Source organism: Aotus nancymaae, unplaced genomic scaffold, assembly GCF_030222135.1.
Source record: "Aotus nancymaae isolate 86718 unplaced genomic scaffold, 86718_ANA_hifiasm-v0.15.2.pri h1tg000022l_1, whole genome shotgun sequence".
Taxonomy (NCBI): Eukaryota; Metazoa; Chordata; class Mammalia; order Primates; family Aotidae; genus Aotus; species Aotus nancymaae.
Window position 1 is genome coordinate 36,381,698 of NW_026988435.1, and position 114,874 is coordinate 36,496,571.

Below are 114,874 nucleotides of genomic sequence, written 5' to 3' on the forward strand. Positions count from 1 at the left end.
TGACCTCTAAGTGGGGTGGGCCTCACACTAGGGGTGCTCTGTCCTGAGACACAGCCATAGCAGGAGCCACCTCACCACTGGGCTGCCCTGGCCAAGAACGGGAGAAGCAGAGCCTCATCACCGGCCAGGACAAGGGCAGCCCCAGGAGACACCGTTTCATGGTGTCTGCATAGCTCCATTTGACCTAAGAAAAAGCCTCGCCAGTTTTTGTTTCTAATCACCCCTTCACTTCACAGTGGCCTGCGGGTTTCCTTTGCTGCCTTCTAAAATCAGTGTTTTCCAAAGTGCAGCTGGGTCATGACATCCATTTAGTGAGTCTCAGACAATTTTTTTTTTTAGACAGACGGAGTCTCACTGTGTTGCCAGGCTGGAGCGCAGTGGCATGATATCAGCTCACTGCAACCTCCACCTCCCAGGTTCTAGCAATTCTCCTGTTTCAGTCTTCTGAGTAGCTGGGACTACAGGCGTGCCCCACCATGCCCAGCTAATTTTTTTATTTTTTTGTATTTTTAGTAGAGGCGGGGTTTCACCATGTTGGCCAGGATGGTCTCGATAACATTTTTTTTAAAAGAAAAAAAAGGCATGGGACGGGATAAGACAGGATAAAGTAGAGCATGCGGCACAAGGATAAGTACTGGGGTGTGTGTGTGTGTGTGTGTTGGATTTCAACTTTCAACTGTCAACTCCACTATTAATAGGCAAAGCTATAAACACAAGGCAAAATCCATCATGTCTGGTGATTCAGACCCAGAAGTACAGAGTGGAGCAACTTGAGAAATTACAGGCTGAAAAATGCACACCTGAAATGACAGCCCATGACTGAATCTGCTACATGATGACTCAGTGGTTGCTGAGGAATTTAGCATTTGGACCATTGCCTCCCCTAGTTAATTTTTAACCCAGATGATCCTGTCTCCTGTTCCAGGCAGACACATCTCTGCGCTACGACCGGGACCCCTGTTCAGTCTTAGTGGGTGACTCAACCCCCTGAGAGGCACTTCAGTAGCCCCTGGACCGAGATTGCTTTCCTCTTCTGTGCCTATCCCAGCAATTTGGCCACTGCTCAAAATGTGGGAATTCCTGTCTGGAATTTCCCTCAAAGTTGCTGCTCAGTCCTTAGACCACGTCTGAGCAATGTCTGCATCACTAGAATATTTGGCATCCGTTAAGTTTGTTTCTTTTTTTTTTTTTTTTTTTTGAGATAGAGTGTTGCTCTGTTACCCAGGCTGGAGTGCAATGGCATGATCTCGGCTCACTGCAACCTCTGCCTTCTGGGTTCAAGCACTCCTCCCGCCTCAGCCTCCCGAGTAGCTGGGATCACAGGTGCGTGCCACCATGCCTGGTTAATTTTTGTATTTTTAGTAGAGATGGGGTTTCACCGTATTGGTCAGGGTGATCTCAAATTCCTGACCTCAGGTGATCCACCCACCTCAGCCTCCCAAAGTGCTAGGATTACAGGTGTCAGCCACTGCGCTCGGCCTATTTCTTTAAAAAAAAATTGTTTTTTCAACTGAAACTTAGGACAAGGGGGGTCTTAATTTGATCTTTTTTCTTCCGTTTCGTATGATTTCCATGAAAATTACAACATTATAAAGTTAAATTCTATTTAAGTGTCTTTTTAATGAATTGCCTTTCTTAGAAAATATTAAATGTTTTTGTCTCACTCTGTTACCCAAGCTGGAGTGCAGTGGCATGATCACGGCTTACTGCAGCCTTGACCTCCCGGGCTCAAGTGATCCACCCACCTCAGCCTCCTAGAGTGCTGGGATTATAGGCATGAGCCACCCCACCCAGCCAGAATTACATTTTTTTTTAATGGTACTGCCCTGGAAAATCCAGGATGTGCAGTGATCACGTATGAATGCCCGTGTCTGCACACACAGGAGTGTACACGCAGACCCTCCCCCAACAGACCCAAACAACTGGTCTTCTTCCTCTATTCTAGAAACATCCTCTTCTCTGGGCTCTGTGTGACACCTGGTCTTTCTCCCCACTCCGCCCACTTCTCAGCTTTTTTATTTTGCCCCTTCCTCTTCCTCTACACCATCTTTGTCCGATCCACAGCCCAGGACAGCTTTAAACTCAAACCAACACAAATTCATAAACTTTCTTGAAACATAATGAGATTTTTTATGTGTGATTTTTTTTTCAGCTTATCAGCTACCGTTAGTGTGAGTGTATTTTATGTGTGGCCCAAGACAGTTCTTCTTCTTCCAATGTGGCCCAGGGAAGCCAAAAGATTGGACGCCCCTGCTCTACGACATCTCAGCATAGGCCCTTTTCATGCTTCCTTCTCCATTGTCTGTCTAGGCTACACGTTCTCGAGGGGAAGTGTCATTGGGAAATGTGTGAAGGTAGCTTTGGTTGTCGCAATGACAAGGTGGATGCTGTGACTAGTGTTTAGTGGATGGCAGCAGAGAGGCCAAACAGAAGACGGCATCACCAAAGAGCTGTCCGTCCTCACATGCCAGTACCCACACTCCACAGAGAAACGCTGCGATGGCATCCACTCCAGAGTCAGTTACCGTCTGCCAGCCAAGGCCTGCCCAGCCAGACCTCTCCTGTGAGCGCTGGTATTTCCCCTAGACACATCAGCATCAACATGTCCAAAGCCAACTCATCATCTTCATCGTCTTCTCAGCAAATCTGCTTCTGCGCCAAGATGTCCTTCCTCTGTGCTCAGCGTCACCATGCAGCCAGGTACTTAAGCAAAGGGAGTCATCTGTATACAGCCGGCCCTCTTCATTCATGGGGGATTGTTTCCAGGACCCCCATGGATACCAAAATCCACAGATGCCCCTATTAGGTTGGTGCAAAAGTAATTGCAGTTTTTGCCTTTTTTGCCTTTACGGCAAAGTATAGTACAGCCTAGTATACTTTAAAATCAGCTCTAGGTTACTTATAATACCTAATACAGTGAACACACTAGGTAAATTGTGGTTTTGCCTTTACGGCAAAAACCACAATTACTTTTGCACCAATCCAATACAAAATGTTATAATATTTGCATATAATTTATGCACACCTCCAATATACTTTTTCCTTTTTTTGAGATGCAGTCTCGCTCTGTCACCAGGCTGGAGTGCAGTGGCGCCATCTCGGCTCACTGCAATCTCCACTTCCCCGGTTCAAGCAATTCTCCTGCCTCAGCCTCCCAAGTAGCTGGGACTACAGGCGCACGCCACCACACCCAGCTAATTTTTGAATTTTTAATAGAGACGGGGTTTCACCACGTTGGCCAGGATGGTCTCAATCTCCTGACCTCGTGATCCACCCCTCTCGGCCTCCCGAAGTGCTGGTATTACAGGCACGAGCCACTGCTCCCAGCCTAGTATACTTTAAAATCAGCTCTAGGTTACTTATAATACCTAATACAGTGAACACACTAGGTAAATAGTTATGCTATATTTTTAATTCGTATTATTTTTATTCCCGTATTGTTGTTTTATTGGAGTTTTCTTTCCTAATTTTTTTGATCAGCAGTTGGTTGATCCCCAGATGTGGAACCCACGGAGATGGAAGGTAGACTATACCTGCCTCTCCCTCCACACCCGCCCACTCACCAAATCCCAGCAATCCAGCTCCCAAATATCTGCAGTACCCATCCTCTTTCTCCCCCTCTACTGCCAGCGCGCCCATCTCGTCCACTGTCACCTCCACCTGACCTCCTGCAGCGGCCCCTCCCGGGTCTCCCTGCTTTCATTCCTGCCTGTTTCGGAGCCCCCATCCTCGTCGCAAGGTGTCATCATCTAAAACAGCTGCTCTGACTCTATCACTCTGGTTTAAACTCCCCAGTCTCTTCCTGTTTCTCCCGGACTACAGCCCAAATCCTTACCCCTGCCTATGAAGAGAGCTGTGCAGGGTCTCCCCGCTGCCTTCCTCTCCAGCATCAGTTCCCCTTACTTTGGCCGTGTTGACCTCCTGCCAGTTCCTCAATGGCTGTTTCCCTTCCACCACCCCGCCTTAGTGAATGCCCTTCTCTCTGCCTGAGAGGCTCCTACCCAGCTGCCCTGCCCTCCCGTGGCCGATGCCTAACACTGTCGGTTCTGCGCTGCTCCTTCCGGGAAACCTCAGCCGGGCCCCTAGGCTAAATCCCTGTGCATTCTCATACTGCCTAGACTGTCTGTTTTCTAGAACTGACCACAAATGCCGTGAATTACTAGTTGCGAAACTATGTAATGTCCGTCTTCACTGCTCTGTAAGCAGCCCTGTGGATGAGGAATGAGCCGGCCTCATTCACTGCGAGTGCTGGGGCTCCCAGCACAGTGCCTTGCAAACGGACGTTTAGTAACTATCTAGTGCCGATTCCCCTAAGATAAACCCTGGAGGAACTATAGAGAGAAAACTGACACAATTTTGAGAAAATCCATGGGATGTGTCGGGAGTGGAGCAGTTGGGAAGGGCCAGGGGACTTTTAGTCAGGAGCAGGATCAGTAGGCCAACTGTGGAACAGGTAAATCAGAAAAGGAACTGTGGGTGTCTGCCCTTGCCCCTTCCCCAACCAATGCCAGTGACAAACAGTGCCTGCCCCTACCCTGATGCTTAGACCTGGGTCCAGATGTCCCGGGGTAAAATTCAGTCATCTCACAAGTCCTGTGCCTGTGAGGAGCTTGAAAAAAACAGGTAGGAAGAAAAAAACCCTAGGCATTTGCTTCCCATCTAACACCATCCCTTCCAAACCCTCAGGCCAAGGTACCTGCGATGTAAACAGTGCCTCTTCCTAAACTACTTCTCCCTGGGAGCAAAGAGGGAGTGCTGAGCCCAGCGTTGTTTTGCTGGGTGTGGAGTAACTGAGGGTGATGGAGGTGTCTGGGACTGCTCTGTCCCCACCCCATCCCTCCATAGGTATTGCCCAACAGAGAGGCCAACCCACCTCGCCACTGCCATGGAGAATGAGGTCAAAATAGCAAGAAAGTTGAGAAGCGAACCATTAAAAAAAAAAATTACAGATTCTATCAGAAGCGGAAATGTTGGAAAACTCCAAGAAGTTAAACTTAGCCTAATAGGAAATTAAGAGAAATGAAACAACAATAAGACAGCATTAAAAAGAAACCAAGCATAAGAAATAAAAAATATAGTAGTTGAAGGAAAGAGCACACGAATGTGACTAAATTGTAGAAGTCCAAATTGAGAAAGTCCTGCAAGGAGAAACAAAAAATGGGAAATATTAGAGAAAAGAAAAAAAAATGGAGTATTATGCTAACATCCATATCATAAGGCCCAGAAAGACAGAGGAATAAAATGAAAAGAAGGAAATATTTGAAAAAATAATGAAGCTAGATTTTCTAGAATTAAATAAGAAAAAAATACCTCAGAATGAATGGGCTTACAGAATGACAAAGAAACAGAAAGAGAAAAATATATCACACCTTATGGTAAAATATGAGACTATCAAAGACAAAAAATATTCTGCAAAGAGTAAATCATACAAAAAAACCAACATCAAGATTGACACCGGATTTCCCCACAGTACCAGTGGATTCAGGAAAACAATGGAACAGTATTAACAAAGTACAGAGGGGTCTAACCCGAGAACCTAGAAATAGATATCCAGCCAAACTGCCCTTTAATTAAGTATCAAGGCACGAAACAAATATTCTCAGTCATGCAAAACCTCAAAACTTGAATAAGTAACAAATCAATGAGATGCTGCAAGAAACAAATAAAAATAATCCAATACCTTAGAAAACTTTGTTGTTGTCTTTTTTTAAAATGCTAAGACCAGGCCAGGTATAGTGGCTTATGCCTATAATCCCAGCACTTAGGGAGGCTGAGCAGGAGGATCGCTTGAGGCCAGGAGTTTAAGACCAGTCTGGTCAGCATGGCGAAACCCCATCTCTACTAAAAATACAAAAATTGGCCAGGTGTGGCGGCTTACACCTGTAGTCCCAGCTACTAGGAGGCTGAGGCATGAGAATCACTGGAACCCAGGAGGTAGAGGTTGTAGTGAGCCGAGATCAAACCACCTCACTCCAGCCTGAGTGACAGAGTGAGACTCTGTCTTAAAAAAAAAAAAATTCTAAGACCAAAGAACAGGAAAAAAGACTTACACACTTGCCCAGACTTAAAAGTATAGATCAGGAATATCTGTATTATAATATTAAATTATATAAAATTAGATTTGCTATATGTAATTGTCTAAATCAGAATACCTTTGAAAGTAAAAGGTGTTATTAAGAATTGTATCAGGAAGAGACAAGTAAACCAGGACAGTCTCAGGCAAATCAGGATGTATGGTCAGTCATGGTATACAACGTAGGTCAGAAAATATGAAAGATGAGGAGGACCCCCCCAAAAAAGTTTAATTCCCCAAGACTATATAAAGCAAAAAGTGACAGAAATATAGAGATAAATTGATAAATCCACCTTCACAGTGGGAGATTTCAGCATATCATTCTCAATAATGGGTCAAGTAAACAAAAAAAATCAGCAGGAATGTAAAAGATTTGAACTTCACCTAATAAATACAGAAAGCTATGTATCTAAAACTTAAATGATACATTTTTAAGCACACATGAAACTTTTATTAAAATTGATCATATACTAAACCATAAAAAAACTAAACAACTTTCAAAGAATGGATATTACAGGTTTTCCAGTCACAGTATAATTAAGATAGAACCTAATATTGAAAAAAATATATATACCTTGCATATTTGCCAGTGGGGATATACATTAATATAAGAATATTGGGGAAAAGTTTGACATTTCCTTCTAAAGTTAAAAATTCACATATCCTATGATGTAACAATTTCATGTTCATAGCACCACAGTTCTCAATAACCAAAAACTGGAAACAACTCAACTGCTCATTAAGAAAAGGGAGAAGAATAAATTATGGTTGTATTTATTTTCTATTGCTACATAACAAATGATAAACTTAGTGGCTTGAAACAGCACCCATTTATTATCTCGGTTCTATAGGTCAGATGTCTGGACATGTCATGGCTGGGTTCTCTACTCAGGGGCTCACCAGGCTGAAGTCGAGGTGTTGCAGGGCTGCAATCTCATCTGAAGGTAGGGGCTCTCTTCCCAGCTCATTGGTTGTTGGTGGAATTGAGTTCCTAGAGGCTCAAGGTGTGAGTCTCCAACATCTTGCTCGCTGTCAGCCGGAGCCATTCTCATCTTCTAGAGGTGGCTGGCCCGCGGTCCTTTCCACAACATGACAGTTTTCTTCTGCAAGGCTGGCAGGAGAATTTCACTGCTACTCTGGATGCCTGAGTTGCCTAGCTCTGATCTAGACCCAGGTTTAAAGGGTTCTTGTGATTAGATCAAGCTCCCTTTCTTAAGGTCCGCTGATGAGGGGCATTAATGATGTCTGCAAAACCCATCACAGTAGCAACTAGATTCGTGTTTGATTGAACACTGTATGTTCTCCAGGGCCCAGAATCTTGACAGCCATCTTCTAATTCTGCCTCCTACAATGGTCTATCCACACGGTGAAATATTACACATAGCAGTCAGGTAGAGTGGATGACAGCTTCCTGCAACCAAAGGGATGAGGGTTGGCAATCTGATACATAAAAAATATAGACCCCAAAGACTGTAAAGGAAAAAACAACTAAAATTTAAAAGCACATTGAAGGAACACATATAGAAAATATAAAGCAATATTAAAAAGAAAGGAAGGAGATGAACTGGATTCTGGGTTTGTTGCCAGGTTTAGGGGAGGTAGGAGGAAGGGTCTGTGGTTCATAGATGCCATTATACTATTTAAAATAACTAATGAATAACTAAATTAAAGCAGGAGCAATATGGACCAATGAGAAGAGAATGTCGTGAATGAATGATTATGATTTTTCCTATTCTGTGCCCCTGAAGTCTAATGATGAAGAAGTTTGGCCTCAATGGCTCACACCTGTAATCCCAGCACTCTGGGAGGCCAAGGCAGGTGGATCACTTGAGCCCAGGAGTTCCAGACCAATCTGAGCAACATGGCAAAACCCTGTCTCTACAAAAAAAAAAAAAATACAAAAAATACAAAAAATTAGCTGGGCATGGTGGGGCATACCTGTAGTCCCAGCTACTGGGGAGGCTGAGTGGGAGGATCACTTGAGCCTGGGAGTTCGAGGCTGCAGTGATCTGTGATTGTACCACTGCACTCCAGCCTGGGCAACAGAGAAAGATCCTATCTTAAAAAAAAAAAAGATGAAGAAAACAAAAAAGATTTGAGAAATGAAAGAACGTATTATGGAATTACAAAGTATGTTCCCTCCAGGGCCGGGATAGCACCTCTTTTCCAGATAGCACCAAAGAGGCGCCAAGGGACTTATCTCCTCAGGTCAAACCATTTTCCCCTGGAAAACTTCCAAAATGTAAGTAGAAATTATTATTTGTTCTTGGAGAAGCAGGGTCAGAAAATACTAGGGATGATCATATGGCATTGTAGCCTCTCAGACCTCAGCCGGCCTCTTATTCCTGTTTCCGTTTCCTCCACCCCCCACCCAGGCACCACTAGTTCCTTTGCATCAGCTTTTAAACACACTCAATGGTGCACTTTGAGAGGCTGGGTGGGGGAGAGGGGGTCGGCGGAGGGGGAAGAAGGATCGCTTCAGCAGACAAATTAGAATCCAGCCTGGGCAAAATAGACCCTGAGTCTATTCCAAAAAAAATTTTTTAAATTATAAAAATGGAAAAATAAACACACTTAAGACTCTCCCATTTGAGGGAGAAAAAAGGAAAGAATGAAGCAGGACTCCTCTCCTCCCACATCTGCCTCCATCTGCAACATTATCTCCTTCCTTGCCTTCCTAGCAAACTTGTCGAAAACAAGTCCTCTACATTCTCGTCTCGTGCCCTCCCCATGCAATCAACCAAGCCATTAACGACTGCTTCAGCACTTAATCCTCCTGATATCTCAGTGCCGTTGGACTCTGTCAGCCACTTCCTCTGAGAACCCTTTGTCCTCGCAGCTGTAATGGCACTCTGGTGGTTTTTGTATGTTCTCTCTGCTCCTTTCCTGTCTCGTCTGCTCGCTTATCTTCCTCCACCATTTCTTGAATGTCAAGGTTGCCGGTAGCTCTGTCCTCACATGCTAGTTTCTGTTCTCCAGTCTCTCTGGAGTAGCTCATCTGCACTCACAGCATCAGTTGCCATCTCCAAATCCATTCTTGCAGTCCAGATTGTCTTCACTTTGGACACATGGAAGCAGCTGCCTCCAGGAAACCTCTGCAATGCCCTTAGCACTTCCACCTCTCTGTGCCTCCAACTGAATTCATTATATCTTTTACCCTCAACGTGCTGCTTCTAGTTGTATACTACATTAGGGTTCTCCAGAGAAACAGAATCAATGAGGTATGTGTGTAGAGGGAGAGAGAAGGGGAGAGGGAGAGTAAGAGAGAAAAATTGATTGATTTTAAGGAATTGACTCATAAGCTTGTGGGGGCTGGCAAGTCTGAAATTTGCAGGACAGTTCAGCAGACTGGAGACCCAGGGGAAGGTTCATGTTGGAGCTTGAGTCTGAAGGCAGCTGGAAGCAGAATTCCCTCTTGCTCAGGGACTTCAGTCTTTTCTCTGAAGGCTGATCTGATCAGGCCAGTCCCTATTACGGAGGGTAATCTGCTTTATTCACGGTTCATGTTAATCACATCTTTAAAATGCCTTCACAGCAACATCTAGACTGGTGCCTGACCAAACAACTGCATACTGTGGCCCAGCCACAGTAACACGTGAAATTAACCATCACACATACCATCTTAGAAAATGATCCCACCATCTAACAGATGCCTTAATCCAGGATCCTGGGAGTTTGCCTCAGTTCCTTATATGATCCAAACTTCACACAGCCAATCTAGCACCACATTTTATGTACTCCGCTTCCTAAATACTTCTCATCCATTCCCACTGCCTTCTAGTCCAGGGCCCTATCACATCTGAACTGCTACAAGAGCATCCTCACTGCACTTGAGTTTCCAGTCTTACTTTCTTCAAATATTTCCTAGATACAGCAAAGGGAGAAAAAGCTTGTTAACTTGTGAATCTGATCATGCGAATTTCCTACTTCATCTGGATTCATACAAACACCACAGCTGTCACACAGTCTGGTACAGGTGGGAACTACCATTGACTCAGCTATCATGAGTGTTATTGGTGTGTGATTTTCCACAATGGAGAAGAACTCATGGTAAATTTCTGAGCAAACTAGAGTACAATCTTCTCTCAATTTACGCAGCAGTTATTACAATTCTGGAAAATGCCGCGCTATTAAAATCCTACTGTCTGAGTCTGCATGGCTGCTATAACAAAAGACCATAGAATGGGTGGCTTAAGCAACAGAAATTTCTTTCTCACAGTTCTGGAGCTTTAGGGGGCAAGATTAAGAGTTGTTTCTTGGTGAGGGCTCTCTTCCTGGCTTGTGGATGGCCATCTTCTTGCCATGTGCTTACTTGTAGGGACAGTGACAGCTCTCTCCTGACTCTTCTCTTAAGGGTACTAAGGGGCTCGTGAGAGCCCTGTCTTCATGATCATGACTTAATCGCCTCCCAAAGGTCCAACCTTCAAATCCCATCACATTGGGTGCTAGGACTTGAACCTATGAATTTGAGGGGTCACAATTCAGTCACATCTCATAAAGTATGGTAAAATGTGAAACAAGAGTTAAGTTCTAAGCTCAAATCATTAGAAACATGTTTTGTTTTTGTTTTCTACCTACAGGAAAATCTAACCATGGATTCAAGAGTCTTGAAGAGCTCAGAACTACTTTCAACATGGGAGACCAACCTGAAATTACAGAGGATTTAGCATCTTTGGCCTCTACCCACCAAGTGCCTGTAGCACCTGCCCATCATCATGATAACCAATTTTGACCCCACAACTTTCCAAATGCCTCCAGGGGGTGAACATACCCCACCACCGGACTTCCACCATGAACCCCGAAGACTTGGCATTCTTACTGAATGCTCATTCTTGCTGAAAGTTTAATCTTTCTTTTCTTTTTCTTTCTTTCTTTCTTTTTTTTTTTTTTGAGGTGGAGTCTCACTCTGTTGCCCAGGCTAGGGTACAGTAGCATGATCTCAGCTCACTACAACCACCACCGCCTGGGGTCAAGCAATTCTCCTGCCTCAGCCTCCAGAGTAGCTGAGACTACAGGTGTACACCACCACATGGGCTAATTTTTTGTAATTTTAGTGGAGATGGGGTTTTGTAAATTTCACGTGGAAGCTCACTCCCTGCCAGCATCACAGACCATTCGAGTCCCTGAAGTGTGGTTTAGAACTCTCCAGACTTGTACTTTTGGCAGGGTTCCCTGCAGCATTCTTCCATGAGTTTTCTACAGCTCTCCCTGTGGGGGACACTGACTGAGTTCTCCCTGGGGTGAGTTTGGGGACCTTCAAAGGGGTCCCATATCCAAATGAACTCCTGCTCCCCAAGAGCCCACCAAAACCTGAGATCAAGTCTAGGCACCTTCATTAGCCCTTAGCAGCCTCATCTGAGCTGCCTGCCCACCGGGGCGACTCCCATAGAACAGCAGGATCTCCCACAAATCCATCAGGTGCTCATGCACGGGGACCTCCCAAGCAGATGGCCATGGGTCAATGGGAGACCCAAGAAAAATGAGAAACAGTTGATGAGACTCGAGTTTTTTTTTTTAATGAATCTACATTTCTGTAGTAACTCACTGAATGATATTCAATAATGTCTATGCCACATTGACTCATTGCCACTATCTAAAGTCTCAAAGGACTTCTGGAGTCCCTTAATCCATCAGCATTTTCCAGATAAGAAGATTGACTCCAATCTCCTCATTTCCTTTTTCTTGCTCTTCAAGCGCTGATGGAGCCCATTTCTCAAGCAAGCCTGAGGAGTGGTCAGGACACCACAGGAACTGCGGCCACCGCAGAGCCCTGGCACCTTCCCCATGAGAAGGCTGGTGGGGGGAAGCCGTGGCCAGAACCAAGCCTGTCAGTGACACTAGCTTAAAAAGAGAGTGAAAGAGGAAGCCAACAAGTAGTTCCGAGAATCAGGGATGAAGAAACCAGGTCATGTGCATGTGGCTTAGTCACTGAGTTGAAGTTGGGTGTGCTGGAGGCAGCTGCCTCTTTCTGAGCCTCACAAGTTCAGGAGCTTGCCAAGGTTGCAGCACCCTATTAGTAAAGGTTGAGCATCCCAAATCCCAAATCCAATATGCTCCATAATCTGAAACTTTCTGAGCACTCAGGAACTCCTGGAGCATTTTGGATTTTAGGTTTTTGCAGGAGAGACACTCAAGCCATAGCAACACGTAACAGCTGAGCAGGAAGAAGCAATCCGTCCCCGCCTCACTTCCTTCCACCTGCCTGGGAGGACAGTTGCCTAAAGAGAGAGGCTAAGTGTGGTCGAACTCTGGTATGCGGTTTCTCAGTCAGAGACTCAGTGAGGGAACTGGCCCCTACTGTCCTCACATGTGCCAGTTTGAAGTTGAGCTCATAGCTGCTCATGAGCAATGCCATCTGGAACCTCAGCCAGCGTCTGCCAAGAGGAAGCCAGAGTTAACTATTTGGCCTCACAAGCAAATGTGACCAATGAGATGTTCACGCCACAGTCGGGACTAGATTCAGTTCTCCAGACTCCTAATTTGGCACTCCTTCCCCTGATCCCCTGGGAGAGTAGAAAGTTGTAGGGGTATGGATTTTATGAAGAGAAGGATCAAACCCACATTAGTAGTCTCTCCAGCCCTGAAAAATGTTTTCACGGAGTCACCTTCCATCATGCAGTCTTTGATATACAAGAGTATTCCATGTATAGAATGTTCTTTCTCCACAAACCTTCTGATCCATGAAGGATCTCCGTCATGATCCTCCCTCGGCAGATAATATTGTCACATACTTCCTGTTAAGAGCATGTGAACCCAAAATATCTGAGACAGGTCTCAGTCAATTTAGAAAGTTTATGTTGCTGGCAGGGCACAATGGCTCACGCCTGTAATCCCAGCACTTCGGGAGGCTGAGGCGGGCAGATCATCTGAGGTCAGGTGTTCGAGACTAGCCTGACCAACATAGAGAAACCCCGTCTCTATTAAAAATACAAAATTAGCCGGGCATGGCGGCACATACTTGTAATCCCAACTACTCGGGAGGCTGAGGCAGGAGAATCGCTTAAACCTGGGAGGCAGAGGTTGCAGTGAACCCAGATCATGTCATTGCACTCCAGCCTGGGTAACAAGAGCAAAACTCCGTTTCAAAAAAACAAAAATTTATTTTGCCAAAGTTTAAGACACACTCATTACACAGCCTCAGGAGGTCCTGACGACAGGTGCCCAAGGTGGTCAGGGCACAGCTTGGATTTATACGATTTAGGGAGACATGAGACATCAATCAATATGTGTAAGATGTACATTGATTTGGTCCGGAAAGGCGGGACAGCTCGAGGTGGGAAGCGGGCTTCCAGGTCACAGGTAGGTAAGAGACAAATGGTTGCATTGTTTCGAGTCTCTGATTAGCCTTCACTGAGTACACAATTTACATGTGAGAGGAGAGTAGAGGAATAGTCCCTTTTGCCTTAGTCTGGCTTAGTGAAACAAGGAATTTCCTTGTGGGCAAATTGTGAGGGCAGTATGTAGCATTTTTTTTTTTTTTTCCAATCGTTGTTGCTATCTTAATCAGGAACAAAATGGGAGGCAGGTTTGCCTGACACAGTTCCCAGCTTGACTTCCCTTTGGCTTAGTGATTTTGGGGTTGTTAAAAGACAAACTTCAGTTGAATTAAATTTAAAGGAGTTTAATTGAGTAATGAATGATTCACAAATCAGGCAACCCCCAGAATCACAGCAGATTCAGAGAGACTCCAGCCCCTCCACGTGGTGGAAGAAGATTGATGGACAGCAAAAAAAAAAGTGACCTACAGAAAACAGAAGTGAGATACAGAAACAGCAGGTGGACTGGTTACAGCCCAACGTTTGCCTTATTTGAACATGGTTCTAAAAGTTGGCTACATTTGATTAGCCAAAATTCAGGGATTGGCATGACTGTAGGCTACAGTCGGTTTATACCTCCATCTGTTATTTCACGATGTACAGAAAAACCTTTAGGCCAAACTTAAATATATAAGAAGGGTGCTTTAGGCTAAACTTGATTTAATTTTCCCAGCCGGTTTCAAGACCAAGTAAGTACCTTTACAATGGTAATAATGACATCAATAACCAAAGTTCTGGTCAATCTCTCAAAATTCAGAAAATGGCCAAAAGGGGGGAATTGTTAAATCAATTGGTCCATCAATGATAACAAATATTCTACCCTGATGCAAGTTGTTGATAAGAGGGAAACTGGCAGTGTGGGCTGGGGGCGGGGAGTGAAGAGGAGTATATGGAACTCTCCATGCTTTCCACTCAGTTTTTCTGTAAACCTAAACCTGCTTTAGAAAAGAAAGTCTATTAATTTCAAAATAGAAAAATAAAAATGTCCACCCTTGCCCCCCAAGACCCCCTTTGTTTCCCACCCCGTTCTTTTGCTGGCTTATACAGCAAAACTTCCAACTTGGTTTCTCTCACCTCCGGTTTTTTTTCTCAGCCCTCTCTCCATAGTAGTTTCCTACTGCCACTGTCACAAATGATCACGACGTCAGTGGCTTACACAACACAAGTTTATTATCCTACAGTTCTGGAGGTCAGAAGTTCTAAAGTCCAGGTGCCAGCAAGGCTGCTTTCCTTCTAGAAGCCTCCTGCATTCCTTGGTTCGTGGCCCTTGACCCTTCATCTTCAAAGCCGGCAGCACAGCCTCTTCCACTGTCTGGCCTCCTTTTCTGTCCTTCCATCTTCTTTCTCTGACTCTGATTCTCCTGCCTCCCTTTTATGAAGACCTGGCGATTACTTTGAGCCCACCTGGATATTTCGTCATCACATCCCTATCTCAAGATTCTTCATTTGGGCAAATCTGCAAAACCCCTTTGAACATATAAGATACTATATTCACAGATCCTGGGGATTAGGAGGTGGACATCTTTGGGGGCCACTGATCAGCCTACCACCTTCTCTAACTGATCTCTCCTGAAATGGCTCTCGTCAGTAGGTTACTGGCAGCTTCTGGGTTGCAAAGGCCCAGGGTCACTCCCTCATCTTGTTTGACCCCTCAGCCACATTCAGCAGGAGTGACCTCTCCCTTCTCAAGAAATTATCTCCTCTTGGCCTCCATGACATCCAATCTCCATGCCCCTGGGTCCCCTGGCCTTGCTTCTCTGCTGGATGTCTAAACATGGTCCTGACCCAGGGGCCCACCCTCAGCCCTCTTCATCTGTTCTTTAGATGAACCCATGCAAATGATGGCTTACAGCTCCAGCTCTGTGCTGATGACTCACAAGTTTATGTCTCCACCTTGTATCTTTCCACTGAGGCACAAAATTGTATCTCTCCCCGATGCTGTCTTTGTATGCCTTCAATACTTTTTTTCTTTTTAAGACAGGGTCTCACTCTGTCGCCCAGGCTGGAGTGCAGTGGAGTGATCACAGCTCATTGCAGCCTTGACTCCCAAACTCAGGCAATTCTCTTGCCTCAGCCTCCCGAATAGCCAGTACTACAGGCATGTGCCACCATGTCTGGCTAATTTCTAAAATTTTTTATAGAGACAGGGTCTCACTACATTGATCAGGCTGGCTGAAAATTTCTGGCCTCAAGTGATCCTCCCACCTCAACCTCCCAAAGTGCTGGGATTACAGGCATGAACCAACACACCTGGCCATTGTTAACTTTTAAACCATTATCAACTTCACAGAAAAGTTGAACTACAGCACAAATAAGCTGTTTTCTGAGCTATTTCCTGGTGTCCCATCACCCCTAAAGACTTTTTATGTTTATTTCCTACAGACAAGAACATTGTCATACCTAACTATAACACCACCATCAAATCAGAAAATTAACTTTGATTCATTAATACCATCTAATCCTCTGACCCCCTTCAAGTTTCACCTGCCATGTCTGTTGTGGTAAAAGGATCCAGTTCAGAATCATGAATCACATGTAGTGGTCATGTCTCTAGTCTCCTTCAGTCTTAAACGGTTCCCCAGACTTTGACCTTCAAGACCTTGATACTTATGGAGACTACAGGCCGGTTACTTTGTAGGATGTCCGTGATGGGCTTCTGTGGCTCCCTCCATGGAAAGGCCTCAGTAGAAAGGTACGAGATGGAAGTATAAATTTGTGCATCATCAACATAGACCTGGAACATTAAGCCAGCAATTGCAGATGAAGGCCAGGCATGGTGGCTCATGCCTGTAATCCCAGCACTTTGGGAGGCCGAGGTGGGTGGATCACCTGAGGTCAGGAGTTCGAGACCAGCCTGACCACCATGGTGAAACCCTATCTCTACTAAAAATACAAAAATTAGCTAGGCATGGTGGCGGGCACCTGTAATCCCAGCTACTTGGGAGGCTGAGGCAGGAGAATCGCTTGAACCCAGGAGGTGGAGGTTGCAGTGAGCCAAGGTCACGCCATTGCAGTCCAGCCCAGGCAACAGAGCAAGACTCTGTCTCAAAAATAAAAACAAAAAAATCAAAAACAAAGAACAGATGAAGAGGGCTGAGGGCTGGGCCTTGGGCCATTTGGTTATGCACCTTTAGTGGAAGCATCACAGATGAGGTGCTGTCTTCTTTTCACTTCCTGTTGCATGGTGCACAGTTCTGCTTTGTCTCATTATTGATGCAGTTCCATTTTAATGTTTAAGATGACCTCACTAGGGTTTACTACTGTATTATTTTCCCCTTTGTAATTAACAAGTATCTTTGCGATGAGACACTTTCAGACTATGTAAATATAGTGTTCTTCATCAAACTTGCTATTTATTCACTGTTTAAAAAGGAAACCACAAATGTGGACTCATGATTTTCCTTTTTATTCAGGGTTATAGCCCACTACCAGCATGATTTCTCAAATTGTCCCTGTTTTGGCCAGTCCTTTCGACATGGCCCCAACACTGTTTGAGTACTTCCTTGCCTTCCTGAATAAAGTGTTCAAATTTACCTTGTGCTTTGCCTGCCTATACCCTGGAATCAGTCATTTCTCCAAAGAATCCAGTTCCTTTTGCAAGGAATCCAGTTCCTTTTGATTCTATATTTAGAATTGAAGATCGAGAAGCTAGGTGTGTTCATTGCTGTTGAAGTGTTGTCAGGTTTTGCAGAGGACAAGGCTGGAGGAAATGCACACACACACCCACACACATGCACACACATACACATATCTCAGAGGGCAGAGTTAGAGGGAAAATATATACACACATTTATGTCTTTATCTATATCTATCTATATTTCTTTTTCTCTTTTCTTTTTTTTCTTTCTTTCCTTTTTTTTTTTTTTTTTTAGAGAGGTTATCACTCTGCTGCCTAGGCTAGAGTGTAGTGGCTCATTGAAGTCTTGACCTCCCAGGCTCAGTGATCCTCCCACCTCAGCCTTCCAAGTAGCTGGGACTCCAGGCATGTATTTTTGGTAGAGATGTGTTTTTGTCATGTTGCCCAGGGTGGTCTGAAACCCCTGGACTCAAGCGATCCACCCACCTCAGCCTCCCAAAGTGCTGGGATTTCAGGCATGAGCCACTGCACCTGGCCTATCCTATATCTATCTATCCTATCTATCTGTTCATCTATCCATCTATCTATCTATCCATCCATCTATCTATTTATAGAAAATCATGAGTTCACATCAACACCTCCAATTCCAATCCCATATTATAGGGTTAGTTCTAGTTTCTGCCTTTCAATACTTGCAACTTCCTTCTCAGACAATGAGAACCCTAGCACCCATTATCCTTACTATATTTGTATTTTTATCAATCACCCATGTGCAACCACTCTCCCATTCCTGCTGCCATCTTCTTCCCAGCATAGATGCCCTCTTCAACCCATTTGGGCCCCAAGACCCCACTCCAGGCTGCCCCTATGAGAATTTCCTCCTCAATCCTCTCAGGTTCTGAGTCTCACACTGGGCCCCACCCCACTACCCCATGTGGATGCCACCCTCGCATTGCAGGACTTCATCATGCTCCAACCCCCTGTGCCAAGCAACTTTCACCGACGGATGCCCCCTTTGCCCAATGATCATGCCAGGTTTAGGTTGTGTTCAGGTTCTGTCACCCACGATGGACCTCCATGGCTCCCCCAATTCTGCTTGGCATGGCTACCCACCTTGCTGTGCCCACTCACAGGGCTTAGGATTCTCGCACTGCTTTCTTGACATTTCATTTCCATCCTCCAACCCTAGAGGGTTTCTTGGTCTTTCCTAGGTCAATTCATGATACCGTCATCCAGCCAATGGCTCAAGCCCATGAGTACAAGTCATCCATGATTCCACAATGGACTCCTTCCTTTCCCTCCCTAACTGGTGCCAGTTCCAGAGCCTTTTGGACTTTGGCATTTGTTCTTCTTCTAGCCTGGTCTTCTTGGAATTCTGGGCACTAGGCTTTCCATTGTTCAAGTCTCTGTCCAGATGCCCTCAACTGAGAGAGGTCCTTCCAGATCGGCTTGTCCAAGGTAGCTCTCCCAGGCACTCCCTAGCTAACCACCTGGTTACTTTGTCTTCATGTCACTCTGAAATTATCTTGTTCACTCGTGGGTTTGTGTCAGTACCACCATCCCCCACTAGAATATAAGTCTTATGAGAGAGCAGAGACTTGGTCTGTGTCATACACCATGCTCTCTCCAACACCTGTAACAGTGCTTGGCATGAATAGCAATAAGTAAATATTAACTGAGTTAATGAACAAAGTGCATTTAAAATAATAAACTCATTTACAGAAAAATTGAGCATATAGTTCAGAGATTTCCCATATACTGCCCTCCCCTACCACAGTTGCACCTATTATTAATATCTTACCATTATGTGGTATATTTCTTACAATTGATGAGCCAATACTGATACATTATTATGAGCTGGAGTTTGATGTTCAAGGGTAGGAAGATCCAGCAGGAGAGAAAGATGGAGGCCAGAACACTTAGCCAGTCTAGTCTTTCCACATTCTTCTGCCTGTTTGTATTCGGGTCATACTGGCAGCTGATTAGATGGCGCCCCCTCCGCCACCCAGATTGGGGGTGGGTCTGCCTTTCCCAGCCCACTGACTCAAATTTTAATCTCCTTAGGCAACACCTTCACAGACATACCCAGGAACAATACTTTGCATCCTTCAATCCAATCAAGTTGACACTCAATATTAACCATCACATTAATTATACTTCTTTCTAACAAATCTTTAGTGACTGCCCTAGAGTTTGCAATATACATTATAACTAATCTAAGTCCATTTTCAAATAACAATATACTAATTCACGGGTAGCACATAGGTATCTTAGAAGAGAGTATTCCCAATATCTCCCTCTCAACCCTTATAACATTGCTATTATACATTTTACTTATTCATAAGCTATAATCACCCAATATGTTGCTGCTATTATTATTTCGAACAGTTATTCTCAACCTGATAAAGAACATCTAAAAAAAACCCTACAGATACTCACAGAACTCAGGAAAGCACTTTACTTACTATTACTGGTTTATATAAAAGATACAACTCAGGAACAGCCAAGTGGAGGAGATAGCTAGGACAAGGTATGGGGGAAAGGGGCACTGAGCTTCCATGCCCTCTCTAACACCACCCTCCCAGAACCTTAATGTGTTAACCAACCCAGAAGCTCTTCAAACTCTGTTTGTTGTACAGGGGTTATTTGTGGAGGTTACATCATTTAGGCATGATTGATCATTAACTCAATCTCCAGTCCCTCTCTCCTTCCTGGAGGTTGGGGTGGAAGGGGTAGGGCTGAAAGTTCCAGGCTTTAGTGATTATAAAGCTTGGTCTTCTTGGTGACCAGCCTCCATCCAAAAGCTATCCAAGGACCCACCAAGAGTAGCCTCATTATAACTTGTATCACCCCTATTATTCAGGAAATTACAGGGGATTTAGGAGCTCTGGGCAGGAACCAAACCAGATATTTTTCTATAACACAAAACCCTTAGCATAGCAATCGTCGTGATTTTAAATTCCTCGTCTGATTTGTAAATTCTCTGCCATCTCTGAGTCTTATTTCTAAGCTTGCTTTGTCTCTTCCAATTGTGCTTAGAATTGTCTGCCTTTCAGCATGCCTTGTAAATTTTTGGTAAAAGCTAGATATAACATATCAGGTCATGAGAGCTGAGACAAACGATCCTTTAGGGTAAGGTGTTATGTTTATCTGGCTAAGAATTGGGCTGTGTTAAATGTTTGCTGTAGTTGTAGGGTCAGAGGCTTCCGTTTTATCTAGTGTCCTCATTTTTGTCTCCTCCATTGTCTTTGGGTTTTCCTAGAAATGCCTTCTTAAATGGAGTTGTAATCCACTGTTGTTATACTACAGAGTCCTGTTGATCTGGTGGTAAGATACTATGTAGGCAAAACATTCTACAATCTTATGATTAAATCCCAGGGATTCACTTTATGGGCCTGAGTCTCTGGGCTATGATCCTCAGAGAAGTTTTTTAGCCTTTGCTTTTTTCCTTCAGTCATGATAGACAGGAAGGCTACGGGGGGCTGAGTTGTCTAATTGCCCTTCTGCTAGGTCAGTTTAGGCTCTAGTAATGTAATTCCCCTTGAGGAAAGTTTTTTGTTACAGAACACTCTGGGCATATCTCAAAATGGTTATTTATCCCCTCCCACTGGCCAGACAGGATTTTTTCTGTGGTCTTTACCACGAGAATTTGGTAGAGCTTCTTGGAGTTAAACCTCAAGCAAGTAGGGGAGTATCCCACTAAGACTGAGTACCCAACAGTGTTTAACTCTCAAGCTAGTCCACACTCAGTCTCCAGCAATTAGTCAATTATAATTCAAGTTTTGCTATGATTTCAGAGGCTTCTGGTCCCTCTAATCTGTGATTCTTCTCATTTGTCTTGTCTCTCCAGTTTTTGTAGTTTGGCCTGTGACTCGATTCACTGATATCAAAACAAGAAGAGTTGTTGATCTTCAATTTGGTCAGCTTTTCTCTTGTTGTGGGGAGTGGAGTAATAACTTCCAAGCTCTTCACATATTGGGATAGACTACATTTGTTTTTAAAACTTTTTTTCCCAATAATGTAAGCAAGATATTTACTGTAGAATGTTTGGAAAGGAAACAAAATAAAAATCACCTACTATCATCCAATCCGCAATAAGTCATAGTTAACATTTTGATATAGTTTTATATTAATATATATGTTTATATAAAAGAGTGCATGTGGCACATGGAGTTTGGTATTGGATTTCCCCCATTTTCAGAGCCTATTTCTGCAAATTCTCTAAAACTGCGGCTAAAAATATTTTCAATGTTGAATGTCTTTTATAAGGAATAGGATCCTAGATGAGTTCCCTTCAGATCTTAGGGGACTGGTGGGAATTCTGCCAAGGGTCACATGAGAGGCAGGACTGTGACATGCTCTTTATGATCACCCTTGTGCCTAGCCTTAAAGAAGTATCAGCAAATGTTAGTTGACTTCATAGATTAAAAGGCTCATTTTTTCCATCTACAAAAAGTATGAAACATCCTTTTCCTCCCTTTCCTACAAGGCCAGAAAGCTAAAAGTGAGATTGAATACTCAGTTAAAATAATTTAGGTGGTTAGTCTATTTTTTTCCCTCTCCTTCAAAAAGATATTAACATTCCATTTTAGTAGCTGTAATGTTTAGAATATACATACATTTTACTTGAAATCTCCCTCATAGCCTATTTTGGGTTTTGGGTTTTTGTTGTTTTGAGACGAAGTTTCACTCCTGTCACCCAGGCTGGAGTGCAATGGTGCAATCTCAGCTCACTGCTACCTCCACTTCCCAGGTTCAAGCTATTCTACCGCCTCAGGCTCCTGAGTAACTGGGATTACAGGCGCCCGCCCCTACGCCCAGTTAATTTTTGTATTTTTAGTAGAGACGGGGTTTCACCATGTTGGCCAGGCTGGTCTTGAACTCTTGGCCTCAGGTGATCCATCTGCCTCGGCTTCCCAAAGTGTTGGGATTACAGGTGTGAGCCACCGCGCCCAGCCTCAGAGTCTATTTTGGAAGCTGACAGGTCATAAATAACAGGTAGACAAACATGAAGGATATCTGTCTTTCCGTCTATCCTGAAACACGTTGTTCAGTGGGGGGTTGAGGGAAGGGTAGGAGTATGGAGGAGAGACCCACAGAGAAGGGAGGAGAATGTAAAACGGAGAATGTTTTAAATATTTACAACATTTACTCAATGGTAGATATTTTTATCCTCGTTTTACTGGTTGGAGAATTATGATCATGGAGGTTTATACAACTAATAAGTGAGGGAGCCAGGAGAGAACCCATTCACTCAACATGTTTTTGAGTGTCTTCTAAATGCCAGACACTATTCTAGCCCCTGAGGATACTGCAGTAAACAAAACAGCCCCAAATTCTTTATCCCTTCCCCTATGGAGCCTTCTCGGCCGAACGGAGGATTGGTTAGGAGCTGACAATCGGCAGCAGACGCTTGTAAACGACGGGACCTTGTTTGTATTCTCCACCCTGTCCCCCGCCCCGGCCCCAGCCCCGGCCCCGCCTCCTGCTCCGGCCCCGCCTCCTGCTCCGGCCCCGCCCCCTGCTCCGGCCCCGATCCCGCGCGGCTCCGGCTCCGCCCCCGCGCGGATCCCGTGCGCCCGGAGCGCTACTCGCCGGCCGGCGCTTGGCTCTCGCACCCGCACTAAAGACCTTTCTTCCCCGCGGGGAGGAATCCGCAGGCGAGCCGAACAGCTCCCCTAGCGAAGTCCGCCGGCCACACCCAGCCGCACGGCCAGCTTTTGTCCCCCGCCCGCCGCCTCCGTCCGAAAGGCCGACCGCCAGGCGCATCCCGACCGCGAGCGTCCTGTCCCCGAGCTGGGCGCGGCTAGGGCGCGAGGCTGGCACCTCTCGGGAGCCGCGAGGCGAGAGCTGCAAAGGTAACGCGGCTTGGCGGGGACGCGGGAGCGCAGCGCGACGGCCGCTGACTGGAAGGCAAACCTTGCTGCGATTCCCGTAATCCCCTCCGGTTCTCTCTGGCTCTCCCCGACTCCTCCCCTTCCTGCCCTCCCTCCGCGTCCCGAGGATGCGACTCGCGCGCCCTTCCTCTCTCCCCGCGCCGCGCCTGCGACCCCAGGACCCCTCCGAGTGGTCCCGGGGCGCCCGCCACCCTTCCCCCCACGGCCGCTCGCGGGCTGCTGCCCTCGGCCCTGCCCCGCGCCCTCCACGCGTCGCCCCTGCTGGGAGCCGCTTTCGTTGCGCCCCGCTCTGCGCCCCTCCACGTCCCACCCCACCGCACCAGGATGCCCGCGACACCAGGCACTTGCCTTTGCAAGATGTGAGCCGGTGCTAAGTTTGAGAGTCGCGTTCCTCCAGGTCCATCCTACCTTGAAAAACCGGCTCACCCGCCCGGGGCTCAGGTTCGGGATCTCTACCCCGCCCCGTGAGGTCCCCTGGGATTAGCCCCCTCGGACCCGTGTCGGGGTCACAGAGGGCAGCCAGGGCTGGAGTGGCCTACGCTCCTCCGGATCCGCTGCGTGGAGGCAGGAGGGGGAAGGCGAGGGGACGTGGCCGCGGTGACAGAGGGGTGCACCCTACCGGGGTCAGAAAGGGGAGATACTGGGAAGATACTCCGCGACTGCGTGGAAGCGATTGGCACTCATGTTTCAACCCTGAGCAGATCAGTCCGTTACGCGCAGTAGCGAGTTGACTCCATCAGCCCGTTTATTTAGTTAGCGATGGTTTTATTGATTCTGGGTATTCCCATTCCTTTCTTTTATTTTTTTTTAAATTTCCTTGTTTTTTTTGGCAAGAAGTCTTAGAAACTAATATAGCGTGCTTGAGCGTGGGGTGAATGGTGGGAGGTGCTGGAGCTGGCTCTGGGAACCCTGGAGTTTCCCTTGTGTGCTAACTGGCCCAGGGGCTAAGTCCCACTGCTTGCCAAGGTTTCTAAGTATCCTGTCCACCCATCCCAAATCCACCTGTGCAGAGACCCTATCGAAATCCACCCTAAGGAAAATGCCTGATAAACTTTCCTTGCAATTAGGGCATAGCAGATAAGGCTTTATCTGTTTGTCTCAGGACATGACTTGAACTTGTAACTTCTATTGTTCACAAAGTTGTTTTCTGCCATTTTAGATGGTCAAAAATCTACAAGACTCATTTTTATTACCTATATTTCCTCTAAAGTTTCTCATGTATTTATTGAAAAGTTAAAGAAAATCTGAGTTTGGTTCACATGATTTGACAATGCTGATTTGTCTAAAATATTTTTATTTATTTCATTTAATTATTATTATCAGACTGAAGTACATTGGCGCGATCTTGGCTTACTACAACCTCCACTTCCTGGGTTCAAGTCATTCTCCTGCCTCAGCCACCTGAGTAGCTGGGGCTACAGGCACGTGCCACCATGCCCAGCTAATTTTTGTATTTTTAGTAGAGACAGGGTTTCGTCGTGTTGGCAGTATGGTCTGGATCTCTTGACGTGATCCGCCCGCCTTGGCCTCCCAAAGTGCTGGGATTACAGGCGTGAGCCACCACACCAGGCCAAAAAATACATTTCAAAAAATAGTATGAAAAGGACCATAACCCAAGAGGTACTGTCTTAGAAGTGAAGCATTCATTAAAATATATATTCCATGGCTCACACTTGCCGCTCAAAGCCACATTGGACTCATTTTCCTGCTACCTTTATAAACCTTCAGACTGTTCAAGAGTCAGTCATATGTATCATCTTCCATTATCAATCATCATGTTTTTTGTTTTGGTTTGGTTTTTGACTTACTCTGTCACCCAGGGTGGAGTGCAGTGGCGCAGTCTCGGCTCACTGCAACCTCCCCCTCCCAGGTTCAAGGGATTCTCTTGTCTCCTCCTGAGTAGCTGAGATTGCAGGCATGCGCTACTATGCCTGGCTAATTTTTGTATTTTTAGTAGGGATGGGATTTCCACTATGTTATCCAAGCTGGTCTGGAACTCCTGACCTCAAGTGATCTGCCTGCCTCAGCCTCCCAAAGTGCTGGGATTACAGGTTCAATCATGTTTATCAAAGCTAAAACTCAAACTAAAATGCCATTACTTATTAGATGCACTTTCATTTTATGTAATCAAGTAAGAAAAAAATACTGTCAATCATGCTATGCCATGCCACTGTACAAAGCATTCTCATTTCAGCAATGCTCGAATGTGAAAAAAATGTGCATTTCATCATTTGTGAAACATTAGGGAGAGCAGAGCTTAACAGCACTGTCTCTGAGGGTCCTTCTTCCTCCTTCGGAAGAATGAAACTGAGGAGTATGCAATTTAGAGAAGAGTAAAGGAAAAACAGGGAGCTGGCAGAGGAGGTTGGCTGACTTAGAGGTACAGAAAAGAGAAAACAAAAGAGGGAAAAAGTGAGGTGTGTATGATGGAGAGGAGTTCAGAACCACCAAAAATTTTCTCTGGGCCCAACAAGAAAACGAGTTACACCACAAGCCAGGGTTTTACCAAATGGTACGTGGAGATATCCGTCAGCGGTGTCATTGGTTTTCATTTATTTGTTTCTAATTCTCAAGCTTAAAAAATATATTTAAAATTTAAATGTGTCTCAACCACCAGAAACTATAGTGGTGAGTCATCAAAAGCTTGAGAATTCTTTGTAATAAATAGGAAAGAAGGAAACTGATCTTGTCCTTGTTTTCAAAAAAAAAAGGAAACTGAATCTCAGCATACTTTGCTTTTTTCTTTTCTGAAAAAGGAGCAGTGGGCCCTTTATGCTGGCTGGAGGTGAGTGCGATGGGGGAAAGTCCTCTGGGCACCAACTTGCTGGGCTACAGAAGTTGCCCAGGCTTTACAGAACAAACTGGAATCAGGGACCGGTGTAAAAAGGAAGTCAAGGTTTCACTCTGCCATATCAGTAGGAGGTACTAAAGGCGACCTAGCACCTGCAAAGTGAACAGAAATGGCAAGGGGGGGTAGGGAGGAAAGGAAAGAACAACATGGCTTGCAAGGCATCTTACTAAAAAGAAGGGATTACACTTGGAACAGAAGAAATGCATTACCATTGCCTTACACTGTACCACAACTTGATAAAAATATAAATCCAATAAAATAAACTCAAAGATGAGAAAATTGTAAATTGGAGATGAAAAGGGAGATTGCAGAACTAAAGGAAGAAATTGAAGACCCTGAAAACATAGTGACAGAATAAATAGGAGAAAGAACAGGAGAAATACTACTGAAATGAAAGTATTTTTTTTACATTGTTGAAGTGTATATAGAAACACTTATACAGAATAAGTATACATATATGTGTGATGATGAAAACTTTGTTTATTGCGTTTTAGGTTTTGGGGTACATGTGAAGAATATGCAAGATTGTTGCATAGGTACACACATGGCAGTGTGATTTGCTGCCTTCCTCCCCATCACCTATATCTGGCATTTCTCCCCATGCTCTCTCTCCCCATCTCCCCACCCACTGCTGTCCCTCCCCTATTTCCCCCCAACAGACCCCAGTGTGTAGTGTTCCCCTTCCTGTGTCCATGTGTTCTCATTGTTCCACATCCGCCTATGAGTGAGAACATGTGGTGTTTGACTTTCTGTTCTTGTGTCAGTTTGCTGAGAATGATGGTTTCCAGGTTCATCCATGTCCCTACAAAGGACACAAACTCATTGTTTTTTATGGCTGCGTAGTATTCCATGGTGTATATGTGCCACATTTTCCCTGTCCAGTCTATCATTGATGGGCATTTGGGTTGGTTCCAAGTCTTTGCTATTGTAAACAGTGCTGGAATGAACATTCGTATGCATGTGACCTTATAGTAGAATGATTTATAATCCTTTGGATATATATACCCAGTAATGGGATTGCTGGGTCAAATGGAATTTCTATTTCTAGGTCCTTGAGGAATCGCCACACTGTCTTCCACAATGGTTGAACTAATTTACACTCCCACCAACAGTGTAAAAGTGTTCCTATTTCTCCACATCCTCTCCAGCATCTGTTGTCTCCAGATTTTTTAATGATCGCCACTCTAACTGGCGTGAGATGGTATCTCAGTGTAGTTTTGATTTGCATTTCTCTTATGACCAGGGATGATGAGCATTTTTTCATATGTTTGTTGGCCTCATGCATGTCTTCTTTTGTAAAGTATTTGTTCATATCCTTCACCCACTTTTGAATGGGCTTATTTGTTTTTTTCTTGTAAATCTGTTTTAGTTCTTTGTAGATTCTGGATATCAGCCCTTTGTCAGATGGGGAGATTGCAAAATTTTTTTCCCATTCTGTTGGTTGCTGATTCACTCTAATGACTGTTTCTTTTGCTGTGTAGAAGCTGTGGAGTTAATAGATCCCATTTGTCTATTTTGGCTTTTGTTGTCAGTGCTTTTGGTGTTTTGGTCATAAAGTCCTTGCCTACGCCTATGTCCTGAATGGTTTTGCCTATATTTTCTTCTAGGGCTTTTATGGTGTTAGGTCTTATGTTTAAGTCTTTAATCCATCTGGAGTTAATTTTAGTGTAAGGTGTCAGGAAGGGGTCCAGTTTCTGCTTTCTGCACATGGCTAGCCAGTTTTCCCATTTATTAAACAGGGAATCCTTTCCCCATTGCTTGTTTTTGTCAGGTTTGTCAAAGATCAGATGGTTGTAGAAATAAGAGTATTTTAATAGAGGAAAGCCTCATGAGGAAGCCCAGTGAATTCAGCTGAAAAAGATTAAGTCAAGTAGAAAGAAGCTGTTGTGGAAGACAAGCAAAATAGAATGAAGCACTGGAACCATTGGAGTCCCAGATGTAGAGAAGTCAACAAATGGGACAGAAAATTCTAATAAAAATAGGTCCAAAGAAAGCTCATTGAAATGAAGAAAAATTGGTCTATAGGCCAAAGGAATGTGCCATGCTCCAGAAAATGTCAGATGGGCATATGGAAGCACTAAGATATCTTAAACTATTTAAATTCAAAGAAAAACAATTATTTAGGAATCTTAAGAAGAAAAAGTAAAGGAGGGATGAACAAAATCAAGCTGGCCTCAAACTTCAGTGCAGCACTAAATGCCAGACTATGATGGTTATGAAGGGACAGTTCCAAGGGAAAGAAACTTTTCCCAGTGGGGGAGGGGGTATTTTTTCCAGAACAAAGGGACTTCAGCACTCATGAACCCTTTTTGGAAAAACAAAAACTAACTGGGTAATAAAATTCAGGAAATAGCAAATTAAGAGATAAAATAAAGAACTTAAGAGTAGAGAATGGTAAAAAGACTCTTGGTGAGGATTCTATTTAAGTATAGAATTAATACAGCTGTAGAAATTGTGGGTAGAATAGAATGGGATTGTTACAAATCTAGACGAAAATATACAGAAAAAAAAAAGAAGTTGGGGAGAAAGATGGAAGGAAGTATCAGGATACCAACATTCTCTTCTTTCAAAGAATGGAATAGTAAATATGATATACAATTAAAAGGCGCTCAGGAGGCTGAGGCAGGAGAATTGCTTGAACCCAGAAGGCGGAGGTTGCAGTGAGTCAACATTGTGCCATTGTACTCCAGCCTGGGCAACAGAGCAAGACTCCGTCTTGAAAGAGAAGAATTAAAAGGTGCTATGTGAATATATAATACTGCAACTTTCTAATATCTTTCATAAGTTTTATTTAAAACCTTAGAGGGATATTGTGGGAATATTGTAGGATATTGTTAACATTTAGAATTTTTGTCCATAAGAAAGTATAAACAACTCCCTTGGCTTTATTTTAGTTTTTTCCCAAGTAACATTAAACAGAAACACTGTGTGTGTGTGTGTGTGTGTGTGTGTGTGTGTGTGTGTGTGTGTATTTGTGTGTTTGTGCATGGAAAGATCTATGGGATTATGTCCACCTAATGTTAATGATAGTAATAGTTCTTACAGAAGAAAAAAGAAAGATATTTGAAAAATACACTAGAATCAAATGTGCCAAGATGTTCACAGTTGTTGATGCTGGATGGTAGGAATAAGGATGAGTGTTACTTTCTTCCTTGTACTTTTTCATATTTTTCTAATTTCCTGAAAAAGATATGTAATTGTATTTGTCTGACATTTCTGAATCCAGTTCATTCGTTATTCACTGACTCCCTGGCAATGTCTGAATCCAGTTCATTCATTATTCACTGACTCCCTGGCAATCAGTCTGTCAGATAGAAGAAAAGAGACCACCATGCCTTCTGCCAGGAGACTGTGAGGCCTAGAGGGTTGTTTATCCCTCTAGGAGGAGTTGGAATTCAAAGAATCACTGCACGGAATCCATCCATTTGATCTAGGCCTTGAAAATTGGCAGGTTTGTCTGATCTCAGGGTAAATAGCAGGAAGAGCTCCCAGGTAGAGCTCTTCTCCCAGAATGGAGAAGACCAGAGTGTCACAGGGTGAACCCCAAGATTGGGGTTCAGCCTGGGAAGCCACATGGGTCCTTGACTTTGCACAGGAAGGAATTCAAGAGCAAGCTGACAGAATAAAGTAAAAGAAAGTCAGAGGATAAAAGGGCCGCTACTCTACAGGCAGAGCAGCAGCAGGGCCTGCTGCACTGAGTATACTTACGGTGATTTCTTCATCATTTGCTAAACAATTGGTGGATTGTTCATAAGTTGTCCAGGAAAGGGGTGGGAGTTCCTGGAACTGAGGGTTCCTCACTTTTTTAAACCATATAGAGTAATTTCTGGATGTTGCCATGGCATTTGTAAACTGTCATGGCCCTGGTGGGAGTTTCCTTTAGCATGCTAATATATTATAATTAGTGTATAATGAGCAGTGAGGACACTTTTGTCACCATTTTGATTTTGTCAGGCTTTTGCCAGCTTCTTTACTGCATCCTGTCTTATCAGCAGGATCTTTGTGAACTCCTATTGTATCCTATAACTAAGAATGTCCAATCCACTGGGAATGCAGCCCAGCAGGTCTCAGCCTCATTTTACCTAGCCGCTACTCAAGATGGATTCACAATGGTTCCAGTGCCTCTGACAAGAGCAGGGGATGACCTGTCACCTGGAGCTCAGCGCAAGGGTAGGACGATAACTCCAAGAAAAACTGGAAAGGCTGATAGCCTTGAACTTAACCTAAGGAGCTTGGTGTACTATCAGGCAACAGGGAGCTACAGGCTGAGCTGACTATATAATTTGCAGTCTACCTAGAACCAAATAAAAATGCAGGAGAAAGTACCACAAAAGATGCTAAAATATAAAGCCTTTTCTTCCACAGTCCCTCTCTCTCAGTATGTCATTTTTTTATTTGCTGTTTAATATCATTCTAAGTAAAAAATAAAAGTTTGAATTATTAGCATAAATACTGCAGTTCTTTACGTTATGCAAAACCAGGTTTAAAGGCAAATATTAGAGCATTTAATTCGTATGTGGAATCGCCAAGTTATACCATTGGTACGTTACAGCACATCTTAGGAGTTCCTTCAAACTAGCCAGAAGAAGCAAACTCAAGCCAGACAGAAGATTGCAAAGAGGAAGCGAGGGTCTCCACCAGGCAGAGGCGCCCAAGGGAGTTCCCTCAGGCACAAGGATACCAAGGGAGCCAAAGCAGATTCACACAGGTCCTTGGGGCCCCTCTGCCCTGGTGACTGTAGGATGCATGCACTTGTGCACCTGACTTCTAGGTATTCCCCTCCTGCTAGCTGCCCTTTGATCCAGCCTAGGGCAGGCTCTGGGGAAGTCAAGCCTGGCATCTCCCTTTCCCAAGCACCATCATCCTAACCCCCAGTGTAGTGGCCACATCCAGGGGTCTTTACATCTCTGCCTCAGACATGCTCGGTACCAGTAACCCAGAGACTCATCCCTGCCAGACCCAACCTCAAGCCAGCCGTCCTCTGACATTGGTCCATGGGGCGAGACTAGAGTGCTGGCCCTGACCTCTTCAGCATCTGCACCAGGAGGGCTTCAGTGGAACGTGGTCCTAATTGAAGCCCCATGCAAAGGACAGCAGCAGTTGTTAGGCATAGAAAGAGAAGCCAGGCAGGGCCTGGGATTCCTCTGCTGAGAGCCCAGCCTGCAGGAGGTGGGGAAGGATCCAAGTGTGAGCTGGGGCTCCAAGAGCTAAACATACATTAACAGATAAAATGGTTAAGAATTTCACGACAGCCACAGGAGAGCCTTAAGCCAAGTGTGGGATCCTTCCAGCTGCAGGGCCCTGGGGGACTGAGACCAGCCCTGTTGACAAGAGCCATGCTTTAGGAAGACTGATCTGTTTGTAGTCAGGAAGAGTTTTAAGGAGCTCCATTAACAATTCAGGCAGGATGCCAAGATGGGATATTATATTTTCCTAGCAAGAAGAATCTAGTAATCAGGCATGTGGTTCCAACTGAAGTATGAGTCACCAAGGGGCAAGGAAGGAAGCCATCTCCTGGCCCAGAGAGGGGAAAGTAGGAGTGGGTCATCTAAGAGTGTGAGAGAGAGAGAGAAAGAGAGAGAGAGAGAGAGAGTGTGTGTGTGTGTGTGTGTGTGTGTTAGCTGCTGAAGAGACTGAGTGTTCCTGCAGATATATAACAAAGATGAAGATATGCCACCATTGGAGACAGAGGCCACAGGTCAGAGGTCAGGTTAGGTGTTAAAGTATAAAGGAGTTGCCCTGGTCGGGGCACGGTGGCTCATACCTGCAATCCAAGCACTTTGAGGGGCTGAAGCAGGAGGATCACTTGAGCCCAGGAGTTCAAGACCAGCCTGGACAACATAGCAAAACCCCATCTCAAAAAAATACAAAAATTAGCCAGGTATAGTGGCACATGCCTGTAGTCCCAGCTACTCGGGAGGCCGAGGTGGGCAGAGGTTTCAGTAAGCCGAGATTGCGCCACTGCACTCCAGCCTGGGTGACAAAGTGAGGCCCTGTCTCAAAAAATTAAATTAAAAAGTTGCCCTTCTACAGTCTGCGTGTGCTGATATCTAGGGGAGTGCTCACAACTAGGCCACCCCTCTGCTGTGGAGTGACAACACACGTCAAAGTATCTCAGCGGATGTTTCTCAATGGGTGCAGTATTATGGGATTAGTTCTAGGCAGTCACGCTTGGATATCTCATGGGTGGTGGAGTTTGTAGCAAGGCTGGAAATTCTGACTTGGAATCGCTTGGATTTCTCTAAGAGAATACCCCAGATTGGACCTGCTCCTGTGGCAGCAAAGAAGACTTTAACGTTACATCGTTTGTAGCTTGAACTCGGTCTTGTGGAGTCCTGATTAGGGAAGAGGAGTCAGGCTAGGGGGACTAGGGGAAAGCAAAGAGATAAAGCAGATAAGCTATAGGTCTACCTTGCTTCATGGTCCAGGACATACAAACAAAAAGAAGAAGCAGATAAGCTGTAGGTCTGCCTTTCTTTATGGCCCAGGACAGATGGCCCTCCTGCACAGACAACATACATAACTCACAATCTTCCTGCTTATCATCGAATGCTTCAACTTATCCAACATCTCGGCTGACAGAAGAATGCAAGTTAGCTCCCTGCTACTGGCGTTGTCAGCCCTGCACGTAGCATTCTTCAGCCCAAGTTGCATTTAATAAAATCTCCAGCAAGCCTTTGTCTCCTGGCAGTCAGCTCCTCTCATGCTGACCTGCCCGTTGCTCCCTTGCAATGTATTTTCTTACTTTCTCTAATAAATCTGTTTTTCTTGACTTAAACTGCCACAGTAAAGTCTTCTCTGCCACCAGCCACAGACAGTCACCACAAGCCATGACAAGTCTGTGATTTTGTGGTCTTTTTTTCATTTTGATGATATTTGCCCAGTGTTTGGGAGACAGAAGAATGCCAACAATCTATAGGTCTTAGTAAAGTGGATAGGGACAACATATCTGAGAGAGAGAAGGAACAAAATCTACTGGAGCTCCTTAAAATTCTTGAAGAATTCCTTTCTCACCTTGGAGTAGGGAAGACTTTCTGACTGTGCCTCAAAATTTAGAAGCTAAGAAAGAAAATACCTTTACATCTGAAAACATGAAACAAAAACTTCTGGCCATTTTTTTGGGGAGTGGGGTTCGTTTTTTTAAACAGCACAAGCCACTCAAAGGGCAAGTGACAAACTGGGGAGAGATGAAAAAGATGTGACTCATATCACAGTTTCCCTTCTACTTAAAAAAAGCTCCTGCAAACCAGTAAGAAAATAGCAACAGCTCAGTGAAAAAAATTGCCAAAGGCACAATTAACAGAAAGGAAATGCAGATCGCTCTTAAACCTATGAAAAGATGAAGATGTTCAATCACACTTAGAGTAAGAGAAATACAAATTAATATTAATGTGAAAGACAAGTTTTTATTTATGAATTTGAGAAAAATCCAAGAGCTTGATGATATACCTCTAAGAATAGATAGTAGGGAAACCAAAATTCTCGCACATTACAGGTGGTTATGTAAAGTGGTACAGCCCCAAGGGTGGCTGGTATGACAGTTTCTGTTCAAATTACAGATGCATAGTCCCATTGCCAGGTCTCTAATGTCTGCTTCTTCAGACCCAGCCCCCACCTCCCCCTCTACTTGGCCCGGGATCCTGTCTGGTAAGGATACAACTCCAGGCCTGTTGCCCTATGGCTTCTGGTTGTGTTCAGCCAATGGGGAGCCCCACATGAGAGAAGGGAGGGACACAGAGAGGGATATTTATCCCTCAGCCTCCTGCCTGCACTGTCCTCTTGGTCTGGCTGTATCCAGTGGTCTCATGTCATAGCTGCTCATGTGGGAGTGTCTTCTTACAAATTGCAGCGTTGGCTCCTTCTCTTCTCCTTCAGGGCCAGAGTGGCCACAGCCCTCAATGTTGTGAGCTACAGGTTCTATAGTCTCCCTCCTGGGACCCCAGAGTAACCACAGCCCTCAATGTTGTGAGCTACAGGTTCTGTACTCTCCCTTCTGGGACCCCAGAGTGGTCACAGCCCTCAATGTTGTGAGCTGCAGGTTCTATACTCTCCCTTCTGGTTTGCCTGCAGCCTGCTCACACATTTGTAAATACAGTCCTGCACCCCCTAATGATGTCTTGGGCAAAGATGGACCGTTTATATGACGGTGGCCTGAAATTCTTAACCATTTTCGCTTTTAATGTATCTAGTAATCAGGCATGTTGTTCCTGATTACTTCCTGGTGAAGTATGAGTCACCAGGAGGCAAGGACGGAAGCCATCTCCTGTGTAATAAGATTACACCATATTTCTACTGTACCTTTTCTGTGTCTAGATACGTTCAGATACACAAATGCCACTGTGTTGCAGTTGCCTGCAGTATTCAGCACAGTACCATGCTGCACAGATTTGTAGCCTAGATGTGTAGTTGGCTATGCTATCTAGGTTTGTCTAAGTATACTCTATGATGTTTGCACAACAATGAAATAGCCTAACAATGAATTTCTCAGAATATAGCACTGTTCACAGTTGCAAAGATATGGAATCAACCTAAGTGTCCGTCAACAAATGATTGGATAAAGAAAATGTGGCTAGGTGCAGTGCTCACATCTGTAATCCCAGCACTTTGGGAGGCCAAGGTAAGAATCCAGGAGGAGTTTGAGATCAGCCTGGGCAACATAATGAGACCCTGTCGCTACCAAAAAAAAAAAAAAAAAATTTTTTTTTAATTAGCCAGGATGTGGTGACACATGCCTGGAGTCCCAGCTACTAGGGAGAGAGGTGGGAGGACTGCTTGAGCCTGGGAGGTTGAGACTGCAGTGAGCCATGATTGTACCACTGCACTCCAGGCTAGGCAACACAGCGAGACCCTATCTCAAAAAAAAAAAAAAAAAAATTACTGGTTACAAATATATGTATACACAATATATTCAGCCATGAAAAAAATGAAATCATGTTTTTTGCAGCAACATGGAAGGAAAAGGAGGCCATTATCTTAAGAGAAACAACTCAGAAACAGAAAATCAACACAGCATGTTCTTCTAAGTAGGAACTATTAATAAATAATGTACACATATTGACATATAGTATGGAATAATACTCAGTGACTGAGAAGGGTAGAGGGGGTGTGGGAGTTAGGGGATGAGAAATTTTTAAAAAAAGCATTTCTGATTGGTTGCCTTTTTTTTTGTTTTTTTGTTTTTTTTTTTTGAGACAGTCTCTCTGTGTCACCAGGTGCCAGGCTGGAGTGCAGTGGTGCGATCTCAGCTCACTGCAACCTCCGCCTCCCAGATTCAAGCAATTCTCTTGCCTCAGCCTCCCGTGTAGCTGGGGCTACAGGCGCGCCCCACCACACCCAGCTAATTTTTGTATATTTTAGTAGAGAAAGGGTTTCAATATGTTGGCCAGGATGGTCTCGCTCTCTTGACTTCATGATCCACCCGCCTCGGCCTCCCAAAGTGCTGGGATTACAGATGTGAGCCACCGTGCCCAGCCAAGGGATGAAAAATGACTTAATGGGTATAACGTACACTATTCAGCTGATGGATACACTAAAAGCCCAAACTTCACCACTATGCAACATATCTATCCAACAAAACTGCACATGTACCCCTTAAATTTATTAAAAAAAAAAAACTATCCTAATTTGAATGTGCTATTTCCTGCCTGAACCCTAACTGATATGTCCTTTGTCTAGCAATTCTACTTCTGGAAATGTTCCCACACTTAAACCAGTACATGTGCAAAATGAGGCATATCCAAGAGATTTCCTTACAGAAGAGACTGGAAATAATTCAAATGTCTATAATAGGGGACTAATGATATAAATGATGGTGTGTGTATCAAGCAGAACGTTATGCAGCCAATTTAAAAACAAAGAAAGAAAGATCTCCCTCCCAAATATATTTTTAAGTGAAAAAAGGCAGGGTGGAACAAGGATTCTACATGCTATCTCTTGTCTAAAAGATGGGAAAATTAGGAATATGTGTTTGTTTTTGCTTATGCATGAAGACACTGAAGGATTCACACACAAAAAGTAGTTTTATAAAGGGAGCAATACTTTTCACTATTTTTTCTTTATTTTTGTATGCTTAAAATTTTTTAACCCAATGACTGTTGCTTGTTCAAAAGTTAAATTTAAAATTCCTTCCTGACTAGGTAGGGGATTGGGCCCAGAAGCTGAGACCAGACTCGCTTGAATAAATGGGGAAATGACCCAGTTCCTGGAGCCAGGAATTTTGCCGTTCCTTACAGGTCTTTTGTTGTCTTGTCTTTGCTCGAATTTTTATATTTGCAATTTAATTAGACACTCCAGAATTTTGATCACCTAATGTTGATTTCTTTTCAGATGTAAAAGTCAAAAGAAGAGTCTAAAAATAGCAAAGATGCTTTTGAGCTGGAATGCCTCCACCATCAGATCACTTATTTTGTTTCTCATGGGTAAGTGCTACTTTTTATCTTAGCTCTTTTTTTATTTGAGACAGAGTCTTGCTCACTCTGTCACCCAAGCTGGAGTATAGTGGCGTGATCTCAGCTCACTGCAACCTCTGCCGCCCAGGTTCAAGCAATTCTCCTGTCTCAGCTTCCCGAGTAGCTGGGATTACAGGTGCCTGCCACTGTGCCTGGCGTTTTTTTTTTGTATTTTTACTAGAGATGGGGTTTCATCATCTTGGCCAGGCTGGTCTTGAACTCCTGACCTCATGATCCACCCACCTCAGCCTCCCAAAGTGCTGGGATTACAGGCATAAGCCACCACGCCCAGCCCTATCTTAGCTCTTATAGAAGCAAGCTGTGATGCCATCCTCACTGAGAGCCCTGGCAGGGAGTAGCAAACCCATTTCCTGAGTAGAGGATCCAGTACCAGCCTGTTCAATGTCAAGAGTTAAATGGAAAGCAGGTAGGAAATTTACACCAGTGCTTTAGAGTCAATGTAGATTTCTGTTCTGTTGTTGATTTTAGGAAAGCAAAAGAGTGTCTTAAGGCTCAGTAATGATTGGGACTATCCTCACCTGTAATTTGAAGTGTGATTTCTCCTGACACCGTTTTTTCCTCCCCGATCTTTGATAAATGCCTTTTACCCATAAAGCTGATTAATCAGCAACATGCTTCTTCATATTCTGAGAATATGTCTGGGATGGACAATAGCCTCTCAGGATACTCCCTCAGCCAGCCCAAGCACTTAAACAAAAACAAGGAAATTTTTTTGCTGTTAAAGATCTCCCGTGTGTGTGTGTGTGTGTGTGTGTGTGTGTGTGTGTGTGTGTGATGTAATCTCACTCTGCCACCCAGGCTGGAGTGTAGGGCACTATCTCAGTTCACTGTAGCCTCCACTTCCCCGGTTCAAGTGATTCTCCTGCCTCAGCCTCCCAAATAGCTGGGATTACAGGCACCCGCCACCACACTTGGGTTTTTGTATTTTAGTAGAGATGGGGTTTCACCATGTTGGCCATGCTGGTCCCAAACTCCTGACCTCAAGTGATCTGCCCTTCTCGGCCTCCCAAAATGCTGGGATTACAGGCATGAGCCACTGCGCCCAGCATTTTTTTTTTTTTTTTTTTTCGAGATGGAGTCTCGCTCTGTCACCCAGGCTGAAATGCAGAGAGCAATCTCAGCCCACTGCAGCCTCCGCCTCCCGGGTTCAAGTGATTCTCCTGCCTTAGCCTCAGGAGTAGTTGGGACTACAGGCACGCGCTACCACACCCAGCTAATTTTTTGTATCTTTAGTAGAGACACTGTTTCGCTGTGTTGGCCAGGCTTGTCTTGAATCCTGACCTTGTGTGATCCACCCACCTCGGCCTCCCATAGTGCTAAGATTACAGGCGTGAGCCTCGACACCCAGCCCCAAATATATTTTTAAGTGGAAAAAGTGGGGCAGAACAGGGACTGTACATATTGTTGCTAGTGTCAGTTCCCAAATGGGTCTTACGTTAGATCTACTCAGGTCTCAGTCCTTGAACCATGTAATGCTGGCACCAATGTAGAGTAAAAACCATCTATATGAGCATTCTTCTTTAGCACGTGGAAAGTCTCAATCTGATAGTAGTAAATGTGTGTTAAAGAATTCCAGACTTAAGAGTTATCATTGCAGGTTGAGCCCAGATAAAACTGTTGCTTCTCTAATGTGTTTTCTTCTTCCTAGTGTGTATCAGCCTCGCCTTTGGTATTTCACATGATTTGTCTGGTAAGAGATGTTTTTTGGCTTCACAAATGTTGTGTAAGAGTGAAAGTATTGGGGCATTCGGAGGTATAAAATGTGAGAGATTCGATTCCTGATTGTACATCAATTGCCTATTTTATTGGGATTCTTTCTCTGTAAAAGGAGCTAACATGAACTAACTCTGGTTTTCCCAGAGACATAAAACTACTTTAAGAAATTAACACTAGAGATCATTTTAAGACTTCTGAGAATATTCAAACTCTTAATAATCTCACTAATAGAAGAATGAGGAGACACAGACTGTGCCAGACAAAAAAATGGCCCAGAAATATTTGCTCTTTAATTTATATTCTTACTACTTGTTCCAGATAAAGGAAGATAATTTTTTTAACTAAACTTCTTGCTACATAAATTGTCCACAAAACTTCACTAACCATTAAATATGCATCCAACCTTGTGCTAAGCGTTGGTCGAGGGTGAAGAGTTGGCAATTGAGAAACAAAGGCCTGGGCCCTAACCACAGGAAACTTAGATGATCTTTAAAAATTTAACCATATAAGGCAGAATTTGGCAAATGTGGCTTTAATGTCTCGTTTATCACTGCTACTTCCCACCTGCATGACATTGTATAATTCAACCCAGTTTCACGGTCTGTAAAATGAGTCTCTTGCCTACTTCAGCATTGTTACGGGGCTTAAATGCCTAAAAAGGGCCAGTCTGGGCACACGTTATACTCCCCTGCTTTCTGTGATCCGGGGAATAAATGCGCTGGGGATGCAGAGGAAGGAAAATTTGCAATGGGCTGAGCTACTTAAGGAGGATTTCATGGAGGAGCTGGGAGCTGAGCTGAGAGAATGGCTTGAGGAAGAAAAATGGGTGGGGGAGAAAGGCAGTGCGTCACGTGGGCTGGGTGGAATGGGTTAATTTGGTCCAGTGAACCATTTAAGGACAGTCAGGTGAAGAAGCCCTTCTGTCCAGATTCTGTTTACACAGTGCAGAGTTCCTGTTTCCTATGCTTGCCTGCCCTGACAACATGTTGCTTGTTAATTAACTTGTTAGTTTATTTCCCATGTCCAGTAGACTTCCTGTTTTCAAGACTCCAGGGCTCTCTGGAGGGGTTATCTGCCAGAGGTGTGGGTTCTAGATCCCAAGAAATGACTGAACAGTGGCCAGGATACAACCTTGGATTCCAAATTTCAATGCCTTTTTTCCTCTTCTCTTTAGATTACGCAAATGAATCTTGCACTGTAAAGATATCATTGCGAAATTTCCGGTCCATCTTATCATGGGAGTTAAAAAACCACTCCATCGTACCAACTCACTATACGTTAGTGTACACAATCATGAGGTTGGTATTTCATTTTCTCTTGGTAAACATTTTATTGTTCTGTTACATGGGGAGTGGAAGAAGAGGTAATCTTTTTTTTTCCTCTCCCTCTCTCTCTCTCCCTTTTCCTATCTCCCTCCCCTTTTCTCTGTGTTTCTTATTCAGAGCCTTAAAAGGCCAAAAGCAAAACACCATCATACATTCATTTTAAATTAAATTGAATAATAATCCAAATCTATTTTTACAAAGCTTATATATATATATCATCAAAGCCAATTTCTACAGGTCAGAACCTCACATACAAAATAATTCTTGTGTATGGGTTTGGCAATGATTTCTCTAATTCAGTCAGTCTGGATGTTTAAAAGTCCTATTATCTGGGGACAGGAGTCCAAAGGTCTGTTGACTGTATTGATGGTTTATGTTCACTTTTCGTTACTGTGGTGGGACACCAGAAAGCTGCCTGGCCTAGTCTGGGACAGGCCTGGGTCCAAAGTCTGGTTTGGTCACTAACCAGCTTGACATTTGGCACAGAGCTCAGCCCCTAAGCTAATGCTCTGCAGAAGGGTTGCTGCAAGGATTCATGACATGATGGATGGAGTCCTTTTTGTCTTTCTTCTTCCCACACCTACCAGTCACTCTTATAAGTCATTGCTTTGACCCAGCAGTCCCTTGGAATGTCCTTTTGTTGATTATTTGTTTGGCCTAGAGCTGCTGCTGGTACTGCTTACTGACTGAGCCAGTGGAAGATCTCTTGTGAGTTTCTCTTGGGTGCCTGCTAAAGTCTTAAAGTTTTTCTCTGCATTGAGTGGTCATATGTATCATCCAGCTAACTTTCTGAAGCTTAGAAGATGAGATGTCTGTGTTGTCCCTGAAATAGCCCAGGTCTGACTTAGGACTGGATCACCTAGTCTTAGCCAGAGAGGGAGGGGTTCTCAGGAAAGGCATTCATGATTGTCCCATAGAGGGAGGGAGATCTGAGGCCTCTACCATGAGTGCTCAAGTTTCATTCATTCATTCATTTATTCATCCAGCAAATTTTACTGAGTACCTACTACATGCCAGGGGGTCCAACTGTGAACCAAAGTCTCTGCCCTCTTGGACATTATATAAATGGAGACATCACTAAGCAAAGGCATAATGTGACAGGTGTGGGTAAATGCTACAAAGAACGATCAAGAAGAGAGAGAGGGATTGAAAGTGCAGAGGTGGGGAGGGCGTAAGATGTTCCATTTTCAATAAGATGGTTGGGGAAGACCACTTGATACAGTGATATTTGAGCAGAGCCTAAAGGAAACAGTGAAGTGAGGCACCCAAAAATAGCCTCTCATTCTGTCAAAGTTAACACTCTCCTTTTTCCGTTTTTTTTTTTTTTTTTTTTTGGTTTCCAAAGTAAACCAGAAGATATGAAGACGGTTAAGAACTGTGCAAATACCACGAGATCATTTTGTGACCTCACAGATGAGTGGAAAAGCGCACACGAGCTCTACCTCATCAACCTAGAAGGATTCAGTGGGAACACAACCTTGCTCACTTGCACACACATTTTCTGGCTGGCCATGGACAGTGAGTTGATCTCTGTTTTTCCACCTTGTCCTCATCATCGAGATCATTATTATTTGCTATTCCGTGAAATAGGAGGTCTGCAAAGGTGTTTTAGACTCGGGGCTGGGCTCATCTCCTGGCTGCCACTTCCTAGCTCTGTAACCATGGACTGCCTTGCTTCTCTGAGCCATGGTTTTCTGGGTTTTTTCTTTTGTTTTTGAGATGGAGTTTTCGCTTTTGTTGCGCAGGCTGGAGTGCAATGGTGTGATCTCGGCTCACCACAACCTCCACCTCCCGGGTTTAAGTGATTCTCCTGCCTCAGCCTCCTGAGTAGCTGGGATTATAGGCATGTGCCACCACGCCTGCTAATTTTTTTTTTTTTTGTATTTTTAGTAGAGATGGGATTTCTCCATGTTGGTCAGGCTGGTCTCGAACTCCTGACCTCAGGTGATGCACCTGCCTCAGCCTCCTAAAGTGCTGGGATTCCAGGTGTGAGCCACTGTGCCTGGCCGTGGATTTTTTAATCTGAAAAGTGGAATGATAATTTGTACTTTGCTGATTCACCCAATGCCTATATAAGGCAGTGGGAGCTGCTCTTTTTTGGTTTCACAGCTTGACAGGAAGTGTGGAGCCTGGTTCAGATGGGCTGGATCTAAGCTGTCCCATCTCTTTGGCCCAGTGTTTTTTTTCTTTCTTCTTTTTTGTTGTTTTTGAGATGCAGTCTTGCTCTGTGTCACCTAGGCTGGAGTGTAGTGGTATGATCCCGGCACACTGCAACCTCCACCTCCTGAGTTCAAGCGATTCTCCCTCATCAGCCTCTGTAGTAGCTAGGATTACAAGCACATGCCACTACGCCTAGCTAATTTTTTGTACTTTTAGTAGAAATTGGGTTTCACCATGTTGGCCAGGCTGGTCTCAAACTTCGTACCTCAAGTGATCCACCCATGTCAGCCTCCCAAGGTGCTGGGGTTACAGGCATGAGCTACCATGCCTGGCCCCAGTGTTTTCTTAATATAGCAACTCCAGCCCCACATTATAACCCAGTAGTTCTTGTGTGTGTGAACACCAGGTGTGCACACGCACCTAGGACCCAAAGCTCAGAGGAGAAGACTGGACCCCAAGAACAGGTCCGCCCCTTCTTTCTTTCCCTAGGACTCAGGCTGGTCTTGAACTCCTGAGGTCAAGCGATCCACGGGTCTCAGCCTTCCAGATGACTCAAGTCAGCTCCCTAATGCACTGTGTTAACAGCCCCAGCTCTTTTACTTTTTCGATTCCCACTTTACAACCAGTTTCCAAGAGAACAATTCAGTCTCAGTCTCCTGTTGTAGGTTGTGTGGGTGTGCGTGTGCTCACACACACTTAGCAAAGTGGTAAGGATGACTGAATCCCACTGTGGCAAACAATCCAGATACGAGATTTACTGGAATTGTGTGCATGTTTGTGTATGTGTATAAACAGAAATCTGTGTGTACACACAGAAAAGAAAGAAAATCAGAATGTACAGGTCATGGTATTCGGGTTGTTAAAGAATGTATATTCAAGTAACAGTAAGGTATGTTTCATGACTCAAATAATAAATACAAAAATTACCTAAATGCCCAGGTTTAGAGGGAATACAAAGAGTGTGCTTTGGCATGATCCATCTGAAGGTGATTGACAGCATGTATTAAAAACCTTCACATGCGCTTACTCTAAGGCAGAATTCTTCTTTAGTAATTTATCCCAAAGAAATTATTAAGGTCGGGCACAGTGGCTCACGCCTGTAATCCCAGCACTTTGGGAGGCCGAGACCTGTGGATCACTTGAGCTCAGGAGTTCAAGACCAGCCTGAGCCACGTGGTAAAACCCCATCTCTACATTAGAAAAAGAAGAAGAAAGAGAGAGAGAAAAAAAGAAAGAATATGAAGGACAAATGCAAAAAGTTAACTGCAAGAATACCCCATGATACATTGTTTTAAATAAAAATCAGAGATAATTTAAATGTTCAAAACAGTGAATCAGTTAAATCATGATACAGTCACTTAGTGGAATAGCATAAGCAATGAAAAATTATAATGTAAATCAGGGCTTGGCAGATTTCCTATAAAGGGCCAGAGAAGAACCGCTTTAGACTTTGTGGGCCACACATGGTCTCTGTCACGTATTCCTCTCCATTTTTGTTTACCTGACCCATCACAGTGGCTCACACCTGTAATCCCAGCTTTGGGAGGCCAAGGTGGAAGGTCACTGGAGCCCAAAAGTTTGAGACCAGCCTCAGCAACATAGTGAGGCCCTATCTCCCCAAAAATAAAAATAAAAGACTTATTTTCTTTTTGGTGGTGCATGCATGTAGTACCAGCTACTCGGGAGGCTTCGGTGGTAGAATCACTTGGGCCCAGGAGTTCAAGGTCATGTTGAGCTGTGATTGCATCATTGCATTCCAGCCTGATGACAGAAGGAGACTCTTATCTCTAAAGAAAGTAATAAATAAATAAAAACCATTCTGAACGTGAAAGCTGTGCAAAAGTCTGCAACCGAAGGCCAAAGTTTACCAGCCCTTGTTGTAGATAGCTATGTATTAAGATGTTTATGAAATATGGTTAAGTAAAAATATATACTATGTAAAACAGTATAGGTTAGACTGATTCAACTTTAGTTTATATATATGTATGTGTATATAGGTACGTGTGCATATATATATACACATATACATACTAGTTTATATGTGTATATGTATATATTTATACATACACAGCATAGACAAAAGATAATTAATCACATTCAAAGACAATTGCCTATCTATTTTTTTATATTTCTACAATGACTTTGTATTATTATTGTAATAGGAAGAAGTCATTTTTAATTTTATGTTTCGAATATAGCCTGAAAATAGGGAAAGTTACTAGCTTCCATTCCAGAATCATCTGTCCTTGATTTCCTGTAGTAATGTTAAATCACTTCACTTATATTATTCTCAGTTTTTCACTAATAAAATAAAAATAACACATGCTACAACTAGGATCATAGGCAGATTAAAAAGAAAGTGGCTGAGCTGGGCTTGGTGGCACATGCCTGTAATCCCAGCACTTTGGGAGGCCGAGGTGGGTGGATTGTTTGAGTCCAAGAGTTCGAGACCAGCTTAGGCAACATAGCAAAACCCTGTCTCTACAAAAAATACAAAAAGTATCCAGGTGTGGTGGCGTGTGCCTGTAGTAGCAGCTACTCGGGAGACTGAGGCAGGAGGATCGCTTGAGCCTGAGAGGCAGAAGCTGAAGTGAGCTGAGATGGGGCAGCTGCACTCCAGCCTGGGTGACACAGTGACACCCTATCTCAAAGAATAAATAAATAAATAAATAGTTTTTCTTTAAAAGAAGTAAGGTTGCACCAGGACAATGAAAGGCATTGTCGTTATGCAATTATTAACTGACATTGGGGTTTGTTTCTGACTTTGTTTTCTGAAGTGTCTTTTGAACCGCCAGAGTTTGAGATTGTTGATTTTACCAGCCACATTAATGTGACAGTGAAATTTCCATCTGTTGTTGAGGAAGAATTACAGTTTGATTTATCACTCGTCATTGAAGAACAGTCAGAGGGGATTGTTAAAAAGGTAAGGGGCTCCTCCTGTTAGAATCAAAACAGTTCTGGTGGGTAGTCAGTGCACTTGACTCTCTCTCTCTTTTGAAAGGAAAATACCCAGTTGAACAATTAAAGCTAAAAGGTCAGGTCAGTATGGTCTGGCCTTAGGGAAGAAGTCACTATAGTTCATTCACTAGATTGATCTAAACCTCAGCACAGTCTTCTTTAAAAGAATAAGCCACAACCAAGCATGGTGGCTCACACCTATAATCTGAGCACTTTGGAAGGCCAAGGCAGGCAGATCACCAAGGTCAGGAGTTTGAAACCAGCCTGGCCAACATGGTGAAACCCTGTCTCTACTAAAAATACAAAAATTAGGCAGGCATGGTGGTGGGCACCTGTAATTCCAGCTACTTGGGAGGCTGAGGCAGAAGAACCACTTGAACCCAGGAGGCAGAGATTGTAGTGAGCTGAGATCGCGCCATTGCACTCCAACTTGGGCGACAGAACGAGACTCCATCTCAAAAAAAAAAAAAGAATAAGGCACATGCACAACATCAAGGGACACACAGGAGAGAGAGGGCATGGGAGGGAGATGCAGACTACAGCCAAATTTCAGTGAGCCCTGGAGAGATTTCTTTGAAAAGGAGGGTTTAGCTGAGCCACCCGTGAAAAACACCTGTTGCTGCCTCTCTGGCCCTCACACACAGTAAGGAAGTGGCTCTTCTGGCAGCTTCTGTCCTCTCCTGATTTCTGCGAAGGACCTGACTCTTAGTAACCTCAAGGTAATCTGGTATCAGACAGACCTGGATCTTCCACTTTGGTCTTCCCTACCCTGTGAATGTTGGAATAAGTGGAAGTGGAAAAACGGCTCTCACTGGTGGGCCGTGCTGTAACAGCAGCTTACATCTGTAGAGCCCTTTGCCAAGTTTAAAATCCTTGCACCAGCTTGAGAGATATCAGGGTAGGCGCCTTTCAGGCAGAGGGCACAGGAAGTTCAAAGGCTCTGAGGCTGGATTGGGCTTGGTGTGTTTCAGAAACAGCAGGGAGAGGTGGCTGTAATGGAGTGAACAAGAGGGAGATTAGGAGAAGGTGAGGTCAGAGAGTAAATGTGGCTGGACCTCATAGGACTTTGTGGTTCTGGGTCTTCTGAGTGTAATGGAAGCTCCTGGAGGACCCAAGGCTTAACAGGGCATCCTGGCTGGAGTGTTGAAAATAGACCATCGGGGCAAAGATGGGAGTTAGGAGACCAGTTAAGACACAATCAGGGTGCCAGTCACTTAATAGGCAGTAACAAATTATATATATTACCGTTTTTCCTTTAATATGGACATGGATTATAATCAACACTCTAGGTAAAGGAGCAAAAATGGGGGAAAATAAGTTTATGTGGCCTAAGGACTATGTCAAGTATCATTTAATCTCCTATTTCAATCGTGTCTCATTTGTGTTCACCCCATAAGCAACCAACTCCATGTTTTAGATTATGATTTCTAAAATAAGAGACCGAGGCTTATTAGGATATTGACTACTCTGTTAGAGTAAAAACTGTACTTAGTAGGCATCTTCTTCATAAAGAAAATAGCCTTCAAATTAAATCAAGAAAAAAAAATAAGCTATTGGTATAATCCAGGCAACAGATGGTGGTGGCTTTGACCTTGATAGTAGAGGGCTAGTGAGTAGTAAGAAGGCATCAAATTCTGCAAATATTTTGCACATGGAACAAGACTAACTTCCCCATTAACTGTGGAAGATTATGGATGAAGCTAGGGAGGGTTAGATAGGGCTGGAGGGTTTAGGACATGTTAAATTCCAGGTGCCTCTAAGGGATCTAAGAGAAGACGTGGGGAAGGAGCTGGATGTGCCAGTCTGGAGTCCAGGGGAGAACCCCCAGCTAGAGAGAGATCCTGGGAGTCACTGGCTTCTTGGTGCATGCTGAATGCCCTGAGACCAGATGAGATCACCCAGGAATAGATACTCAGAGAGGAGAGAAGACGTCCAAGGACAGAGTCTGGGAACATTCCAAAATTTGGAGATCTGGCAAATGAGGAAAAAACAGCAAAATTGCCTGAGAAAGAGCAACCAGCATGGTAGGGAGAAAACAGGTAGAGTGGTGTCCTGGTAGCTGAGAGAAGAACATTCCAGAAGGAGAAAGTGGTCCACTGAGTTCAGTGCTGCAAATGGGACAAGTTAGAAGAGGACTGATTAGGCAACATTTTATCCTTGATAAAAGTAGTTTTAATAGAGTCAGGGGCAAAGAGCTGATTGTAGTGAATTTAAGAAAGATAGGGAGGAGAAAAATTGGAGACAGTGAAGAGAGCTCATTCTTCTAAGGAGTTTTTCCAAATAGGGAAGGAGGATGTGTGGTGGCCACTGGAAGGGAAGCTTTTAGTTTGTTGGGTTGTAAGTTTGTTTACTAACTCCTCCTCCTAAAAAGAAATTTACAGAAAAACATTATTACTGAAGGCTATATTTGAGCTGCTAGGAATCCTCATTTATAAAACTGCCAGTAAGAATGTATTTTAAAAGCTATAAAACATGACACAAAAGTTATTATTCATGAAAGAACCTTCATATCATCTTTTAAATTCTGAAGTGGAACACAACTATAGGAAAGAAGAGGCAAGGTGCTCAAAGGGAGAAGATGGCCGGGCGCAGTGGCGCCTATAATTCCAGCACTTTGGGAGGCTAAGGTGGGCACTTGAGGTCAGGAGTTCAAGACCAGCCTGGCCAACATGGCAAAACCCCATCTCTACTAAAAATACAAAAATTAGGCCGGGCACAGTGGGTGGCTCACGCCTGTAATCCCAACACTTTGGGAGGCCGAGGCAGGTGGATCATGAGGTCGGGAGTTCAAGACCAGCCTGGCCAACATGGTAAAACCCTGTCTTTACTAAAAATACAAAAATTAGCCAGACGTGGTGGCCTGCACCTGTAGTCCCAGCTACATAGGAGGCTGAGGTGGAAGAATCACTTGAACCCGGGAGGCGGAGGTTGCAGTGAGCTGAGGTTGGGCCACTGCACTCCAGCTTGGACAACAGAGCAAGACTTCGTCTCAAAAAAACAAAGAGAAACCAAACCAAAACAAAAAATACAAAAATTAGCTGGGTGTGGTGGCAGGTGCCTGTAGTCTGAGCTACTCAGGAGTCTGAGACAGGAGAATTGCTTGAACCCAGGAGGTGGAGGTTGCAGTGAGCCGAGATCATGTCATTGCACTCCAGCCTGAGCAACAGACTGAAGTCCTATCTATATATGTACATATATCATATATATTTTTAGATATATATTATATATCACATATATATGTACATATGTATATATATCATATGTATATATTTTATCATAGATATCATATGATAAAGGGAGAAGATGAGAAACTAGCCATCAGTCAGTTTTGTCACAGACAAGTTCTCTGACCTTGGAGAAGTTACTTAGCCACAATGAGCCAGTTTTCTCATTTGTTGAATGGAGATAATACCTATTTTGCAGACTGTTTTGGAAGTCAAAAGAGTTAATATTTATGAAAGCACTTTCTCAAGTGTAAAGTAGACACACAGTATCCATGAGAGAAGATAATCTTGTAAAAATGACGTCACAGAGACATTTATTCCTCTTTGAAGACCTTATCTCATTTGTAAAATCAAGTTGCTAGACTAGATTTCATGGTTATAAAATATGTGTGTGGGGGGGTGTATATAAGTGCATGTACATGTAGTTTGATAAATTTCTTGCTCCAGGTGACTTATAAATCCTTTTTCTTACCAAGCCAGTGATAAATTTAACTCTGTTTGCAGACAAATCCCAAAAGAGATTCTTAAGGCCTGCCTCTGAATGAAATTCTCATAGTCTTACTGATTTTTTGCTTATTTTTACAGCATAAACCCGAAATAAAAAGAAACATGACTGGAAATTTCACCTATGTCATTGACAAGTTAATTCCAAACACAAACTACTGTGTATCTGTTTATTTTGAGTCTAACGATCAGGAGGCAGTAATAAAGTCTCCCTTAAAATGCACCCTCCATCAACCTTGCCAGGAATCAGGTATGTTCACTTTTTAAAATTCATGTTTTGAGAATTCATGCTTTTACTCTGAGGGTAAGCCTGTTTAAAGACAAGAATCTGCAATTCATGGAGCACTAAAGGTCTTTCTTCCAATAATGGCACGTCACAGAGATGTTTTCCATTGTTGGTGTGTACGATCTGGTAGAGTCACTTTTATGTTGTCATAACAAAAGACAGTCAGACACTACTTGATGAGATCAGAAATCTTGCAGTGGAAACACTTTTGTTTCAGGGAATCAGGTTTAAGTTCAGCGCTCTGTGCCCCTAGTGTGGCCATTGTTCAAGCCAAATGCCGGAAGAGGGGGAGTTGCTTGAGACCGTGGTATACAGTGGCATTAAAGGGTGAAAGGTGGAAGCAGCAAGGTTGGGTGCAGTTCCTAGATGGTCTGGCATCAGCTGTCGCTCATGGATGAAAGGGAGCCTTGCCAGGGTGTACGAGAAAATCACTAATGAAGGCTGAACATTTTTCTGTGACACAAACATCGGAACAGAAAGCCGTGTGATCCCGAACCCTCCTCCCTATGCAGTGAGAACAATCAAGCCTCGGGACTTCCTGCTGATTGTTTTCTCAGGAAGTAGCCAAGTCTCCACCTGTTTTACCAAAAGTGAGAAGCTGTGCAAATCTCCCTCAAAGGAGCCCTTCTCAATGTCCCTACCCCAATGTTAGGGGAAAGGGGTCCCAGTCCAGACCCCAAGAGATGGTTCTTGAATCTTGTGCAAGAAAGAATTCAAGGCAAGTCCATAAAGTGAAAGCAAGTTTATTAGGAAAGTATAGGAATAAAGAATAGCTACTCCATAGACAGAGCAGCCTGAGAGCTGTTGGTTGCCCATTTTTAGGTTATTTCTTGATGATATGCTAAACAAGGGGTGGATTATTCTTGCATTCCCCTTTTGGAACATACAGGGTAATTTCCTGACGTTGCCATGGCATTTGTAAACTGTCATGGCGCTAGTGGGAGTGTCACAGTGAAGACGACCAGAGGTCACTCTCGTCGCCATCTTGGTTTTGGTGGGTTTTGGCCTGCTTTACTGCAGCATGTTTTATCAGCAAGGTCTTTATGACTTGCACCTTGTGCCGACATGCTATGTCGTCCTATAAGTTAGAATGCCTTAACTGTCTGGGAATGCAGCCCAGTAGGTCCCAGCCTCATTTTACCCAGCTCCTATTCAAGATGGAGTTGCTCTGGCTCAGACGCCTGTGACACCAATAGAAGTATCTTTAACGCTCTGGTTTACCAGAATAAAAACAAGGTAGGCTCTATAAAGAAATGGCTTTAAGTTGTAAACCAAACTAAAATTCTAATCTCCCCAACCAACTGAATGGACCCCTCCTCTCAGCCAAGGGCCAAGTAAAGTAAGCAAACCAGAAGCACTAGTTCAGGCCGTGATGGGAATGAGTGGTCAGTATGAGTACTCTAGATGTGCCTCATTGTACCTTCCTACCTTTGGAATTTGGGCACAGCTGGCTAGCATTAATATTAAAACAGAAACCTTAAGACTGACAAAAAGATGCTTTGTAGCACTAAGATACCAACATGATGGATAGCAGGCCCTAAAACAAATCAAAGTATTTTACCCCAAAATACATTTCTTTGACATGTTTTGAAATTACCCTGCAAAGCTGTATCTTGTGGGGAAAATCTACATTCTATAAAGAACCTCCTTCCCAGTTCAGGTCTTCCTCCTGATCCAAGAGAGAATTCACTAAGAGTCTGGCACTTTTTAAAGTCCAGTAAGAAACATTTACAGGCCAGGCGCGGTGGCTCACACCTGTAATCCCAGCACTTTGGAAGGCCAAGGTGGGCAGATCACTTGAGGTCGGGAGTTTGAGAACAGCCTGACCGACATGAAGAAACCCCATCTCTACTAAAAATACAAAATTAGCTGGGCGTGGTGGCACATGCTTGTAATCCTAATCCCAGCTGCTCAGGAGGCTGAGGCAGGAGAATCGCTTGAACCCAGGAGGCGAAGTTGCGGTGAGCCGAGATCATGCCATTGCACTCCAGCCTGGGTGGGCAACAAGAGGGTAACTCTGTCTACAAAAAAAGGAAAAAAAAAAGAAACATTTACAATCTATTCTCTCTGAAGCCTGCTAGCAGAGGCTTCATCTGCTTAATAGGATGCCCTCCACAACCCTTTATCTTAATCCAGACACTTCCTTTTATAAACTCCGAATATTTAATCAGAAAATATTTGAATCTGCCTATGACCTGGAAGCCCCCACTTCGAGTTGTCTCACCTTTCCAGACTGAACCAATATATGTCTTACGTGCATTGACTGATGCCTTATGTCTCCCTAAAATGTATAAAACCAAGCTGCATCCTGACCAGGGGTTCTCAGGATCTCCTGCAACTGTGTCACGGGCCATTGGTCACTCATGTTTGGCTCAGACTAAATCTCTTCAAGTATTTTACTGACTTTGGCTCCTTTCGTTGGCAAAGCAATATGGTCATTTGTGAATGAAGTGAGCTACAGGAATGTTGCCTAGCACGTAATATAGTGCTCCACGTGGGCCTCACTGCAGGGCAGTCTGATTTCATTCTCTAGTGTTCCTCAAGGCCAGATGATGCACAGACTGGTTTTAAAGGAGAAAACATCTCAGACACCTTTAGCTTAAGTTATTTTTATAATGTCAACTACATACAGGCAAACCTAAAACTGCATATGGATTCTACCTGACTATATAGCTCTTTCAGAAATGTAAATCCAAAATACATGTACATGTCTCTGTTTTAACACCAACTATCTGACACTAACTCGTTGTCCAATGATTCAGTTCATTTCTGACACCAACTACCCGAGGTTAGCATAGACCCCACAGATTGAAGGCTCAGTCCCACAAAACTGCTGCCCCCACTTCAAATGCCAGCCACACGTCCTGGGTGCCAGGGTCACCTGCACTTCCATTTGATTTGGCTACAAATTCAGAAGTTCCCATGACCTCCCTTTAGGTTTGATAATTTGCCCAAATGACTCACAGAACTCAGGAAAGTGTTATGCTGATGACCACCATCTTATTATAAAGGAATGGATTGACGGCCATTGAAGAGGTGCACAGGACAAGATCTGGAAGGGTCCAGAGTGCAGCAGCTTCTGTCACTGGGGAGTCGGGTGCACCATCCTCTCAGTACATCCATCTGTTCACCAATGTGGGGGCTCCCCAAGCCTTGGTGTTCACAGTCTGCATTGGGTTTCATTATGTAGGTGTGACTGATTAAATTACGGGCTACAGAATTGAATACAGTCTCCAGCCCACTCCCCTTCCTGGACAGAGGTCAAAGGGAGTGCTGGAAGTTCCAATTGTCTGATCATGTGGTTAGTTTTTCTAGGGACCAGCCCTCTTCCTGAAGCTATCCACACCCTGCCCTGGTCACCTCACAAGTATAAACTCATATATGGCCCCTAAAAGGGGCCCGTTAGGACTAACAAAAGACACTCCTATTGTTCAGGAAATTCCACAGCTTTTTGAAGCTCTGCTCCAGGAACTAGGGTCAAAGACTGGATATATATATATTTTTTTATCACATCATTGATCTTACATACAAACAAAACTCCTACAGACAATAAAAACAAAGTAATAACCTGGCAGACAGATGGTGGTTAACTGAAACTCAGTCCCCAATTCCAGGGTGAACATGTTGCTGGCTGAGAAGGCTCTTTGGAGGTTGATGAATTCTGTGATAACTCACTTTCTTTCCTGACTCTTCCATGTCACCTACTAAGAAATATTCATGTAACAGCGTCCTCTCGGGTCATTCCATTTTTACTTGGTGTGAACACGTCTTGTTGAACGTCAAGTCAGCCCTCATTCTTTGATTATTACCCAAGACAGGTCATGTACTGGTATCACTAATTATCCAAATACTGCACCTGGTGTCAAATTCTTGTTTGAAACTCTGGAAGCAAATAGGTTCTGATAACATGGCCTCTCTCACTATCCGCTTGCCATCTGACCTACCCTCAACTAGCCAGACTCAGAAACCAGACAGGTTTGGATGGTGAGGGATCTTGGAAGGAGAGCCCGAGACCAGCATTAACACAGGCTCAGCACTAAGTGCTCCCGTCTTAGGGCAGACTGATATGCGGGGAATTTAGCCCGGAGATCTGGAGAAACACCTTCCCCTTGTCAAGCCCTAAAATTAATTGATTGGCTCTTTTAATCATAAAGCCCTAAGGAAAAGCTCTATTCATTCGTTTGACAAATGTATATTGGGGGCCTATTTATGAGCCAGATTCTTTCCTGGATATTGAGGATTTAGCAGTAAACAAGATAGATAAAAACGTCTCACCTTGTAGAGCTTACACTGTAGTAGGAGACAGAATAACAATATAAAAATGTAAACCATATAGTATGTTAAGTGACAGTAAGTACCACGGAAAAAAAATTATGCGGGAAAAGAGGTGAGGGGAATGTCAGCTGGAGGGGAGTGGGTTGCTATTTTAAATAGGACAGTGTCTTGACTTGCATTTGCTAGATGCAGAGCCTGGGATGTGATTCATATTCAAGTGTGATTTATTGGTGGAGGCATCTTAGAAGGGGAAAGAGGGAACAGGTAGGGATGGGGAGAGAGAAGTTACGTGAGCCTGTGACTCTCAGCTGAGCCTAATCCCAAGGTGTTGTCTGAAGCATAAACTGTATCTTCAAGTTAGCCGGCCAGTCAGTTACTGGGGGAGAGCTACAGCATGGCCTCCAGGTGAGGTGGCCTCCTTTTGGCCAAGGGCAGTTCCTTAGAGAAGGATCACCTCTGAGATGTATCAGCAGACACGTGCAGCAGCAGTAGGGGGTGGGCACTGAAGAGGGGACATGGGCAGGCCACCCACAGCATCCGCCACAGATGGCCAGAGAGGGCCTTCCTGAGAAGGTAGCATTTGAGTAAAGACCCCAGGGAGATGTGATAAGCAGAAAAATGGCCCCCAAAGATGTCTGCATCCTAATCCCAGATATGTGAACAGACTAACCTCTATAACAAAGGGGCTTGTGGGTATGATGAAATTGAAGATCTTGGCCAGGTGCAGTGGCTCATACCTGTAATCCCAGCACTTTCGGAGGCCGAGGCAGGTGGATCACCTGAGGTCAGGAGTTCGAGACCAGCCTAGCCCACATGGTAAAACCCCATCTCTACTAAAAATACAAAAATTAGCCAGGTGTGGTTGTGTATACCTGTAGTCCCAGCTACTTGGGAGGCTGAGGCAGGAGAATTACTTGAATCCGAGAGGTGGAGGTTGCAGTGAGCCAAGATTGTGCCACTGCACTCCAGCCTGGGCTAAAGAGCGAGCCTCTGTCTCAAAAAAAAAAAAAGAAAGAAAGAAAGAGGCAGGAGACTCAGAGGCAGAGAAGGAGCTCTGACAGCAGCAGCAGAGGTCAGAGAGTGAGGATGAAGGAGGGGGCCATGAGCCAAGGAATGCAAGCGGCCTCTAAAAGCTAGGAAAGGCAAAGAAATAGGTCTACCCCTAGAGCCTCCAGAGGACTGCAGTCCTGCTAACACCCTAAGCTTTTTTATCCCAGTGAAACCCATTTTAGACTTCTGACCTCCAGAACTATTAATATAACATAATATATTTGTATTGTTTTATGGTACTAACTTTGTCATAATTTGTTACGGTAGCAGTGGGAAACAAACAGGGTGAGGGAGCGAATCACACAAACATAGCAGGGGAGGGAGTTCCACATGCAGGGTTCAGCAAGTGCAGAGGCCCTGAGGCAGGATGTGCATGGCATGGCACAGCAGGAGTGAGCTGAACAAGGGAAGAATAGTAACAATCTGGGTCAGAGAGGATGGAGGAGCCTGAATGATGTAGAACTTGGAAGCATTACAAGAAATGGCCCTCAGAGGGTTTTGAGCAGGTTGCTCGCCGTGATCTGAGTTAGGAGGTAAAGGGAACATCCACATGCCTTGAAGTGTGAGCCAGGTGACCCTGGGCTGATTACTGCAGTCACCCAGTGGGGAGGCGGTGTGGCTTGTTACAGAGAGATAATAGGGGAGGAACTATAAGACTGAGGTTAGACATCACCAATCCTTTCACAGGGTTCTTTCTCTTTTTCCGTTAAAGATTATAGTGATCAGATATTACCAGCCCAGTTGCTCAGTGCATCCATCTGCTTGTGAGGTTTCTTATTTTTGGTTTAAAATATCTCCACAATGAATCCAGAGACAGACAGGTTTGTCCAAGGCCAAATTTTGAAGACATGACCTGATCTCTCCTTCCCAAGATGCTCATCTTTCATGAAGAAGATAGTTAACAGCAGTAACATTCAATCACTGCTTCTCCTTTTTTAAGTTGGAACATTGATAGGATTCATCTCTTTTCAAATATGAATATTTAAAAATAGCATGCATGTATAATTGTCATGACCCCAAGTGAGATTTTATTTTATTTTATTTTATTTTTTTGAGATGGAATTTTGTTCTTGTTGCCCAGGCTGGAGTGCAATGGCATGGTCTCAGCTCACCACACCTCTGCCTCCTGGGTTCAAGTGATTCTCTTGCCTCAGCCTACTTGGCTACCACACCCAGCTAATTTTTTGTATTTTTAGTAGAGACAGGGTTTCTCCATGTTGGTCAGGCTGGTCTCGAACTCCTGACCTCAGGTGATCCGCCCACCTCAGCCTCCCAAAGTGCTGGGATTACAGGCGTGAGCCACCATGCCCAGCCAAGATTTATATTTTTTAGATTATCATCAAACTGAAAACAAAAAGTTTAAGTTCTCCTAAAGAATTCTTAGACTCTGCCAGGTGCGGTGGCGCACGTCTCTGATCCCAGTGCTTTGGGAGGCTGAGGTGGGCAGATCACAAGGGCAGGAGTTCAAGACCAGCCTGACCAGCATGGTGAAACCCTGTCTCTACTAAAAATACAAAAAATTAACTGGGCATGGTGGTGCACGCCTATAATCCCAGCTACTTGGGAGGCTGAGACAGGAGAATTGCTTGAACCCAGAAGGCGGAGGTTGCAGTGAGCCGAGATCACGCCGTTGCACTCCAGCATGGGCGACAGAGCAAGACCCCATCTCAAAAAGGAAAAGAAAGAAAGAATTCTCAGACTTATGAGAATACCCCAAATTGAGGAATATTATCCTAGCATATTAACTACAATTTTTACAATTTGGTTTATAGGATGCCCTATTACATAGTTGTGGCATAGAGTGCTTTGTAGCTATTACATGAAAGTTGGGTAGGTACATGAGTCAGAATCTCAGTATTATGCCATTGCTTCACCAGTGAAATCATTTTGGTTTACAGTACCCCTTTCAAGAATGTAAACTCTATACATGTCAGAATTGTGTATATTAAAGGCATGCCTCTGTGGCTAGATCTGATTCTAGAACTGTCATTGAGATGACAATCCAATTCTTCACACTCTTAATGGGGTTGAGAGTGGACTCTGGAACCATGTGCTTTCTAATAGTGCAAGAGTTTTTACTGAACTACTTTCTATTCTTTCCTTAACCTTCTAGAAGACTTAGAGTACATAATCCATTTTTATCTCCTTTTTTCTCCTATCTGTTTTTGCCTGAGGCTGTAGTTCCAGGATTAATACTAAGGAAGACCTTTCTTGAAGTGCAAGGGGGCCTTAGTGATAGAAGAGAGCCTAATGATTTCTTCTCAGCCCGGGCGCACTTCAGGAAAATAACTATGATCAGAAAGTTGAAATTGTCCAAAAGGAATTTTGATGAAAAACTAAGGGGAAGTGTTAATAGCAAGGCGAGTTCTGCAGAGCCCTGATTTGGGGCCCTGGTGTGGCTGGAGTCCAGGCTCAGAGTGAGCAACAACCAGTCGCTTGTTTTCAGGCAAACTTCCCTTCCCCACTTCTTCCTGCCTCACAGCGCATGCTAACTAGTGTGGCCACTGAAGCTGGAGATGTGTCTCACGTGACTGAGAGACGGAACTCTTAATTCTATTTAATTTTGATCATTTAAATTCAGCCAACTATAGCTAGTGGCTACTGTATTGGACAGTACAGTTATAGAACATAAACTGAAGGAAATTTTACTTTTAAAAAAAGCTAAGTCTATTATATTGTTTAAAAAACGCACACTTAGATTATTCTTTAGTCTTTGGTATTTCACAATATCAAACTGTTTTATCAAACCTTTGGTTTCTTGATCGCCTTCTAACACCAGACCAATGTATATTTATTTCCATCTGCAATTCTTTATTGCATTTTTTTGAAATAAAGTCATTTAATTTTTCATCAACAGATTCAGAATCAGCAGAATCTGCCAAAGTAGGAGGAATAATCACTCTGTTTTTAATAGTATTGGTCTTGATAAGCACCTTGGTGACACTGAAACGGATTGGTTATATATGCTTGAGAAACAGCCTCCCCAAAGCCTTGGTAGGTAGTTGTTTTTTTTGTTTTTTTGTTTTTTTGTTTTTTTGGTAATTTCTACCTTTGCTTCTTATTTTAACTTAAAAATTTTTATTTATATAGTTATTTTTCACAGAAGAATATCTCATTTTCTGTAAACACCAAAATGCTTTCTTACTCTGAGTTCTTTTCCATCCCTATAAATAATATATTGTGCAGTTGTAAGTGCATCTGTGCGTGTTACATTTTCTTCTTCTTTTTTTTTTTTTTTTTGAGACAGAGGCTTATTCTGTAACCCAGGCTGGAGTGGAGTGGCATGACCTCAGCTCACTGTAACCTCTGCCTCCTAGGCTCAAGCAATTCTTGTGCCTCAGCCTCTCAGGTAGCTGGGACTATAGGCATATGCCACCACACCTGGCTAATTTTTGCATTTTTAGTGAGACGGGGTTTTGCTATGTTGGCCAGGCTGGTCATGAACTCCTGACCTCAAGTGATCCACCTGCCTCGGCCTCCCAAAGTACTGGGATTACTACAGGCATGAGCCACTACTCCCAGCAATGTTTATATATATATGTATATATATATATATACTTCATCGCCTATAATTTATAATGATTAGGTAGAATTTCATTATTATTATTGTACCATTTTTCATTTAACCATTTCTCAGCTATAGGGCATTTGGATTTCTTTTTCTTTTCCTTTCTTTTCTTTCTTTGGTCATGATGAATAGTACAATAAACATTTTTATATGTATCATCTTTTTATTTTGGATTACATTAGTGGAAGATATACACAAAGTGGATTTATCCTATAAAAAGATATAAAAAGGACTGTGCATGGTGGCTGATGCCTGTAATCCAGCACTTTAAGGGACCGAAGCAGGTGGATCATTTGAGCCCAGGAGTTCGAGACCAGCCTGGGCAATGTAGGGAAACCTCATCTCTAGAGAAAGTAAAAATAAATTAGCCAGGTGTGGTGACACATGCCTGTGGTCTCAACTACTCAGGAAGATGTAGTTGGGAGGATTGTTTGAGCCCAGGAGGTGGAGGCTGCAGTGAACTGTGACCGCACCACTGCACTCCAGCCTCAGTGACAGAATGAGACCCTATCTCTAAAAATATATAAATAACTTAAAAATATAAAGAAGCTTCCCTCTGGCTGTTCATGTGTAAAAAATAAAAATAAGGAAAAAATATATATATAAAGAAGCAGCCAGAAGAGAGGAAATCAAGAGGAGTAAGTCAGAACAGTCTCTGCGACTGGCAGCCTGCCTGGTTTGAAAGCCAGCTGCCCCCACTCGCCAGTCAGAAACCTTGAGCAAGTTTCTTAACCTCTGCACCTCCTTTTCTCATCTGTAAAGTGGGCATAAGGATAGTAAGCCCACTTCATAGAGCAGTTGTGAGGGAAAGGCGAATTATATATAAAGCACCAAGAGTCATGCCCAGCAAATAGTAAGCACAGTGTAACTGTTAGCTGTGATTACTGCTGTCGTCATCATCATCTGCATCTGTATCATCGTGCAGTCAATCTCACTAAGTTTATTTGTTTTTTTATTTTTTTAGCAGCAAGGTCTTGCTAAGGGCTGGAGTGCAGTGGCTGTTCACAGGCGTGATCACAATGCACTACAGCCTCAAACTCCTGAGCTCAAACAGTCGTCCTGCCTAAGCCTCCCCAGTAGCTGGGATTACAGGCGTGCGTCTCTGTGCCCCAATGATTAAGTTTTATTATGTAAAAAGGAGCAAACAGTCACAGCTGATATGGACTCTTTTTTTTTTTTTTTTAAGAATTTTCGTAACTTTTTCACCTGGCCATTTCCTGAGCTGCCACCGTTGGAAGCCATGGATATGGTGGAGGTCATTTACATCAACAGAAAGAAGAAAGTGTGGGATTATAATTATGATGATGAAAGTGACAGTGAGACTGAGGCAGCCCCCAGGACAAGCGGCGGTGGCTATACCATGCACGGACTGAGCCTCAGGGCTCTAGGTCAGGCCTCTGCCACCTCCGCAGAATCCCAGTTTGTAGACCCAGACTCTGAGGAGGAGCCTGAGCTGCCTGAGGTTGATGCAGAGCCCCCTACGATGCCAACGTGCAGTCCCCAGCAGTTGGAACGCTTGAGTGGGCTCTGTGAGAGGACAGAGAGTCCACTCCAGGACCCCTTTCCCGAAGAGGACTACAGCTCCACGGAGGGTTCTGGGGGCAGAATTACCTTCAATGTGGATTTAAACTCTGTGTTTTTGAGGGTTCTTGATGACGAGGACAGTGATGACGTAGAAGAAGCCCCTCTGATGATATCATCTCATCTGGAAGAGATGGTTGACCCAGAGGATCCTGACAATATGGAATCAAGCCATGTGCTGGCCAGTGGGGAAGGGACACAGCCAGCCTTTCCCAGTCCCTCTTCAGAGGGCCTGTGCCCTGAAGATGCTCCCTCTGATCAAAGTGACACTTCTGAGTCAGATGCTGACCTTGGGGATGGTTATATAATGAGATGACTCCAAAACTATGTCATGAACATGGACGGATAAGCACCTAGAGGGTTCATTCTCCTTGTCCCCTGACTCGCTGCTTTATGGTCTGCGAGTGTTCTCCAAGAGAAGGAGTAGGAAACTGTAGAGTGCCCCGTTCTTCCAGGTAACGTCACCTATGCAGCTTCCCAGTATGGGGAACATAGTACAATTCAGTGCATTGTTTACATATTCAAGGTGATGCACTTTGAAGGAAGCACGTGTGCTCCTCCCTTTGCACTAATGTACTTAGGATGTCTCTACATCATGTTTCCCAGGGAGCAGGGTTCCCAGTGGTTTCAGGGGTGGTCCAGGGCCCTGATACTTCTTTTTTTTTTTTTTCTTTTGAGACAGAGTATCCTTCTGTCACCCAAGCTGGAATGTAATGGCATGATCTCGGCTCACTGCAACCTCCGCCTCCTGGGTTCAAGCAATTCTCCTGCCTCAGCCTACCTCACAAGTCGCTGGGATTACAGGCACCTGCCACCATGCCCAGCAAATTTTTGTATTTTTAGTAGAGACGGGAGTTCACCATGTTGGCCAGGCTGGTCTCGAACCCCTGACCTCAAGTGATCCGCCCGCCTCCACCTCCCAGAGTGCTGGGATTACTGGCGTCAACCACTGTGCTTGGCCACCCCTGTGATTTTTCTGGGAAATAAATTGGGCCAGTGTGGGAGGAGGGAAAGAAAAGGAAAATACTTAGCAAGAGCTGCAAAGATGGCAGGTAAGGGGGAGGGACCGGTGAGCAGCTGGAGAGAAGGGGGCCCTGCACCAGGAAGCAGGGAAGAGCCATCCAGGCTTCAGTCAGTGAGCCTCGGGCACCTCACCCGTGGCACATTCTGTCTCCTTCACTCAGAGTTCCACCTTGTCCAGCCCTCCCCAATTAAAGTGGGAAAGATAGATGCTAGGATCAAGCAGGTGATGATGACAGAGAGGAAACATGGCGTCGGGGAGAGGGATAAAAATCTGAGTGCCATATTTTAAGATTAAAAAAAGCAAACACAAAGGTGCTTCAAGGTCTTCGGGAGAAATATGGCATACAAGTTTCAGAGACCCTATCTGACAATTTTCAGAGTGCTCTCTGTGCTGATTCCAAATCAAATGCGCTACATGTGATTACAGTTCCTGTGAATCTGGGTGGGGTGGAGGGGGGAGGGAAGTCTGATTAGGGGCAATTGCTCCTGCCTGTAATCCTAGCACTTTGAGAGGCCTAAGCAGGTGGATCCCTTGAGGCCAGGAATTAGAGATCAGCCTGGGCAACATGGCAAACTCTGTCTCTACGAAAAGAAAAAAAATTAACTGGGCATGGTGGCATGTGCCTGTAGTCCCAACTACTTGGGAGGCTGAGGTGGGAGAATGGCTTGAGCCTGGGAGGTAAAAGTTGCAGTGAGCCAAGATCGCGCCACTGCACTTCAGCTTGGGCAACAGAGCCCGACCCTGTCTTAAAGAAAAGGCGGTGGGCCGGGCGCGGTGGCTCACGCCTGTAATCCCAGCACTTTGGGAGGCCGAGGTCGTGAGATCGAGACCATCCCGGTCAACATGGTGAAACCCCATCTCTACTAAAAATACAAAAAATTAGCTGGGCACGGTGGCGCGTGCCTGTAATCCCAGCTACTCAGGAGACTGAGGCAGGAGAATTGCCTGAACCCAGGAGGCGGAGGTTGCGGTGAGCCGAGATCGCGCCATTGCACTCCAGCCTGGGTAACGAGCGAAACTCCGTCTCAAAAAAAAAAAAAGAAAAGAAAAGGCGGTGGCGGCGGCGGTGGCTCATGTAGCAAACAGTTTAAGAACTCCCACAATTTCCCTGTGTGACCCTAGGCATTTGACTTAGCCTCTCTAAGCCTCGGTTTTCTTGTTTCTGAAATAAAGAGATTGGACTAGGTGATTTCCAAGATCCTATGAACCCAGGAGAAAGACAAGAAAATGTACAAGAATAAACACTCAGGTGGAAATGCTGCAACCCTGAGAGGCTCCCAGGATGAATGAAAAGCATAGGACCCTCTGACCTTCACCCTCCCAAAAGCCAGTTTCTCAAACCTTTCTCGTAGCCCCTTCAAAAAGGGAAAACTTAAATTACACAAGTCATAGTTCAAGGACTTTGAATAGATTATTTGTATGATTGCTCAAAAGTAACTCAAAAGGATAGGGCTGTGAAGAGGGAACCTCTTAGGAAAGAGACCTTTTGTATATGTAACCATTTTCTCTGCCTTCTGAATGCATCTCATATGAAAGATTTCTGGGTTCATCTTTTGAGATAACCTCTATGGCTGCGTGTGTGTGTGTATTTTTTTAATTTTGTATAGTGATTGGAGATTGATAAAGAATAATACAGTACGTTTTAATACAAACTTTGTGTGGTCTTGTTTTCCATTGGAGAGTGTACTTGTGCCACAGATTGGTGCATCTGCTGGCGTCTCTAGGATTGCACCAACTCCTTCTAGCTCTGCTTGGTGGCCTGCAGAGGCCTAGGGCGCATTCACCTCCCTCTGCTCGACTTCACGTGGTGTCCTAGCGCCAGACATCAGGCGGTGCTGTACATTACTCAAGACGTTGGACAGCTCTGGAATTTCCCATCTACCACTCATCAAGTTAAAAAGGGGAAATTAACGCTTTCTCGGCAGTCACTGAAAGAAATTTGCGTAACAAATGATTTGGCTTTGTGTTATTTATCCCTGGGGAGGAGAAGGGTAAAGAAGACCCTCTCAAACTGGATTTGCTGATAGAGTGCTTTTAACTCACCTGTGCGGAGAGAGGGCATTAAGAGAGGGCGTGCCTGTGCTTGGGACAAAACCTAGAAAATACTGAAAGCCACCGTCACCACCGTCATTCCAGCATCCAGATCTCAGTCCTGGGCTGGCGTTGTAGGATATTTATTTGACTGGACGGCACCTTTCAAAGCTTCCGCCGTCTCGTGTGCACTTGCCAAGTTCAGAAGCCTCGCGGGCGGACCCGGGCCGTGGGGTGGGGCCTGCAGCGGGAGAAGAGTCCGGTCGCCCGGCCCCGCCCCGCCCCGCCCCGCCCCGCCTCTCCGGTTCCCGGAAGCGACCGAGGAGAAGCGCTCCCGGGCGCAGGCGGGGGTCGTGTGCCTGGCGAAGGCCGCGGCACCCCCAGCGCCCGCCCGGGCAGCCGGCGCGGCCATGGCGCGGAGCCTCGGGAGCTGGCTGGGCGGCTGCCTGCTGGTGTCAGGTGAGGAGTCCGCGGGGAGGGGACGAGCTTGGGAACCGGGAGGCCCCACCAGATGCCACCCTCGATGCCACCCCTGGGCGCCCTAAAAGTGACTAAGTGCCCGGTCGGACCGTCGGGGCCTCGGGACCGGAGATGCAAACGCCGCGGCCGGGGTGCTGAGAGGGGGCTGGGCTGCCGCTGCCGTCGATTCTATAACAGGAGGAAGCCCTGCCCGCGCCGGATTACCGACGGTCTGGGCCTTAAACTCAAGGGGAGACTTCCGGCGTCTTTTGACTCCCTCTCCTCCTCCTGCATCTGTCTGCCGGCGCGTCTAAATAAGGTAGCTTAAGACCCAAGATCCCACCGTGGCTGTCATCTGGCCCTCTGGAGATCATCAGGTCAATTGGAGGCCCCCAGAAGCCCCCAGCGCTCTGACAGCCCGACCCCAAGTCTCTGCCCCCATCAGTGCCAGCTCTCCCTACAGATACGCCCCCATCACCCGCTGCACTTCCCCTCCTTCCGGGTCAGGCCTCAGCGCCCTGAAATCTGGATTCTGCCCCCCCAGCGCCCCAGCTTCATAGCTTCTAAACCTAATTCATTGAAACCTTTTTGAGACAGTCTCGCTCTGTCGCCAGGGTGGAGTGCAGTGGCACGATCTTGGCTCACTGCAACCTCCACCTCCCGGGTTCAAGCGATTCTCCTGCCTCAGCCTCCCAAGTAGCTGGGATTACAGGCGTGCGCCACTACGCCCTGCTAATTTTTGTATTTTTAGTAGCGATGGGGTTTCAGTGTTGGTCAGCCTGGTCTCAAACTCCTGACCTCAGGTGATTCACCCACCTCAGCCTTCCAAAGTGTGGGATTATAGGCGGGAGCCACCACACCTGGCCAGGTTTTGAATTTTCTATTAAAAGATCTGAAAATAATTTCTGTCTCTAGCCCAAATCTGTTCTGGGTGTGACTTCTGGGCTCATGCATCCCGCTGTCTCCCTGACATTCCTACTTCAGCCTCTCTCCAGCATCTCTAACCTAATGCAGCTCAAATGGGACTCGTGAGTTCCCCAGCTGAGCTCCAATCGGGGCACCAGGTGCTTAAACCCAAAATGAACATTAGCCTCAGCTTTTATGCATTAAATGTATCAGGAAGCCTCCAGTTTGTTTTTATCTCTGGAAATATATCTGAAATCCATCTACTCCACCCTACCCCCCATAGCTTTCTGCCACCACGAAAATCCAGGCTCCTTTACATGTCCCCACTTTACTCCTGCCCCTACAGAAATTTCTCCTCATGGCTCCTCAAAGAAAATCTAGACTCCAGCAGAGCCAACCTGTCTCTCTCTCCCTCCCTCATCCACGTGGCCTTTGAAGATATGGAGCCACAGAGGAGATCCAAGTACTGGGTGTGGGCTTTTTCATGAGCAACCATTTTGAGGAAAAAGGTCGTAAATGTTTTTCTCTTATTTTCATAGCATTGGGAATGGTGCCACCTCCTGAAAATGTCAGAATGAATTCTGTTAATTTCAAGAACATTTTACAGTGGGAGTCTCCTGCTTTTACCAAAGGGAACCTGACTTTCACAGCTCAGTTCCAAAGGTGGGTCTGACCTCACTCTAGGCAGGAATGCACTGGAGGAGCCAGCCCTGGGCTGGTCACTGGGCTGGGCCACAAGAGGAAGAGAGTCTGACTGCTGTCACCATGTGACTGTGACAGCCTTCAGGGAGCCTCCCTGCTGGCCTTTTTCTGTCTGGGAAATTCTTGTGGCCACCTTTTCTCTTTTAGGTTTTCTGGTTGTGATGGTTGATGATTTGACTGTTGCTTATCATGCATATGTAGATATAATCAGCCATAGTGGTCACCTTGTGTGTACAGAACCCAGCTTAGTTGTCACAGCTGATGTATTTTAAAAGAAAAATACCACTGCTGTCATCTCCGGGTATGAGTAGTATTTCTAGAAGTCAACAATGTTGAGTGGATGCTAACCAAGAAACTGAGGTATGCAAAGCAGTCAGGAAGCCCCTGGCTACCACACACTGCCTGTTTCCCTCCGATGGATTAGAACAGCAACAGCATGCCCCAGTATCGCGCGATGCACGTACTTTGCATTGTGAGCACTCAGTTTCTCCGTGGTTTCATCCTGAAATTGAAAGTAAGACAGCTACTGACTGTTAAAAGCCCCATTCTCTGACAGCAGCAGGAGCTGTGAAGGAAGAGTGAGTGTCACCCTAGGTGGTCATCTCAGCAGGGGTCTGAACTCCCTCTGCTTCTCCTGCCTGTCAGTGTTTCCCTATGCCTGGTGAAGGAAGTCAGTGCCAGCACTGCCTTGGCAGCCTGCCATGATACGCCACATGCTGGACTGCAGGTGACACACCTTCAGGCCAGGCGCAAACAGCAGCAGGAGGCCCAAGGCTGACGAGCCAACACACCTGCTTTTTATGTGACACAGAAACATACGAAGATAGACAAGTCCTTCAGTGAGGCAGGAGGAAATCTGGTCCCAGATCCCATCAATCCCTGGCTCCCACCCATCCAGCTGTCATTTCCCAAAAATCCCCAAGGCCTGCTACCTCAGAGAAGTAGAAAGCTGGTCTTTGGCTATGCGTTGCTGGCTTTTGTTTCTTAACTTTTAGTTCAAAATTAGTTCCAGACTAACAGAACATTTCAAAAGGTCACGGATAATACAAAGAATTTCCAGATGGCCTACAACCAGATTCACCAATTTTTAATGTCATTTTTTCCCTCCCTCTTTCTCTCTCATGCCCTCTGTGCTGTACTATTTCAGTGTGTATTTCACAAGAACAAGGATAATCTCTTAAATCCCATAGTACGATGAGAAGCTCAGGGACTTTACATTAATACAACGCTTGTGTCTAATCTACAGTCCATAGTCCAGTGTCACCTGTCCCAAGGATTGAAGGAGGCCAATTGATATTTTCCTGATGTGCATGTTCTAGCACTGATTGGCTTTATCATTTGCTTTCCGTGTTTTCTCCACTCAGTCTGGATAGCCACAGAGATTTTACTGTGGAAAATTAACTTTCCTCTCTGTCTGTCTCCCCTGTAGTTTATTTTTTTGTTGTTTTGTGCTACGCTTTTGGTTTTTTTTTTTTCCTTTGAGAAAGGGTCTCACTCTGTCACCAAGGCTGGAGTGCAGTGGTGTGACCTACACTCACTGCAGCCTCTGCCTCCTGGGTTCAAGCAGTTCTCCTGCCTCAGCCTCCCAAGTAGCTGTGACTACAGGCACGTGCCACCGTGCCCAGCTGATATTTGTATTTTTAGAAGAGACGGGGTTTCGCCATGTTGGCCAAGCTGGTCTCAAACTCCTGGCCTCAAGTGATCCATCTGCCTCAGCCTCCCAAAGTGCTGGGATCACATGTGTGAGCCACCACGCCCAGCCCATGCCGTGCTTTTTTGCCATTATAGTTGAGGCCTTTGGCTTTGCATGTTTATCTTTTACATTAGAGATCCCAGTGACTTCATGAAGTGACTTCATGAGGGTATCCATACCTGGGTTCCTGGTCTCCCCCTCACGGAACTACAGAGTGAGTGTGGTATGTGCTGGAGAAAACAAAATACGTGCTGGGCATGTCCTTGGGGAAGATATTGGACCCCAAAAGATGTTACCCTTATGTGGCTCTACAAAAGGCTTGTTTAGAATTTAGCATGAGCAATTGCATAGCACAAACTCTCTGTTATTAGTGTACATTGGAGTAGGGCGGCCAGAGCAGGGGGCACTTCAGAGGATGTACTGGTGATTTTAATTTAGGAACATCCAAAATAATTAGATGTAAATATGAGGAACAGGTCATATTACCTATTTAGTATGGAGAGAAATATTTGTACATGCAATAAAAATAACCTAGTGAAGGCCAGGAGCGGTGGCTCACGCCTGTAATCCCAGCACTTTGGGAGGCCGAGGTGGGCAGATTACCTGAGGTCAGGAGTTCGAGACCAGCCTAGCCAACATGGCAAAACCCCATTTCTACTAAAAACACAAAATTAGCCAGGCATGATGGTGCATGCCTGTAATCCCAGCTACTTGGGAGGCTGAGGCAGGAGAATCACTTGAACCCAGGAGGCAGAGGCTGCATCAAGGCAAGGTCACACCATTGTACTCTAGCCTGGGCGACAGAGTAAGACTATGTCTCAAAAAAATAATAACCTAGTGAAAAAGAAGTTATTACAAAACAACTTTTGAAATATTAAATGTGCTGGACAATTGATGCATTAGTTTAAAAGAAGGAAATGGGCCAGGCATGGTGGCCCACACCAGTAATCCCAGTGCTTTGGGGGTCCAAGGTAGGACAATCACTTGAGGCCAGGCTTTCAAGACCAGCTTGGGCAACATAGTAGGGCCTTGTCGCTACAGTTTTTTTTTTTAATCAGCCAGACTTGAGTTGGAAAGAAGGCAAACAGGAGAGAAGAAAGGAGGGAGGAGGGGAGGAAAAAAAATATGGCCACATGTGAGAAAACCCCATTAATGAAATGACCCCTGGATTTTCCAAATGATGGGATGTTAAGCAGCTGTGAAGAAATGATTGACAAATATTTGTGGTATATTAAGTGAAAAAATAGCATGATCCCAATTATCTCTGTCTACTTTTTGCAAAGGATTGTTCTAGGCATCACTAAGAATGCTGTAAGGTGTGATATGCTACCTTAGACTATGAAGCCAGACAGATCTGAGTTCAGTCAGGCAGATTTCTTAGGCTCTCCACGCCTGACCCGTATGTACGTAATAAATGTTGCCTGTTGTTATTTTTATCACCATCACTTCTGGGAGCAACCAAATTGATTTTGGCACCAGAATATGCCTTGGGGGACCAATCAAATAGCTCCTTGCTTGTTTATTATTTTATTTTATTTTATTTTTTGAGATAGTCTCACTCTGTTGCCCAGGCTGCAATGCAGGGTGCGATCATGGCTCACTGCAGCCTCCACCTCCCAGGCTCAAGTGAGCTTCCCTCCTCTCAGCCTCCTAAGTAGCTCAGACCACAGGCAGATGCCACCACACCCAGCTAATTTTTTGATTTTTTTATAGAGACGAGGACTCTCACCATGTTGTCCAGGCTGTTCTCAAACTCCTGGGCTTAAGCAAGGCTCTGCTTCAGCCTCCCAAAGCGCTGGGATTACAGGCATGAGCCACTGAGCCAGGCAGCTCCCCACTTTTTGCAGGATGAGAGCCTGGGCTTCGTTTGATCATATGCAGCCAATTACACCTCCTCAGGCTGTTGCGAGCTTAGGTTCAGGAGATTATATTTCCCTAGCATCCAACACATCCAACAGGCATTTCCAAACGCCATTGCGTTTCTTCCGCTTCACTTTCTGTCATGCTCCCTTTAGTGATTGCTGTCTGGGCTGGTGTTCTGATTGAGACTAATGCATTGCTTTATAATTTTTCCAGAGTAATTTCAATGATAGTCATTTATAGGACAGGACAGTCATGGGTCACTTAACAACTGGGGTACATTCTGAGAAATGTATCATTAGACAGTTTTGTTGTGTGAAAATCATACAGTGTATTTGCACAAACCTAGATGGTGTGACCTGGTATATACCTAGGCTATGTGGTGTAGCCTATTGCCCTAGGCTGTAAACCTATACAGCATGTTACTCTACCGAGTACTGTAGGCAATCGTAACACAATGGTATTTGTATACAGGCATACCACAAAGATAAGACAGTTTGGTTCCAGACTACCACAATAAAGCTAAAACCACAATAGAGTGAGTCACATGAATTTGTTTGTTTCCCTGTGCATATAAAAGTTAGGTTTATAGTGTAGTCCATTAAGCGTGCGATAGCGTTATGTCTAAAAAAATGTGCACAGCCTAATTTTAAAATACTTGCCAAACAGTGCTAGCAATCATCAGAGCCTTCAGCAAGTCATAATCCTTTTGCAGGTGGAGGGTCTTGCCTTGATATGGGTGGCTGCTGACTAATCAGGGTAGTGGTTGCTGAGTTGCAGTGACTGTGGCAATTTCTTGAAATAAGATGACAATGAAGTTTGCTGCATCAATTAACTCTTCCTTTCTTGACAGATTTCTCTGTAGCATGAGACGCGTTTTACTCACAGAAGAACTTCTTTCAAAATTGGAATCAATCCTTTCAAAACCCTGCTATGCTCTATCAACTAAGTTTATATAATATTCTAAACGCTTTGTTGTCATTTCAACAACGTTCATAGCATCTTCACCAGGAATGAATCTATCTCAAGAAACCATGTTCTTTGCTCGTTCATTAGAAACAACTCTTCATCTGTTCAAGTTTTATCATGAGATTGGAGCAATTCAGTCACATCTTCAGGTTCTACTTCTAATTCCAGTTATCTTGCTGTTTCCACCACACATCTGCAGTTACTTCCTCCACTGAAGTCTTGAACCCCTTAAATTATGAGGGTTTGAATCAGCTTCTTCCAAACTCCTATTGATGTTATATTTTGACCTCCTCCTACGAATCACCAATGTTCTTAATGGCATTTCGAATGGTGAATCCTTTCCGGGAGGTTTTCAATTTACCTTGCCCAGATCCATAGAGAAACTCCTATGGCAGCTATAACTTTGCAAAATATATTTTATTTTATTTATTAAGATGGAGTCTCACTCTGTCGCCCAGGCTGGAGTGCAGTGGCATGATCTCGGTTCACTGCTGACTCCACCTCCTGGGATCAAGTGATTCTCCTGCCTCAGCCTCCCAAGTAGTGCCACCACACCTGGCTGATTTCTGTTTTTGTTTTTGTTTTGTTTTGTTTTGTTTTGTAGTAGAGTCAAGGTTTCACCATGTTGGCTAGGCTGGTCTCGAACTCCTGACCTCAAGTGACTCGCCCCCCCTTGGCCTCCCAAAGTGCTAGGATTATAGGAGTGAGCCACTGTGCCTAGCTTCAAAATATATTTCTTAACTAATAAGACTTGAGAGTCAAAATGACTCAATCCATGGGCTGCAGAATGGATGTTGTGTTAGCAGGCATGAAAACAGCATTCCTCTTCTTTTAAATGTCCATCAGAGCTCTTGGGTAACCAGGTACATTGTCAATGAGCAGTAATATTTTGAGAGAAAACTTCATCCTGAGCAGTAGGTCTTAACAATGGACTTAAAGCATTCAGTAAACCATGCTGTAAATAGATGTGCTGTCATCCAGGCTTTGTTGTTCCATTTGTAGAGCAGAGAGTAGATTTAGCATAATTCTTAAGAGCTCTAGGATTTTCAAAATGGTAATCAAATGTTGGCTTCAACTTAAAGTCACCAGCTACATTAGCCCTTAACAAAAGTCATCCTGTTCTTTGAAGCTTTGAAGCCAGGCATTGACCTCTCCTCTGTAGCTATGAAAGTCCCAGATGACATCTTCTTTTAATAGAAGGTTGTTCCATCTACGTTAAAAAATCTATTTTTTAGAGTAGTCGCCTTCATCATGTTAGCTAGATTTTAGCTGGACCTTCTGGGTAACTTGCTGCAGCTTCTCCATCAGCACTTGCTGCTTCACCTTGCACTTTCATGTTGTGGAGATGGCTTCTGTTCTTAAACCTTATGAACCAACGTCTGCTAATTTCCAACTTTTCTTCTGCAGCTTCCTCACCTCTTTCAGCCTTCACAGAATTGGAGTATTGAGGGCTTGCTCTGGATTAGATGTTGACTTAAGGGAATGGTGTGGCTGGTTTGATCTTCTACCCAGACCACTGAGACTTTCTCCATATTATCAATAAGGCTGTTTTGCTTTCTTTTTTTTGAGACGGAGTTTTCGCTCTTGTTACCCAGGCTGGAGTGCAATGGCGTGATCTCAGCTCACCGCAACCTCCGCCTCCTGGGTTCAGGCAGTTCTCCTGCCTCAGCCTCCTGAGTAGCTGGGATTACAGGCACGCGCCACCATGCCCAGCTAATTTTTTGTATTTTTAGTAGAGACGGGGTTTCACCATGTTGACCAGGATGGTCTCGATCTCTTGACCTCGTGATTCACCTGCCTCGGCCTCCCAAAGTGCTGGGATTACAGGCGTGAGCCACCGCGCCCGGCCCTGTTTTGCTTTCTTATCATTCATGTGTTCACTGGAGTAGCACTTTCAGTTTCCTTCAAGAACTTTTTCTTTGCATTCACAACTTGGCTGTTTGGCCCAAGAGGCCTCTCGTGGCCTTCAGTATCCTTCCTCACTAAGCTTACTCATTTCCAGCTTTTGGAATAGTAAGGCCCAAAGAGAGAAACAGGGGAATGGCCAGTGGGTGGAGAAGTCAAAACACACACATGTATTGATTAATTTCACTGTCTTATATACGTGTGGTCTATGGTGCCCCAAAACAATTACAATGGTAACATCAAAAATCACTGATCACAAATCACCATAACAGATACAGTAATGATGAAAAGGTTTGAAATATTGCAAGCATTACCAAAATGGGACATAGAGACCTGAAGTGAGCATGTGCTGTTGGAAAAATGGCACCAATAGGCTTGCTCAATGTGGGATTGCCTCAGGCCTTCAATTTGTAAAATTCAGTATCTGTGAAGTACAATAAAGCAAATCACAATGAAATGAGGTATGTGTGCATCTAAATGTATTTAAACATAGAAAAGGGACAGTATAAGTAGAGTATCATTATCGTGGGACACCACCATTGTACATGTGGTCTGTCATTGACAGAAATGTCATTATGTGGCACAGGACTTTATTGAAAATCATTGTAATACCTTTATTTTGGTAAATCTATGTAAATCAATGTCTCATAAATCATGTGCCCCCATTTTCAAAAATATATAATCAAGGAAGGAAGCTTTCTTGGTCAAGGATGCTGAGTACTCAACCCCTTGGAGAGGCACGTAGTCATTAGGATGTTCAAATCTCTGAGAATTTCTTTTTTGAAGACAGCTATTTCTATGTTTAACAGAGTTTCTTCTGCAAATTAAATACCAGTCAGCCTGAGGGAGACTGAAGCTAGAACTCTCCTGACTTACCTATCTTTTTGATTGTGTAGTTATAGGACATTCCAAGATATATGCGTGAGTACTACCTCAACGGAATGTGATTTCTCAAGTATTTCCAAGTATGGTGACCACACCTTGAGAGTCAGGGCTGAATTTGCAGATGAGCATTCGGACTGGGTAAACATCACCTTCTGTCCTGTGGATGACAGTAAGCCATTTTGTTTTCCCTTTTTTTGTAATGTCATCATCTTGCCTTGGTTTTTTTCCACATTGGTTGGTCCATCAACAAGAATTCTTTGAGGGCCCACAAATGGATGGCCTTGCACAAGGGGCTTAAGGAATCTAATAGAGTTGTATCCCTAAAGAAATCCATGGGAGAGACAGCAAAGGATAGGCATAGCATCAATACAACAATTACATATAAATCTGATACCTTCAGTGCCTCAAGGATGTGAATGTGTTGGGGCCATGGGGCCAGTGCTGTTAAGGAAAAGTTCTGGAAGGATTCAGATGGTGAATTTTCTGGAAGGAAGTCAGTATGGAATTATGACTTAAACAAAGAAATATAATGTGATAGGCAAAAGAATGAAGGCAGGTATAGAGATGGAAAATCTGATGCAGACAGCCAGCTTGCCCAGAGCAAAGGACAGAGGGAGGGATAGGGCTGACGGCAGCTGGGTTGGGTCAGACTGGTTGGTCAGCATCAAAAATCGTTCCAGGTTAGGCAGAGATGGCAGTGACCCGAGACTGTACCGCTGCACTGCAGCCTGGGCAATAGAGTGAGAGTTGGTATCAAAAAAAAAATTGTTCCCAGGTTAGGTTTGGAGGGTGATGGTGACCCACCAGAGTCCCCTAAATATGAGATAAGCATATTTAAAATATCAGGAATTGAAAACTAATTAAACCATATATTAGCTATTGAGCGAGTAAAGATTGGGGTTAAAAGAACCTGATTTACAAAACTCACAGCCCTTCAAAACTCACATAGAGAGAAGCACTAAAAGAACTGTCTCTGGGCTGGGTGCAGTGGTTCATGCCTATCATCCCAGCACTTTGGGAGGCCAAGGCAGGTGAATCACAAGGTCAGGAGTTCAAGACCAGCCTGGCCAAGATGGTGAAACCCCTTCCTTCTCTACTAAAAATACAAAAATTATCTAGGAATGGTGGTAGGTGCCTGTAATCCCAGCTACTCGGGAAGTTGGGGCAGAGAATTGCTTGCACCTGGAAGGGGAAGGTTGCAGTGAGCCAAGATTGTACCATTGCACTCCAGCCTGGGTGACAGAGTAAGACTCTGTCTCAAAAAAAAAGAATTGTCTCTGGCCAGACACAGTGGCTCACATCTATAATCCCAACAAAATTTTTTTCTTTTATTTTTTTTTTCTTTTTGAGACAAAGTCTTGCTTTAACACCCAGGCTGGAGTGCAGTGCCGGGATCACTGGAACCTCCGCTTCTGGGGTTCAAGTGATTCTCGTGCCCCAATCTCCTGAGTAGCTGGGACTTCAAGTGCCCATCACCATGCCCAGCTAAATTTTTTTGTATTTTTAATAGAGACAGGGTCTCACCATGTGAGCCAGGCTGGCCTTGAACTCCTGACCTCAAGTGATCAGCCTGCCTCGGCCTCCCAAAGGGCTGGGATTACAGACGTGAGGCACCACGTTTGGCCTTAAACCCAGGAATTTGAGACCAGCCTGGGCAAAATGGCAAAACAACGTCTCTACAAAAAAAACCTACCAAAAAAAAAAAAAAATTAGCCAGGCATGGTGGAGTGTGCTTGTAGTCCCCACTACCTGGGAGGCTGACGTGGAAGAGTCACCTGAGCCTGGGAAGTCCAGGCTGCAGTGAGCCATTATCACACCACTGCACTCCAGCAGCCTGGGTGACAGAGTGAGATCTTGTCTCAAAAAAAGCACTGTCTCTATGTGGGGAGGGGTCTTTATGCCAGTCCCCTGCTCTGGACCACAATGGCCCCAGTTACATCCTCCCTGGTAGAGAATGAAGCCAGGATGCCTTTCTTCTCTTTCCCAATTCCATCCCAAGCCTAGGCAAAACTTCTTACTTTTGGAATCATAAATTATCAAAGTTAGATTATCTTTTCTAAGGGTACCTTTACAAAAACAAAGAAAAAATGAACACAAAAGTAAGTTTCACAATAGTTAAAAGTACAAGGTTTTGCTCCTATGATTGCTAACTGGCTTACCATGTCCTAACTTGTCCCAAATTCTGTTAGCTCCCATCCGTGCAAGTTCCCTTTAGAACCTAGCTAGGTACAACATGGTTAAGCAGCTTGTCAAAAGGTCACACAGATGATGAGTGGCCAAGCAAGGATTCAGACCCAGGCTCTGGCATCCATATCTTAGCAACTGCTACCCAATATTGGAGATTTGTCTCTTGACGTCTATGTATTTTAGTGATAGGAAACTGCTTCCAGGAGTCATGCATAGCCTATTTACACTTGCTTTGGAAAAGCATTTAACAAGTTTTCTCATCTGGTTTTCAGACAAGCACTTTAGAATGGTAGAAGCAGGTTTATTAACAGCCCTGAAAAAGTAACCGGCAGCCAAAGAAGAATACAGGACAACTCAAACACCACGATTGCCCGGAACCATTTACAAATCATTCTATAGTAACAGCAGCATTCTAAGCACTGAAGCTACAACAGTGAACAAGACAAAATCCCTGCCCTCATGGAGCAAATATGTGCTAATCAGGAAGACAGACAATAAATAAATAGATACATATTGTATGACAGGTAGTGACTGGTTCTTAAGAAAACTAAAGCAAGGTAACAGGACAGAAAGTAATGAGAGCTGCGCTTCTACATAGGATGGTAAGATACAGCCTCTGAAGAAGTAGCATTTGAACGGAGACCCAAATGAAGGAGCCAGCCATATGAATTTCTAGTAAAAGAGCATTCAGAAGGGAAACAACTTTAGACTTTGTTGGAAATATATATGGTTAATTATATATGTTAAACATGTAAAGGTGGCCACTAAAAATAATAGAGATGCCATCTGTAGCTTCCATCCTAGCAAAGGAAATAAAATTCCAGACAACAAAAAGCAGGGGAAAAAAAGGCGAAGATACCAAAAACATAAAATAGAAATTTTAAAAGAAATTCTTATAGAAAATACAAAATGATGTAGTTGGAATTATTCCAAATGTATCAGAAACCACAATAAACATAAATGGACTAAACCTGATTAATAAAGACAAAGATTATCAGATTTTTTAAAAGAAACTAAATCCAACTATCCTCTTTAGCCATGTCAATCAATGTCATAACAATAGTATATCAAAGTAGTATACTTCCATGAACTAATCGTTTTGCATGGTTATGAAAAATTAATATTGAAATCAAGTTTTTAAAATGTGATTTTTTATTGTCATTTTGCTTGTTCTTATGCTTAGCCATTATTGGACCCCCTGGAGTGCAAGTAGAAGTACTTGCTGATTCTTTACATATGCGTTTCTTAGCCCCCAAAATTGAGAATGAATATGAAACTTGGACTATGAAGAATGTATATAACTCATGGACTTACAATGTGCAATATTGGAAAAATGGTACTGATGAAAAGGTAAGCTTGGTTAATTGCATTTCAGAGGTAGCAGGCTTTCACGTTCTTTGCAGAATCTTGCAAGGTGGCAGCACCTTACAATCTAGAGGATCTAAGGACTGGTTCTCTGTAAGCCAAGAGCTTCCCAGACTGAGGGGTTACTGGCATCTTTGGCTCAAGCTTCCCAGACCCGCAAGGCATATGTGTAGAGCACTTTCAGGACAAAGTCTGCACAATGACAGCAGACCTTTCCCTCCCTGAAGGGCAGTTGCAGGGGAAGGCACAGCTGAGTCAGAGTTGGCTGGGGGACTTGGAGCTGGCTGAATTTATCAGCAAATTGACAACTGTCTCATGACATCAACCCCTGGGTCCCACACACACCACAAATTAGGTATGTCCATGGTCAAGACAGCCACTCCTAGATGCTGGATGCCCAGTGTCACATCTTATCTTTCTGAGCCCAGTTTCCCCTTATTGCTCTATTTTTCAGGGGACAATTTCTTTAAAAATATGGGCTTGGAGTCAAAAGATCTGATTGGACTATTGCCCCTGCCACCGTGTGGCATTGGTCACATTCTTGACCCCAGCTTCCTCAAGTCTGCAAAATGGGCATAATAACTTACTTTATTAATAAAATGAGGATGATAACCTACTTCATAAGATTGTTGGGGAATTTAATGCAATAATAGAAAATATAAACATCCCATTGCTTGGAACAATGTATATATGGCCAATACATGAGGTTTCCTTCCTCTTTGCTGGACATGTTAAGGTTATTTTTATTCATCTTTGGTCAAGATTTATTCTTATACCTAATGCTTCTGAGCTGAATGCCATTCACAGTCCTAAACTGACATGTATATGTTATGTATGTTATACTACATACATGTTATCTCTTCCACATTAAATGTTGATTTTACCACTTCATTCTCAGAGTTTGGGAAGAAGGGATCACCCATGTTATTATCTTAGGAATGCTGTAGTTAAATTTACATACACATACTGCATAGCCCAAAAGAATCTCAAGTTGATTTTTTTCCCCAAAAAATGTTCCATTAAATGATGCCGTGTCTTAGTCCATTCCTGCTGCTACAACAAAATACCACAGACTGGGTAACTTATAAACAATAGAAATTTAGTTCCTACAGTTCTGGAGGCTGGAAAGTCCAAGATCAAGGCACCAGCAGATTCAGTGTCTGGTGAGCACCTGCGTGCTCCGCTTCCAAGATGGTGAAAGGCAAAGGGCAAAGATATTGACAGCTTCCTTGCTGCTCTTTTCTAAGGTCACTGATGGCATTCAGGAAGGCTCTACCCTCATGACTTACTTGCTTTGGAAAGCCTCCACCTCTGAGTCCTGTCATATTGGCAATTAAGTTTCAACATGTAAATTCTGATATTCACAATCACTGATCAAATGCAGGCAGCTCTGCTAAGCCCTGGGCCATAAAGATAAGAGCAGATGGCTCCCGTCTAGGAGCTAGCAACAGACCTCAGTTAAGGATCCAGTTTTACATTAAGCAGGGTCAGGTGCCTCCTGAGGCAAGTGCGAATGGAGACTCCACTCCATGTTTAGTTTCCTATCTCAAACATCCCCACAGCACGGGCAACGTCTTACACATTTCTCCTCTCCCTTTGGCCAGTTGTGTGGCAGCCTTCAGTGTGACATACCAAGTGTGGCAAGGCTGCCTGCTGCACAGCTGCTCTCACGTGTGATGCCACCACCAATACAGGTTTAGTTGCTGTTGTTGCTGTTTTGAGGCAGAGTCTCACTCTCTCATCACTCAGGCTGGAGTGCAGTGGTGTGATCTCGGCTCACTGCAACCTCCGCCTCCTGGATTCAAGCGATTCTCCTGCCTCATCCCCACCACATTTGGCTAATTTTTGTATCAATACAGGTTTATATGGTTCCCCTCTAGAATGCAGAAATTCCTGAGATGGTGCCAGACTAGGTCCCTAAACTCATAGTGTGAAGGGCTTTCAGGAATTCTTTCTTCCTGTTGGGAGAAAGAAAGAAGATAAAAGCAGAAGTGAAAAAGCCCCAGCGGGGACTGAGACGGTCCCGCTACTGCTGTGCCACCACCTTACCTGCTTGCCTCTGAGTTTACTCTTTGCAAAAATTGCATCATAAGGTTTTAGAGGCATTGGACTTCTGGAACTGCAAGCCACCATTTTTTCAGTTGTTGCTTTGATTTGGTTTGGTCTTTTAATTTACTTATTAGAAAGTTAACACATTTTCTTCATATATTCCATGAGTCTAATCCAATTATGGATCCCCATGGGCTTAGCTTCTCATGCAATAAAGGAATATAGGCAAGCTGTCAACAACCCCAACCCCAAAAGAGAAATAACCAATTGCGGCTGGGTGCGGTGGCTCACGCCTGTAATCCCAGCACTTTGGGAGGCCAAGGCAGGCAGATCACCTGAGGTCAGGAATTCAAGACCAGCCTGGCCAATGTGGTAAAACCCCGTCTCAACCAAAATTACAAAAATTAGCCGCGCATGGTGGTGCGTGCCTGTAATTCCAGCTACTTAGGAGGCTGAGGCAGGAGAATCGTTTGAACCCAGGAGGCAGAGGTTGCAGTGAGCCAAGATCACACCACTGCACTCCAGCCTGGGCGACAAGAGTGAAACTCCATCTCAAAAAAAAATAATAATAATAAAGCTGATTATTTATTTATTTTTGAGACAGAGTATGGCTCTGTCATCCAGGATAGAGTGCAGTGTGGCATGATCCCGGCTCACTGCAGTTTCCACCTCCCAAGTTCAAGCAATTCGTATGTGCCACCATGCCTAGCTAATTTTTTGTATCTTTAATAGAGATGGGGTTTTGCCATGTTGGCTAGGCTGGTCTCAAACTCCTGGCCTCAAGTGATCCTCCCACCTCAGTTTCCCAAAGTGCTGGGATTACAGGCGTGAGCCAACACACCCGGCCTGCTTTATCTTTTTTAAAAAAGAAGTGGATGGCTTGTGTGTCATTTAAGCTAGAGAATTCGGGAACCGAGATGGTTTGTTGGTATCCCAGTCAGTCCTTGGTTCATCCCTTGAGTGGCGTGAGGGTACTCTGACCAGGGAGGAGTACCTGCTACCCGCTTCTTCCTATTTTAAGTCTAAAACAGCGATTATAACTGGTAAATGTGGGAGAAAAAAAAGTGGTGTCCTTTCGCTGCTGAGTCATGCCCTTATTTTTGTCTTCATTACTAGTTTCAGATTACTCCTCAGTATGACTTTGAGGTCCTCAGAAACCTGGAGCCGTGGACAACTTATTGTATTCAAGTTCAAGGGTTTCTTCCTGATAGGAATAAAACTGGGGAATGGAGTGAGCCTGTCTGTGAGGAAACAAACAATGACGGTGAGTCCTGAGATGCGCCTCGGCTGAGCATCCTAAACAGCTTTATAGACACCTGCCCTAGACATGATTGCATCTAACTCAAACTCCAGCTCAGTTGAGAAATCTATGGCCCTGACGTTGTCTCTCAGCCCTGACTGATCAGTTTCATGCTGGGAAGGAGACGCAGGTTTGTCCAGTAGCCCTCCTTGCCCCTGGGCATTGCTCCTGCTCCAGCCTTCACTACTCAAAGCCCCAGGTCCCTGGGGAGCAAAGGTTCTGGTTCTAGGGCAGGAGGGGGAAAAGCAGAGCTCAGTGTGGAAGAAAGAAAAAACTCGAGGCTAAATGCCAGAGAATCGCCAGAGGGAGAGAATGGGAGGAAGGAAAGGTGCATTTCCAGTTTTGGAATATGTGAGAGTGATTGAAATTCTGGGATGGGTATTGAAATACGGAGACCGATTGAAATTCTGGGATTGAAATTCTGGACTTTAGGAAGGCTACTTTTAAAAGGGTTAGGAAGAAGAAATGATGCACCTGACTAATGATAACAGGACTGAAGACGCCCTAAGAAATGAAACTCTACACACCTGTAATCCCAGCACTTTGGGAGTCTGAGGCGGGTGGATCACCTGAGGTCAGCAGTTCGAGACCAGCCTGGCCAACATGGTGAAACCCCGTCTCTACTAAAAATAAAAAATCAGTCGGGTGTGGTGGTGCATGCCTGTAATCTCAGCTACTCGGGAGGCTGAGGCAGAATTGTTTGAACCCGGGAGGCGGAGGTTGCAGTGAGTCGAGATCATGCCATTGCACTCCAGCCTGGGCAACAGAGCGAGACTTCATCTCAAAACAAAAAAAAATGAGGCCAGGTGTGGTGGCTCACTCCTGTAATCCCAGCACTTTGGGAAGCAAAGCCCAGGAGTTGAGACCAGCCTGGCCACCACACTGGAACCCACGTCTCTATAAAATATTTTAAAAAGTAGCTGAGCATGGTGACACATGCCTGTAGTCCCAGCTACCTGGGAGGCTGAGGTGGGAGGATCACTTGAGCCCTGGAGGTCGAGGCTGCAGTAAGCCGTGTTCATGCTACCACACTTCAGGCTGGACAACAGAACGAGAGTCTATCTCAAAGATGAAAAGGAATAAAGGGAGGATGAGGGAGTAGAAAGGAGCGCGTGGGGAGTTGAGCAGAACCAGGGAAGTGAAAAAAATTTTAAATCAACTAAGAAGGTTGGTCCGTGCCAGGAGGCTGTCTGTGTCTGTGGACTGCCATTTCTCAAGGCGAGGTTCCTACCCTCCCACAGAGATGAGGAGACAGAGGCCCTGTCCTTCCTGGTGATTTCAGAAGAATGGCTCTCAGATGGCTGAGAAAAACGTCCCCAGGTTGTGGGAGATACATGTATGTCTCAAAGGGACAGAGGAAGGATTCACCATTGCAAGCCCCTTTTAATAAATTCTCTCTGAAACAGAGGTCAAGGCCTCTCTTCAGGGGCTGGAAGAACAAATGGTACATGCCTTAGACAGCCTGGGGTTTTTCCAGACAGGAACTCAGGGGGTTGGGTCGTCTTGGGAATGTGACCTTGGCCTGCTGGAAACCATGCTGGGGTGTGGCCGAGTCTCTTAGTGCAGGCGTTTGTTTGTCTTGGCTTTGGTTTTTGTTTTTGAGGCAGGGTTTCACTCTGTCACCCAGGTTAGAGTGCGGTGGTACGATCATAGCTCACTATCACAGTCTCGACCTCCCAAAAGTGATCCTCCCACCTCAGCCTTTCAAGTAGCTGGGGCTACAGGTGTGCACCACTACATCCAGCTAATTTTTAAAAACATTTTTTTGTTGTAGAGAAGGGGGTCTTACTGTGTTGCCCAGACTGATCTCAAACTCCTGGGCTCAAGCAATCCTCCCACCTCGGCCTCCCAAAGTGCTGAGATTATAGATGTGAGCCACCACACCTGGTCTAGTGTGGGGCTTTGGATAGACTTGTTCATGCAGAGAGTTTCTGTCTTTCTCGATATAGAATGTGATGGTGCCTGTGTTTAACTCGGGCTCAGGGGTCCAGGGGAGTCTCACTTACTGCTTCAAGGCAGAAGTGGTATATCCAAACCAGGGAGGCCCGTTGCTACACTGCCAGCAGGCACAGTGGATCAGAATTCTTCCTTGTTATCCTTTTGATGTATATCAGCAATAATTCCAGAAACCAAACTTTAGAGAAGATAGGAAAGGGATGAAACTCTTTGAAAACCTCTGGGCCCTCCAACCAGCTATTGTGTTTCTGAGACGTCTCCCAAGATGAATGTACAGGCCCTGTTCTCAGGGATTGTGGTGGTTAAAATGCTCTTGGGATTACTGTGACCCAACCTGTGACAAGGATGTAACATGCCCGTTATCCCTGGCAGAAACGGTCCCCTCCTGGATGGTGGCCGTCATCCTCATGGCCTCGGTCTTCGTGGTCTGCCTGGCACTCCTCGGCTGCTTCGCCTTGCTGTGGTACATTTACAAGAAGACAAAGTACGCCTTCTGCCCTGGGAATTCTCTTCCACAGCACCTGAAGGAGGTAGGTAGGATGGAGTGAGATGTGGATTTGAAAACCTTGACCGGACAGAGCTTTGCTTTCAAGTTAAGGCTGTTCAATTCCAGACAACATGTTTTCCAGGAAAAAAACACATCTTGTGTGCTGGTCCATTCTCTTGTAACCATTTCAAAGACATGTGAGGTCAGGAAACAGCCTGAGGAAAGGGGCACAGGTTTGTCCAGTAGCCCTCCTTGCCCCTGGGCATTGCTCCTGCTCCAGCCTTCACTACTCAAAGCCCCAGGTCCCTGGGGAGCAAAGGTTCTGGTTCTAGGGCAGGAGGGGGAAAAGCAGAGCTCAGCGTGGAAGAAAGAAAAAACTCGAGGCTAAATGCCAGAGAATCGCCAGAGGGAGAGAATGGGAGGAAGGAAAGGTGCATTTCCAGTTTTGGAATATGTGAGAGTGATTGAAATTCTGGGATGGGTATTGAAATACGGAGACCGATTGAAATTCTGGGATTGAAATTCTGGACTTTAGGAAGGCTACTTTTAAAAGGGTTAGGAAGAAGAAATGATGCACCTGACTAATGATAACAGGACTGAAGACGCCCTAAGAAATGAAACTCTACACGCCTGTAATCCCAGCACTTTGGGAGTCTGAGGCAGGTGGATCACCTGAGGTCAGCAGTTCGAGACCAGCCTGGCCAACATGGTGAAACCCTGTCTCTACTAAATATAAAAAATCAGCTGGGTGTGGTGGTGCATGCCTGTAATCTCAGCTACTGGGGAGGCTGAGGCAGGAGAATCGTTTGAACCCGGGAGGCGGAGGTTGCAGTGAGCCGAGATCACGCCATTGCACTCCAGCCTGGGCAACAGAGCAAGACTTCATCTCAAAAAAAAAAAAAGAAATGAAACTCTAGATAGTCACCGACACTTGAAAATGAAAAGATGCTAAGCCCAGACCCAAAAGGAACTGCCTTTGGTCCCATTTCCCAGGAAGCAGACTCTAAGATAGAGATTTGCATTCAAAAGGCTTAGTGGGGAACATCCCTGGGAATAGCACCCTAAGGGAGTGAAGGCAGCCAGATGAGGCAGCGAGAGAGTTGAGCTGTCACGCAGCCACAACAGAGGCCTCAGCCAATCCCATGTGGCATCTCAAGCCGGGGTGGCCCCCTAGAAATGTCCCAAGCCAAGGCAAGAGGGATGGGCATGTAAACGCCACATTGGCCATGTGCTGGATGTGGGCTACCCCCAAGAAGGGGGCCTAAGCTAGGGTGAGAGGTGAGACATCAGCAGCCAGGAGCTAGGAGCATGAGTGCCTCGTTCCTAAAGGCACCATAGCATCCATTACAGTCACCCTGGAACCACTTGGATCTACTGGAAGCAGCTCCTCAAGATCTAAGTTGATCTCGTTTCCTGGGGAGGGTAAGAGGAGGAAGGTGAGTGGAACGCACTCCAGCCCCCACTGCTGCCGCTGGTCTCGGGACCACAAAGGAAAGCTTGTGGGCTCAATCCTCTGCTGGCCCTGACGGTCCACCCTCCTCTCAGGAAGGAGCCTGTGCCAATCAGCCTGCTGATGTGATTGGATGACCCAGCCCTCATCCCAGAGAGGACTGAGCCTGTGGTCCCCAGGCCCGTCTCAGGCAATGGCCTGTCTCTGCACTTGTCAATTTGCTGTCAGAATCAGGCTAAGTGAAAAATATTTTAGAAGGCCGGGCACAGTGACTCACCCCTGTAATCCTAGCACTTTGGGAGGCTGAGGCAAGCTGATCACCTGAGGTCAGGAGTTCAAGAGCAGCCTAGCCAACATGGCAAAATCCCATCTCTACTAAAAATACAAACATTAGCTGGGTGTGGTGACAGGCGCCTGTAATCCCAGCTACTCAGAAGGCTGAGGCAGGAGAATCGCTTGAACCCTGGAGGTGGAGGTTGCAGTAAGCCACGATCACACTACTGCACTCCAGCCTGAGCAACAGAACAAGACTCTGTCTCAAAATTTAAAAAATTTTAAAAAATTGTATATTTTTAGGTTCTGTTAGCAAGAAATAAAATCAAAATTATATAGGCACTTATGTAACCACTTAAGTGTAATCATTTAAAAACTCTAAAGCCATTCTTGATTCGTGGGCCATATAAAAAAACAAGTGTCATTGTATCTCTGTGGCTGTCCGCTGTCTGTGACACACGCTGTCAGTGAGAGTTAATATGGGACGCAAAAATCTCCATGCTGCAGCTACTCCCTCAGGTCCCTCCACGTGCTTCTTCCCCAGACGTCCTGTCCCTAACCTTCCAGGCTTCCTTCCCCCGGGCTCCTGACCACCAGCCTCACCACTGACCCCTGCCTGGGATCCCACAGCTGGCCTGATCTTGGGCCGCTTTTCTTTCCACATAAAGGGGATGGCCAGACACATGACCAGAGCTCTGCTCATGGGGAGGCTTTCTCCCTGATTGGGGCTTTAGTGCAGCAGCGGGCCACTTTTGGTGTGCGCCCACGTACCATGCTAACCTTGCCATGAAACCGGGCCGGCCTTTCCTCCTTCTTCAGCTGGACATAAGTACCTGTCCCCCCATGGAGTCATCTTGTGGGCAGACACACACCATGCGACAGGGGTAGAGGGCACAGGCGCCCGAGCCACCTGCATCTGGCCGACATGCACCTTCTGACCCCCTCTCAGGCCTCATGATGGTCACTTCTGGGCAGCACGATCACCTCACATCCCTGGTCAGAAGCTCTGTATCTGCCAGGTCCCCATAGTGCTCCAGGGGCTGCTTTTTCAAACAGGCTATGATTATCTGCTGCAGATGGCCCCGCCCGATTCCAGAACTCTCTTATCTATGTTGCATTTCTCCTCTTGGGATTTGCCATAAACCCCACCCAACATCTTTCCCCACCCCAGACACTTCAAGGATGTGCCTAGTCACCCATTCCTCAGATTGGACTCACAGGCCATCGCTGGTGACTAATGCACCGGTCCTGAGGTGTGCACAGGGCCGCAGGCTCCACGTCCTGGACCTCCTGCAGGCCCCTTTCCTGCTCTGGGCCCCTCAGGGCCAGCAGCCTCCTGTGTTGTTTGACAAACACATTGGAACAGTATTCCCAGGCGTGGAACATGCTGCCTCCAGAAGCCTAAGAGGCCTGCACAGCACAGTACTTCCTTCCTAGTGGTGAGGGGTGAGATACAGTAATCGGTCCTTTAAAGAGGATATCCTGGCATGCCCCACTCCACGGGTCCCCTCAAATTTCACAGATGTGGCCGGCCCCTGAATCTCTACAGGGTGAGTTTCTCACCCTCTGCAGTGTGTGGGCCTCACCAATGCCTTGCCACTTCCTGCATGTCTGGTCTTATAATGTACCCTAATATCAGGCCCTTGTCCCCACACCACCAGTCAGCTGATGCAGACTGCCTCTGGGAAGGGCACAGAGCCTTGGCCAAGACAACTGCCTGGGAAGGGTACAACCTAGAAAGAGACAGCTGTGAGCCATGTCAGCCTCCACCGCAAAGGGGATCTGGGCACCACAGCACAGTGTCTACTCTGGATGGAAAGTGGAGCACAGGACCATAGGCAAGTGTTTCGGAGTGGCTAGAACCCCCTATAGAGAGTGCCAGGCCAGGCACAGTGGCTCATGCCTGTAATCCCAGCACTTTGGGAGGCTGAGGCCGGCAGATCACTTGAAGTCAGGAGTTCGAGACCAGCCTGGCCAACGTGGTGAAACCCTGTCTCTATTAAAAATACAAAAATTAGCCACACCTACAATACCAGCTACTTGGGAGGCTGAGGCACAAGAAAGAATTGCTTGAACCCAGGAAGCAGAGGTTACAGTGATCAGGGATCACACCATTGCACTCCAGCCTGGGTGACAGACTGAGACTCAATCTCAAAAAAAAAAAAGTGCCAACAAGACTGCAGCACCAGAAAGAAGAAAGAATCCTGTATGAGCTTTTGAGAAGCCACAGCTGCAGCAGGAAGAACAAAGAATGAGGGTGGGCCCCTTGCTTGGGTAAAAGGTGTTTAGTTAACTGAGAACCAAGAGGAAGCAAAATTATTCAGCTGCTATTTTTGCTTCTTGCTTCACCATTAAAGAAACTGGTCAGACAGGAAAGAACAGATGGAATGAACAGTCAGGGGGCCTGTCGGCAGGAGCTCTAATCTCCGAGGCTAGAAGACATCGAAGACTTGACGGGGAGCCAACCCCTACAAGAGCTAAGAAATCAGAGAAGCGGGTGGAGAGTGCTGGAGAAGAGCCAGACAACTATGGGGCAGTTGGGGGTCCTCACATCATGACTTCCTCCAGCTTGACTCATAATGTATAGAATCCATTAACCGGGACCCAGAGGATTATTTAGAGTTTAGGGAGATTTGCTGGGAATTGAGACCTTGAGTTAAAAAAGCACTAGGGGCCGGGCACGGTGGGTGGCTCACGCCTGTAATCCCAGCACTTTGGGAGGCCGAGGTGGGTGGATCATGAGGTCAGGAGTTTAAGACCAGCCTGGTCAAGATGGTGAAACCCCATCTCTACTAAAAATACAAAAATTAGCCGGGCGCAGTGACAGGTGCCTGTAATCCCAACTACTCGGGAGGCTGAGGCAGGAGAATCGCTTGAACCTGGGAGGCAGAGGTTGCAGTGAGCTGAGATTGTGCCACTGCACTCCAATCTGGGTGTTAGAGTAAGACTTCGTCGAAAAATAAAAAGCACTAGGGAGGTTCATCCTACACTCATCTATTGAGCCAATGACGTATGGGGTTGTGTGTGTGTCCAACCAGGAGACTCATCTGATACTGCTTTCTTGAGATTTACTACACCTTTCTTTGATCTCTCCTGTCCCCATTATCCCAGGAAAATCCAGGGTAGCTTCCAGCCCATTCTCATTAATCCACTGGTTCCGAAGTTTAGAGAGGTTCCCTTCCCTCCAGCATTCTCATTAATCCACTGGATCCGAAGTTTAGAGACGTTCCCCTTCCCTCCAGCCTCCTACTTCGCCCAACAGAGGAGCCCCCCACCACCCTCCATCAGCTGCTCAAGACCCATGAGGGGAAATCCTGACAGGCCCACGCCAGGAGGTAGTGCAGCCACCCTCAAGTTCATTAAGCCATATCGGAAGGCTGAGTGTAGAAGTGACACTAAGAGGGGTTCCATCTGGAGGGGAGGGGTTCAAAATGCCAAACTTTAGAGAAGGAGGTTCTCCATCTAATTATGAAGATTAAGAGCATCGGTGGACCTAGGAAGATGAAGAATGGAGAGTGAGAAACCAGCAGAGATTTCAGGAAACATTTAGGGGCATCTTCGTTGTTCAAAGCGTCGGAGAGACAAAGATTATCAGACTGTGGTCCCTGCCCTTAAGTAGTCCTGGCTACAGCTGACACAAAACTAAAAAGAGTTGGCATCCATTGAAAGTGAGAACACAGCTCTGTCTGGCAGAGCATATCACAAGCCATGTCTATTTTAGATTTGCTAATAGCCACATTTTTAAAAAGTGAAAAGAATGGCCTGGTGTGGTAGCTCACACCTGTAGTCCTAGCACTTTGGGAGGCCAAGGTGGGCGGGTCACCTGAGGTCAGGAATTTGAGACCAGCCTAGCCACCATGGCGAAACCCCATCTCTACTAAAAATACAAAAATTGGCCAGGCATGGTGACGCACACCTGTAATCCCAGATACTTGGGAGGATGAGGCATGAGAAGCACTTGAACCTGGGAGACAGAGGTTGCAGTGAGTCAGGATCACGCCATTGCACTCCAGCCTGGGTGACAGAGTAAGACTCTGTCTCGCAAAAATAATTAATTAATTAAAATAAAATCGCATTTTTGACCAGGTATAGTGGCTCATGCCTGTAATCTCAGCACTTTGGGGGGCTGAGGTGAGACGATCACTTGAGCCCAGGAGTTGGAGACCAGCCTGGGCAACTGGTGAGACCTCATCTCTAATCTCTAACAAAAAAAGAAAAATTAGCTGGGCATGGTGGCACATGCCTATAATCCCAGCTACTCAGAAGTCTGAGGTGGGAGAATCGCTTGAGCCCAGAAGGTCAAGGCTGCAGTGAGCCGTGATCACACCAAGCACTCCAGCCTGGTGACTCAGCAAGACCCTGTCTCAAAAAAATAAAATAAAATAGCATTTTCTAGCCAGGATTTTTTTCTGTGAAAAAATCTCTGTAAACCCCAAAAAAAGCAATGGAGAAAATTAATCGTTAACTATCCTCTCTCTCCACAGTTTTTGGGCCATCCTCATCATAACACGCTTCTGTTTTTCTCCTTTCCATTCTCGGATGAGAATGATGTTTTCGACAAGCTAAGTGTCATTACAGAAGACTCTGAGAGTGGTAAGCAGAATCCTGGTGATGGCCGCAGCCTTAGGACCCCGCCTGGCCAGGGATCCCAGAGCTAGGCTCTGATAAGGAAACACACTCGTCTGGGCACACTGACACACTCCATCTCACATCTGCCTCCGTGAGGGATCAGGGCGGCAAACGAGGGCCAAGGCCACCTGAGCCAGCCCCACATCTGGAACTCCTAGACCCTGGACTTATCTAAGAAACCAAAGAGCTACATTTTGAAGACTCTCTTGGCAAAAAATACTCCATTTGGGAACTCACTGCCTTATAAAGGCTTTCACAATGTTTTTAAAAGTTGGCCACTGAGAATGTAATTTTCAGCCTCTTATATCACTAAAAAAGAATCATGTTTTAATTGTGAGAAACAGGGCCGAGCATAGTGGCTCACACCTGTAATCCCAGCATTTTGGGAGGCCAAGGCAGGCAGATCACCTGAGGTCAGGAGTTTGAGACCAGCCTGGCCAACATGGTGAAACCCAATCTCTACTAAAAATACAAAAATTAGCTGGGCGTGATGATGCACACCTGTGATTCCAGCTACTTGAGTGGCTGAGGTGGAAGAATCGCTTGAACTAGGTGGAGGAGGAGGTTGCAGTGAGTCAAGATCACAGCACTGCTCTCCAGCCTGGGTACAGAGTGAGGCTCATCTCAAAAAAGAAAAAATTATGAGAAACAGAAATATTTAAAATGAGGAATAAGAATGGAGATTTAACATTCTACTAGATTATGGATAGACTGATCTGAAAATCAACCTCAACTCAAGGGTGGTCAGCTCAATGCTATACAAAACATGGATTTTTGAATTCTTTAGAGTACTTTGACTGAATTTATTTTTCTACCTATATATGTTTTATATGCTGCTGCTGCTCCATTAAAGTTTTACTCTCTATTGCACTGTATGTGTTCATGATACTACCTGTGTGTAATTGTTAGATACTGAAAAAGGCTCTAGTTTGCCATCTTGACGTCTACTCCTTCCACAAGTACTTCCTAGACCGTGCCTGCTGTCAGCCAGGCACTGTGCTAGGTACCAGGTCTGGGTCATCTGGGAACTCTCAGTCTAAAGCTTCAAAAACTAAAAGGTGCAGTCAAGGGCCAGATCTGTTATTTAAAAAAATAAAAAGTATAGTTGTAAAAGTTTAAAAAGCCAGAGGACAGGCTTAACAGCAGATTAGACACAGCTGAAGAGAGAATCAGTGAACTGAGCAAAAAAGGGAGTCTCCAGCTACAATGGCTCACACCTGTAATCACAGCACTTGGAAGGCTGAAGTGGGAGCATCACTTGAGCCCAGGAGTTGAGACCTTTCTGGGCAACGTGGTGAGACCCCTTCTTTACAAAAAATTTTAAAATTAGGCATGGTAGCATGCATCTATAGTCCCAGCTACTCAGGAGGCTGAAGTGGGAAGATAGCTTGAGCCCAGGAGGTCAAGACTGCAGTGAGCTACGTTCATGCAATTGCACTCTGGCCCTGCCTGGGTGGTGGAATGAGACCCTGTGTCAAAAAAAAAAAAAAAAAAAAAAAGAAGGAAGGAAGGGAAGTGTATTAGTCAGGGTTCTCCAGAGAAACAGAACCAATAGAATGAGCATAGAGATTTCTTTTAAGGAACTGTGGAGGCTGGCAAGTTCAAAAACAGGGCAAAGCAACAGGCTAGAGACCCAGGGAAGAGTGGATGTTTCAGCATGAGCAAAAGCAGTCTAGAAGCAGAATTAACTCTTCTCAAGGGACCTCAGGCATTTTTTCTCTTAAGACCTTCCTTCAAGTGACAGAATCAAAACTCACCCACATTATGGAGGGTAATCTGCTCTACTCAAAAATCTATGAATTTAAATGTTAATCTCATCTTTTAAAATACCTTCACAGCAACATCAAGACTAGTGTTTTATGCAATCAGTACCATGGTCTCGCTAAGTTGACACATAAAATTAACCATCATAGGGAGGGTACATCTGTGATTCCTTTCTTGAAGGGTTTTTCAATGTTCGCTGCATGTATATAAAAATAAAATTTGGCTGGGCGCGGTGGCTCACGCCTGTAATCCCAGCACTTTTGGAGGCCAAGGCAGGTGGATCACCTGAGGTCAGGAGTTTGAGACTAGTCTGGCCAACATAGTGAAACCCCATCTTTACTAAAAATACAAAAATTAGCCAGGCATGGTAGTGCACACCTGTAATCGCCACTACTTGGGAAGCTGAAGCAAGAGAATCTTGGGAGGTGGAGGCTGCAATGAGCCAAGATCACACCACTGCACTCCAGCCTGGGCGATAGAGTGAGAGTCTATCTCAAAAAATAAATAAAAACAAAATAAAATTTATTTTTGAAATTGAAGTTTAAAACCTTGTTATACTTTTTTAAAGAAAAGATATTATCCAGGGCACAGTACAGACAAACAAAAGAATGGAAAATATGAGTGACTAGGATACAAGACATATGAAGGATAGAGTGAGATGACCTATCACGTCAGTTACTAATCAGAGTCCCAGAAGGAGAGATGAGAGAGAATACAGCAAAAGCAGTATATGAATATTTGAAAAGACAATGGTAAAAGACACCAGTCTACCAATTTAGGAATCTCAACAATTATCAAGCTGGGCGAATAAGAAGAAATCATATCAGAGTGAAAATGTGGAACACCAAAACCAGAAAAGGCAGGTTACCTTCAAGGGGGAAAAAACAATGAAACTTACAGATCATTTATCAGTGGTAAAAATAAAAAGGCAAACAGTGGCAGGATGCCTTTCATGTGCATTACAAACTGTGTCAACTTAGAAGTGTATATCCTGCAAAAAGCATCTGTCAGGAAAAGGGATAAAATAAAGACTCCAACAACTGAGAATTTGACATCAAAAGATGTTTATTAAAGATCTAAAGGATTATTTCAGACAGAAGAAAACTGATTCCAGATGGATGCTGCAAGAAACTGGTAAATATTCTGGTTAATCTAAACAAACTTTGTATAAAACAATACTTTTTTTTCTCTTTTTTTCCCCAAGCGTATCATGTCAGATTATACAGTTAGTAACACATCACAGGTTGCACAATAGAGCTCTAGTTTAAATTGTTGTCTTTTTAGTTGTCGTTTTGGAGGTTTTGCTGATACAGTACCTTTGTGAAAACCACTGGGCACTGAGTCAGAGGGGTAACAATGTGTTTTCAGTGTTCTCCGCTCCCCACCCTCTCCCTCGTGTAAGGAAGCCTTGGCAGAGGCACCTGAGAAAGAGCTTGGATAGACCTGGGAATGAAGGCGCCATGACTGGGAATGCAGGTGTGTGTAAGAACTTGACAGGTCAGGGGCCTGAGATCTTGACCTCAGCTCCTTCCAGGGCCTGCAGTGCCCCGGCTGTGCCAAGTCAGGTGTGGGTAGGGAGTCCCCCCGTTAGACCTACCAGGCACAGCCTTGGAGTGGCCCACAGCCAGGCCTGGAAATGACATGATGGATTTTAACCAGGAGCCGGACTTTTCAGCTTCCTGTCTACAGACCCCACCCAGTCATATCAATCATAGTAACTATCACCCACCTGAAATAGCCCACCCTTGACTTGCTTGCCCCACTCCAGGTACTGTCACATTTCTCTGGCAAATCACTAAAAGAGTAGATTTTAAGTGTTTTTGAACACAAAAGATGAGAAGTATGTGAGTTAATGCATATGTTAATTAGCTCAATTTACCCATTCTACAATGTATACATATTTCAAAGCATTGTGTTGTACATGATAAATAAATACAATTTTTATTTGTTAATGATAAACAATTTTTAAAAATTTAAACAGTTTTAAAACCAGCTAAAACATAGGTGAGGGCAAATTAAAGTAAAGTTCTTGTGTTTGGGAAAAGGATAAACACACTGATTAATCTGAGACATGGATAAGTTTAAGTATGTTAAAATTTCCAGAGTAATCTTGTTACTAAAGAAATTTTTCAGGCCAACACGGTGGCTCACGCCTGTAATCCCAGCACTTTGGGAGACCAAGGCTAGTGGATCACGAGGTCAGGAGTTCAAGACCAGCCTGGCCAATATGGTAAAACCCCATCTCTACTGAAAATACAAAAATTAACTGGGCTGGTGGCACATGCCTGTAGTCCCAGCTGCTTGGGAGGCTGAGACAGGAGAATCGCTTGAACCTGGGAGGTGGAGATTGCAGTGAAGTGAGCCGAGATCACAGCACTGCACACTCCAGCCTGTGTGACAGAGTGAGACAACGTCTCCAAAAAAAAAAGTTTTTCTCAATGGGGAGGGAGGAGGGGGGTAAGTTTTGTTCCCCAGGAGACATTCAGCAATGTCTGAAAACAGACAGCTGATAATGGGTCTTTGTCTCAGAAAAAGAAAACTGTTTGGGAATCTCACTTTCATTTTGCTACTTAACCTTAGAAGTGGTCTTTTTTCAGTATCTTTCTTTCTGATAGGGCACATTTCCACCACAGTCTGAAAGGGAAGGTGTTGGGGGGGCATCTGCAGGAGGGGACACTGCCCGTGCTGAGCAGTGGCTCCCAAACAGCCAAGAACTGCTGAGTACCATGTTCGGGTGTGCAGAGTCCAGACTAGCTGATACATGAGATGGGCTGAGCCTATGTCCCTCACCAGCCTTTGCAGGGCCTACTCGGAGAGACACAGAGAACAGTAGGGCTGATGGCATTCACAAAGCACCACAAGGATGCTGGCAAGGACACTGGGGAATCAGCACCTGCCTGGCTCCTTTTTCTTTTGTTTTTTTAGACACAGTCTCACTCTTGTCTGCCAGGCTGGAGTGCAATGGCTGGCGTTTCATTCTTGTTACCCAGGCTAGAGTGCAATGGTGTGATCTTGGCTCACTGCAACCTCTGCCTCCCTGGTTCAAGCAATTCTCCTGCCTCAGCCTCCTAGTAGCTGGGATTACAGGTGCACGCCACCATACCAGGCTAATTTTTGTGTTTTTAGTAGAGACGGGGTTTCACCATGTTGGCCAGGCTAGTCTCGAACTCCTGACCTCAGGTGATCTGCCCGCCTCGGCCTCCCAAAGTGCTGGGATTACAGGCACGAGCCACCATGCCCAGCCCTGGTTCCTTTTTATTTGCATTTCCTCAAATAGGCACTCAGAGGCCTTTTCTCCCCAGGAGAGTCTCTCTTTCCATATCACAGAACTATGTGAGGTCTGGGGAATTAAGACAACAGTTGTCTTCTTAAATGTACTTGAATTTTTTCCTTTTTAGGTATGTCATAATGTGGACGAAGGTATCAGGTATGAAGTGCTTACTATGTGCCAGACTTTGTGATAAATACGTATAATTTCTCACTTAGTCTTTGTGGTTGGCAGGAACATCTGAAACCACATAACAAAAGCCTGAGGCGACCATGGGAGCTGTGCTAAGAGCTCATCCCCGACGTGTGGCCTATGCCCCGCTCATGATAGTTTGCTAATAAGCAAACTCATGCTCAGGGTGGATTTCGAGTCTCGTGTTTTGGGAGGATGTGGGCAACACATTCAATCTGCCGAAGTTGCAGACTTTGCAGCCAGTGATATAGGAGCTAAAAAAGAAAATATTTAAGCAGTTAATAAGGGTAAAAGAGTTCTTGGTGGAATTTCCTTTTAATAAAAAAGCACCCCCCAAGGTATTTCTTTTCTTAAAAAAAGCAGCCTGAAAAATCAAGCTGCAAGCATAGGTAAGCAAGCTGGAAGCTTAGGTGAATGCGGCAGCTGCGCCAATAGAAAAGGGCTACCTGGAAGCCGGATACATCTGACGTGGAGGTTTCTTCTCCCTTCTCTTTGTTGCCATGTGCAGGTGTCACCCCGCTGGCCTGTGTAATAAAAGATTAGGGTGGGATGGCTAGCCTCTTTGTGGGCTATAAATGGCACAGCTGCTCCAACCAATCCACTATGCCCTATGTAAATTAAACACTGCCTCTTCCAGCTCCTTTATAAAACCAACCGTATCTTGCCCCAAATCCGGAAACACACTGGGACCCCCTCCCTCTGCACAAGGAAGCTCTCTATTCTTTCTTTTGCCTATTAAACTTCTGCTCTTAAACCCAGTTTTTGTGTGTCCATGTCTTCAATTTCCTGTGTCTGTGTCTTCAATTTCCTTAGCACAAGACAATAAACCACGGGTATTTCCCCAGACAAACGACACTACTTCACCAGGAAGTGACAAAGGGAAGAACTCCACCTGTGAGAAAATGTCCACGAATTCTGGGACCAGAAGGGGTTTCAGCAGAGCATCTTGTGGGCCACCGTTCAGACATTCTAGTAGAAAACATATGTCCAGTTAGTTTGAAAGGCCCCCTGAGGGATAGACCCTGTAAGCCATCCTCAACCCCTCCCACCCTTCCTCCTCCCTCTTTCTGGCTGCCTCGCCCGGTTGAAAAGATCTCACTTCCTCCTGGGGCTCCTGCCCCTCCCCTAACACACCTCCCACCCCCATCCCAGACTGGTTTCGCCTCCAGGGCACCTTTGTTCCTTCCTTTCACAACTATGGGTCTTAGCCTTAGCTGCACACTGTGGCCACCAGGGGAGCTTTAGAACTATGATGACCAAGCCTCACCATGACCAGTGAATTTCAGCTCTCTAGGGAGGGATTCTTGTATCAGCATTTTGGTGGTAGTGGCTTTCTTGTTTTTGTTTTGTTTTTTGAGATGGAGTCTGGCTCTGTCGTCCAGGCTGGAGTGCAGTGGCACAATCTCAGCCCACTGTAACCTCCACCTCCCAGGTTCAAGTGATTCTCCTGCCTCAGCTTCCCGAGTAGCTGAGATTACAGGCACTCACCACCATGCCCAGGTAATTTTTGTATTTTTAGTAGAGACAGGTTTTCACCATGTTGGTCAGGCTGGTCTCGAACCCCTGACCTCAGGTGACCCGTCCGCCTCAGCCTCCCAAAGTACTGAGATTACAGGCGTGAGCCCCTGTGCCCAGCCTGCATCAGCATTTTTAAAGCTCCTAGGTGACTCCAGTGTGCAGTCAAGGTGGAAAACTTGACTCCCCCAGTCAACTTGACTACAGCAGTGTGCTCTGCTGTAGCAGAGCAGGTGTGATAGATTGAAAGAACCTGCTTACCTGCACTTCTGTGTGACCTCCTGTTCTCCAGCTTTTAAAGGGGTCACCTCCTTTCAATACCCAACTCACTGACTCCACTCATTACCTTGAGCTTCCACAGGAAGATTTCTTTCCCGAGGGGTTGTGAGTGTCTCTGGGAAACATGCCCCACTAATGCATCCTTCCCATGTGGCTTCAGGCTTCTCGGCTGCTCACCACTGACCACCTGGGAAACAATTCTCCAAGTTGTTACCCCTTTCTCTGTGCCAGCAAATGACAAAGTGCCTAACAGATAATCCTAAGTAGCTGGTATGAAGAAATACCTGTTGAATTAATGGATAATAAAAAATGGTGGCTGGGCACAGTGGCTCACACCTGCAATTCTAGCACTTTGGGAGGCTGAGGTGGGCGGATCACCTGAGGTCAGAAGTTCAAGACCAGCCTGATGAACATCGTGAAACCCCGTCTCTACTAAAAATACAAAAATTAGCTGGGCATGGTGGCAGGTGCCTGTAATCCCAGCTACTCAGGAGGCTGAGGCAGGAAAATATCACTTGAATCAAGGAAGCAGAGGTTGCAGTGAGCCAGGATCAGCCACCGCACTCCAGCCTGTGTGACAAGAGCAAAACTCCATCTCAAAAAAATGATAAACAGAAGCCTTCTTAAATACATGACAATTATACATGCGGATTAAACACAGATTAAACATATGCAAGTGAAAAACAAAAACAGAAAAACTACGCAAGGTAAAAGAAAATCGGTTATTTTCTGGACATGATATTCAGATGCTACAGCCTGAATGTTCATGCCCCTCCAAAATTTGTGTGTAGAAATCTAATCCCTGATGTTTTAAGAGGTAAGATGTTGGCCGGGTGCTGTGGCTCATGCCTGTAATCCCAGCACTTTGGGAGGGCAAGGCAGGCAGATCACAAGTTCAAGAGATCGAGACCATCCTGGCCAACATGGTGAAACCCCATCTCTACTAAAAATACAATAATTAGCTGGGCAAGGTGGCATGCCCCAGCAGTCCCAGCTACTTGGGAGCCTGAGGCAGGAGAATCGCTTGAACCCAGGAGGCAGTGGTTGCGGTGAGCCATCTCAAAACAAAAAAAAAAGAAGTGAGATCTTTAGGAGGTGATGGATGGGATTAATGACCTCATAAAAGAGGAGCTGCTCATCTCTTCCACCATGTGAGGGCACATAGAAGCCGCCACCTATGAGGACAGGCCCTCACCAGACACTGAATCTGCTGGTGCCGTTCTCAGAGGTGTTTGAACCACAGTGACTCCATCCTGAACGGGCTGGGTGAAGTAAGGCTGAAACCTACTGGGCTGCATTCCCTGGCCAATCCCTTTTGTTTTAAACCATCCAGCTTGTGTTAATCTGTTACGGCAGCCACAGGAAAGTTAATCCAGCATGGAAAGGCTCCAGTATTTTATCCAGACCAGTTCTAATGTCTTCTTAGTGCCTTAACTGGGAAAGAAGACGGGCAGAGGGTCATTCGGGTTTATTTTATGGGAACTTAGTATCTTACTCTCCACAGCAAGGAACTTACCTGAGAATGACTGTGCACGCTGCCTCACTGTCTCATTTCCTGAACTCTCTAGTTCAGAAAATGCTGGTGCAAATCAACTTCCTTAAAAAACAAAAGGAAAGTAAAAAACAAAATCTACTTTATGGACTAGAGACTCGGAGACTCAATGTGATTTTCTCCCTGAGTCAGGTCCATGGTTCTGTCTGCCGACAGCCTCACCACTCCTGTTTGAATCAAGCAGACACTAAACAATGCCTTTGTTTCCATGCCCGTCAGAACTTTTAATTAAACAGCCACTGACTATTGGGCTGGCACTTTATGAGGTCAAATTTATTGATGTTGGATTCTAAATATCTATATATACCCAGAAGGTTAAAGCTGTGAGAGTAATATCTCTGAGCAGGAGGAGTCGTGGCAAGGACAGACTTTAAATTGGATTGAACAATTCAATAAAAACAGGAAACACGCAGCAGCTGCAGCTCCCCTCCTATTGGCCTCCGCTGGGGGCCTACCTGCTACTGGGCCGCCCCTGAGGAATGCGCTGCACGCCTGCCCCGTGGAGCCGATGGTGTGGCAGTGACAGCCAACCCTCACTTACTGCTCCTATGTGCAGGTCTTGTTCTAAGCACTTTTACATTTTATTTAATTCCCACAGCAATCCAGTCAAGCAGATACTATCATCTGCCTCATTTTTTAGATAAAGAAACTAAGGCACAGTCAGTCACTTACCTAAGATCACACAGGTAAGAAGTGACAGAGCCAGGGTTTGAACCCAAGTGATCTGGCCCTGGAATCTATCATCTAAGATGCCCGACGATGATCCCCACCTCCTGGTAGTCACACCCTTGAGTAATCCCTTCCTCTTGAGTGTGGATGGTGCCAATGACCTGCTTCTACCAATGGAATGGGACACGGGTGACAGGGTGCTGTCTTAGGTTCCATAGAATCATAATTCTCATCTTGCTAGCAGACTGTCTCTGTTGCCTTCTTGAACAGCACACTCGCATGAATCAAGCTGCCATATTGGAGAGGTCACACGGCAAGGACCTGAGGGTGCCTCCAGCCAACAACGAGCAGGGAATCAATCTCCTCAATCCAGCAACAACAGGGGTGAGTCACTGTTCTAAAACAAGAGGCTGGAGCTCAAGGTAGACTTTCAGTGATTCCCTGCTCCTCATCCAGGGAGCTGCCAATCAGGCATAAGTCACACCCCCTCTGCATAAGAGACTTCTTTTGTTTCTAGGGAAACGGAAGCTGGGGGTTCCTCAATGACTACCCCGAGCAGGAGTACCAAGGCCAGGCCCCCTTGCATTAACTTCAGGCAACTCTGAGGCATCATCCATCTCCAATTTCTCCCTCCACCCAACCCTACTTTCCTCACTCCTTACAAGTGTTGTCCCCAAGAGCATTTCCAGATAAATTTCCCACATGCAAATCTTCCTTCCAGAATGTGTTTCCAGGGAACCTAACCGAACCTAGAGACCTAGAAACCTGCCCTGTTTCAGCGGAGTGATGACAATAACGTCTAGACTTCAGGGTGTTGCGGAGCGAACGGGAGGATGTGGAGAAGCTGAAACAGCGGGTGTAGCCAGCTCCTTTGAGAAGGATGATTTTGGGGTTCAGAGAAAAGTGACAGTGCCTGGAAGGGGGCGAGAAGAAAGTCAAGCGGGGATGTTACCCCACCATCGTGTGCCGTTGCCTGACGCCCGTAGAGAGGAAACTGAGGAGTCCGGCTCCTGTTACAATCCCAGGTGTGGTTTATCAGGACGGACCCTGGGCAACTATAAGGCTGTATCGGGCAGGCCTCACAGGGAGGTTCCCTCCCCAGACCAGACCTGACATAGCCGGGGCACTGCAGTCCCTGGAGGGAGCCGCAGCCAAGGTCTCAGGCCCCTGCCGGCCATGGACTTACACACACCTGTGCTCCCAGCCCCGCACCTTCATGCTCAGGTCTCTCAGTCCAAGGCCTTTTCAGGCACTTCCACCAAGGCCTCCTTATTCTCGGGGAGGAGAGAGGGAGAACCATAAAGACATTGTTATCCGCTCTGACTCAGTTCTTTTCCACTGCTGGCCCTCTCCTCTCTCCCTCCCCCTGGTTCCCTGGTCCATAAAACTGCAGAAGCCTCAACAGAGAGACGACCTTCACCCCCACATCTATACCGACTGCTTGACTCTTGACTGGAGCTCTGTTTCAGGGCGTGGGGGAGAGTCCTCTTGCTTCTGCCCCTGCAGTGAGTGATGAGGGCTTCACTGTTACTTTCTCTTTTTTTGAGATGGATCTTACTCTGTTGCCCAGGCTGGAGTGCAGTGGCACAATCTAAGCTCACTTCAACCTCCACCTCTTGGGTTCAAGCGATTCTCCTGCCTCAGCCTCCCAAGTAGCTGGAACTATAGTTGGCGAGCCACCACGCCTGGCTAATTTTTGTATTTTTAGTAGAGATGGGGTTTCACCGCATTGGCCAGGCTGGTATTGGACTCCTGACCTCAAGTGATCTACCCACCTTGGCCTCCCAAAGTGCTGGGATGACAGGCATTAATGTGACTTTCATTTTTGGCTTATTACATCAATTAGCCACTCTCTCCAGCTCAGCTGAGCCCTTGACAGATGCATTGCTGACACCCATGAGAGAAGGCCTGATGTCCCTAGAAAGCAGCCAAGAGAGGTGACCGGACCTACAGCCACCGCTCTGGCCTTTGGCAGGAGGAGGGATACCCCGAGGTTGTCACTGGAGAGAACACAGGTCAGGGACAGGCAGGTGATCCGACTAAGGGGGCGGGGCTTAAGGAAGGCCGATGTTGCCTGTGTTCCTGGCAAAGTATAGGTCATCAACAAAAAGAGGGAAGAGAGGGGCTTGGAAGGAAACGAGTGGGATGGAGCAGCTCCCTATAGGAATGAGAAAGTGAGCCCACCTGACAAGGCAGAGGGCTGATGGGGCAGTGCCAGAGCCTGCTGGAAAACCAGTGACAGAAGAGCTGCAAGGTGCCCAGCTCAGTGACCAGCCAGCAGCAGGGTCTGCACAATGGCCGGCTCCTCCCTCCCAGCACGATGTGCCTTTCTGCCACGCCAGGGACAGCACAGTGCTGTTGGCCAGGAAGGGGGCTGGACGAAGAGCCCTCCCGGGGGAATGTTGGCATTGTTTACTCTGTTTCTGGTTTCCACAGCCAGCTGGAGGAAAAAAGGACCCAGCCTGAAGATGCATCAAAAAGTGATTGATACGAGCCCAGCTGAACAGCCAAAGCCTGAAGGCAAGAAATTCAAACACCAAGTCAGCTGGCCAAGTACAAGTCATGCTGACATGGCCTGCTGATCCAGCCAGTATCCACTCAGAGATTACACACCGTACCTCGAGGTGCAATCGTGTTTTCTTTTTCTTCTGGTTCTTTCTTCAGCACCAGCTAACAGAGCATCACTGACACTGTTTTCCTGAAAGCTTGCAAGGATTCCAAATGGGCTGCCCTGAAAGGCCCCCTACCTTTGACAGTGTGCACTCTCCTGGGGATGTGGGTCCCCCAGCTCCCAAGTGTACACAGAGCCAGATATAGGGTAGTAGAGGCCTAGCATTGCAGGTCTGAATGGTCAGGAAGTCATCAAATTGCGGTTTTGGTTAACTGAATTGATCAGCACTTTTGTTATCAGTTAAACCAAGCCAGGTACTTCTTCAAACAAGCAGGTACAAAATGGCTTATATTGGTGGCATCACAAACACTTATGTAATTAGTCGGTGTCGTGCCTCAGGCTCTATCAAGATTAGACATTCAGACAGCATTATCTTCCTAAAGATCATAAGACTAAGGACACGCAAAAAAGCAAAACTGACTGTTCAGAGCCAATAGCCTCACAGTTCCTTACATAATGAGCAAAGCCTGTCCAAAAAGACAAAGAGCCCATTCTACGAGGATAGCGTCTCCTGGGAGGCAGTACCCTTTACCAACAAACTGTATTTGTCTGCCTTGTTCTTTGGTTTCTCAGCTCCTTCGGCATGTGGAGCTATTTTGCATATAGGGCTCTCTCACGGAACAGCCTGGGATGTGCCAGGGACACATGTGTCTCAGAGCCTGTGCAGATGCTCTTCCCTAAGCATAGAACATCTTCTGTCACCCAGCCCTCTCCTCGTGTCATCGAATCCAGTGTCTCCTCCTTAGAGAGGTCCTCTCCCTCACTGTCTCTAGTCCCTCTTTCTTTTTCTTCATAACATGTAGCACTACCTGACATCATATTATTTCAATTCAATTCAACAAATATTTTTTGTTCACACGTTTATCCTTGTCCACACTACAGTGAGGCTCTAGGAGAGCAGAGACGTTGTATATTTCATTCACTGCTGGCTCTCCAGCCCGTAGAACGGTGCTCAGTGCTTAATAGGTAGCTCAAGATCTATTTGTTGAATGCGTGGATGTATGAATGAATGAATGAATGAATGCTCGGGACCTTTCAGTGAATTTGTGGCTGACTCAGGCCCAGAGTTCAGGTCTTTCACTGAGAGCTGCACTGTATTCCAGGATTTCCCATCTTTCAGATTCCCAGAAATGACAGTGCTATGCCCTCTCAGCTGATGTCTTCCTTTTCCTTTCTTCACAGCTCTCTGGCACCAATTTTTCCACCTCTCAGAAACACTTTGGCCCACAAATTCCCAAAGCAACCTTGTTCTTTATTCTGGAAAATATGATGCCAACACCTCAGAATAAAGGACAAACAGGAGCTTTTGCTTCAAAGGGAATCACTTCATGCATGTTAAATGTCCTGAAAGATTCTAAACTTCACAACTTTTGATCATAACTCTACTATATTTGCATACATTAATTGTTATATCTGAAAAGCACAGGATAGCTGTTTTTTAAAATTAAATGAAGCAAGTTAATATTTTATTTCTAGGTGTAAGAACTGCTAATGTGGACAACTGCTGATAAGGACCTCTATAGAAGTAGAAAATTCTAAGTGTCCTACCATCACCAATAAGAAACTTTAACAGTTCAGTAGATACAATACAATCACATGGAAAACTGTATACAGTATATTGTATGAGAAGATCCCACAAAAGGAACAGAGACTGTAGGATACATCATCAGCTAAGCTACAGGTGAGAAGAACATCAAGATTCTTTAAAGCAATGGCTCTCAAAGTGTGTTTCCTAGACCAGCAGCATCAGCACTGCATGGAAACCTAGAAATGCAAACTCTCCAGCCTCGCCTCAGACCTACTGGTTCAGCAACTGTGAGGGAGAAGTCCGTATTTTCATCTATGTTATAACAGGTCCTTAGGTGACTCCATGAACACTAAAGCTGGCAAACCATTGCCTTTAAGGGTGCACAAGCTGTTATTTGAGTACAAAATTGCAGTTTTCTGTGTTGTTGTGACTCTATTTTTGCAGGAATAGAAAGGTACCCCATTGCAGTAGAGATAAGTGGATCTGAAACCCCGACAGCAGCTGAAGAGGTTCTTTATGACTGCTGCAACCTGAACTCCACTTGCCCTCGGAGGCTTGTGGTTTAACAGTCCCAGAGACAAATCTGCCACTTCTGACTTGCATCCAGAAAAAGTGCAGGTGTTCGTCATTAGGAGATGTCGGCTGATGTATGTAGACATTTAAGAAAGATTCAAAGGGTCATGGATGGATCATCAATAAGACCAATACACAAGACCAGTGGCTAGTGTGTGGTCCAGGTCCTAGGACTGACAAATGGGGCCTCAGTCCCTGCTTGGGATGGTGTTTTATTTTGACTTTTTTCTGAAACAGCGGAGAAACTTCCCAAATGATCAAAATGAGAAAAGAAAGTGTTTACACTTGTTTCGCTTGCTCTCCACTGCCTCCCTGTGACCAACACCAACCAGTTCTGTGGTCTTAGCAGTTGCACTGAGAGGTCAGAAGAACCTGCTATTGTGCGTTCATAATCTTGTATTACCTCCGAGAAACAATTTGTACTACTAAATAAGACATCAGTTACGATGCTCAAGATTTTAAGTGCTTTTTAAACTAAAACCAAAAAAAAAAATTGTGACCTGAATATAATGTAAATGGTGTATCTTCAAGTCAAAAGCCACAGGCTTACCTCTGCAGCTTTACTCTTTCCTAAAAATTGCTTTTGTGTATTGCTTATGCATGCTTTCTGCATCCCATAAAGTATATAGAGAATAACCGTTTACTCTAAGTTCTCCAGATGAGTTACTACCTCTACTATCTGTTTCATTCTCATTACATGTTTAATGCTTATTAATATCTGTGTTTTGTAGTGGACTTCCTGAGGACAGATAATATTACCAACTGAATTGTGTACCCCAAAATTCACATGTTGAAACCCTAATCCCCAAGGTGACTGTATTTGAAGTAGGGCCTGCAACAGGTAATTAAGGTTAAATGAGGTCATAAGGGTGGGGCCCTGAATCGATAAGATTAGTGTCCTTTTAGGAAGAAACAGCAGAGAGCTTGTTCTCTCCAAGGTATGAGGACATAGTGAGAATGTTGCCATCTGTGCGCAGGAAGAGAGGCGTCACCGGGAACCAAATGAGCCAGAACCATTTTGGACTTCTCAGCTGGCAGAACTGTGAGAAATAAATAGTCTGTGGTATTTGGTTATGGCGGCCTATGCAGACTAATACAGATACCATGTCTATGTTGTTCATTGTCCTATCTTCTGTGTCTAGCATGTTATAATCTCTCAAATATATGTTTAGTAAGATGCATATTAGTTAGAAGGCATTGATTTTGGGCTTAAATAACTGTCGTATTGTGTTATATTTCCAGGATTTTTTCTATTTTTCATAAACTCTGTGAAAATTTTCACTTAGAAAAAACTAATACTGTCATTGGCTTTACAAGAGGTGCTCTACAGGACTTGTGTGACCCACAGCAGCCCTGCCAAAAATGCTTGTCATCCGCTTACGGACAGACTTAAGCTTAAAATTCTTCTAGAGCTAGCAATGGGATATCTGCCTTCATCTTCTCTGCAGTACAGAGACAGTTTTCCATTAATTTCCTCATAAGTGCTTTCCATGAACATGGTAAACAAAAAAGAGAGAAAGCAACAAGTCACAGCACTCTAAGTAGGTAGGTTTCATGGGAGCAAAGAGGTGAGCAGGAGAGCAGAGGTGTCTCAGGGGCTTGAGAACTGTAACCATGGTGTGGGAACAAATATTAAGACTTTTATTTTTATTTTCCAAATATTTTTTAAAAGGCTTTAAGCCAGGTACAGTGGCTTATGCCTATAATCTCAGCTATTTAAGAGGCTGAGGTGGGGCCATGAACAGTGGCTCATGACTATAATCCCAGCACTTTGGGAGGCTGAGGTGGGTGGATCACTTGAGGTCAGGTGTTTGTGACTAGCCTGGCCAACATGGTGAAATTCTGTCACTACTAAAAATACAAAAATTAGCTGGGCGTGGTGGTATGCACCTGTGATCCTAGGCACTCAGGAGGCTGAGACACGAGAATTGCTTGAACCCAGGAGGCAGAGGTTGCAGTGAGGTGAGATTGTGCCACCACACTCCAGCTTGGATGACAGAGTGAGACTCCTTCTCAAAAACAAAAACAAAACAAAACAAAAAAAAACAAAGAGGCTGAGGTGGAAGGATTCCTTGAGCCCAGAAGTTCAAGGCTGCATGAGCTATAGTCACACCACTGCACTCCAGCCTGGGCAACAGAGCAAGACCCCATCTCAAAAAAAGCCTTTAAAATCCCTTTTTAAATGTCTATAAAAGGCATCATTTTCAAATGTTTATTTTGTAGGTGATTTATGATGTGCATAAAAATAGTGCAGTAATATGTGTATTTAACCTATAGATAAGTAATAATACATCTACTGGGAATGCAAGATCAATGTTGTTGTTATTTTCCAATTGGAAATATATAATTTAAAAAATATCTATAGGCTGTTGCTCTTGACTCAGAGATGGCAAGAAGGTGGAAACAAAATGCGGAGGTCCAAACACTAATGGGTTAACTAAAAGTCAACAGAATAGCAGTGGCAAAAAGCTTCCCACACTCCTCTGCTGCCTGCCTCTCCCCTTCCTGAGCCAGTCAGAGAGGCATTTGTCCAAATCACCCTTAGGCAAAAAAATTATAGATTTGTCCTTCTTAATTGAATTAACCACCCTGGCAATATCTTTGCACTCTTCAGTAAACCAGAGTAAAGATTTCACCATTCTGGCAGTTGCTGTCCACAGTCTTACAATGTCTCACTCCCTACTTACCTACCTACGCTACAGGGATGCTTTCAGACATAAGTTCTGCCTCAAAAACATACGCCTTCATTTTCTTGGTAAAGACTCCGTTAATATTAGCTACCTAAAAAAAAAAAGAAAGAAACATCAACCTGCTGTCTCCTTTTTTTTTTGAAACAGAGTCTCACTCTGTCACCCAGGCTGTAGTGCAATGGTGCGATCTGCCTCCCAGGTTCAAGCAATTCTCCTGCCTCAGCCTCCCAAGTAGCTGGGACTACAGGTGCCCTCACCACACCCAGCTAATTTTTGTACTTTTAGTAGAGACGGGATGTCACTATATTGGCCAGGTTGTTCTGGAACACCTGATCTTGTGATTCACCCCCCTCAGCCTCCCAAAGTGCTGGGATTACAGGTGTGAGCCACTGCACCTGGCCATCGCCTTTTAAATATAAAGAAAATACTCAAAGATTGCCAGACAATAAGAAAAATAAAAGAAAAAGAGGAACAGACAAATTGACTCTTAAAGAAATAGAATAGGCCAGGTGCGGTGGCTCATGCCTGTAATCCCAGCACCTTAAGAGGCTGAGATGGGAGGATCACCTGAGGTCAGGAGTTCGAGACCAGTCTGGCCAATATGGCAAAACCCCGTCTCTACTAAAAATACAAAAATTAGCTGGGCATGGTGGCAGGCGCCTATAACCCCAGCTACACGGGAGGCTGAGGCAGGAGAATTGCTTAAACCCGGGAGGCAGAGGTTGCAGTTAGCCGAGATCGCACCACTGCACTCCAGCCTGGGGGATAAGAGTGAGACTTCATCTCAAAAAAAAAAAAGAAATAGAATACTGGAACAGAAGAGAATGTCACAGAAACCTAAACTCTAAAAGATCCCACATTAGTGCATTCATAAAACAAGAACAAGATGCTATATTTTAAAAATCAGGATAAAGAAATGCTTTTGAAAATTAAACACATAAGTACAGAAATAAAAATGTCATTAGAAATCAAGTAAATCTTCTAGAACCAAGGACAAATAAAGAGTTAAAAACCAGAGAGAACATATTAGGAGATCTCAAGGGTCAATCCAGGAAGTACGATTTTCTACTAATAGGAGTTTAAGAAAGAACAAATAGAAATAGAAGGGAGGAAGTATTTAAAACATGGTGCAAGGATGAGACTTCTGCTTCTGGCCATGATGGAGCAGATTTACTCTTTTGCCTTAAACTATAAATAAACAACCAACACAACACAAAATATTTAAAATACATATTTTTAGATATTAGACAATAATAAACTCAGGACAGTGATCCCTGAGAGAAGAGAAACAACTGAGATGGGCTCTACAATTGCCCAAGCTGACTTACTGAGAGAACTTCCAGGCCTCAGCATAGAGAGAAGGACTCCATATCCCTGTGGGTTGAGGAAATGCAGGTAGGATTCCAAGGAGGCCAGGGCTGCTAGATTTCACAGGGTAGAGAACCAGAGAAGAGAGAGCTGCACACACAGAAAAAGCTCCAGAGAGCTGCACACACAGCAAAAGCTCTGGAGAGCTGCAAAGAGTACTAGGCTAATTACGGATCAGACAATGTGTAGTAAAGAAACTTGAGGCCAGGGAAAGAACCACCCAAAAAAGCAAAGGGATCAATCTCAGCGTTCACGCTGGGCTGAAAATGTTTCCAACCAACATGGAACATCTCATAATTCATGAAGCGTCAGGTAGCATACTCAGGGGCGTGTTACTTCAATAGTGGGGCAAATGTAGCCTTACACCAAACACTTCTCTGGTCCCCTCTGACAAAAGCAAGCCTCAAACATACCAAACCATTTCCAAGTAGCTTAACTGGATCCCAGAATAAAACTTGAGTAATATTTATAAGAATAAAGAAATATCCAGCACCCAACAATGTAAAATTGATAATTTCTGGCATCTGATAAAAAAATTACTAGGGATGCAAAAAGGTAGGAAAATACAATCTATAACGAATGAAAGCATTAAAAAAAATTAAACAAATTAAATTCAACACAGTTTAATATAGCAAAGAACAATTCATAAATGGGGCAGCCCCCGGAATAGGTTCAGAGCAACTTCAGGGCTGCCACATGGTTGATAACATTTTTAAACAGAAAAAGGAAAATCATGTACAGAAAACAGAAGTGAGACACAGAAACAGCTGGATTGGTCACAGCTGTTTGGTTGCCTTATTTGAAGCTGGCTTGAACACCTGGCCACCTGTGATTGGCCAAAACTCAGCTGCTGTGATTGGTTGAGACTCAGCTACTTGTTACAAGAGCAAGTTACAGTCTGTTTACACGTCAAGATAGGCTACAGTTCATTATGTACCAAGAAACCTTTAGGGCAAACTTAAAATATGTAAAGAGGTAGCTTTAGGCTAAATTTAATTTAACAAGAAGAAAAGTAAATCAGTAGAAACAGTAGATAGAATTAGTAGATTGGGACATTGAAACAGTTATTGAAACTATATTTATATGTTCTAGTAGATGGAGGAAAGTATTAGCATATTAAGGATAGACATGAAATATATTTTTAAAAGACCAAATCCAACTTCTAGAGATGAAGAGTACAATGTCTGAGATTAAAAATATACTGAATTCAGATTAATAGCTGATTAGACACTGCAGAAGAAAAGAGCAGTGAATTTGAAGACATAGTGATGGAAACTATTCAAAATGAAAGACAGAGGGGAAAAGACAAGAAAAAAATAAAGAATAGCATTGAGCACAACTTTAAGGGGTTTAATATATGTGTATTTGGAAGGAGAGTAAAGAGAGGATAAGAAAAAAAATTGAAAGAATGGCAATAGTTTTCCAAGCTTGATGAAAACTATAAACCCCTTGATCCAAGAAGCTCACCAAACCCCAGCTACAAAAATAATACAAGAAAATTTTTTTCAGCTAGAGAGACACAAGTCCTCAAATAGAAAGGGTCCACCAAATGTGTCAAGCAATTAGGTGACCAGGTAATATTTAGGACAATTAGCTGAACCGAAAGTAACAATCAAGCCTTTATTCACTAACTGCAAGCTCTTGCTTCTTAGCAAAAAGAGGCAGCAGCACCCCAATGTTCCCTTTTCCCTTAAAGAATGGCTAGGGATGCAGATATGCTTATGTGCAGGGCTGGCCCGAGGTGGTGTGGGAGGTGAGAAAGCCGAGTCCTTAACTATAAATCCCTCTAGAAAACTGCAGTGCATTGCAGTGCACATGCAAGTCTGGTATGGGGAGGGCAGTTTCTCCCCATGAGACCTGGCAGAAAAAGCTTTGTAATTTCTGTGGTCAGGGCTGAAAGATCACTCACAAGATTTTGGGACACAGCCAGATTCCACAAATGAGGAGCAGAATCATTGGGGCAATAAAAGCTCCTCCTCCTCTTTCCAATATGCTGATAGATATAAAATCTGGGCATCGACCAGGCGCAGTGGCTCACGCCTGTAATCCCAGCATTTTAGGAGGCTGAGGTGGGCGGATCACGAGGTCCGGAGATCAAGACCATCCTGACTAACATGGTGAAACCCCGTCTCTACTAAAATACCAAAAATTAGCTGGGCATAGTGGCACATGCCTGTAGTCCCAGCTACTCAGGAGGCTGAGGCAGGGGATTCGCTTGAACTGAGAGGCAGAGGTTACAGTGAGCCGAGATCATGCCACTGCACTCCAGCCTGGCAACAGAGCAAGACTCTATCTCAAAAAAAAAAAAAAAAAGTAAAAATAAAATAAAATCTGGATATCAGGAAAGAAATCTAGGCTGAAGACAATTTGGGAGCCATGTGCATAAATGACAGTGAGTGAACTCATAGAAGGGGAAGAGACCACTACAGGAGGTGAGAAGAGAAGGTGAGCCAGGACAAAGCAGTGAGGGACACCAACATTTAAGTCACAAGCAGTGGGGTGGGTTGCCCTGGAGATTGAGAAGAATGACCAGAGAGACAGATGCAACAGCAAACAAGTATGGAATAATGAGAATAAGAGCATGGGGAATGATACGTACCAAATGCTATGGAGAAGTCAAGTAAGATCAAGGCTATAAAATGTCTAATAGATCTGAATACTAGAAATTAGCTGATGATCTTGGTGAGAAGAGAGTAAGCAAAATGACTGGGACAGAAAGATAAACTTAGTGGGCTGAGGAATACATAAGAAGTGAGAAAACAGCCAGGCGAGGTCGCTTACACCTGTAATCCCAGTACTTTGGGAGGCTAAGGTGGGCGGACCATGAGGTCAAGAGATCGAGACTATCCGGGCCAACATGGTGAAACCCCGTCTCTACTAAAAAACCAAAATATTAGCCAGGTGTGGTGGCAGGCGTCTATATTCCCAGCTACTAAGGAAGCTGAGGCAGATGAATCACTTGAATCTGCAGTGAGCCGAGATCACGCCACTGCACTTTAGCCTGGGTGAGACAGCAAGACTCCGTCTCAGAAAAAAAAAAAAAAAAAGTGAGAAAAAGATAGGTGTGGACAAATGTAGCTAGATTTGGCTGTGAATAATAATAAGAGGAAGGAAGCTTCTGGAGTGAATACAGCATATATGCCTTTTTAAATTGGGAGATACTTGAGAATGTTAACTGTTAATGAGAAGCTAAAGAGAGGTGAGAAAGTCATGAAGAAAGGTAAAAATAATCAGTGGAAAGCCATCCCTATGAAGGGGTGGCTCACAGAACCAGAGAGATTTTCATTCGACTGAAAAAGGGATGTCTTCCCAATGACAAGGAGAGACAGAATGCAGGCCGGTGCAGGTGAGTTTGCAGTTTTGGTGATGGAGCGCTGAAACCTGATCTGCTGACTGTATTTTCTAAGACATAAGAGTTGGGTGGATGAGCACCTGTTGAAAATCAGAAGAGACTTTCGTTGTAGGGTAGAGATTGAAGTGAGTGCAGATTTTTAATTTTGGCTCAATTGAGGTTGTAGACTATGAAGTTTTGATCATTGGGGCTATTTGATCCTTCAGGTTTTCTCCAGAAAAACTAGATCTTCCCCCGAGCCCTTCCGAAGTAGGAAAAACAGTAACCATGACGGTCAGGAACAAATAGCCAAAATTAGTGAGCACACTGCGCCAGATACTAGACTTAGCTCTTTATGTGCGTTGATTGATTAAAACTTCATCACTCCACTATGACATAGATACTGTTACAGTCCCCATACGGAAAAAGGAAACAAGATTGAGTAACTTGCCCGAGATCCCAGAGTGATGGAGCTGGGATATCAGCCTAAGTCAAGTCAACTTCAGAACTCACTCTTAACCAGTAGGCCAGTCTGTTTAAAAGATACTTCGTTGCCATTTGGAAAGGGGTATAGCTGTCTTCCACATTATTGCTTAAAAACAGACATCTTTCTTTCTCAGTGTGCAGTGAGCGTGCAGCCAAGCTATGTGAACACAAACCAGGCCTTCTAATGTGCTGTTCCCTTTGTTTACAATGCTGTATCCCTCTTCTTTTCCTATCTCCTACTTACACTTTGTCTCCTCTTAAACATCTCTTACTCCAGGTCACCTGCTGCAATCTGTATCCCTCACCACTAAACTATCTCAGTGTTCCCACTGTTTGCTTCCTTCTTCTTCTTATTATTATTATTATTTTGAGACAGCATCTCACTCTGTCACCCAGGCTGGAGTGCAGTGGTGTGATCACGGCTCACTGCAGTCTTGACTTCTTAAGGTTCAAGCGATTCTCCCGGCTCAGCCTCTTGAGTAGCCCTGTGCCATCTCATCCAGCTAATTGTTTGTATTTTTGCAGATATAGGGGTCTCACTTTGTTGTCCAGGCTGGTCTCAAAACTCCTGGGCTCAAGTGATCCTCTTGCTGCAGCCTCTCAAAGTGCTGGGATTACAGGTGTGAGCCACTGTGCCAGCTTCACTACTATCTTTTACTGAATTGCCTGCCTACTGGGATGAGGAAAGGTGTAGGATGATAAAGCACCGAGGAGGAAAGCATTCTGGAGATTCCAGAATAGAACTGCTCAGATGCCTTCCTTAGCATCCTAGAGCTAGCGTTTTACACCCTCAAAGTCTGTGCCATTGGGCTGCTACTCAGCCAGGACTCTTCCATTTCATCTACAAACTTCCCCTTCCAGAAAGAAGTGAAAGAAGTGAATTTATTCTTCTGGAAGTTTCCAAAGCAGTGATTTCTAATCCAAGGTGCACCCACCCTAGGGGTTTGTGTTGGAATACAGGGTCCAATGAAGTGCAATGAAATTATATTTACATTATATAATAAGAAATAAATTAAGCTTTTGATATTTGATATATAACCCAGCATGAGCACCTTCACTTGGTCCAAATGCCAGAGGATCACATGTCACATTCAGTGATGTGTGACACACTTGAGAACAGAGTGAGAAACTCACACAGTGGAAATGTGCAGCAATGCTTCTACTTGTATACTTTGGAGTTGGTGACCATGTCTAGCCATTTACTTGGCCTAATGTGTGTTTACAGGTTGTTAGGTAGTTTTAACTAAGTTAATGCTCACAAAATGAATGTTACAAGATTCTTACAAATAAATTGGAAATTAAAGATAGTACTATTAATACATAAGTGAGTAAGATAACAGGAGCCTTGACATATTAGCTAATCACAGTATGAAGCCATCACATTAGGAAGACATGTTCCAGAAAACACAAACCTCCACAATTTCTTTTCAAGAATCATGTGATACTCATTTCGTTTTGGTTCTCCACAAAATTTCATAATTGGTGACAATATTTAGAAACTTCTTTGTGGGCTCTTACTTAATAGCAAAACACAAAGAGCCACATGCCCCTTGTTCTCCTTTCTACAATATGATGACAAACTAAAACACATGCTATTGGACCATGTATAGCAAATACAGCTGAAGATCTGAAGAAACAAGAGTTCAATTTCACAGTGTAAGAAATCTGCCATGTAATCATATGGAAACATGCCCTAAAGCACAGATGTTTCTAACATGTCTTTTTCCAAAAAGTGAAATACACAAGGAACAACTTTTTCTTTGTCAGCCATAAAGAGAAAGATAAAATATATACTCAACAGTAGTTTACTTACTTAATTAAAACAAAAATTTTAGTGCCTAGATCTTGGTTTCTAAATATCATTGCCCCTTAAAAAAAACAAACAACAACAAAAAAAACCTGGGCCCCTGGAAGAAATGGCTGATTTTAGGGCTGAGCAGGAAAAATGTAAGATGAACATGGAACATCTTGTGCTAGAAAGTAGTGTTAGAAAAAATAATGAGGGTATATCAAAAGGAAGAAGACTCACCTTGAAGTGACTGACACTGGCCAAATCTGGGACATTTGAGCATTAAAATAAATAAGGAGGGTGAACTGGTAGAGTACAGGGGATATTTAGGGTAGTGAAATGCTTCTGTATAATGCTGTAATGGTAGATACATGACATTATGTTGCAGGTAGTTAGGCATGAGAGGGGCAGGAGAAGGCTCTTCCCCAACCCACCAGGAATGTCAGGTGATGGTTTGTGGGAATTCACTCAGGGTGGTGGGAAAAATATTAAGGGAAAATTATAAAGTAATAGAATATAGTCTCAAACCCTTTTGGAAGGCCTAAGGGTTTTGTCTGTAGTTCTTGGCTGAAGGCAGCCAGAGTCTCTTTGCAGGAGCCAGAGAGATTAGGATGCAAATACAAAGGAATGTGAGTAGTTTACCTAGCTAGCTTGTTTATTCATGTGGTCTTAAAATTAAACTTTGAGCCAGATGGCCCCCTCGAGGGGTGGGAGGGGAGCATCAACCAGGGAGATTACCCTCTAATGGTGTTTGCTTTGGGCATCAGAACCTGGCTTTTAATCTGTCTCTACAAGTATGCTGACTTAAAGCCTGTTATTAAATCTATACTGAATAAATGGGAAGAAGGCAAGCTAGTCAGTGTCATGTAGCTGAGATCTCTCTCTGCGAGTGGCTCACAACCCCCTGCCCACACATTCACTGGAAATTTGTGTCCGAGTGCATTTATTCATCTGTCATGCAGCTGGGGCCTGTGGGACAGACCCCGGCAATGGTTCAACAATCACATTGCCTCTCTAAAAATCATAATTCAGCATCCAGCGCCGAATTATCTCCCGATGGATCACAGCTATTACATTAAAGTGTTAATTGAATGCAGGAGCCAGGGAGAAGCAAAAAGGGTTTCCAATAAAACCTTCAGTATTGGGTGAGTGAGCCTGGGCATGCACATTGAGACAAAATGACAAAATATGACTTTCTGGGGACACTGGGTTGGAAAAGGGAAGAAAGCCTCAGATGGGCATGTGTACAGCTTCCTAAACACAGGCACATGCTCACTTCCCAAGCGTAAGGAGGGCACTGTGCATGCAGGCAGCTCACCCTAAAGGAAGAATCATGGGAAAGGGGTGCAAGCCCCCAGAAGTGGGCCAGCCTGTAAGTCCTAGAATCACAGTTAAATGCTGCACTTGTCCTTCAAGTCACCCGTTTGGGTCTCCTCCAAGTGTACTTTCCCTTTTTTCCTGTTCTAAAGCCTTTTAAAATAAACTTCCACTCCTGCTCTGAAGCTTGCCTCAGTCTCTTTTTCTGCCTTATGCCCCCTAGTCGAATTCACTATGCAGGTAACTGAGATACCTTCCAGTTGGCCTGAGTTTTTTTTTAATCCCAAAATCAAAAAAATGTCTGTGACATGAAGGACAATGGCCAGGGAACTACTCTGGATAAAGAAAGCTAAAGAAGTTCAGGAAAATAAATAAACAATATACATACATGATTTTGCATGTGTATTTAAAGAGGGAATGCAGATGTGGCAAAATATTAACAATTTGCTGAATTTGGGCAAAAGGTATGTGGGAGTTCTCTTACTATTTTTGCAACTTGTCTGTCAATTTGAAAATTCTTTCCAAGCAAAAAGTAAAAAGGGGGCTGGGTGCCATGGCTCACACCTGTAATCCCAGCACCTTGGGAGGCTGAGGTGGGCAGATTACTTGAGGCCAGGAGTTCAAGACCAGCCTGGCCAACATGGCAAAACCCAGTCTCTACTAAAAATACAAAACAGGCAGACATGGTGGCACACACCTGTAGTCACAGCTACTTGGGAGGCTGAGGCAGGAGAATCGCTTGAACCGGGAGGCACAGATTGCAGAGAGCCGAGATCGTGCCATTGCACTCCAGCCTGGACAACAGAGTGAGACTCTCCCCCGACAAAAAAAAGTAAAAAAGAAAAACTGCAAGTGCCAACACCTCTTCTAGACGTTTTGACTAGAATAAAGGAGAGAAAGGAGGTCCTGGGTTAAGGTTATAGAGCTAGCACCACAGGGGATAATTCATGTCTCAACCCTAAACAAATTATTATAGCAAAGAAGGTGAAACTAAATTACATAAAATACTTACCACAGGGTGTCACAGCTGTGGCAAATTTTATTAGCATATTCCAATTTTATTAAAATACAATTCAATGTTTATAAACATGTTTATTAAGATAGGGAATACTACGAAAATCTTTCTGCCATGCAAATTACTGTCAATTTAAAAATAAATTATGTATTTTTGTGAAGATACTTACCTTTTAACAAGTAGCTCAAACAAGCATGTTTATGTAGCAGATATTGAAAAACAAAACCACTGAATCCTTTAAAATTACTTTTAATATGAAAAGGGAAAGTCAAAAGAAACTCTTGCATTTTTAAACATATTTGGAAATATATTCATTTGGGTGTATTTTTTTATTGCTGAAACAACTCTGTGCATCTACAAAAACTCTAGGTGCTTACTAAAGAAAGTCGGGGGGCAGTTACTTTGGTGGCTGAGGCGGGAGGATCACTTGAGCCTGGGAGATTGTGGCTGCAGAGGTTTATGATCACACCACTGCACTCCAGCCTGGGTAACACAGCAAGAGGAGATGGGAGAGAAGGGAGATGGGAGGGGGAAGAGGGGAAAGGGGAGAGAGAGAGAGACAAAGAGAGAGAGAAAGAAAGAAAAAAAAGGGGAAAAAAGAAGGAGAGGAAATTGCCAATGTGTTTAAAAATCTAATAAAACATTTTAGTCATTTGAGTTGACTGAACTAAACATAGAAATACATCCTATTTGAACCAGTTTGCAAGAACCTTTGGAAAGCAGGAAATGGAAACTTTAATTTAAGCATGCAGAGTCGTTGGAAAGGCTTTTAAAATAAGTATGATTTATTATTGCAACCAGGAATTTTCCTCTTCCCCTTGGATCCACGTATCTTCATGGGGTGTTTTCCACCTTTGATGTTGTTAAAACTAAGTACTGACACACTCAGACTCAAACTCCCGAATCGCTGAATCATGAAGTGGTAATTCAAGGTTTTTAAAACAATTCCTAACAACTGGATAGATTTCCTAAAAATCATTATTCACTGAAACTGGGCGAATTTCATGATACGCAAATTATACTTCTAAGATGTTTTTAAAATAGGCATATTCCCCCTGGGCTTGGTGGCTCACACCTGCAACCCCAGCACTTTGGGAGGTCGAGGCGGGCAGATCACTTGAGGTAAGGAGTTCGAGACCGGCCTGGGTAACATAGGAGTAATCCCATCTCTACTAAAAACACAAAAATTAGCCAGGCGTAGTAGCGCACGCCTGTAATCTCAGCTACTCAGGAGGCTGAGGCAGGAGAATCCCTTAAACCCAGGAGGAAGAGGTTGCAGTGAGCCGCGCCACTGAACTCCAACCTAGGCGACAGAGTGAGACTTTAACTCAAAAAAACCAACCAATCAACCATATTCCATTGCATTGTCCTTTACAAATACTCATTTAATTATATAATTGCTAATTAATTGCTTAGTTGTTATAACAACCAAGTATTTGATTCCTTACACTATCTCATTATTTAAGTTTTATTTCTCGTATTTTCACAATGCATGTTATCTATTATTGAGGAATTTAATTAAATAACCATTCGAACGGTGGGCTCGAATTGTTTACTGATGAAGCTCGGAGAGTTACGATCACACCACTGCACTTCAGCCTGGGTAACAGACCAAGAGGAGAGAGACGAAAAGAGAGAGGGGAGAGAGGGGAGGAGACTCTCCGGCCACTGGAAGGAAGAGAGGGTAAAACAGCCTAGCGACCACTGTTCTGGAGCCCCTCGGCCCAGGGCCGTGGCGGTTCTTTCGAACCATCGCGCCCCTCAGCCAGGTCGCCCCGAAAACGAGCGCTCCACGGCCTCTGTCCCGCTCTCGCTCTGCACACAGGAACTGTCGGGTCCTCAACCGCTTCCTCCTCCCAGCCTCATCAGGTTCCCAGGCCGCTGGGGATTCCCAACGCCACCTTCCG

The 114,874-nt window shown here is 44.7% G+C and overlaps 1 protein-coding gene across 8 annotated transcripts; it reads left to right on the top strand.

The window, feature by feature from the left end:
• The first annotated feature begins 23,499 nt into the window (after window positions 1-23,499).
• Window positions 23,500-102,036, top strand: LOC105712859 (interleukin-10 receptor subunit beta). 8 transcript variants are annotated; one of them, XM_064380101.1, is made up of 13 exons: window positions 34,842-35,946; window positions 36,041-36,132; window positions 37,832-37,873; window positions 39,074-39,197; window positions 40,570-40,742; window positions 44,162-44,307; window positions 48,152-48,320; window positions 63,790-63,913; window positions 71,276-71,433; window positions 74,635-74,801; window positions 77,982-78,129; window positions 80,494-80,651; window positions 86,816-87,830. In XM_064380101.1, the coding sequence occupies exons 2-13, from the start codon at window positions 36,078-36,080 to the stop codon at window positions 86,987-86,989; spliced, it is 1,638 nt and encodes a 545-aa protein (XP_064236171.1). In that variant the 5' UTR covers window positions 34,842-35,946; window positions 36,041-36,077; the 3' UTR covers window positions 86,990-87,830. The 8 variants fall into 8 exon arrangements, with proteins under 8 accessions (XP_064236172.1, XP_012301676.2, XP_012301667.2 ...); XM_064380102.1 differs by lacking the exons at window positions 63,790-63,913; window positions 71,276-71,433; window positions 74,635-74,801; ... (1 more) ...; window positions 80,494-80,651; window positions 86,816-87,830 and adding exons at window positions 56,539-56,675; window positions 58,217-58,529 and having other exon boundaries at window positions 23,500-35,946; XM_012446253.3 differs by lacking the exons at window positions 63,790-63,913; window positions 71,276-71,433; window positions 74,635-74,801; ... (1 more) ...; window positions 80,494-80,651; window positions 86,816-87,830 and adding exons at window positions 56,539-56,675; window positions 58,214-58,529 and having other exon boundaries at window positions 23,501-35,946.
• The last annotated feature ends 12,838 nt before the right edge of the window (window positions 102,037-114,874 follow it).

Coding starts and splice junctions, on each gene's coding strand:
- LOC105712859 (XM_064380101.1), top strand. CDS start 36,078: ATGCTTTTGAGCTGGAATGCCTCCACCATCAGATCACTTATTTTGTTT. Junction 39,198..40,569: donor TTAGTGTACACAATCATGAG/GTTGGTATTTCA, acceptor TGGTTTCCAAAG/TAAACCAGAAGATATGAAGA. Junction 63,914..71,275: donor TTCACAGCTCAGTTCCAAAG/GTGGGTCTGACC, acceptor TTGATTGTGTAG/TTATAGGACATTCCAAGATA.